The sequence below is a fragment of the Triturus cristatus genome, chromosome 1_1 (genome assembly GCF_964204655.1).
Source record: "Triturus cristatus chromosome 1_1, aTriCri1.1, whole genome shotgun sequence".
Classification (NCBI taxonomy): domain Eukaryota; kingdom Metazoa; phylum Chordata; class Amphibia; order Caudata; family Salamandridae; genus Triturus; species Triturus cristatus.
The window spans coordinates 638333724-638477902 of NC_140579.1; positions in this window are offsets into that span (position 1 = coordinate 638333724).

Sequence of the window (144179 nt, forward strand, 5' to 3'; positions counted from 1 at the left end):
GCCCTAAACACTGAAACACCAGCCCCAGCACGACCCCCTACACTCCCCAAACAGCACTGCACTGCCCTAAAATCTGAAACACCAACCCCAGCACGACCCCCTACACTGCCCGAACACCACTGCACTGCCCTAAACCCTGAAACACCAGCCCCAGCATGACCCCCCACACTGCGTGAACACCACTGCTCTGCCCTAAACCCTGAAACACCAGCCCCGGCATGATCCCTCACACTGCCCGAACACCACTGCACTGCCCTAAACCCTGAAACACCACCCCCTGCACGACCCCCTACACTGCCCGGACACCACTGCAGTGCCCTATAGCCTGAAACACAACCCCCCTGCAAGACCCCCAACACTGCCCGAACACCACTGCACAGCCCTAAACCCTGAAACACCACCCCAGCATGACCCCCTACACTGCCCGATCACCACTGCACTGCCCTAAACCCTACAACACAACCCCAGCACGACCCCCTACACTGCCCGAACACCACTGCACTGCCCTAAACCCTGAAACTCCAGCAACAGCACGGCCCCCCACACTGCCCGAACACCACTGCTCTGCCCTAAACCCGGAAACACAACCCCAGCACGACCCCTACACTGCCCGAACACCACTGCTCTGCCCTTAACAATGAAACATCAGCCCCAGCATGAACCCTACACTGCCTGTGCTCCACTGCTCTGCCCTAAACCCTGAAACCCCACCCCAGCACGACCCCCTACACTGCCCGAACACCACTGCACTGCCCTAAACCCTGAAACACCACCCCCTGCACGAACCCCTACACTGCCCGGACACCACTGCAGTGCCCTAAACACTGAAACACCAGCCCCAGCACAACCCCCTACACTGCCTGAACACCACTGCACTGCCGTAATCCCTGAAACAGCACCCCCTGCACGACCCCCTACACTGCCCTAACACCACAGCACTAAACCCTGAAACACCACCCCAGCAAGACCCCCTACTCTACCCGAACACCACTGCACTGCCCTAAACGCTAAAACACCACCCCCAGCAAGACCCCCTACACTGCCCGAACACCACTGCCCTAAACCCTGAAACACCACCCCCAACAAGACCCTCAACACTGCCCAAACACCACTGCACTGCCCTAAACCCTGAAACACAATCCCCTGCATGACCCCCGACACTGCCTGAACACCACTGCACTGCCCTAAACCCTGAAACACCACCTACTGCACAACCCCCTACACTGCCCGCACACCACTGCATTGCCCTAAATCCTGTAACACCAGTCCCTGCACGACCCCCTACACTGCCCGCACACCATTGCACTGCCCTAAACCCTGAAATGCCAGCCCCTGCATGACCCTCTATACTGCCCGCACACCACTGCACTGCCCTAAACCCTGAAACACCTGCCTCTACAAGATCCCTTACACTGCCCGAACACCACTTCACTGCCCTAAACACTGAAACACCAGCCCACGCACAACCCTCTATACTGCCTGAACACCACTGCTCTTCCCTAAGCCCTGAAACACCACCCCCCAGCAAGACCACCTATTCTGCCCGAACACCACTGCACTGCCCTAAACTCTGAAACACCACCCTCCTGCAAGACCCCCTACACTGCCCGAACACCACTGCACTGCCCTAAACCCAGAAACACCACCCCAGCACGACCCCCCACACTGCGTGAACACCACTCCTCTGCCCTAAACCCTGAAACACCACCCCCTGCACGACCCCCTACACTGCCCGAACACCACTGCACTGCCCTATACCCTGAAATACCACCCCAGCACGACCCCCTACACTGCCCGAACACCACTGCACTGCCCTAAACCCTGAAACTCCAGCCACAGCACGGCCCCCCACACTGCCCGAACACCACTGCTCTCCCCTAAACCCTAAATCACAACCCCAGCATGACCCCTACACTGCCCGAACACCACTACTCTGCCCTAAACCATGAAACATCAGCCCAAGCACGACCCCTACACTGCCTGAGCTCCACTGCTCTGCCCTAAACCCTGAAACCCCCCCCAAGTACGACCCCCTATACTGCCCGAACACCACTGCCCTAAACCCGGAAAGACCATCTGCAGCACTACACCCTACACTGCCTGACCACCACTGCACTGACCTAAACCCTGAAACACCAGCCCCAGCATGACCCCCTACGCTGCCCGACCACTACTGCACTGCCCTAAACCCGGAAACACCACCCCTGCACGACCCCCTACACTGCCCGGACACCACTGCACTGCCCTAAACCCTGAAATACCACCCCAGCACGACCCCCTACACTTCCCGAACACCACTGCACTGCCCTAAACCCTGAAACTCCAGCCACAGCACGGCCCCCCACACTGCCCAAACACCACTGCTCTGCCCTAAACCCTGAAACACAACCCCAGCATGACCCCTACACTGCCCGAACACCAATGCTCTGCCCTAAACCATGAAACATCAGCCCCAGCACGACCCCTACACTGCCTGAGCTCCACTGCTCTGCCCTAAACCCTGAAACCCCACCCAAGTTTGACCCCCTATACTGCCCAAACACCACTGCACTGCCCAAAACCCTGAAACACCATCCGCAGCACTACACCCTACACTGCCTGACCACCACTGCACTGACCTAAACCCTGAAACACCAGCCCCAGCACGACCCCCTACGCTGCCCGAACACCACTGCACTGCCCTAAACCCGGAAACACCACCCCCTGCACGACCCCCTACACTGCCCGGACACCACTGCAGTGCCCTAAACCCTGAAACACCACCCCATGCACAACCCCCTACACTACCCGAACACCACTGTACTGCCCTAAACCCTGAAAGACCACTCCATGCACGACCCCCTACAATGCCCGAACACCACTGCACTGCCCTAAGCCCTAAAACACCAGCCCCAGCACAACCCCCTACACTGCCCGCACACCACTGCACTGCCCTAAACCCTGAAATACCAGCCCCTGCATGACCCTGTATACTGCCCGCACACCACTGCACTGCCCTAAACCCTGAAACTTCAGCCTCCACAAGATCCCTTACACTGCCCGAACACGACTGCACTGCCCTAAACCCTGAAACACCAGCCCACGCACAACCCTCTATACTGCCCGAACACCACTGCTCTGCCCTAAACCCTGAAACACAACCCCCCAGCAAGACCACCTATTCTGCCCGAACACCACTGCACTGCCCTAAACTCTGAAACACCACCCTCCTGCAAGACCCCCTACACTGCCCGAACACCACTGCACTGCCCTAAACCCTGAAATACCACCCCAGCACGACCCCCTACACTGCCCGAACACCACTGCACTGCCCTAAACTATGAAACTCCAGCCACAGCACGGCCCCCCACACTGCCCGAACACCAATGCTCTGCCCTAAACCCTGAAACACAACCCCAGCATGACCCCTACACAGCCCGAACACCACTGCTCAGCCCTAAACCATGAAACATCAGCCCCAGCACGACCCCTACACTGCCTGAGCTCCACTGCTCTGCCCTAAACCCTGAAACCCCACCCAAGTACGACCCCCTATACTGCCCGAACACCATTGCACTGCCCTAAACCTTGAAACACCGTCCGCAGCACTACATCCTACACTGCCTGACCACCACTGCACTGACCTAAACCCTGAAACACCAGCCCCAGCATGACCCCCTACGCTGTCTGAACACCACTGCACTGCCCTAAACCCGGAAACACCACCCCTGCACGACCCCCTACACTGCCCAGACACCACTGCAGTGCCCTAAACCCTGAAACACCACCTCATGCACAACCCCCTACACTACCCAAACACCACTGCACTGCCCTAAACCCTGAAACACCATCCGCAGCACTACACCCTACACTGCCTGACCACCACTGCACTGACCTAAACCCTGAAACACCAGCCCCAGCATGACCCCCTGCGCTGCCCGACCACTACTGCACTGCCCTAAACCCGGAAACACCACCCCCTGCACGACCCCCTACACTGCCCGGACACCACTGCACTGCCCTAAACCCTGAAATACCACCCCAGCACGACCCCCTACACTGCCCGAACACCACTGCACTGCCCTAAACCCTGAAACTCCAGCCACAGCACGGCCCCCCACACTGCCCGAACACCACTGCTCTGCCCTAAACCCTGAAACACAACCCCAGCATGACCCCTACACTGCCCGAACACCACTGCTCTGCCCTAAACCATGAAACATCAGCCCCAGCACGACCCCTACACTGCCTGAGCTCCACTGCTCTGCCCTAAACCCTGAAACCCCACCCAAGTACGACCCCCTATACTGCCCAAACACCACTGCACTGCCCAAAACCCTGAAACACCATCCGCAGCACTACACCCTACACTGCCTGACCACCACTGCACTGACCTAAACCCGGAAACACAACCCCAGCACAACCCCTACACTGCCCGAACACCACTGCTCTGCCCTTAACAATGAAACATCAGCCCCAGCATGAACCCTACACTGCCTGTGCTCCACTGCTCTGCCCTAAACCCTGAAACCCCACCCCAGCACGACCCCCTACACTGCCTGAACACCACTGCACTGCCGTAATCCCTGAAACAGCACCCCCTGCATGACCCCCTACACTGCCCTAACACCACAGCACTAAACCCTGAAACACCACCCCCAGCAAGACCCCCTACTCTACCCGAACACCACTGCACTGCCCTAAACGCTAAAACACCACCCCCAGCAAGACCCCCTACACTGCCCGAACACCACTGCCCTAAACCCTGAAACACCACCCCCAACAAGACCCTCAACACTGCCCGAACACCACTGCACTGCCCTAAACCCTGAAACACAATCCCCTGCATGACCCCCGACACTGCCTGAACACCACTGCACTGCCCTAAACCCTGAAACACCACCTACTGCACAACCCCCTACACTGCCCGCACACCACTGCATTGCCCTAAATCCTGTAACACCAGCCCCTGCACGACCCCCTACACTGCCGCACACCATTGCACTGCCCTAAACCCTGAAATACCAGCCCCTGCATGACCCTCTATACTGCCCGCACACCACTGCACTGCCCTAAACCCTGAAACACCTGCCTCTACAAGATCCCTTACACTGCCCGAACACCACTGCACTGCCCTAAACACTGAAAGACCAGCCCACGCACACCCTCTATACTGCCTGAACACCACTGCTCTGCCCTAAGCCCTGAAACACCACCCCCCAGCAAGACCACCTATTCTGCCCGAACACCACTGCACTGCCCTAAACTCTGAAACACCACCCTCCTGCAAGACCCCCTACACTGCCCGAAAACCACTGCACTGCCCTAAACCCAGAAACACCACCCCAGCACGACCCCCCACACTGCGTGAACACCACTCCTCTGCCCTAAACCCTGAAACACCACCCCCTGCACGACCCCCTACACTGCCCGAACACCACTGCACTGCCCTATACCCTGAAATACCACCCCAGCACGACCCCCTACACTGCCCGAACACCACTGCACTGCCCTAAACCCTGAAACTCCAGCCACAGCACGGCCCCCCACACTGCCCGAACACCACTGCTCTCCCCTAAACCCTAAATCACAACCCCAGCATGACCACTACACTGCCCGAACACCACTACTCTGCCCTAAACCATGAAACATCAGCCCCAGCACGACCCCTACACTGCCTGAGCTCCACTGCTCTGCCCTAAACCCTGAAATTCCCCCAAGTACAACCCCCTATACTGCCCGAACACCACTGCACTGCCCTAAACCCTGAAACACCATCCGCAGCACTACACCCTACACTGCCTGACCACCACTGCACTGACCTAAACCCTGAAACACCAGCCCCAGCATGACACCCTACGCTGCCCGACCACTACTGCACTGCCCTAAACCCGGAAACACCACCCCCTGCAAGACCCCCTACACTGCCTGACCACCACTGCACTGACCTAAACCCTGAAACACCAGCCCCAGCACGACCCCCTACGCTGCCCGAACACCACTGCACTGCCCTAAACCCGGAAACACCACCCCCTACACGACCCCCTACACTGCCGGACACCACTGCAGTGCCCTAAACCCTGAAACACCACCCCATGCACAACCCCCTACACTACCCGAACACCACTGTACTGCCCTAAACCCTGAAAGACCACTCCATGCACGACCCCCTACAATGCCCGAACACCACTGCACTGCCCTAAGCCCTAAAACACCAGCCCCAGCACAACCCCCTACACTGCCCGCACACCACTGCACTGCCCTAAACCCTGAAATACCAGCCCCTGCATGACCCTGTATACTGCCCGCACACCACTGCACTGCCCTAAACCCTGAAACTTCAGCCTCCACAAGATCCCTTACACTGCCCGAACACGACTGCACTGCCCTAAACCCTGAAACACCAGCCCACGCATAACCCTCTATACTGCCCGAACACCACTGCTCTGCCCTAAACCCTGAAACACCACCCCCCAGCAAGACCACCTATTCTGCCCGAACACCACTGCACTGCCCTAAACTCTGAAACACCACCCTCCTGCAAGACGCCCTACACTGCCCGAACACGACTGCACTGCCCTAAACCCTGAAATACCACCCCAGCATGACCCCCTACACTTTCCCGAACACCACTGCACTGCCCTAAACTATGAAACTCCAGCCACAGCACGGCCCCCGACACTGCCCGAACACCACTGCTCTGCCCTAAACCCTGAAACACAACCCCAGCATGACCCCTACACTGCCCGAACACCACTGCTCAGCCCTAAACCATGAAACATCAGCCCCAGCACGACCCCTACACTGCCTGAGCTCCACTGCTCTGCCCTAAACCCTGAAACCCCACCCAAGTACGACCCCCTATACTGCCCGAACACCACTGCACTGCCCTAAACCTTGAAACACCGTCCGCAGCACTACACCCTACACTGCCTGACCACCAATGCACTGACCTAAACCCTGAAACACCAGCCCCAGCATGACCCCCTACGCTGTCCGAACACCACTGCACTGCCCTAAACCCGGAAACACCACCCCTGCACGACCCCCTACACTGCCCGGACACCACTGCAGTGCCCTAAACCCTGAAACACCACCCCATGCACAACCCCCTACACTACGCGAACACCACTGCACTGCCCTAAACCCTGAAACACCACCCCATGCACGACCCCCTACACTGCCCGAACACCACTGCACTGCCCTAAGCCCTAAAACACCAGCCCCAGCACAACCCCCTACACTGTCCGAACACCACTGCACTGCCCTAAACCCTGAAACACCACCCCAGCACCACCACCTACACTTTCCGAACACCACTGCACTGCCGTAAACCCTGAAACAGCACCCCCTGCACGACCTCCTACACTGCCCTAACACCACTGCCCTAAACCCTGAAACACCACCCCCAGCAAGACCCCCTACACTACCCGAACACCACTGCACTGCCCTAAACCCTGAAACACCACCCCCAGCAAGACCCCCTACACTGCCCGAACACCACTGCCCTAAACCCTGAAACACCACCCCCAACAAGTCCCCCAACACTGCCCGAACATCACTGCACTGCCCTAAATCCTGAAACACCAGCCCCAGCAAGACACCCTACACTGCCCGAACACCACTGCACTGCCCTAAACCCTGAAACACCAGCTGCAGCACATCTCCCTACACTACCCGAACACCACTGCACTGCCCTAAACCCTGAAACACCAGCCCCAGCACGACCCCCTACACTGCCCAAACAGTACTGCACTGCCCTAAACCCTGAAACACAAACCCCAGCACGACCCCCTACACTGCCCGAACACCACTGCACTGCCCAAAACCCTGAAACACCAGCCCCAGCTTGAACCCCCATACTGCCCGAACACCACTGCTGTGCCCTAAACCCTGAAACACCAGCCCCAGCACGACCCCCACACTGCGCAAACACCAATGCTCTGCCCTAAACCCTGAAACACCAGCCCCAGCACGACCCCCACACTGCCCGAACACCACTGCACTGCCCTAAACTCTGAAACACCACCCCCAGCACGACTACCCACACCACCCAAACACCACTGCTCTGCCCTAAATCCTGAAACACTACCCCCAGCATGACCCCCCACACTGCCTGAACACCACTGTTCTGCCCGAATCCCTGAAACACCAGACCCAGCACGACCCCCCACACTGCGCGAACACCACTGCTCTGCCATAAACCCTGAAACACCATCCCCTGCACGACCTCCTACACTTCCCGAACACCGCTGCACTGCCTAAAACCCTGAAACACCACCCCCAGCACGACCCCCCACACTGCCCGAACACCACTGCTCTGCCCTAAACCCTGAAACACTACCCCCAGCATGACCCCCCACACTGCACGAACACCACTGCTCTGCCCTAAACCCTGAAACACCAGCCCCAGCATGACCCCCACACTGCGCAAACACCACTGCTTTGCCCTAAACCCTGAAACACCACCCCCTGCACGACCCCCTACACTGCCAGAAAAACCATTGCTCTGCCCTAAACCCTGAATTACCAGCCCCAGCACGACCCCCCAAACACTGCGCGATCACCACTGCTCTGCCCTAAAGCCTGAAACCCCACCACAGCACGACCCCCTACACTGCCCGAACACCACTGCACTGCCCTAAACCCTGAAACACCACCCCCTGCATGACCCCCTACACTGCCTGAACACCACTGCACTGCCCTATACCCTGAAATACCACCCCAGCACGACCCCCTACACTGCCTGAACACCACTGCACTGCCCTAAACCCTGAAACTCCAGCCACAGCACGGCCCCCCACACTGCCCGAACACCACTGCTCTCCCCTAAACCCTGAAACACAACCCCAGCATGACCCCTACACTGCCCGAACACCACTCTTCTGCCCTAAACCATGAAACATCAGCCCCAGCACGACCCCTACACTGCCTGAGCTCCACTGCTCTGCCCTAAACACTGAAACCCCACCCAAGTACGACCCCCTATACTGACTGAACACCACTGCACTGCCCTAAACCCTGAAACACCATCCGCAGCACTACACCCTACACTGCCTGACCACCACTGCACTGACCTAAACCCTGAAACACCAGCCCCAGCATGACCCCCTACGCTGCCCGACCACTACTGCACTGCCCTAAACCCGGAAACACCACCCCCTGCACGACTCCCTACACTGCCCGGACACCACTGCACTGCCCTAAACCCTGAAATACCACCCTAGCACGACCCCCTACACTGCCCGAACACCACTGCACTGCCCTAAACCCTGAAACTCCAGCCACAGCACGGCCCCCCACACTGCCTGAACACCACTGCTCTGCCCTAGCCCTGAAACACACCCCAGCATGACCCCTACACTGCCCGAACACCACTGATCTGCCCTAAACCATGAAACATCAGCCCCAGCACGACCCCTACACTGCCTGAGCTCCACTGCTCTGCCCTAAACCCTGAAACCACACCCAAGTACGACCCCCTATACTGCCCAAACACCACTGCACTGCCCAAAACCCTGAAACACCATCCGCAGCACTACACCCTACACTGCCTGACCACCACTGCACTGCCCTAAACCCTGAAATACCACCCCAGCACGACCCCCTACACTGCCCGAAAAGCACTGCACTGCCCTAAACTATGAAACTCCAGCCACAGCATGGCCCCCCACACTGCCCGAACACCACTGCTCTGCCCTAAACCCAGAAACACAACCCCAGCATGACCCCTACACTGCCCGAACACCACTGCTCAGCCCTAAACCATGAAACATCAGCCCCAGCACGACCCCTACACTGCCTGAGCTCCACTGCTCTGCCCTAAACCCTGAAACCCCACCCAAGTATGACCCCCTATACTGCCCGAACACCACTGCACTGCCCTAAACCTTGAAAAACCATCCGCAGCACTACACCCTACACTGCCTGACCACCACTGCACTGACCTAAACCCTGAAACACCAGCCCCAGCATGACCCCCTACGCTGTCCGAACACCACTGCACTGCCCTAAACCCGGAAACACCACCCCTGCACGACCCCCTACACTGCCCGGACACCACTGCAGTGCCCTAAACCCTGAAACACCACCCCATGCAGAACCCCCTACACTACCCGAACACGACTGCACTGCCCTAAACCCTGAAACACCACCCCATGCACGACCCCCTAGACTGCCCGAACACCACTGCACTGCCCTAAGCCCTAAAACACCATCCCCAGCACAACCCCCTACACTGTCCGAACACCACTGCACTGCCCTAAACCCTGAAACACCACCCCAGCACCACCACCTACACTTTCCGAACACCACTGCACTGCCGTAAACCCTGAAACAGCACCCCCTGCACGACCTCCTACACTGCCCTAACACCACTGCCCTAAACCCTGAAACACCACCCCCAGCAAGACCCCCTACACTACCCGAACACCACTGCACTGCCCTAAACCCTGAAACACCACCCCCAGCAAGACCCCCTACACTGCCCAAACACCACTGCCCTAAACCCTGAAACACCACCACCAACAAGTCCCCCAACACTGCCCGAACATCACTGCACTGCCCTAAATCCTGAAACACCAGCCCCAGCAAGACCCCCTACACTGCCCGAACACCACTGCACTGCCCTAAACCCTGAAACACCAGCTCCAGCACATCCCCCTACACTACCCGAACACCACTGCACTGCCCTAAACCCTGAAACTCCAGCCCCAGCACGACCCCCTACACTGCCCAAACAGTACTGCACTACCCTAAACCCTGAAACACAAACCCCAGCACGACCCCCTACACTGCCCGAACACCACTGCACTGCCCAAAACCCTGAAACACCAGCCCCAGCATGAACCCCCACACTGCCCGAACACCACTGCTGTGCCCTAAACCCTGAAACACCAGCCCCAGCACGACCCCCCACACTGCACAAACACCAATGCTCTGCCCTAAACCCTGAAACACCAGCCCCAGCACGACCCCCACACTGCCCGAACACCACTGCACTGCCCTAAACTCTGAAACACCACCCCCAGCACGACTACCCACACCACCCAAACACCACTGCTCTGCCCTAAATCCTGAAACACTACCCCCAGCATGACCCCCCACACTGCCTGAACACCACTGTTCTGCCCGAATCCCTGAAACACCAGACCCAGCACGACCCCCCACACTGCGCGAACACCACTGCTCTGCCATAAACCCTGAAACACCATCCCCTGCACGACCTCCTACACTGCCCGAACACCGCTGCACTGCCTAAAACCCTGAAACACCACCCCCAGCACGACCCCCCACACTGCCCGAACACCACTGCTCTGCCCTAAACCCTGAAACACTACCCCCAGCATGACCCCCCACACTGCACGAACACCACTGCTCTGCCCTAAACCCTGAAACACCAGCCCCAGCATGACCCCCACACTGCGCAAACACCACTGCTCTGCCCTAAACCCTGAAACACCACCCCCTGCACGACCCCCTACACTGCCAGAAAAACCATTGCTCTGCCCTAAACCCTGAAATACCAGCCCCAGCACGACCCCCCAAACACTGCGCGATCACCACTGCTCTGCCCTAAAGCCTGAAACACCACCACAGCACGACCCCCTACACTGCCCGAACACCACTGCACTGCCCTAAACCCTGAAACACCACCCCCTGCACGACCCCCTACACTGCCCGAACACCACTGAACTGCCCTATACCCTGAAATACCACCCCAGCACGACCCCCTACACTGCCCGAACACCACTGCACTGCCCTAAACCCTGAAACTCCAGCCACAGCACAGCCCCCCACACTGCCCGAACACCACTGCTCTCCCCTAAACCCTGAAACACAACCCCAGCATGACCCCTACACTGCCCGAACACCACTCTTCTGCCCTAAACCATGAAACATCAGCCCCAGCATGACCCCTACACTGCCTGAGCTCCACTGCTCTGCCTTAAACCCTAAAACCCCACCCAAGTATGACCCCCTATACTGCCCGAACACCACTGCACTGCCCTAAACCCTGAAACACCATCCGCAGCACTACACCCTACACTGCCTGACCACCACTGCACTGACCTAAACCCTGAAACACCAGCCCCAGCATGACCCCCTACGCTGCCCGACCACTACTGCACTGCCCTAAACCCGGAAACACCACCCCCTGCACGACCCCCTACACTGGCCGGACACCACTGCACTGCCCTAAACCCTGAAATACCACCCCAGCACGACCCCCTACACTGCCCGAACACCACTGCACTGCCCTAAACCCTGAAACTCCAGCCACAGCATGGCCCCCTACACTGCCCGAACACCACTGCTCTGCCCTAAACCCTGAAACACAACCCCAGCATGACCCCTACACTGCCCGAACACCACTGCTCTGCCCTAAACCATGAAACATCAGCCCCAGCACGACCCCTACACTGCCTGAGCTCCACTGCTCTGCCCTAAACCCTGAAACCCCACCCAAGTACGACCCCCTATACTGCCCAAACACCACTGCACTGCCCAAAACCCTGAAACACCATCCGCAGCACTACACCCTACACTGCCTGACCACCACTGCACTGACCTAAACCCTGAAAAACCAGCCCCAGCATGACCCCCTACGCTGTCCGAACACCACTGCACTGCCCTAATCCCTGAAACACCAGCCCACGCACAACCCTCTATACTGCCCGAACACCACTGCTCTGCCCTAAACCCTGAAACACCACCCCCCAGCAAGACCACCTATTCTGCCCAAACACCACTGCACTGCCCTAAACTCTGAAACACCACCCTCCTGCAAGACCCCCTACACTGCCCGAAAACAACTGCACTGCCCTAAACCCAGAAACACCACCCCAGCATGACCCCCCACACTGCGTGAACACTACTGCTCTGCCCTAAACCCTGAAACACCACCCACTGCACGACCCCCTACACTGCCCGAACACCACTGCACTGCCCTAAACCCTGAAATACCACCCCAGCACGACCCCCTACACTGCCCGAACACCACTGCACTGCCCTAAACCCTGAAACTCCAGCCACAGCACGGCCCCCTACACTGCCCGAACACCACTGCTCTGCCCTAAACCCTGAAACACAACCCCAGCATGACCCCTACACTGCCCGAACACCACTGCTCAGCCCTAAACCATGAAACATCAGCCCCAGCACGACCCCTACACTGCCTGAGCTCCACTGCTCTGCCCTAAACCCTGAAACCCCACCCAAGTACGACCCCCTATACTGCCCGAACACCACTGCACTGCCCTAAACCTTGAAACACCATCCGCAGCACTACACCCTACACTGCCTGACCACCACTGCACTGACCTAAACCCTGAAACACCAGCCCCAGCATGACCCCCTACGCTGTCCGAACACCACTGCACTGCCCTAAACCCGGAAACACCACCCCCTGCACGACCCCCTACACTGCCCGGACACCACTGCAGTGCCCTAAACCCTGAAACACCACCCCATGCACAACCCCCTACACTACCCGAACACCACTGCACTGCCCTAAACCCTGAAACACCACCCCATGCACGACCCCCTACACTGCCCGAACACCACTGCACTGCCCTAAGCCCTAAAACACCAGCCCCAGCACAACCCCCTACACTGCCCGAACACCAATGCACTGCCCTAAACCCTGAAACACCACCCCAGCACGACCACCTACACTTTCCGAACACCACTGCACTGCCGTAAACACTGAAACAGCACCCCCTGCACGACCTCCTACACTGCCCTAACACCACTGCCCTAAACCCTGAAACACCACCCCCAGCAAGACCCCCTACACTACCCGAACACCACTGCACTGCCCTAAACCCTGAAACACCACCCCCAGCAAGACCCCCTACACTGCCCGAACACCACTGCCCTAAACCCTGAAACACCACCCCCAACAAGTCCCCCAACACTGCCCGAACATCACTGCACTGCCCTAAATCCTGAAACACCAACCCCAGCACGACCCCCTACACTGCCCGAACACCACTGCACTGCCCAAATCCCTGAAACACCAGCCCCAGCATGAACCCCCACACTACCGGAACACCACTGCTGTGCCCTAAACCCTGAAACACCAGCACCAGCACGACCCCCCACACTGCGCAAACACCAATGCTCTGCCCTAAACCCTGAAACACCAGCCCCAGCACGACCCCCTCACTGCCCAAACACCACTGCACTGCCCTAAACTCTGAAACACCACCCCCAGCACGACTACCCACACCACCCAAACACGACTGCTCTGCCCTAAATCCTGAAACACTACCCCCAGCATGACCCCCCACACTTCCTGAACACCACTGTTCTGCCCGAAACCCTGAAACACCAGACCCAGCATGACCCCCCACACTGCGCGAACACCACTGCTCTGCCATAAACCCTGAAACACCATCCCCTGCACGACCTCCTACACTGCCCAAACACCACTGCACTGCCAAAAACCCTGAAACACCACCCCCAGCACGACCCCCCACACTGCTTCGAACACCACTGCCCTAAACCCTGAAACACCACCACCAACAAGTCCCCCAACACTGCCCAAACATCACTGCACTGCCCTAAATCCTGAAACACCAGCCCCAGCAAGACCCCCTACAGTGCCCGAACACCACTGCACTGCCCTAAACCCTGAAACACCAGCTCCAGCACATCCCCCTACACTACCCGAACACCACTGCACTGCCCTAAACCCTGAAACACCAGCCCCAGCACGACCCCCTACACTGCCCAAACAGTACTGCACTGCCCTAAACCCTGAAACACAAACCCCAGCACGACCCCCTACACTGCCCGAACCCCACTGCACTGCCCAAAACCCTGAAACACCAGCCCCAGCATGAACCCCCACACTGCCCGAACACCACTGCTGTGCCCTAAACCCTGAAACACCAGCCCCAGCACGACCCCCCACACTGCGCAAACACCAATGCTCTGCCCTAAACCCTGAAACACCAGCCCCAGCACGACCCCCACACTGCCCGAACACCACTGCACTGCCCTAAACTCTGAAACACCACCCCCAGCACGACTACCCACACCACCCAAACACCACTGCTCTGCCCTAAATCCTGAAACACTACCCCCAGCATGACCCCCCACACTGCCTGAACACCACTGTTCTGCCCGAATCCCTGAAACACCAGACCCAGCACGACCCCCCACACTGCGCGAACACCACTGCTCTGCCATAAACCCTGAAACACCATCCCCTGCACGACCTCCTACACTGCCCGAACACCGCTGCACTACCTAAAACCCTGAAACACCACCCCCAGCACGACCCCCCACACTGCCCGAACACCACTGCTCTGCCCTAAACCCTGAAACACTACCCCCAGCATGACCCCCACACTGCACGAACACCACTGCTCTGCCCTAAACCCTTAAACACCAGCCCCAGCATGACCCCCACACTGCGCAAACACCACTGCTCTGCCCTAAACCCTGAAACACCACCCCCTGCACGACTCCCTACACTGCCAGAAAAACCATTGCTCTGCCCTAAATCCTGAAATACCAGCCCCAGCACGACCCCCCAAACACTGCGCGATCACCACTGCTCTGCTCTAAAGCCTGAAACACCACCACAGCACGACCCCCTACACTGCCCGAACACCACTGCACTGCCCTAAACCCTGAATCACCACCCCCTGCACGACCCCCTACACTGCCCGAACACCACTGCACTGCCCTATACCCTGAAATACCACCCCAGCACGACCCCCTACACTGCCCGAACACCACTGCCCTAAACCCTGAAACTCCAGCCACAGCACGGCCCCCCACACTGCCCGAACACCACTGCTCTCCCCTAAACCCTGAAACACAACCCCAGCATGACCCCTACACTGCCCGAACACCACTCTTCTGCCCTAAACCATGAAACATCAGCCCCAGCACGACCCCTACACTGCCTGAGCTCCACTGCTCTGCCCTAAACCCTGAAACCCCACCCAAGTACGACCCCCTATACTGCCCGAACACCACTGCACTGCCCTAAACCCTGAAACACCATCCGCAGCACTACACCCTACACTGCCTGACCACCACTGCACTGACCTAAACCCTGAAACACCAGCCCCAGCATGACCCCCTACGCTGCCCGACCACTACTGCACTGCCCTAAACCCGGAAACACCACCCCCTGCACGACCCCCTACACTGCCCGGACACCACTGCACTGCCCTAAACCCTGAAATACCACCCCAGCATGTCCCCCTACACTGCCCGAACACCACTGCACTGCCCTAAACCCTGAAACTCCAGCAACAGCACGGCCCCTCACACTGCCCGAACACCACTGCTCTGCCCTAAACCCTGAAACAAAACCCCAGCATGACCCCTACACTGTCCGAACACCACTGCTCTGCCCTAAACCATGAAACATCAGCCCCAGCACGACCCCTACACTGCCTGAGCTCCACTGCTCTGCCCTAAACCCTGAAACCCCACCCAAGTACGACCCCCTATACTGCCCAAACACCACTGCACTGCCCAAAACCCTGAAACACCATCCGCAGCACTACACCCTACACTGCCTGACCACCACTGCACTGATCTAAACCCTGAAACACCAGCCCCAGCATGACCCCCTACGCTGTCCGAACACCACTGCACTGCCCTAAACCCGGAAACACCACCCCCTGCACGACCCCCTACACTGCCCGGACACCACTGCAGTGCCCTAAACCCTGAAACACCAGCCCACGCACAACCCTCTGTACTGCCCGAACACCACTGCTCTGCCCTAAACCCTGAAACACCACCCCCCAGCAAGACCACCTATTCTGCCCGAACACCACTGCACTGCCCTAAACTCTGAAACACCACCCTCCTGCAAGACCCCCTACACTGCCCGAACACCACTGCACTGCCCTAAACCCAGAAACACCACCCCAGCATGACCCCCCACACTGCGTGAACACCACTGCTCTGCCCTAAACCCTGAAACACCACCCCCTGCACGGCCCCCTACACTGCCCGAACACCACTGCACTGCCCTAAACCCTGAAATACCACCCCAGCACGACCCCCTACACTGCCCGAACACCACTGCACTGCCCTAAACCCTGAAACTCCAGCCACAGCACGGCCCCCCACACTGCCTGAACACCACTGCTCTGCCCTAAACCCTGAAACACAACCCCAGCATGACCCCTACACTGCCCGAACACCACTGCTCAGCCCTAAACCATGAAACATCAGCCCCAGCACGACCCCTACACTGCCTGAGCTCCACTGCTCTGCCCTAAACCCTGAAACCCCACCCAAGTACGACCCCCTATACTGCCCGAACACCACTGCACTGCCCTAAACCTTGAAACACCATCCGCAGCACTACACCCTACACTGCCTGACCACCACTGCACTGACCTAAACCCTGAAACACCAGCCCCAGCATGACCCCCTACGCTGTCCGAACACCACTGCGCTGCCCTAAACCCGGAAACACCACCCCCTGCACGACCCCCTACACTGCCCGGACACCACTGCAGTGCCCTAAACCCTGAAACACCACCCCATGCACAACCCCCTACACTACCCGAACACCACTGCACTGCCCTAAACCCTGAAACACCACCCCATGCACGACCCCCTACACTGACCGAACACCACTGCACTGCCCTAAGCCCTAAAACACCAGCCCCAGCACAACCCCCTACACTGCCCGAACACCACTGCACTGCCCTAAACCCTGAAACACCACCCCAGCACGACCACCTACACTTTCTGAACACCACTGCACTGCCGTAAACCCTGAAACAGCACCCCCTGCACGACCTCCTACACTGCCCTAACACCACTGCCCTAAACCCTGAAACACCACCCCCAGCAAGACCCCCTACACTACCCGAACACCACTGCACTGCCCTAAACCCTGAAACACCACCCCCAGCAAGACCCCCTACACTGCTCGAACACCACTGCCCTAAACCCTGAAACACCACCCCCAACAAGTCCCCCAACACTGCCCGAACATCACTGCACTGCCCTAAATCCTGAAACACCAGCCCCAGCAAGACCCCCTACACTGCCCGAACACCACTGCACTGCCCTAAACCCTGAAACACCAGCCCCAGCACATCCCCCTACACTACCCGAAAAACCACTGCACTGCCCTAAACCCTGAAACACCAGCCCCAGCACAACCCCCTACACTGCCCAAACAGTACTGCACTGCCCTAAACCCTGAAACACCAACCCCAGCACAACCCCCTACACTGCCCGAACACCACTGCACTGCCCAAAACCCTGAAACACCAGCCCCAGCATGAACCCCCACACTACCGGAACACCACTGCTGTGCCCTAAACCCTGAAACACCAGCACAAGCACGACCCCCCACACTGCGCAAACACCAATGCTCTGCCCTAAACCCTGAAACACCAGCCCCAGCACGACCCCCACACTGCCCGAACACCACTGCACTGCCCTAAACTCTGAAACACCACCCCCAGCACGACTACCCACACCACCCAAACACCACTGCTCTGCCCTAAATCCTGAAACACTACCCCCAGCATGACCCCCCACACTGCCTGAACACCACTGTTCTGCCCGAAACCCTGAAACACCAGACCCAGCACGACCCCCCACACTGCGCGAACACCATTGCTCTGCCATAAACCCTGAAACACCATCCCCTGCACGACCTCCTACACTGCCCGAACACCACTGCACTGCCAAAAACCCTGAAACACCACCCCCAGCACGACCCCCCACACTGCTTCGAACACCACTGCTCTGCCCTAAACCCTGAAACACTACCCCCAGCATGACCCCCCATACTGCCCGAACACCACTGCTCTGCCCTAAACCCTGAAACACCAGCCCCAGCATGACCCCCACACTGCGCAAACACCACTGCTCTGCCCTAAACCCTGAAACACCACCCCCTGCACGACCCCCTACACTGCCAGAAAAACCATTGCTCTGCCCTAAACCCTGAAATACCAGCCCCAGCACGACCCCCCAAACACTGCGCGAACACCACTGCTCTGCCCTAAAGCCTGAAACACCACCACAGCACGACCCCCTACACTGCCCAAACACCACTGCACTGCCCTAAACCCTGAAACACCATCCCCTGCACGAAACCCTACACTGCCCGAACACCACTGCACTGCCCTAAACCCTGAAACACCACCCCCTGCATGACCCCCTACACTGCCCGCACACAACTGCACTGCCCTAAACCCTAAAACACCACCCCATACACGACCCCCTACACTGGCCAGACACCACTGCATTGCTCTAAACCCTAAAACACCACCCCATGCACAACCCCCTACACTACCTGAACACCACTGCACTGCCCTAAACTCTGAAACACCACCCCATGCACGACCCCCTACACTGCCCGAACACCACTGCACTGCCCTAAAGCCTGAAACACCATCCCCTGCACGACACCCTACACTGCCCGAACACCGCTGCACTGCCCTAAACCCTGAAACACCACCCCCTGCAAGACCCCCTACACTGCCCGCACACAACTGCACTGCCCTAAACCCTGAAACACCACCCCATGCACAACCCCCTACACTGGCCAGACACCACTGCAGTGCTCTAAACCCTGAAACACCACCCCATGCACAACCCCCTACACTACCTGAACACCACTGCACTGCCCTAAACCCTGAAACACCACCCCATGCACAACCCCCTACACTGCCCGAACACCACTGCACTGCCCTAAACCCTAAAACACTAGCCCCAGCACAACCCCCTACACCACTGCACTGCCATAAACCCTGAAACACCACACCAGCACGACCCCCTACACTGTCTGAACACCACTGCACTGCCGTAAACTGTGAACCACCCCCTGCACGACCCCCTACACTGCCCTAACACCACTGCCCTAAACCCTGAAACACCACCCCCAGCAAGACCCCCCACACTACCCGAACACCACTGCACTGCCCTAAACAAAGAAACACCAGCCCCGGCATGATCCCTCACACTGCCCGAACACCACTGCACTGCCCTAAACCCTGAAACACCACCCCCTGCACGACCCCCTACACTGCCCGGACACCACTGCAGTGCCCAATAGCCTGAAACACAACCCCCCTGCAAGACCCCCAACACTGCCTGAACACCACTGCACAGCCCTAAACCCTGAAACACCACCCCAGCATGACCCCCTACACTGCCCGAACACCACTGCACTGCCCTAAACCCTGAAACACCACCCCCTGCACGACCCCCTACACTGCCCGGACACCACTGCAGTGCCCTATAGCCTGAAACACAACCCCCCTGCAAGACCCCCAACACTGCCCGAACACCACTGCACAGCCCTAAACCCTGAAACACCACCCCAGCATGACCCCCTACACTGCCGATCACCACTGCACTGCCCTAAACCCAGAACACCACCCCAGCATGACCCCCTACACTGCCCGAACACCACTGCACTGCCCTAAACCCTGAAACTCCAGCAACAGCACGGCCCCCCACACTGCCCGAACACCACTGCTCTGCCCTAAACCCGGAAACACAACCCCAGCACGACCCCTACACTGCCCGAACACCACTGCTCTGCCCTTAACAATGAAACATCAGCCCCAGCATGAACCCTACACTGCCTGTGCTCCACTGCTCTGCCCTAAACCCTGAAACCCCACCCCAGCACGACCCCCTACACTGCCCGAACACCACTGCACTGCCCTAAACCCTGAAACACCACCCTCTGCACGAACCCCTACACTGCCCGGACACCACTGCAGTGCCATAAACACTGAAACACCACCCCATGCACAACCCCCTACACTACCCTAACACCACTGCACTGCCCTAAACCCTGAAGCACCACCCCATGTACGACCCCCTACACTGCCCGAACACCACTGTACTGCCCTAAACGCTAAAACACCACCCCCAGCAAGACCCCCTACACTGCCCGAACACCACTGCCCTAAACCCTGAAACACCACCCCCAACAAGACCCCCAACACTGCCCGAACACCACTGCACTGCCCTAAACACTGAAACACAATCCCCTGCATGACCCCAGACACTGCCTGAACACCACTGCACTGCCCTAAACCCTGAAACACCACCTACTGCACAACCCCCTACACTGCCCGCACACCACTGCATTGCCCTAAATCCTGTAACACCAGCCCCTGCACGACCCCCTACACTGCCCACACACCACTGCACTGCCCTAAACCCTGAAATACCAGCCCCTGCATGACCCTCTATACTGCCCGCACACCACTGCACTGCCCTAAACCCTGAAACACCTGCCTCTACAAGATCCCTTACACTGCCCGAACACCACTGCACTGCCCTAAACACTGAAACACCAGCCCACGCACAACCCTCTATACTGCCTGAACACTACTGCTCTGCCCTAAGCCCTGAAACACCACCCCCCAGCAAGACCACCTATTCTGCCCGAACACCACTGCACTGCCCTAAACTCTGGTACACCACCCTCCTGCAAGACCCCCTACACTGCCCGAAAACCACTGCACTGCCCTAAACCCAGAAACACCACCCCAGCACGACCCCCCACACTGCGTGAACACCACTGCTCTGCCCTAAACCCTGAAACACCACCCCCTGCACGACCCCCTACACTGCCCGAACACCACTGCACTGCCCTATACCCTGAAATACCACCCCAGCACGACCCCCTACACTGCCCGAACACCACTGCACTGCCCTAAACCCTGAAACTCCAGCCACAGCACGGCCCCCCACACTTCCCGAACACCACTACTCTCCCCTAAACCATGAAACATCAGCCCCAGCACGACCCCTACACTGCCTGAGCTCCACTGCTCTGCCCTAAACCCTGAAACCCCACCCAAGTACGACCCCCTATACTGCCCGAACACCACTGCACTGCCCTAAACCCTGAAACACCATCCGCAGCACTACACCCTACACTGCCTGACCACCGCTGCACTGACCTAAACCCTGAAACACCAGCCCCAGCACGACCCCGTACACTGCCCGGACACCACTGCATTGCCCTAAACCCTGAAATACCACCCCAGCACGACCCCCTACACTGCCCGAACACCACTGCACTGCCCTAAACCCTGAAACTCCAGCCACAGCACGGCCCCCCACACTGCCCGAACACCACTGCTCTGCCCTAAACCCTGAAACACAACCCCAGCATGACCCCTACACTGCCCGAACACCACTGCTCTGCCCTAAACCATGAAACATCAGCCCTAGCACGACCCCTACACTGCCTGAGCTCCACTGCTCTGCCCTAAACCCTGAAACCCCACCCAAGTACGACCCCCTATACTGCCCAAACACCACTGCACTGCCCAAAACCCTGAAACACCATCCGCAGCACTACACCCTACACTGCCTGACCACCACTGCACTGACCTAAACCCTGAAACACCAGCCCCAGCACGACCCCCTACGCTGCCCGAACACCACTGCACTGCCCTAAACCCGGAAACACCACCCCCTGCACGACCCCCTACACTGCCCGGACACCACTGCAGTGCCCTAAACCCTGAAACACCACCCCATGCACAACCCCCTACACTACCCGAACACCACTGTACTGCCCTAAACCCTGAAACACCACTCCATGCACGACCCCCTACACTGCCTGAACACCACTGCACTGCCCTAAGCCCTAAAACACCAGCCCCAGCACAACCCCCTACACTGCCCGCACACCACTGCACTGCCCTAAACCCTGAAATACCAGCCCCTGCATGACCCTGTATACTGCCCGCACACCACTGCACTGCCCTAAACCCTGAAACTTCAGCCTCCACAAGATCCCTTACACTGCCCGAACACCACTGCACTGCCCTAATCCCTGAAACACCAGCCCACGCACAACCCTCTATACTGCCCGAACACCACTGCTCTGATCTAAACCCTGAAACACCACCCCCCAGCAAGACCACCTATTCTGCCCGAACAAAACTGCACTGCCCTAAACTCTGAAACACCACCCTCCTGCAAGACCCCCTACACTGCCCGAACACCAATGCACTGCCCTAAACCCAGAAACACCACCCCAGCATGACCCCCCACACTGCCCGAACACCACTGCACTGCCCTAAACCCTGAAATACCAGCCCCAGCACGACCCCCCACACTGCGCGAACACCACTGCTCTGCCCTAAAGCCTGAAACACCAGCCCCAGCACGACCCCCCACACTGCGCGAACACCACTGCTCTGCCCTAAAGCCTGAAACACCAGCCCCAGCACGACCCCCCACACTGCCCGAACACCACTGCACTGCCCTAAACCCTGAAACACCACCCCCAGCAAGACCCCCTACACTGCCCGAACACCACTGCCCTAAACCCTGAAACACCACCCCCAACAAGTCCCCCAACACTGCCCGAACATCACTGCACTGCCCTAAATCCTGAAACACCAGCCCCAGCAAGACCCCCTACTCTTCCCGAACACCACTGCACTGCCCTAAACCCTGAAACACCAGCTCCAGCACATACCCCTACACTACCCGAACACCACTGCACTGCCCTAAACCCTGAAACACCAGCCCCAGCACGACCCCCTACACTGCCCAAACAGTACTGCACTGCCCTAAACCCTGAAACACCAACCCCAGCACGACCCCCTACACTGCCCGAACACCACTTCACTGCCCAAAACCCTGAAACACCAGCCCCAGCATGAACCCCCACACTGCCCGAACACCACTGCTGTGCCCTAAACCCTGAAACACCAGCCCCAGCACGACCCCCCACACTGCGCAAACACCAATGCTCTGCCCTTAACCCTGAAACACCAGCCCCAGCACGACCCCCACACTGCCCGAACACCACTGCACTGCCCTAAACTCTGAAACACCACCCCCAGCACGACTTCCCACACCACCCAAACACCACTGCAGTGCCCTAAATCCTGAAACACTACCCCCAGCATGACCCCCCACACTGCCTGAACACCACTGTTCTGCCCGAAACCCTGAAAAACCAGACCCAGCACGACCCCCCACACTGCGCGAACACCACTGCTCTGCCATAAACCCTGAAACACCATCCCCTGCACGACCTCCTACACTGCCCAAACACCACTGCACTGCCAAAAACCCTGAAACACCACCCCAGCACGACCCCCCACACTGCCCGAACACCACTGCTCTGCCCTAAACCCTGAAACACTACCCCCAGCATGACCCCCCACACTGCCCGAACACCACTGCTCTGCCCTAAACCCTGAAACACCAGCCCCAGCATGAACCCCACACTGCGCAAACACCACTGCTCTGCCCTAAACCCTGAAACACCACCCCCTGCTCGACCCCCTACACTGCCAGAAAAACCATTGCTCTGCCCTAAACCCTGAAATACCAGCCCCAGCACGACCCCCCAAACACTGCGCGAACACCACTCCTCTGCCCTAAAGCCTGAAACACCACCACAGCACGACACCCTACACTGCCCGAACACCACTGCACTGCCCTAAACCCTGAAACACCATCCCCTGCACGACACCCTACACTGCCCGAACACCGCTGCACTGCCCTAAACCCTGAAACACCACCTACTGCACAACCCCCTACACTGCCCGCACACCACTGCATTGCCCTAAATCCTGTAACACCAGCCCCTGCACGACCCCCTACACTGCCCGCACACCACTGCACTGCCCTAAACCCTGAAATACCAGCCCCTGCATGACCATCTATACTGCCCGCACACCACTGCACTGCCCTAAACCCTGAAACACCTGCCTCTACAAGATCCCTTACACTGCCCGAACACCACTGCACTGCCCTAAACACTGAAACACCAGCCCACGCACAACCCTCTATACTGCCTGAACACCACTGCTCTGCCCTAAGCCCTGAAACACCACCCCCCAGCAAGACCACCTATTCTGCCCGAACACCACTGCACTGCCCTAAACTCTGGTACACCACCCTCCTGCAAGACCCCCTACACTGCCCGAAAACCACTGCACTGCCCTAAACCCAGAAACACCACCCCAGCACGACCCCCCACACTGCGTGAACACCACTGCTCTGCCCTAAACCCTGAAACACCACCCCCTGCACGACCCCCTACACTGCCCGAACACCACTGCACTGGCCTATACCCTGAAATACCACCCCAGCACGACCCCCTACACTGCCCGAACACCACTGCACTGCCCTAAACCCTGAAACTCCAGCCACAGCACGGCCCCCCACACTTCCCGAACACCACTACTCTCCCCTAAACCATGAAACATCAGCCCCAGCACGACCCCTACACTGCCTGAGCTCCACTGCTCTGCCCTAAACCCTGAAACCCCACCCAAGTACGACCCCCTATACTGCCCGAACACCACTGCACTGCCCTAAACCCTGAAACACCATCCGCAGCACTACACCCTACACTGCCTGACCACCGCTGCACTGACCTAAACCCTGAAACACCAGCCCCAGCATGACCCCCTACGCTGCCCGACCACTACTGCACTGCCCTAAACCCGGAAACACCACCCCCTGCACGACCCCGTACACTGCCCGGACACCACTGCACTGCCCTAAACCCTGAAATACCACCCCAGCACGACCCCCTACACTGCCCGAACACCACTGCACTGCCCTAAACCCTGAAACTCCAGCCACAGCACGGCCCCCCACACTGCCCGAACACCACTGCTCTGCCCTAAACCCTGAAACACAACCCCAGCATGACCCCTACACTGCCCGAACACCACTGCTCTGCCCTAAACCATGAAACATCAGCCCTAGCACGACCCCTACACTGCCTGAGCTCCACTGCTCTGCCCTAAACCCTGAAACCCCACCCAAGTACGACCCCCTACGCTGCCCGAACACCACTGCACTGCCCTAAACCCGGAAACACCACCCCCTGCACGACCCCCTACACTGCCCGGACACCACTGCAGTGCCCTAAACCCTGAAACACCACTCCATGCACGACCCCCTACACTGCCTGAACACCACAGCACTGCCCTAAGCCCTAAAACACCAGCCCCAGCACAACCCCCTACACTGCCCGCACACCACTGCACTGCCCTAAACCCTGAAATACCAGCCCCTGCATGACCCTGTATACTGCCCGCACACCACTGCACTGCCCTAAACCCTGAAACTTCAGCCTCCACAAGATCCCTTACACTGCCCGAACACCACTGCACTGCCCTAAACCCTGAAACACCAGCCCACGCACAACCCTCTATACTGCCCGAACACCACTGCTCTGATCTAAACCCTGAAACACCACCCCCCAGCAAGACCACCTATTCTGCCCGAACAAAACTGCACTGCCCTAAACTCTGAAACACCACCCTCCTGCAAGACCCCCTACACTGCCCGAACACCACTGCACTGCCCTAAACCCAGAAACACCACCCCAGCATGACCCCCCACACTGCCCGAACACCACTGCACTGCCCAAAACCATGAAACACCATCTGCAGAACTACACCCTACACTGCCTGACCACCACTGCACTGACCTAAACCCTGAAACACCACCCCCTGCACGACGCCCCTACACTGCCCGGACACCACTGCAGTGCCCTAAACCCTGAAACACCACCCCATGCACAACCCCCTACACTACCCGAACACCACTGTACTGCCCTAAACCCTGAAAGACCACTCCATGCACGACCCCCTACACTGCCCGAACACCACTGCACTGCTCTAAGCCCTAAAACATAAGCCCCAGCACAACCCCCTACACTGCCCGCACATCACTGCACTGCCCTAAACCCTGAAATACCAGCCCCTGCATGACCCTGTATACTGCCCGCACACCACTGCACTGCCCTAAACCCTGAAACTTCAGCCTCCACAAGATCCCTTACACTGCCCGAACACCACTGCACTGCCCTAAACCCTGAAACACCAGCCCACGCACAACCCTCTATACTGCCCGAACACCACTGCTCTGATCTAAACCATGAAACGCCACCCCCCAGCAAGACCACCTATTCTGCCCGAACACCACTGCACTGCCCTAAACTCTGAAACACCACCCTCCTGCAAGACCCCCTATACTGCCCGAACACCACTGCACTGCCCTAAACCTTGAAACACCATCCGCAGCACTACACCCTACACTGCCTGACCACCACTGCACTGACCTAAACCCTGAAACACCAGCCCCAGCATGACCCCCTATGCTGTCCGAACACCACTGCACTGCCCAAACCCGGAATCACCACCCCCTGCACGACCCCCTACACTGCCCGGACACCACTGCAGTGCCCTAAACCCTGAAACACCACCCGATGCACAACCCCCTACACTACCCGAACACCACTGCACTGCCCTAAACCCTGAAACACCACCCCATGCACGACCCCCTACACTGCCCGAACACCACTGCACTGCCCTAAGCCCTAAAACACCAGCCCCAGCACAACCCCCTACACTGCCCGAACACCACTGCACTGCCCTAAACCCTGAAACACCACCCCAGCACGACCACCTACACTTTCCGAAAACCACTGCACTGCCGTAAACCCTGAAACAGCACCCCCTGCACGACCTCCTACACTGCCCTAACACCTCTGCCCTAAACCCTGAAACACCACCCCCAGCAAGACCCCCTACACTACCCGAACACCACTGCACTGCCCTAAACCCTGAAACACCACCCCCAGCAAGACCCCCTACACTGCCCGAACACCACTGCCCTAAACCCTGAAACACCACCCCCAACAAGTCCCCCAACACTGCCCGAACATCACTGCACTGCCCTAAATCCTGAAACACCAGCCCCAGCAAGACCTCCTACTCTTCCCGAACACCACTGCACTGCCCTAAACCCTGAAACACCAGCTCCAGCACATACCCCTACACTACCCGAACACCACTGCACTGCCCTAAACCCTGAAACACCAGCCCCAGCACGACCCCCTACACTGCCCAAACAGTACTGCACTGCCCTAAACCCTGAAACACCAACCCCAGCACGACCCCCTACACTGCCCGAACACCACTTCACTGCCCAAAACCCTGAAACACCAGCCCCAGCATGAACCCCCACACTGCCCGAACACCACTGCTGTGCCCTAAACCCTGAAACACCAGCCCCAGCACGACCCCCCACACTGCGCAAACACCAATGCTCTGCCCTTAACCCTGAAACACCAGCCCCAGCACGACCCCCACACGGCCCGAACACCACTGCACTGCCCTAAACTCTGAAACACCACCCCCAGCACGACTTCCCACACCACCCAAACACCACTGCAGTGCCCTAAATCCTGAAACACTACCCCCAGCATGACCCCCCACACTGCCTGAACACCACTGTTCTGCCCGAAACCCTGAAACACCAGACCCAGCACGACCCCCCACACTGCGCGAACACCACTGCTCTGCCATAAACCCTGAAACACCATCCCCTGCACGACCTCCTACACTGCCCAAACACCACTGCACTGCCAAAAACCCTGAAACACCACCCCAGCACGACCCCCCACACTGCCCGAACACCACTGCTCTGCCCTAAACCCTGAAACACTACCCCCAGCATGACCCCCCACACTGCCCGAACACCACTGCTCTGCCCTAAACCCTGAAACACCAGCCCCAGCATGAACCCCACACTGCGCAAACACCACTGCTCTGCCCTAAACCCTGAAACACCACCCCCTGCTCGACCCCCTACACTGCCAGAAAAACCATTGCTCTGCCCTAAACCCTGAAATACCAGCCCCAGCACGACCCCCCAAACACTGCGCGAACACCACTCCTCTGCCCTAAAGCCTGAAACACCACCACAGCACGACACCCTACACTGCCCGAACACCACTGCACTGCCCTAAACCCTGAAACACCATCCCCTGCACGACACCCTACACTGCCCGAACACCGCTGCACTGCCCTAAACCCTGAAACACCACCCCCTGCATGACCCCCTACACTGCCCGCACACAACTGCACTGCCCTAAACCCTGAAACACCACCCCATGCACGACCCCCTACAGTGCCCAGACACCACTGCAGTGCTCTAAACCCTGAAACACCACCCCATGCACAACACCCTACACTACCTGAACACCACTGCACTGCCCTAAACCCTGAAACACCACCCCATGCACGACCCCCTACACTGCCCGAACACCACTGCACTGCCCTAAACCCTAAAACACTAGCCCCAGCACAACCCCCTACACTGCCCGAACACCACTGCACTGCCCTAAACCCTGAAACACCACACCAGCACGACCCCTACACTGTCTGAACACCACTGCACTGCCGTAAACTGTGAACCACCCCCTGCACGACCCCCTACACTGCCCTAACACCACTGCCCTAAACCCTGAAATACCACCCCCAGCAAGACCCCCTACACTACCCAAACACCACTGCACTGCCCTAAACACTGAAACACCAGCCCCAGCACGACCCCCTACACTCCCCAAACAGCACTGCACTGCCCTAAACCCTGAAACACCAACCCCAGCACGACCCCCTACACTGCCCGAACACCACTGCACTGCCCTAAACCTTGAAACACCAGCCCCAGCACGACCCCCCACACTGCGTGAACACCACTGCTCTGCCCTAAACCCTGAAACACCAGCCCGGCATGATCCCTCACACTGCCCGAACACCACTGCACTGCCCTAAACCCTGAAACACCACCCCCTGCACGACCCCCTACACTGCCCGGACACCACTGCAGTGCCCTATAGCCTGAAACACAACCCCCCTGCAAGACCCCCTACACTGCCCGAATAGCAGTGCACTGCCTTAAACCCTGAAACAACACCCTCAGCAAGACCCCCACACTGCCCGAACACCACTGCACTGCCCTAAACCCTGAAACACAATCCCCTGCATGACCCCCTACACTGCCCGAACACCACTGCACTGCCCTAAACCCTGAAACACCACCCCCCAGCAAGACCACCCTACACTGTCCGACCACCACTGCACTGCCCTAAACCCTGAAACACTACCCCCAGCATGACCCCCATACTGCCCGAACACCACTGCTCTGCCCTAAAGCCTGAAACACCAGTCCCAGCATGACCCCCACAATGCGCAAACACCACTGCTCTGCCCTAAACCCTGAAACACCAGCCCCTGCACGACCCCCTACACTGCCAGAAAAACCACTGCTCTGCCCTAAACCCTGAAATACCAGCCCCAGCACGACCCCCTACACTGCCCGGACACCACTGCAGTGCCCTATAGCCTGAAACACAACCCCCCTGCAAGACCCCCTACACTGCCCGAACAGCAGTGCACTGCCTTAAACCCTGAAACAACACCCTCAGCAAGACCCCCACACTGCCCGAACACCACTGCATTGCCCTAAACCCTGAAACACAATCCCCTGCATGACCCCCTACACTGCCCGAACACCATTGCACTGCCCTAAACCCTGAAACACCACCCCATGCACGACCCCCTACAGTGCCCAGACACCACTGCAGTGCTCTAAACCCTGAAACACCACCCCATGCACAACACCCTACACTACCTGAACACCACTGCACTGCCCTAAACCCTGAAACACCACCCCATGCACGACCCCCTACACTGCCCGAACACCACTGCACTGCCCTAAACCCTAAAACACTAGCCCCAGCACAACCCCCTACACTGCCCGAACACCACTGCACTGCCCTAAACCCTGAAACACCACACCAGCACGACCCCTACACTGTCTGAACACCACTGCACTGCCGTAAACTGTGAACCACCCCCTGCACGACCCCCTACACTGCCCTAACACCACTGCCCTAAACCCTGAAATACCACCCCCAGCAAGACCCCCTACACTACCCAAACACCACTGCACTGCCCTAAACACTGAAACACCAGCCCCAGCACGACCCCCTACACTCCCCAAACAGCACTGCACTGCCCTAAACCCTGAAACACCAACCCCAGCACGACCCCCTACACTGCCCGAACACCACTGCACTGCCCTAAACCTTGAAACACCAGCCCCAGCACGACCCCCCACACTGCGTGAACACCACTGCTCTGCCCTAAACCCTGAAACACCAGCCCGGCATGATCCCTCACACTGCCCGAACACCACTGCACTGCCCTAAACCCTGAAACACCACCCCCTGCACGACCCCCTACACTGCCCGGACACCACTGCAGTGCCCTATAGCCTGAAACACAACCCCCCTGCAAGACCCCCTACACTGCCCGAATAGCAGTGCACTGCCTTAAACCCTGAAACAACACCCTCAGCAAGACCCCCACACTGCCCGAACACCACTGCACTGCCCTAAACCCTGAAACACAATCCCCTGCATGACCCCCTACACTGCCCGAACACCACTGCACTGCCCTAAACCCTGAAACACCACCCCCCAGCAAGACCACCCTACACTGTCCGACCACCACTGCACTGCCCTAAACCCTGAAACACTACCCCCAGCATGACCCCCATACTGCCCGAACACCACTGCTCTGCCCTAAAGCCTGAAACACCAGTCCCAGCATGACCCCCACAATGCGCAAACACCACTGCTCTGCCCTAAACCCTGAAACACCAGCCCCTGCACGACCCCCTACACTGCCAGAAAAACCACTGCTCTGCCCTAAACCCTGAAATACCAGCCCCAGCACGACCCCCTACACTGCCCGGACACCACTGCAGTGCCCTATAGCCTGAAACACAACCCCCCTGCAAGACCCCCTACACTGCCCGAACAGCAGTGCACTGCCTTAAACCCTGAAACAACACCCTCAGCAAGACCCCCACACTGCCCGAACACCACTGCACTGCCCTAAACCCTGAAACACAATCTCCTGCATGACCCCCTACACTGCCCGAACACCATTGCACTGCCCTAAACCCTGAAACACCACCCCCCAGCAAGACCACCCTACACTGTCCGACCACCACTGCACTGCCCTAAACCCTGAAACACTACCCCCAGCATGACCCCCCACACTGCCCGAACACCACTGCTCTGCCCTAAAGCCTGAAACACCAGTCCCAGCATGACCCCCACAATGCGCAAACACCACTGCTCTGCCCTAAACCCTGAAACACCACCCCCTGCACGACCCCCTACACTGCCAGAAAAACCACTGCTCTGCCCTAAACCCTGAAATACCAGCCCCAGCACGACCCCCTACACTGCCCGGACACCACTGCAGTGCCCTATAGCCTGAAACACAACCCCCCTGCAAGACCCCCTACACTGCCCGAACAGCAGTGCACTGCCTTAAACCCTGAAACAACACCCTCAGCAAGACCCCCACACTGCCTGAACACCACTGCACTGCCCTAAACCCTGAAACACAATCCCCTGCATGACCCCCTACACTGCCCGAACACCACTGCACTGCCCTAAACCCTGAAACACCACCCCCCAGCAAGACCACCCTACACTGTCCGACCACCACTGCACTGCCCTAAACCCTCAAACACTACCCCCAGCATGACCCCCCACACTGCCCGAACACCACTGCTCTGCCCTAAAGCCTGAAACACCAGTCCCAGCATGACCCCCACAATGCGCAAACACCACTGCTCTGCCCTAAACCCTGAAACACCACCCCCTGCACGACCCCCTACACTGCCAGAAAAACCACTGCTCTGCCCTAAACCCTGAAATACCAGCCCCAGCAGGACCCCCAAACACTGCGCGAACACCACTCCTCTGCCCTAAAGCCTGAAACACCACCACAGCACGACCCCCTACACTGCCCGAACACCACTGCACTGCCCTAAACCCTGAAACACCATCCCCTGCACGACACCCTACACTGCCCGAACACCGCTGCACTGCCCTAAACCCTGAAACACCACCCCCTGCATGACCCCCTACACTGCCCGCACACAACTGCACTGCCCTAAACCCTGAAACACCACCCCATGCACGACCCCCTACAGTGCCCAGACACCACTGCAGTGCTCTAAACCCTGAAACACCACCCCATGCACAACACCCTACACTACCTGAACACCACTGCACTGCCCTAAACCCTGAAACACCACCCCATGCACGACCCCCTACACTGCCCGAACACCACTGCACTGCCCTAAACCCTGAAACACCACACCAGCATGACCCCTACACTGTCTGAACACCACTGCACTGCCGTAAACTGTGAACCACCCCCTGCACGACCCCCTACACTGCCCTAACACCACTGCCCTAAACCATGAAACACCACCCCCAGCAAGACCCCCTACACTACCCAAACACCACTGCACTGCCCTAAACACTGAAACACCAGCCCCAGCACGACCCCCTACACTCCCCAAAAAGCACTGCACTGCCCTAAACCCTGAAACACCAACCCCAGCACGACCCCCTACACTGCCCAAACACCACTGCACTGCCCTAAACCCTGAAACACCAGCCCCAGCACGACCCCCCACACTGCGTGAACACCACTGCTCTGCCCTAAACCCTGAAACACCAGCCCCGGCATGACCCCTCACACTGCCCGAACACCACTGCACTGCCCTAAACCCTGGAACACCACCCCCTGCACGACCGCCTACACTGCCCGGACACCACTGCAGTGCCCTATAGCCTGAAACACCATCCGCAGCACTACACCCTACACTGCCCGAACACCACTGCACTGCCCTAAACCCTGAAACACCAGCCCCAGCACGACCCCCCACACTGGGTGAACACCACTGCTCTGCCCTAAACCCTGAAACAATAGCCCCAGCATGATCCCTCACACTGCCCGAACACCACTGCACTGCCCTAAACCCTGAAACACCACCCCCTGCACGACCCCCTACACTGCCCGGACACCATTGCAGTGCCCTATAGCCTGAAACACAACCCCCCTGCAAGACCCCCTACACTGCCCGAACAGCAGTGCACTGCCTTAAACCCTGAAACAACACCCTCAGCAAGACCCCCACACTGCCCGAACACCACTGCACTGCCCTAAACCCTGAAAAACAATCCCCTGCATGACCCCCTACACTGCCCGAACACCACTGCACTGCCCTAAACCCTGAAACACCACCCCCCAGCAAGACCACCCTACACTGTCCGACCACCACTGCACTGCCCTAAACCCTGAAACACTACCCCCAGCATGACCCCCCACACTGCCCGAACACCACTGCTCTGCCCTAAAGCCTGAAACACCAGTCCCAGCATGACCCCCACAATGCGCAAACACCACTGCTCTGCCCTAAACCCTGAAACACCACCCCCTGCACGACCCCCTACACTGCCAGAAAAACCACTGCTCTGCCCTAAACCCTGAAATACCAGCCCCAGCATGACCCCCCAAACACTGCGCGAACACCATTGCTCTGCCCTAAAGCCTGAAACACCACCACAGCACGACCCCCTACACTGCCCGAACACCACTGCACTGCCCTAAACCCTGAAACACCATCCCCTGCATGACCCCCTACACTGCCCGAACACCGCTGTACTGCCCTAAACCCTGAAACACCACCCCCTGCATGACCCCCTAAACTGCCCGCACACTACTGCACTGCCCTAAACCCTGAAACACCACCCCATGCACAACCCCCTACATTGCCCGAACACCACTGCACTGCCCTAAACCCTGAAACACCACCCCAGCACGACCCCCTACACTGTCTGAACACCACTGCACTGCCATAAACCATGAACCACCCCCTGCACGACCCCCTACACTGCCCTAACACCACTGCCCTAAACCCTGAAACACCACCCCCAGCAAGACCCCCTACACTAACCAAACACCACTGCACTGCCCTAAACACTGAAACACCAGCCCCAGCACGACCCCCTACACTCCCCAAACAGCACTGCACTGCCCTAAACCCTGAAACACCAACCCCAGCACGACCCCCTACACTGCCCAAACACCACTGCACTGCCCTAAACCCTGAAACACCAGCCCCAGCACGACCCCCCACACTGCGTGAACACCACTGCTCTGCCCTAAACCCTGAAACACCAGCCCCGGCATGACCCCTCACACTGCCCGAACACCACTGCACTGCCCTAAACCCTGGAACACCACCCCCTGCACGACCGCCTACACTGCCCGGACACCACTGCAGTGCCCTATAGCCTGAAACACCATCCGCAGCACTACACCCTACACTGCCCGAACACCACTGCACTGCCATAAACCCCGAAACACCAGCCCCAGCACGACCCCCCACACTGGGTGAACACCACTGCTCTGCCCTAAACCCTGAAACACCAGCCCCAGCATGACCCCTCACACTGCCCGAACACCACTGCACTGCCCTAAACCCTGAAACACCACCCCCTGTACGACCCCCTACACTGCCTGGACACCACTGCAGTGCCCTATAGCCTGAAACACAACCCCCCTGCAAGACCCCCTACACTGCCCGAACAGCACTGCACTGCCTTAAACCCTGAAACACCACCCTCAGCAAGACCCCCACACTGCCCGAACACCACTGCACTGCCCTAAACCCTGAAACGCCACCCCCCAGCAAGACCACCCTACACTGTCCGACCACCACTGCACTGCCCTAAACCCTGAAACACAATCCCCTGCATGACGCCCTAAACTGCCCGAACACCACTGCACTGCCCTAAACCCTGAAACACCACCTACTGCACAACCCCCCACACTGCCCGCACAACACTGCCCTAAACCCTGAAACACCAGCCCCTGCATCACTCTTTACACTGCCATAACACCACTGCCCTAAACCCTGAAACACCACCCCCAGCAAGACCCCCTACACTGCCCGAACACCAATGCCCTAAACCCTGAAACACCACCCCCAACAAAACCCCCAACACTGCCCGAACATCACTGCACTGCACTAAACCCTGGAACACCAGCCCCAGCAAGACCCCCTACACTGCCCGAACACCACTGCCCTAAACCCTGAAACACCACCCCCAACAAGACCCCCAACACTGCCCGAATATCACTGCACTGCATTAAACCCTCAAACACCAGCCCCAGCAAGACCCTCTACACTGCCCGAACACCACTGCACTGCCCTAAACCCTGAAACACCACCCCCAGCAATACCCCCGACACTGACCGAACTTCAGTGCACTGCCCTAAACCCTGAAACATCACCCCCAGCAAGACCCCACACACTGCTGAACACCACTGCCCTAAACCCTGAAACACCAGCTCCAGCACGACCCCCTACACTGCCCGAACACCACTGCACTGCCCTAAACCCTGAAACACCAGCCCCAGCACGATCCCCTAGACTACCCGAACACTACTGCACTACCCTAAACCCTGAAACACCAGCCCCAGCACGACCCCCTACACTGCCCAAACACCGCTGCACAGCCTTAAACCCTGAAACACCAGGCCCAGCATGACCCCCTACACTGCCCGAACACCACTGCACTGCCCTAAACCATGAAACACCAGCCCCAGCACGAAACCCTACACTGCCCGAACACCACTGCACTACCCTAAACCCTGAAACACCAGCCCCAGCACGACCCCCTACACTGCCCAAACACCACTGCACAGCCATAAACCCTGAAACACAAGGCCCAGCATGACCCCTTACACTGCCCGAACACCACTGCACTGCCCTAAACCCTGAAACACCAGCCCCAGCACGACACCCTACACTGCCCGAACACCACTGCACTGCCCTAAACCCTGAAACACCAGCCCCAGCACGACCCCCTACACTGTCCGAACACCACTGCACTGCCCTAAACCCTGAAACACCACCCCCAGCAAGACCCCCGACACTGACCGAACTTTAGTGCACTGCCCTAAACCCTGAAACATCACCCCCAGCAAGACCCCACACACTGCTGAACACCACTGCCCTAAACCCTGAAACACCAGCTCCAGCACGACCCCCTACACTGCCCGAACACCACTGCACTGCCCTAAACCCTGAAACACCAGCCCCAGCACGACCCCTACACTGCCCAAACACCACTGCACAGCCTTAAACCCTGAAACACAAGGCCCAGCACGACCCCCTACACTGCCTGAAAACCACTGCACTGCCCTAAACCCTGAAACACCAGCCCCAGCACGACACCCTACACTGCCCGAACACCACTGCACTGCCCTAAACCCTGAAACACCAGCCCCAGCACGACCCCCTACACTGTCCGAACACCACTGAACTGCCGTAAACCCTGAAAGAGCACCCCCTGCATGACCCCCTACACTGCCTGAACACCGCTGCACTGCTCTAAACCCTGAAACACCACCCCCTGCATGACCCCCTACACTGCCCGCACACAACTGCTCTGCCCTAAACCCTGAAACAACACCCCATGCATGACCCCCTACACTGCCCAGACACCACTGCAGTGCCCTAAACCCTGAAACACCACCCCATGCACAACCCCCTACACTACCCGAACACCACTACACTGCCCTAAACCCTGAAACACCACCCCCTGCACAATCCCCTACACTGCCCGAACACCACTGCTCTGCCCTAAACCCTGAAACACCAGCCCCAGCACGACCCCCCACTTTGTGCGAACACCACTGCTCTGCCCTAAAGCCTGAAACACCAGCCCCAGCACGACCCCCCACACTGCCCGAACACCACTGCACTGCCCTAAACCCTGAAACACCACCCACAGCATGACCCCCCACACTGCCCGAACACCACTGCTCTGCCCTAAATCCTGAAACCCTACCCCCAGCACAACCCCCCACAGTGCCCGAACACCACTGCTCTTCCCTAAACCCTGAAATACCAGCCCCAGCACGACCCCCCACACTGCGCGAACACCACTGCTCTGCCCTAAACCCTGAAACACCACCCCCTGCATGACCCCCTACACTGCCCGAACACCACTGCACTACCCTAAACCCTGAAACGCACCCCAGCATGACCCCCCACACTGCCCAAACACCACTGCTCTGCACTAAACCCTGAAACACTATCCCAGCACGACCCCCCACACTGCCCGAACACCACTGCTCTGCCCTAAACCCTGAAACAGCAGCCCCAGCACAACCCTTACACTGCGCGAACACCACTGCGCTGCCCTAAACCCTGAAACGCCACCCCCTGCACGACCCCGTACACTGCCCGAACACCACTGCACTGCCCCAAACCCTGAAACACCACCCCAGCCCGAACCCTACACTGCCCGAACACCACTGCACTGCCCTAAACCCTGAAACACCATCCCCTGCATGACCCCTACACTGCCCGAACACTGCTGCACTGCCCTAAACCCTGAAACACCACCCCCTGAATGACCCCCTACACTGCCCAGACACCACTGCAGTGCCATAAACCCTGAAACACCACCCCATGCACAACCCCCTGCACTACCCGAACACCACTGCACTGCCCTAAACCCTGAAACACCACCCCCAGCAAGACCCCCTACACTACCCGAACACCACTGCACTGCCCTAAACCCTGAAACACCACCCCCAGCAAGACCCCCTACACTGCCCAAACACCACTGCCCTAAACCCTGAAACACCACCCCCAACTAGTCCCCCAACACTGCCCGAACATCACTGCACTGCCCTAAATCCTGAAACACCAGCCCCAGCAAGACCTCCTACACTGCCTGAACACCACTGCACTGCCCTAAACCCTGAAACACCAGCCCCAGCACATCCCCCTACACTACCCGAACACCACTGCACTGCCCTAAACCCTGAAACACCAGCCCCAGCACGACCCCTTACACCATCCAAACAGTACTGCACTGCCCTAAACCCTGAAACACCAACCCCAGCACGACCCCCTACACTGCGCGAACAGCACTGCTCTGCCCTAAAGCCTGAAACACCAGCCCCAGCATGACCTCCCACACTGCCCGAACACCACTGCACTGCCCTAAACCCTGAAACACCACCCACAGCACGACGCCCCACACTGCCCGAACATTACTGCTCTGCCCTAAATCCTGAAACCCTACCCCCAGCACAACCCCCCACAGTGCCCAAACACCACTGCTCTTCCCTAAACCCTGAAATACCAGCCCCAGCACGACACCCCACACTGCGCGAAAACCACTGCTCTGCCCTAAACCCTGAAACACCACCCCCTGCATGACCCCCTACACTGCCCGAACACCACTGCACTACCCTAAACCCTGAAACGCACCCCAGCATGACCCCCCACACTGCCCAAACACCACTGCTCTGCCCTAAACCCTGAAACACTACCCCAGCACGACCCCCCACACTGCCCGAACACCACTGCTTTGCCCTAAACCCTGAAACACCAGCCCCAGCACAACCCCTACACTGCGCGAACACCACTGCTCTGCCCTAAACCCTGAAACGCCACCCCCTGCATGACCCCGTACACTGCCCGAACACCACTGCACTGCCCTAAACCCTGAAACACCACCCCAGCACGAACCCTACACTGCCCGAACACCACTGCACTGCCCTAAACCCTGAAACACCATCCCCTGCATGGCCCCCTACACTGCCCGAACACCGCTGCACTGCCCTAAACCCTGAAACACCACCCCTTGCATGACCCCCTACACTGCCCGCACACAACTGCACTGCCCTAAACCCTGAAACAACACCCCATGCATGACCCCCTACACTGCCCAGACACCACTGCAGTGCCCTAAACCCTAAAACACCACCCCATGCACAACCCCCTACACTACCCGAACACCACTGCACTGCCCTAAACCCTGAAACACCACCCCCTGCACAACCCCCTACACTGCCCGAACACCACTGCTCTGCCCTAAACCCTGAAACACCAGCCCTAGCACGACCCCCCACTTTGCGCGAACACCACTGCTCTGCCCTAAAGCCTGAAACACCAGCCCCAGCACGACCCCCCACACTGCCCGAACACCACTGCACTGCCCTAAACCCTGAAACACCACCCACAGCACGACCCCCCACACTGCCCGAACACCACTGCTCTGCCCTAAATCCTGAAACCCTACCCCCAGCATAACCCCCCACAGTGCCCGAACACCACTGCTCTTCCCTAAACCCTGAAATACCAGCCCCAGCACGACCCCCCACACTGCGCGAACACCACTGCTCTGCCCTAAACCCTGAAACACCAGCCCCAGCACGACACCCTACACTGCCCGAACACCACTGCACTGCCCTAAACCCTGAAACACCAGCCCCAGCACGACCCCCTACAGTGTCCGAACACCACTGCACTGCCCTAAACCCTGAAACACCACCCCCAGCAAGACCCCCGACACTGACCGAACTTCAGTGCACTGCCCTAAACCCTGAAACATCACCCCCAGCAAGACCCCACACACTGCTGAACACCACTGCCCTAAACCCTGAAACACCAGCTCCAGCACAACCCCCTACACTGCCCGAACACCACTGCACTGCCCTAAACCCTGAAACACCAGCCCCAGCACGACCCCTACACTGCCCAAACACCACTGCACAGCCTTAAACCCTGAAACACAAGGCCCAGCACGACCCCCTACACTGCCCGTACACCACTGCACTGCCCTAAACCCTGAAACACCAGCCCCAGCACGACACCCTAAACTGCCCGAACACCACTGAACTGCCCTAAACCCTGAAACAGCACCCCCTGCACGACCCCCTACACTGCCCGAACACCGCTGCACTGCTCTAAACCCTGAAACACCACCCCCTGCATGACCCCCTACACTGCCCGCACACAACTGCACTGCCCTAAACCCTGAAACAACACCCCATGCATGACCCCCTACACTGCCCAGACACCACTGCAGTGCCCTAAACCCTGAAACACCACCCCATGCACAACCCCCTACACTACCCGAACACCACTGCACTGCCCTAAACCCTGAAACACCACCCCCTGCACAACCCCCTACACTGCCCGAACACCACTGCTCTGCCCTAAACCCTGAAACACCAGCCCCAGCACGACCCCCCACTTTGCGCGAACACCACTGCTCTGCCCTAAAGCCTGAAACACCAGCCCCAGCACGACCCCCCACACTGCCAGAACACCACTGCACTGCCCTAAACCCTGAAACACCACCCACAGCACGACCCCCCACACTGCCCGAACACCACTGCTCTGCCCTAAATCCTGAAACCCTACCCCCAGCACAACCCCCCACAGTGCCCGAACACCACTGCTCTTCCCTAAACCCTGAAATACCAGCCCCAGCACGACCCCCCCACACTGCGCGAACACCACTGCTCTGCCCTAAACCCTGAAACCCTACCCCCAGCACAACCCCCCACAGTGCCCGAACACCACTGCTTTTCCCTAAACCCTGAAATACCAGCCCCAGCACGACCCCCCCACACTGCGCGAACACCACTGCTCTGCCCTAAACCCTGAAACACCAGCCCCAGCACAACCCTTACACTGCGCGAACACCACTGCGCTGCCCTAAACCCTGAAACGCCACCCCCTGCATGACCCCGTACACTGCCCGAACACCACTGCACTGCCCCAAACCCTGAAACACCACCCCAGCACGAACCCTACACTGCCCGAACACCACTGCACTGCCCTAAACCCTGAAACACCATCCCCTGCATGGCCCCCTACACTGCCCGAACACCGCTGCACTGCCCTAAACCCTGAAACACCACCCCTTGCATGACCCCCTACACTGCCCGCACACAACTGCACTGCCCTAAACCCTGAAACAACACCCCATGCATGACCCCCTACACTGCCCAGACACCACTGCAGTGCCCTAAACCCTGAAACACCACCCCATGCACAACCCCCTACACTACCCGAACACCACTGCACTGCCCTAAACCCTGAAACACCACCCCCTGCACAACCCCCTACACTGCCCGAACACCACTTCTCTGCCCTAAACCCTGAAACACCAGCCCCAGCACGACCCCCCACTTTGCGCGAACACCACTGCTCTGCCCTAAAGCCTGAAACACCAGCCCCAGCACGACCCCCCACACTGCCCGAACACCACTGCACTGCCCTAAACCCTGAAACACCACCCACAGCACGACCCCCCACACTGCCCGAACACCACTGCTCTGCCCTAAATCCTGAAACCCTACCCCCAGCACAACCCCCCACAGTGCCCGAACACCACTGCTCTTCCCTAAACCCTGAAATACCAGCCCCAGCACGACCCCCCACACTGCGCGAACACCACTGCTCTGCCCTAAACGCTGAAACACCAGCCCCATTACCACACCCTACACTGCCCGAACACCACTGCACTGCCCTAAACCCTGAAACACCAGCCCCAGCACGACCCCCTACAGTGTCCGAACTCCACTGCACTGCCCTAAACCCTGAAACACCACCCCCAGCAAGACCCCCGACACTGACCGAACTTCAGTGCACTGCCCTAAACCCTGAAACATCACCCCCAGCAAGACCCCACACACTGCTGAACACCACTGCCCTAAACCCTGAAACACCAGCTCCAGCACGACCCCCTACACTGCCCGAACACCACTGCACTGCCCTAAACCCTGAAACACCAGCCCCAGCACGACCCCTACACTGCCCAAACACCACTGCACAGCCTTAAACCCTGAAACACAAGGCCCAGCACGACCCCCTACACTGCCCGTACACCACTGCACTGCCCTAAACCCTGAAACACCAGCCCCAGCACGACACCCTACACTGCCTGAACACCACTGAACTGCCCTAAACCCTGAAACAGCACCCCCTGCACGACCCCCTACACTGCCCGAACACCGCTGCACTGCTCTAAACCCTGAAACACCACCCCCTGCATGACCCCCTACACTGCCCGCACACAACTGCACTGCCCTAAACCCTGAAACAACACCCCATGCATGACCCCCTACACTGCCCAGACACCACTGCAGTGCCCTAAACCCTGAAACACCACCCCATGCACAACCCCCTACACTACCCGAACACCACTGCACTGCCCTAAACCCTGAAACACCACCCCCTGCACAACACCCTACACTGCCCGAACACCACTGCTCTGCCCTAAACCCTGAAACACCAGCCCCAGCACGACCCTCCACTTTGCGCGAACACCACTGCTCTGCCCTAAAGCCTGAAACACCAGCCCCAGCACGACCCCCCACACTGCCAGAACACCACTGCACTGCCCTAAACCCTGAAACACCACCCGCAGCACGACCCCCCACACTGCCCGAACACCACTGCTCTGCCCTAAATCCTGAAACCCTACCCCCAGCACAACCCCCCACAGTGCCCGAACACCACTGCTCTGCCCTAAACCCTGAAACACCAGCCCCAGCACAACCCTTACACTGCGCGAACACCACTGCGCTGCCCTAAACCCTGAAACGCCACCCCCTGCATGACCCCGTACACTGCCCGAACACCACTGCACTGCCCCAAACCCTGAAACACCACCCCAGCACGAACCCTACACTGCCCGAACACCACTGCACTGCCCTAAACCCTGAAACACCATCCCCTGCATGACCCCCTACACTGCCCGAACACCGCTGCACTGGCCTAAACCCTGAAACACCACCCCCTGCATGATCCCCTACACTGCCCAGACACCACTGCAGTGCCCTAAACCCTGAAACACCACCCCATGCACAACCCCCTGCACTACCCGAACACCACTGCACTGCCCTAAACCCTGAAACACCACCCCCAGCAAGACCCCCTACACTACCCGAACACCACTGCACTGCCCTAAACCCTGAAACACCACCCCCAGCAAGACCCCCTACACTGCCCAAACACCACTGCCCTAAACCCTGAAACACCACCCCCAACTAGTCCCCCAACACTGCCCGAACATCACTGCACTGCCCTAAATCTTGAAACACCAGCCCCAGCAAGACCTCCTACACTGCCTGAACACCACTGCACTGCCCTAAACCCTGAAACACCAGCCCCAGCACATCCCCCTACACTACCCAAACACCACTGCACTGCCCTAAACCCTGAAACACCAGCCCCAGCACGACCCCCTACACCATCCAAACAGTACTGCACTGCCCTAAACCCTGAAACACCAACCCCAGCACGACCCCCTACACTGCGCGAACAGCACTGCTCTGCCCTAAAGCCTGAAACACCAGCCCCAGCACGACCTCCCACACTGCCCGAACACCACTGCACTGCCCTAAACCCTGAAACACCACCCACAGCACGACGCCCCACACTGCCCGAACATTACTGCTCTGCCCTAAATCCTGAAACCCTACCCCCAGCACAACCCCCCACAGTGCCCAAACACCACTGCTCTTCCCTAAACCCTGAAATACCAGCCCCAGCACGACACCCCACACTGCGCGAAAACCACTGCTCTGCCCTAAACCCTGAAACACCACCCCCTGCATGACCCCCTACACTGCCCGAACACCACTGCACTACCCTAAACCCTGAAACGCACCCCAGCATGACCCCCCACACTGCCCAAACACCACTACTCTGCCCTAAACCCTGAAACACTACCCCAGCACGACCCCCCACACTGCCCGAACACCACTGCTTTGTCCTAAACCCTGAAACACCAGCCCCAGCACAACCCCTACACTGCGCGAACACCACTGCTCTGCCCTAAACCCTGAAACGCCACCCCCTGCACGACCCCGTACACTGCCCGAACACCACTGCACTGCCCTAAACCCTGAAACACCACCCCAGCACGAACCCTACACTGCCCGAACACCACTGCACTGCCCTAAACCCTGAAACACCATCCCCTGCATGGCCCCCTACACTGCCCGAACACCGCTGCACTGCCCTAAACCCTGAAACACCACCCCTGCATGACCCCCTACACTCCCCACACACAACTGCACTGCCCTAAACCCTGAAACAACACCCCATGCATGACCCCCTACACTGCCCAGACACCACTGCAGTGCCCCAAACCCTGAAACACCACCCCATGCACAACCCCCTACACTACCCGAACACCACTGCACTGCCCTAAACCCTGAAACACCACCCCCTGCACAACCCCCTACACTGCCCGAACACCACTGCTCTGCCCTAAACCCTGAAACACCAGCCCCAGCACGACCCCCCACTTTGCGCGAACACCACTGCTCTGCCCTAAAGCCTGAAACACCAGCCCCAGCACGACCCCCCACACTGCCCGAACACCACTGCACTGCCCTAAACCCTGAAACACCACCCACAGCACGACCCCCCACACTGCCCGAACACCACTGCTCTGCCCTAAATCCTGAAACCCTACCCCCAGCACAACCCCCCACAGTGCCCGAACACCACTGCTCTTCCCTAAACCCTGAAATACCAGTCCCAGCACGACCCCCACACTGCGCGAACAACACTGCTCTGCCCTAAACCCTGAAACACCACCCCCTGCATGACCCCCTACACTGCCCGAACACCACTGCACTACCCTAAACCCTGAAACGCACCCCAGCATGAACCCCCACACTGCCCAAACACCACTGCTCTGCCCTAAACCCTGAAACAATATCCCAGCACGACCCCCCACACTGCCCGAACACCACTGCTCTGCCCTAAACCCTGAAACACCAGCCCCAGCACAACCCTTACACTGCGCAAACACCACTGCGCTGCCCTAAACCCTGAAACGCCACCCCCTGCACAACCCCGTACACTGCCCGAACACCACTGCACTGCCCCAAACCCTGAAACACCACCCCAGCACGAACCCTACACTGCCCGAACACCACTGCACTGCCCTAAACCCTGAAACACCAGCCCCAGCACGAACCCCTACACCATCCAAACAGTACTGCACTGCCCTAAACCCTGAAACACCAACCCCAACACGACCCCCTACACTGCGCGAACAGCACTGCTCTGCCCTAAAGCCTGAAACACCAGCCCCAGCACGACCTCCCACACTGCCCGAACACCACTGCACTGCCCTAAACCCTGAAACACCACCCACAGCACGACGCCCCACACTGCCCGAACATTACTGCTCTGCCCTAAATCCTGAAACCCTACCCCCAGCACAACCCCCCACAGTGCCCAAACACCACTGCTCTTCCCTAAACCCTGAAATACCAGCCCCAGCACGACACCCCACACTGCGCGAAAACCACTGCTCTGCCCTAAACCCTGAAACACCACCCCCTGCATGATCCCCTACACTGCCCGAACACCACTGCACTACCCTAAACCCTGAAACGCACCCCAGCATGACCCCCCACACTGCCCAAACACCACTGCTCTGCCCTAAACCCTGAAACACTACCCCAGCACGACCCCCCACACTGCCCGAACACCACTGCTTTGCCCTAAACCCTGAAACACCAGCCCCAGCACAACCCCTACACTGCGCGAACACCACTGCACTGCCCTAAACCCTGAAACACCACCCCAGCACGAACCCTACACTGCACGAACACCACTGCACTGCCCTAAACCCTGAAACACCATTCCCTGCATGGCCCCCTACACTGCCCGAACACCGCTGCACTGCCCTAAACCCTGAAACACCACCCCCTGCATGACCCCCTACACTGCCCAGACACCACTGCAGTGCCCTAAACCCTGAAACACAACCCCATGCACAACCCCCTGCACTACCTGAACACCACTGCACTGCCCTAAACCCTGAAACACCACCCCCAGCAAGACCCCCTACACTACCCGAACACAACTGCACTGCCCTAAACCCTGAAACACCACCCCCAGCAAGACCCCCTACACTGCCCAAACACCACTGCCCTAAACCCTGAAACACCACCCCCAACTAGTCCCCCAACACTGCCCGAACATCACTGCACTGCCCTAAATCCTGAAACACCAGCCCCAGCAAGACCGCCTACACTTCCCGAACACCACTGCACTGCCCTAAACCCTGAAACACCAGCCCCAGCACATCCCCCTACACTACCCGAACACCACTGCACTGCCCTAAACCCTGAAACACCAGCCCCAGCACGACCCCCTACACCGCCCAAACAGTACTGCACTGCCCTAAACCCTGAAACACCAGCCCCAGCACGACCCCCCACACTGCCCGAACACCACTGCACTGTCCTAAACCCTGAAACACCACCCACAGCACGACCCCCCACACTGCCTGAACACCACTGCTCTGCCCTAAATCCTGAAACCCTACCCCCAGCACAACCCCCAACAGTGCCCGAACACCACTGCTCTTCCCTAAACCCTGAATTTCCAGCCCCAGCATGACCCCCCACACTGCACGAACACCACTGCTCTGCCCTAAACCCTGAAACACCACCCCCTGCATGACCCCCTACACTGCCCGAACACCACTGCACTACCCTAAACCCTGAAACGCACCCCAGCATGACCCCCCACACTGCCCAAACACCACTGCTCTGCCCTAAACCCTGAAACACTACCCCAGCACGACCCCCCACACTGCCCGAACACCACTGCTCTGCCCTAAACCCTGAAACGCCACCCCCTGCACGACCCCGTACACTGCCCGAACACCACTGCACTGCCCTAAACCCTGAAACATCACCCCAGCACGAACCCTACACTGCCCAAACACCACTGCACTGCCCTAAACCCTGAAACACCATCCCCTGCATGACCCCCTACACTGCCCGAACACCGCTGCACTGCCCTAAACCCTGAAACACAACCCCCTGCAAGACCCCCTACACTGCCCAGACACCACTGCAGTGCCCTAAACCCTGAAACACCACCCCATGCACAACCCCCTGCACTACCCGAACACCACTGCACTGCCCTAAACCCTGAAACACCACCCCCAGCAAGACCCCCTACACTGCCCGAACACCACTGCACTGCCCTAAACCCTGAAACACCACCCCCAGCAAGACCCCCTACACTGCCCAAACGCCACTGCCCTAAACCCTGAAACACCACCCCCTGCACGACCCCCTACACAGCCCGGACACCACTGCAGTGCCCTATAGCCTGAAACACAACCCCCCTGCAAGACCCCCTACACTGCCCGAACATCACTGCACTGCCCTAAACCCTGAAACACCAGCCCCAGCACATCCCCCTACACTACCCGAACACCACTGCACTGCCCTAAACCCTGAAACACCAGCCCCAGCACGACCCCCTACACCGCCCAAACAGTACTGCACTGCCCTAAACCCTAAAACACCAACCCCAGCACGACCCCCTACACTGCCCAAACACGACTCCACTGCCCAAAACCCTTGTAACACCTGCCCCAGCATGAACCCCCACACTGCCCGAACACCACTGCTCTGCCCTAAACCCTGAAACACCAGCCCCAGCACGACCCCCTACACCGCCCAAACAGTACTGCACTGCCCTAAACCCTAAAACACCAACCCCAGCACGACCCCCTACACTGCCCAAACACGACTCCACTGCCCAAAACCCTGAAACACCTGCCCCAGCATGAACCCCTACACTGCCCGAACACCACTGCTCTGCCCTAAACCCTGAAACACCAGCCCCAGCACGACCCCCGACACTGCGTGAACACCAATGCTCTGCTCTAAACCCTGAAACACCAGCCCCAGCACGACCCCCACACTGCCCGAACACCACTGCACTGCCCTAAACTCTGAAACAACACCCCCAACATGATCCCCACACCACCCGAACACCACTGCACTGCCCTAAACCCTGAAACACCACCCCTAGCAAGACCCCCTACACTGCCCGAACACCACTGCCCTAAACCCTGAAACACCACCCCCAACTAGACCCCCAACACTGCCCGAACATCATTGCACTGCCCTAAATCCTGAAACACCAGCCCCAGCAAGACCCCCTACACTGCCCGAACACCACTGCACTGCCCTAAACCCTGAAACACCAGCCCCAGCACATCCCCCTACACTACCCAAACACCACTGCACTGCCCTAAACCCTGAAACACCAGCCCCAGCACGACCCCTTACACTGCCCAAACAGTACTGCACTGCCCTAAACCCTGAAACACCAACCCCAGCACGACCCCCTACACTGCCCGAACACCACTGCACTGCCCTAAACCCTGAAACACCAGCCCCAGCACGACACCCGACTCTGCGTGAACACCAATGCTCTGCTCCAAACCCTGAAACACCAGCCCCAGCATGACCCCCACACTGCCCGAACACCACTGCACTGCCCTAAACTCTGAAACACCACCCCCAACACGACCCCCCACACCACCCGAACACCACTGCTCTGCCCTAAATCCTGAAACACTACCCCCAGCACGACCCCCCACACTGCCCGAACACCACTGTTCTGCCCAAAACCCTGAAACACCAGCCCCAGCACGACCCCCCACACTGCGCGAACACCACTGCTCTGCCATAAACCCTGAAACACCACACCGTGCACGACCCCCTACACTGCCCCGAACACCACTGCACTGCCCTAAACCCTGAAACACCACCCCCAGCACGACCCCCCACACTGCCCGAACACCACTGCTCTGCCCTAAACCCTGAAACACTACCCCCAGCATGACCCCCCACACTACCCGAACACCACTGCTCTGCCCTAAACCCTGAAACACCAGTCCCAGCGTGACCCCCACACGGCGCAAACACCACTGCTCTGCCCTAAACCCTGAAACACCACCCCCTGCACGACCCCACACACTGCTGAACACCACTGCCCTAAAGCCTGAAACACCAGCTCCAGCATGACCCCCTACACTGCCCGAACACCACTGCACTGCCCTAAACCCTGAAACACAATCCCCTGCATGACCCCCTACACTGCCTGAACACCACTGCACTGCCCTAAACCCTGAAACACCACCTACTACACAACCCCCCACACTGCCCGCACAACACTGCCCTAAACCCTGAAACACCAGCCCCTGCATCACTCTTTACACTGCCATAACACCACTGCCCTAAACCCTGAAACACCACCCCCAACAAAACCCCCAACACTGCCCGAACATCACTGCACTGCACTAAACCCTGGAACACCGGCCCCAGCAAGACCCCCTACACTGCCCGAACACCACTGCCCTAAACCCTGAAACACCACCCCCAACAAGACCCCCAACACTGCCCGAACATCACTGCACTGCACTAAACCCTCAAACACCAGCCCTAGCAAGACCCCCTACACTGCCCGAACACCACTGCACTGCCCTAAACCCTGAAACACCACCCCCAGCAAGACCCCCGACACTGACCGAACTTCAGTGCACTGCCCTAAACCCTGAAACATCACCCCCAGCAAGACCCCCTACACTGCCCGAACACTACTGCCCTAAATCCTGAAACACCACCCCCAACAAGACCCCCAACACTGACCGAACTTCAGTGCACTGCCCTAAACCCTGAAACACCAGCTCCAGCACGACCCCCTACACTGCCCGAACACCACTGCACTGCCCTAAACCCTGAAACACCAGCCCCAGCACGATCCCCTAGACTACCCGAACACTACTGCACTACCCTAAACCCTGAAACACCGCCCCAGCACGACCCCCTACACTGCCCAAACAACGCTGCACAGCCTTAAACCCTGAAACACCAGGCCCAGCACGACCCGCTACACTGCCCGAACACCACTGCACTGCCCTAAACCCTGAAACACCAGCCCCAGCACGAAACCCTACACTGCCCGAACACCATTGCACTACCCTAAACCCTGAAACACCAGCCCCAGCACGACCCCCTACACTGCCCAAACACCACTGCACAGCCTTAAACCCTGAAACACAAGGCCCAGCACGACCCCCTACACTGCCCGAACACTACTGCACTGCCCTAAACCCTGAAACACCAGCCCCAGCACGACCCCCTACACTGACCGAACACCACTGCACTGCCCTAAACCCTGAAACACCACCCCCAGCAAGACCCCCGACACTGACCGAACTTCAGTGCACTGCCCTAAACCCTGAAACACCAGCCCCAGCACGACCCCCTACACTGTCGGAACACCACTGAACTGCCGTAAACCCTGAAACAGCACCCCCTGCACAACCCCCTACACTGCATGAACACCGCTGCACTGCTCTAAACCCTGAAACAACACCCCATGCACGACCCCGTACACTGCCCAGACACCATTGCAGTGCCCTAAACCGTGAAACACCACCCCATGCACAGCCCCCTACACTACCCGAACACCACTGCACTGCCCTAAACCCTGAAATACCAGCCCCAGCACGACCCCCCACACTGCGCGAACACCACTGCTCTGCCCTAAAGCCTGAAACACCAGCCCCAGCACGACCCCCCACACTGCGCGAACACCACTGCTCTGCCCTAAAGCCTGAAACACCAGCCCCAGCACGACACCCCACACTGCCCGAACACCACTGCACTGCCCTAAACCCTGAAACACCACCCCCTGCATGACCCCCTACACTGCCTGAACTCCACTGCACTACCCTAAACCCTGAAACGCACCCCAGCATGACCCCCCACACTGCCCAAACACCACTGCTCTGCCCTAAACCCTGAAACACTATCCCAGCACGACCCCCCACACTGCCCGAACACCACTGCTCTGCCCTAAACCCTGAAACACCAGCCCCAGCACAACCCCTACACTGCGCGAACACCACTGCTCTGCACTAAACCCTGAAACGCCACCCCCTGCATGACCCCGTACACTGCCCGAACACCACTGCACTGCCCCAAACCCTGAAACACCACCCCAGCATGAACCCTACACTGCCCGAACACCACTGCACTGCCCTAAACCCTGAAACACCATCCCCTGCATGACCCCCTACACTGCCCGAACATCGCTGCACTGCCCTAAACCCTGAAACACCACCCCCTGCATGACCCCCTACACTGCCCAGACACCACTGCAGTGCCCTAAACCCTGAAACACCACTCCATGCACAACCCCCTGCACTACCCAAACACCACTGCACTGCCCTAAACCCTGAAACACCTCCCCCTGCACGACCCCACACACTGCTGAACACCACTGCCCTAAAGCCTGAAACACCAGCTCCAGCACGACCCCCTACACTGCCCGAACACCACTGCACTTCCCTAAACCCTGAAACACCAGCCCCAGCACGATCCCCTAGACTACCCGAACACTACTGCACTACCCTAAACCCTGAAACACCAGCCCCAGCACGACCCCCTACACTGCCCAAACACCGCTGCACAGCCTTAAACCCTGAAACACCAGCCCCAGCACATCCCGCTACACTACCCGAACACCACTGCACTGCCCTAAACCCTGAAACACCAGCCCCAGCACGACCCCCCACACTGCGTGAACACCACTGCTCTGCCCTAAACCCTGAAACACCAGCCCCGGCATGACCCCTCACACTGCCCGAACACCACTGCACTGCCCTAAACCCTGGAACACCACCCCCTGCACGACCGCCTACACTGCCCGGACACCACTGCAGTGCCCTATAGCCTGAAACACAACCCCCCTGCAAGACCCCCTACACTGCCCGAACAGCACTGCACTGCCTTAAACCCTGAAACACCACCCTCAGCAAGACCCCCACACTGCCCGAACACCACTGCACTGCCCTAAACCCTGAAACACCACCCCCAGCAAGACCCCCTACACTGCCCAAACGCCACAGCCCTAAACCCTGAAACACCACCCCCTGCACGACCCCCTACACTGCCCGGACACCACTGCAGTGCCCTATAGCCTGAAACACAACCCCCCTGCAAGACCCCCTACACTGCCCGAACATCACTGCACTGCCCTAAATCCTGAAACACCAGCCCCAGCACATCCCCCTACACTACCCGAACACCACTGCACTGCCCTAAACCCTGAAACACCAGCCCCAGCACGACCCCCTACACCGCCCAAACAGTACTGCACTGCCCTAAACCCTAAAACACCAACCCCAGCACGACCCCCTACACTGCCCGAACACGACTCCACTGCCCAAAACCCTGAAACACCTGCCCCAGCATGAACCCCCACACTGCCCGAACACCACTGCTCTGCCCTAAACCCTGAAACACCAGCCCCAGCACGACCCCCGACACTGCGTGAACACCAATGCTCTGCTCTAAACCCTGAAACACCAGCCCCAGCACGACCCCCACACTGCCCGAACACCACTGCACTGCCCTAAACTCTGAAACACCACCCCCAACATGATCCCCACACCACCCGAACATCATTGCACTGCCCTAAATCCTGAAACACCAGCCCCAGCAAGACCCCCTACACTGCCCGAACACCACTGCACTGCCCTAAACCCTGAAACACCAGCCCCAGCACATCCCCCTACACTACCCGAACACCACTGCACTGCCCTAAACCCTGAAACACCAGCCCCAGCACGACCCCTTACACTGCCCAAACAGTACTGCAGTGCCCTAAACCCTGAAACACCAACCCCAGCACGACCCCCTACACTGCCCGAACACCACTGCACTGCCCTAAACCCTGAAACACCAGCCCCAGCACGACACCCGACTCTGCGTGAACACCAATGCTCTGCTCTAAACCCTGAAACACCAGCCCCAGCATGACCCCCACACTGCCCGAACACCACTGCACTGCCCTAAACTCTGAAACACCACCCCCAACACGACCCCCCACACCACCCGAACACCACTGCTCTGCCCTAAATCCTGAAACACTACCCCCAGCACGACCCCCCACACTGCCCAAACACCACTGTTCTGCCCAAAACCCTGAAACACCAGCCCCAGCATGACCCCCCACACTGCGCGAACACCACTGCTCTGCCATAAACCCTGAAACACCACACCGTGCACGACCCCCTACACTGCCCGAACACCACTGCACTGCCCTAAACCCTGAAACACCACCCCCAGCACGACCCCCCACACTGCCCGAACACCACTGCTCTGCCCTAAACCCTGAAACACTACCCCCAGCATGACCCCCCACACTACCCGAACACCACTGCTCTGCCCTAAACCCTGAAACACCAGTCCCAGCGTGACCCCCAAACGGCGCAAACACCACTGCTCTGCCCTAAACCCTGAAACACCACCCCCTGCACGACCCCACACACTGCTGAACACCACTGCCCTAAAGCCTGAAACACCAGCTCCAGCACGACCCCTACACTGCCCGAACACCACTGCACTGCCCTAAACCCTGAAACACAATCCCCTGCATGACCCCCTACACTGCCCGAACACCACTGCACTGCCCTAAACCCTGAAACACCACCTACTACACAACCCCCCACACTGCCCGCACAACACTGCCCTAAACCCTGAAACACCAGCCCCTGCATCACTCTTTACACTGCCATAACACCACTGCCCTAAACCCTGAAACACCACCCCCAACAAAACCCCCAACACTGCCCGAACATCACTGCACTGCACTAAACCCTGGAACACCGGCCCCAGCAAGACCCCCTACACTGCCCGAACACCACTGCCCTAAACCCTGAAACACCACCCCCAACAAGACCCCCAACACTGCCCGAACATCACTGCACTGCACTAAACCCTCAAACACCAGCCCTAGCAAGACCCCCTACACTGCCCGAACACCACTGCACTGCCCTAAACCCTGAAACACCACCCCCAGCAAGACCCCCGACACTGACCGAACTTCAGTGCACTGCCCTAAACCCTGAAACATCACCCCCAGCAAGACCCCCTACACTGCCCGAACACCACTGCCCTAAACCCTGAAACACCACCCCCAACAAGACCCCCAACACTGACCGAACTTCAGTGCACTGCCCTAAACCCTGAAACACCAGCTCCAGCACGACCCCCTACACTGCCCGAACACCACTGCACTGCCCTAAACCCTGAAACACCAGCCCCAGCACGATCCCCTAGACTACCCGAACACTACTGCACTACCCTAAACCCTGAAACACCGCCCCAGCACGACCCGCTACACTGCCCAAACACCACTGCACTGCCCTAAACCCTGAAACACCAGCCCCAGCATGAAACCCTACACTGCCCGAACACCACTGCACTACCCTAAACCCTGAAACACCAGCCCCAGCACAACCCCCTACACTGCCCAAACACCACTGCACAGCCTTAAACCCTGAAACACAAGGCCCAGCACGACCCCCTACACCGCCTGAACACCACTGCACTGCCCTAAACCCTGAAACACCAGCCCCAGCACGACACCCTACACTGCCCGAACACCACTGCACTGCCCTAAACCCTGAAACACCAGCCCCAGCACGACCCCCTACACTGTCCGAACTCCACTGCACTGCCCTAAACCCTGAAACACCACCCCCAGCAAGACCCCCGACACTGACCGAACTTCAGTGCACTGCCCTAAACCCTGAAACAGCACCCCCAGCAAGACCCCACACACTGCTGAACACCACTGCCCTAAACCCTGAAACACCAGCTCCAGCACGACCCCCTACACTGCCCAAACACTACTGCACTGCCCTAAACCCTGAAACACCAGCCCCAGCACGATCCCCTAGACTACCCGAACACTACTGCACTACCCTAAACCCTGAAATACCAGCCCCAGCACGACCCCCTACACTGCCCAAACACCGCTCCACAGCCTTAAACCCTGAAACACCAGGCCCAGCACGGCCCCCTACACTGCCCGAACACCACTGCACTGCCCTAAACCCTGAAACACCAGCCCCAGCACGACACCCTACATTGCCGAACACCACTGCACTGCCCTAAACCCTGAAACACCAGCCCCAGCACGACCCCCTACACTGTCGGAACACCACTGAACTGCCGTAAACCCTGAAACAGCACCCCCTGCACGACCCCCTACACTGCATGAACACCGCTGCACTGCTCTAAACCCTGAAACAACACCCCATGCACGACCCCGTACACTGCCCAGACACCATTGCAGTGCCCTAAACCGTGAAACACCACCCCATGCACAACCCCCTACACTACCCGAACACCACTGCACTGCCCTAAACCCTGAAATACCAGCCCCAGCACGACCCCCCACACTGCGCGAACACCACTGCTCTGCCCTAAAGCCTGAAACACCAGCCCCAGCAAGACCCCCCACACTGCGCGAACACCACTGCTCTGCCCTAAAGCCTGAAACACCAGCCCCAGCACGACACCCCACACTGCCCGAACACCACTGCACTGCCCTAAACCCTGAAACACCACCCCCTGCATGACCCCCTATACTGCCCGAACACCACTGCACTACCCTAATCCCTGAAACGCACCCCAGCATGACCCCCCACACTGCCCAAACACCACTGCTCTGCCCTAAACCCTGAAACACTATCCCAGCACGACCCCCCACACTGCCCGAACACCACTGCTCTGCCCTAAACCCTGAAACACCAGCCCCAGCACAACCCCTACACTGCGCGAACACCACTGCTCTGCACTAAACCCTGAAACGCCACCCCCTGCATGACCCCGTACACTGCCCGAACACCACTGCACTGCCCCAAACCCTGAAACACCACCCCAGCACGAACCCTACACTGCCCGAACACCACTGCACTGCCCTAAACCCTGAAACACCATCCCCTGCATGACCCCCTACACTGCCCGAACATCGCTGCACTGCCCTAAACCCTGAAACACCACCCCCTGCATGACCCCCTACACTGCCCAGACACCACTGCAGTGCCCTAAACCCTGAAACACCACTCCATGCACAATCCCCTTCACTACCCGAACACCACTGCACTGCCCTAAACCCTGAAACACCTCCCCCTGCACGACCCCACACACTGCTGAACACCACTGCCTTAAAGCCTGAAACACCAGCTCCAGCACGACCCCCTACACTGCCCGAACACCACTGCACTGCCCTAAACCCTGAAACACCAGCCCCAGCACGATCCCCTAGACTACCCGAACACTACTGCACTACCCTAAACCCTGAAACACCAGCCCCAGCACGACCCCCTACACTGCCCAAACACCACTGCACAGCCTTAAACCCTAAAACACCAGCCCCAGCACATCCCGCTACACTACCCGAACACCACTGCACTGCCCTAAACCCTGAAACACCAGCCCCAGCACGACCCCCCACACTGCGTGAACACCACTGCTCTGCCCTAAACCCTGAAACACCAGCCCCGGCATGACCCCTCACACTGCCCGAACACCACTGCACTGCCCTAAACCCTGGAACACCACCCCCTGCACGACCGCCTACACTGCCCGGACACCACTGCAGTGCCCTATAGCCTGAAACACAACCCCCCTGCAAGACCCCCTACACTGCCCGAACAGCACTGCACTGCCTTAAACCCTGAAACACCACCCTCAGCAAGACCCCCACACTGCCCGAACACCACTGCACTGCCCTAAACCCTGAAACGCCAACCCCCAGCAAGACCACCCTACACTGTCCGACCACCACTGCACTGCCCTAAACCCTGAAACACAATCCCCTGCATGACCCCCTACACTGCCCGAACACCACTGCACTGCCCTAAACCCTGAAACACCACCTACTGCACAACACCCCACACTGCCCGCACAACACTGCCCTAAACCCTGAAACACCAGCCCCTGCATCACTCTTTACACTGCCATAACACCACTGCCCTAAACCCTGAAACACCACCCCCAACAAAACCCCCAACACTGCCCGAACATCACTACACTGCACTAAACCCTGGAACACCATCCCCAGCAAGACCCCCTACACTGCCCGAACAACACTGCCCTAAACCCTGAAACACCACCCCCAACAAGACCCCCAACACTGCCCGAACATCACTGCACTGCACTAAACCCTCAAACACCAGCCCTAGCAAGACCCCCTACACTGCCCGAACACCACTGCGCTGCCCTAAACCCTGAAACACCACCCCCAGCAAGACCCCCGACACTGACCAAACTTCAGTGCACTGCCCTAAACCCTGAAACATCACCCCCAGCAAGACCCCACACACTGCTGAACACCACTGCCCTAAACCCTGAAACACCAGCTCCAGCACGACCACCTACACTGCCCGAACACCACTGCACTGCCCTAAACCCTGAAACACCAGCCCCAGCACGATCCCCTAGACTACCCGAACACTACTGCACTACCCTAAACCCTGAAACACCGTCCCAGCACGACCCCCTACACTGCCCAAACACCGCTGCACAGCCTTAAACCCTGAAACACCAGGCCCAGCACGACCCCCTACACTGCCCGAACACCACTGCACTGGCCTAAACCCTGAAACACCAGCCCCAGCACGAAACCCTACACTGCCCGAACACCACTGCACTACCCTAAACCCTGAAACACCAGCCCCAGCACGACCCCCTACACTGCCCAAACACCACTGCACAGCCTTAAACCCTGAAACACATGGCCCAGCACGACCCCCTACACTGCCCGAACACCACTGCACTGCCCTAAACCCTGAAACACCAGCCCCAGCACGACACCCTACACTGCCCGAACACAACTGCACTGCCCTAAACCCTGAAACACCAGCCCCAGCACGACCCCCTACACTGTCCGAACACCACTGCACTGCCCTAAACCCTGAAACACCACCCCCAGCAAGACCCCCGACACTGACCGAACTTCAGTGCACTGCCCTAAACCCTGAAACAGCACCCCCAGCAAGACCCCACACACTGCTGAACACCACTGCCCTAAACCCTGAAACACCAGCTCCAGCACGACCCCCTACACTGCCCGAACACCACTGCACTGCCCTAAACCCTGAAACACCAGCCCCAGCACGATCCCCTAGACTACCCGAACACTACTGCACTACCCTAAACCCTGAAATACCAGCCCCAGCACGACCCCCTACACTGCCCAAACACCGCTGCACAGCCTTAAACCCTGAAACACCAGGCCCAGCACGGCCCCCTACACTGCCCGAACACCACTGCACTGCCCTAAACCCTGAAACACCAGCCCCAGCACGACACCCTACACTGCCCGAACACCACTGCACTACCCTAAACCCTGAAACACCAGCCCCAGCACGACCCCCTACACTGTCCGAACACCACTGAACTGCCGTAAACCCTGAAACAGCACCCCCTGCACGACCCCCTACACTGCCCTAACACCACTGCCCTAAACTCTGAAACACCAGCCCCAGCACGACCCCTACACTGCCCAAACACCACTGCACAGCCTTAAACCCTGAAACACAAGGCCCAGCACGACCCCCTACACTGCCCGAACACCACTGCACTGCCCTAAACCCTGAAACACCAGCCCCAGCACGACACCCTACACTGCCCGAACACCACTGCACTGCCCTAAACCCTGAAACACTAGCCCCAGCACGACCCCATACACTGTCGGAACACCACTGAACTGCCGTAAACCCTGAAACAGCACCCCCTGCACGACCCCCTACACTGCATGAACACCGCTGCACTGCTCTAAACCCTGAAACACCACCCCCTCCATGACCCCCTACACTGCCCGCACACAACTGCACTGCCCTAAACCCTGTAACAACACCCCATGCACGACCGCCTACACTGCTCAGACACCACTGCAGTGCCCTAAACCCTGAAACACCACCCCATGCACAACCCCCTACACTACCCGAACACCACTGCACTGCCCTAAACCCTGAAATACCAGCCCCAGCATGACCCCCACACTGCGCGAACACCACTGCTCTTCCCTAAACCCTGAAACACCACCCCCTGCATGACCTCCTACACTGCCCGAACACCACTGCACTACCCTAAACCCTGAAACGCACCCCAGCATGACCCCCCACACTGCCCAAACACCACTGCTCTGCCCTAAACCCTAAAACACTACCCCAGCACGACCCCCCACACTGCCCGAACACCACTGCTCTGCCCTAAACCCTGAAACACCAGCCCCAGCACAACCCCTACACTGCGCGAACACCACTGCAGTGCCTTAAACCCTGAAACACAACCCCATGCACAACCCCCTGCACTACCCAAACACCACTGCACTGCCCTAAACCCTGAAACACCACCCCCAGCAAGACCCCCTACACTACCCGAACACCACTGCACTGCCCTAAACCCTGAAACACCACCCCCAGCAAGATCCCCTACACTGCCCAAACACCACTGCCCTAAACCCTGAAACACCACCCTCAACTAGTCCCCCAACACTGCCCGAACATTACTGCACTGCCCTAAATCCTGAAACACCAGCCCCAGCAAGACCTCCTACACTTCCCGAACACCACTGCACTGCCCTAAACCCTGAAACACCAGCCCCAGCACATCCCCCTACACTACCCGAACACCACTGCACTGCCCTAAACCCTGAAACACCAGCCCCAGCACGACCCCCTACACCGCCCAAACAGTACTGCACTGCCCTAAACCCTGAAACACCAACCCCAGCACGACCCCCTACACTGCGCGAACACCACTGCTCTGCCCTAAATCCTGAAACACCAGCCTCAGCACGACCCCCACACTGCCCGAACACCACTGCACTTCCCTAAACCCTGAAACACCACCCACAGCACGACCCCCCACACTGCACGAACACCCCTGCTCTGCCCTAAATCCTGAAACCCTACCTCCAGCACAACCCCCCACAGTGCCCGAACACCACTGCTCTTCCCTAAACCCTGAAATACTAGCCCCAGCATGACCCCCCACACTGCGCGAACACCACTGCTCTGCCCTAAACCCTGAAACACCACCCCCTGCATTACCCCCTACACTGCCCGAACACCACTGCACTACCCTAAACCCTGAAACGCACCCCAGCATGACCCCCCACACTGCCCAAACACCACTGCTCTGCCCTAAACCCTGAAACACTACCCCAGCACGACCCCCCACACTGCCCGAACACCACTGCTCTGCCCTAAACCCTGAAACACCAGCCCCAGCACGACCCCTACACTGCGCGAACAGCACTGCTCTGCCCTAAACCCTGAAACGCCACCCCCTGCACGACCCCGTACACTGCCCGAACACCACTGCACTGCCCTAAACCCTGAAACACCACCCCATGCACAACCCCCTGCACTACCCGAACACCACTGTACTGCCCTAAACCCTAAAACACCACCCCCAGCAAGACCCCCTACACTGCCCGAACACCACTGCACTGACCTAAACCCTGAAACACCACCCCCAGCAAGACCCCTACACTGCCCAAACACCACTGCCCTAAACCCTGAAACACCACCCCCTGCACGACCCCCTACACTGCCCAGACACCACTGCAGTGCCCTATAGCCTGAAACACAACCCCCCTGCAAGACCCCCTACACTGCCCGAACATCACTGCACTGCCCTAAATCCTGAAACACCAGCCCCAGCACAACCCCCTACACTACCCGAACACCACTGCACTGCCCTAAACCCTGAAACACCAGCCCCAGCACGACCCCCTACACCGCCCAAACAGTACTGCACTGCCCTAAACCCTAAAACACCAACCCCAGCACGACCCCCTACACTGCCCGAACACGACTTCACTGCCCAAAACCCTGAAAAACCTGCCCCAGCATGAACCCCCACACTGCCCGAACACCACTGCTCTGCCCTAAACCCTGAAACACCAGCCCCAGCACGACCCCCGACACTGCGTGAACACCAATGCTCTGCTCTAAACCCTCAAACACCAGCCCCAGCACGACCCTCACACTGCCCGAACACCACTGCACTGCCCTAAACTCTGAAACACCAGCCCAACATGATCCCCATACCACCCGAACACCACTGCACTGCCCTAAACCCTGAAACACCACCCCCTGCAAGACCCCCTACACTGCCCGAACACCACTGCCCTAAACCCTGAAACACCACCCCCAACTAGACCCCCAACACTGTCCGAACATCATTGCACTGCCCTAAATCCTGAAACACCAGCCCCAGCAAGACCCCCTACACTGCCCGAACACAACTGCACTGCCCTAAACCCTGAAACACCAGCTCCAGCACATCCCCCTTCACTACCCGAACACCACTGCACTGCCCTAAACCCTGAAACACCAGCCCCCGCATGACCCCTTACACTGCCCAAACAGTACTGCACTGCCCTAAACCCTGAAACACCAACCCCAGCACGACCCCCTACACTGCCCGAACACCACTGCACTGCCCTAAACCCTGAAACACCAGCCCCAGCACGACACCCGACTCTGCGTGAACACCAATGCTCTGCTCTAAACCCTGAAACACCAGCCCCAGCATGACCCCCACACTGCCCGAACACCACTGCACTGCCCTAAACTCTGAAACACCACCCCCAACACGACCCCCCACACCACCCGAACACCACTGCTCTGCCCTAAATCCTGAAACACTACCCCCAGCACGACCCCCCACACTGCGCGAACACCACTGCTCTGCCATAAACCCTGAAACACCACACCCTGCACGACCCCCTACACTGCCCGAACACCACTGCTCTGCCCTAAACCCTGAAACACCAGCCCCAGCACGACCCCCTACACTGCATGAACACAGCTGCACTGCTCTAAACCCTGAAACACCACCCCCTCCATGACCCCCTACACTGCCCGCACACAACTGCACTGCCCTAAACCCTGAAACAACACCCTATGCACGACCCCCTACACTGCCCAGACACCACTGCAGTGCCCTAAACCCTGAAACACCACCCCATGCACAACCCCCTACACTACCCGAACACCACTGCACTGCCCTAAACCCTGAAATACCAGCCCCAGCACGACCCCCCACACTGCGCGAACACCACTGCTCTGCCCTAAAGCCTGAAACACCAGCCCCAGCACGACCCCCCACACTGCGCGAACACCACTGCTCTGCCCTAAAGCCTGAAACATCAGCCCCAGCACGACCCCCCACACTGCCCGAACACCACTGCACTGCCCTAAACCCTGAAACACCACCCACAGCACGACCCCTCACACTGCCCGAACACCACTGCTCTGCCCTAAATCCTGAAACCCTACCCCCAGCACAACCCCCCACAGTGCCCGAACACCACTGCTCTTCCCTAAACCCTGAAATACCAGCCCCAGCACGACCCCCCACACTGCACGAACACCCCTGCTCTGCCCTAAATCCTGAAACCCTACCTCCAGCACAACCCCCCACAGTGCCCGAACACCACTGCTCTTCCCTAAACCCTGAAATACTAGCCCCAGCATGACCCCCCACACTGCGCGAACACCACTGCTCTGCCCTAAACCCTGAAACACCACCCCCTGCATGACCCCCTACACTGCCCGAACACCACTGCACTACCCTAAACCCTGAAACGCACCCCAGCATGACCCCCCACACTGCCCAAACACCAATGCTCTGCCCTAAACCCTGAAACACTACCCCAGCACGACCCCCCACACTGCCCGAACACCACTGCTATGCCCTAAACCCTGAAACACCAGCCCCAGCACGACCCCTACACTGCGCGAACAGCACTGCTCTGCCCTAAACCCTGAAACGCCACCCCCTGCACGACCCCGTACACTGCCCGAACACCACTGCACTGCCCTAAACCCTGAAACACCACCCCATGCACAACCCCCTGCACTACCCGAACACCACTGCACTGCCCTAAACCCTGAAACACCACCCCCAGCAAGACCCCCTACACTGCCCGAACACCACTGCACTGACCTAAACCCTGAAACACCACCCCCAGCAAGACCCCTACACTGCCCAAACACCACTGCCCTAAACCCTGAAACACCACCCCCTGCACGACCCCCTACACTGCCCAGACACCACTGCAGTGCCCTATAGCCTGAAACACAACCCCCCTGCAAGACCCCCTACACTGCCCGAACATCACTGCACTGCCCTAAATCCTGAAACACCAGCCCCAGCACAACCCCCTACACTACCCGAACACCACTGCACTGCCCTAAACCCTGAAACACCAGCCCCAGCACGACCCCCTACACCGCCCAAACAGTACTGCACTGCCCTAAACCCTAAAACACCAACCCCAGCACGACCCCCTACACTGCCCGAACACGACTCCACTGCCCAAAACCCTGAAAAACCTGCCCCAGCATGAACCCCCACACTGCCCGAACACCACTGCTCTGCCCTAAACCCTGAAACACCAGCCCCAGCACGACCCCCGACACTGCGTGAACACCAATGCTCTGCTCTAAACCCTCAAACACCAGCCCCAGCACGACCCTCACACTGCCCGAACACCACTGCACTGCCCTAAACTCTGAAACACCAGCCCAACATGATCCCCACACCACCCGAACACCACTGCACTGCCCTAAACCCTGAAACACCACCCCCTGCAAGACCCCCTACACTGCCCGAACACCACTGCCCTAAACCCTGAAACACCACCCCCAACTAGACCCCCAACACTGCCCGAACATCATTGCACTGCCCTAAATCCTGAAACACCAGCCCCAGCAAGACCCCCTACACTGCCCGAACACCACTGCACTGCCCTAAACCCTGAAACACCAGCTCCAGCACATCCCCCTTCACTACCCGAACACCACTGCACTGCCCTAAACCCTGAAACACCAGCCCCCGCATGACCCCTTACACTGCCCAAACAGTACTGCACTGCCCTAAACCCTGAAACACCAACCCCAGCACGACCCCCTACACTGCCCGAACACCACTGCACTGCCCTAAACCCTGAAACACCAGCCCCAGCACGACACCCGACTCTGCGTGAACACCAATGCTCTGCTCTAAACCCTGAAACACCAGCCCCAGCATGACCCCCACACTGCCCGAACACCACTGCACTGCCCTAAACTCTGAAACACCACCCCCAACACGACCCCCCACACCACCCGAACACCACTGCTCTGCCCTAAATCCTGAAACACTACCCCCAGCACGACCCCCCACACTGCGCGAACACCACTGCTCTGCCATAAACCCTGAAACACCACACCCTGCACGACCCCCTACACTGCCCGAACACCACTGCTCTGCCCTAAACCCTGAAACACCAGCCCCAGCACGACCCCCTACACTGCATGAACACAGCTGCACTGCTCTAAACCCTGAAACACCACCCCCTCCATGACCCCCTACACTGCCCGCACACAACTGCACTGCCCTAAACCCTGAAACAACACCCCATGCACGACCCCCTACACTGCCCAGACACCACTGCAGTGCCCTAAACCCTGAAACACCACCCCATGCACAACCCCCTACACTACCCGAACACCACTGCACTGCCCTAAACCCTGAAATACCAGCCCCAGCACGACCCCCCACACTGCGCGAACACCACTGCTCTGCCCTAAAGCCTGAAACACCAGCCCCAGCACGACCCCCCTCACTGCGCGAACACCACTGCTCTGCCCTAAAGCCTGAAACATCAGCCCCAGCACGACCCCCCACACTGCCCGAACACCACTGCACTGCCCGAAACCCTGAAACACCACTGTGAGAAGTTGGCCTGGTATATGATGCTCACTAGTTAAAGTGATCACCTTGTACCATGCCAAGCAACCCTTATGGTGTGGTTGTAAGTCAACCTTTTCGGACTAGCTGCCCTAGTGGTAGCGTAGGCTAAGCAGTCTTTGAGGCTAAACTCGTGAAGCGTGTTAAGCAAGCTGTTTTACCAATAGTAACCCCCTTTTATACCAATGAAAGGACACCACACAGATATATATTCAAAATATATATGTATTTATTTCTCAAAGTAACCCCTAGTCTCTTTATGAGCACAGGAGCACAAATCGTCAAACAAGATTATCACAGAATACACAGAAGTTGCACGTTATATGGATAGGCCCTGGTGGCCACTCAAACCATATACTAAAATAGTGGTATAAGTACCACGAACAGAAAAGGGAAAAGGCCTAGGGCCTCTAGAATCGCTGGGCCTACAAGGAGCTAACGTCAGTTAGTGACCAGGAGGTCCACGGGTGGCGTGTGCAGAGCAAATAGTCACACGCGTGCTCCCATAGGTTTCAATGGGTGCGTAAAAAGTACAAAGTTACTGCAAAAGGAATCTTCCGGATGACCTAGGAACTTAAGATTTGGAACACAGGCACTAGAGATGTATTACTACACATGGGCACCGGAGTACCAGCTTTACCTCACCCACAGGAAGCGGGTGCATAGGCCTCAAAGTGCGTCGGGTTTCTTCTATCTGTTCCGTTGAGCCTGGGACAAAGATGCTGCAGGCGGTCGGTCGGGAAGAGATGCAGTGGATCCAAGAGTGGATCGGAGATGTTGAAGACCTGTAAGCAGAGGGGACAGTGTTCACAGTCACTAGCCAGTGACCAGCGTGGCACCAGGTGGGTACCAGGCGATGTCGGGTGCAAACAGGTGATGAGGGGTAGCTTGTCTCCGCAGCCACGTGGTCCCTGAAGGTCGACGACGTCCAGGAGTCGGCTCACGAGCTGTCCCACGCAGGCTCTCGCTGTCGGCGGTGTCGGCGACTTGATCGAAGCAAACAAGCCTTGGCAAAAGCAATTGCAGGAGGATTCGGAAATCAGCTGTTGGTTCTGACCAGCAAGGTCAGAGGGATTGCTCCTTTGGAGGGGAGCAAGGGCCAGTCTGGAGCAACCAGACCAGCGGTGTTTGTCGTAGATTTCGTCGCCAAGATGGCCACTAGCCAGCGGGCCAGCAACCGGTTAGGCGCGTCGAGTGGCAAAATGCAGAAGGGCCCCACGCAGATCGTGGAGATGCTGGAGGGCTCACCTTTGGTGCAGATGCTGCTCGAGGGTTGGGCTTCTCAGGACCCAAAGCACAACTTGGAGGGAGCCTCGGTTGTTGCACTGGTCAGCTTGTCGTAGTCGTTCCAAGATGGCTGGCTCCACGTGTCTCGGTGCCTCCACGGGTCTCCTCTTTTCAGGGACTGTGGATCGGGCGGTGAGAGGTCTGGAGGTCCAGGTCTTGTCAGTCTCTGGGCTCGGGCTCCGGCGGGAGGCGGCGGCAAAGCAGACGGTGATTCGCTGGATGGTGCTTGCGTTAGCAAGGTGGTCACTCCCTGACCACAGGGGAGATTTTCTTCAGTCTTCTGTGCAGCAGAATGTCGAAGTTCCCGTCTTCTTCTTAGTTTCAAGTTGATTCCAGGATGTCTGAAGTCTTAGGACACAGCTCCTACCTTTATTCGGATTCTAGGGGCCGGACTACCTGCTAGGTCCCTCCCTATGGGTGGGACCAGGAAGGGGGGTGGTTACACCCCCAATCCTTTGTCCAGCTCGCCCCAGGCCCGGGACTGGTGTGCCCCAGGACCGGTTTGAACTGGCATATGCACCGAGGCTCCTTGTGAGCCACAGGCATGTCTGGTTTCTTTCAAGCCCTACCTGACCAATACACAAAATCCTGTCTGGGGTGGTGCATGCACCTCCCCTGGCAGGAAACCCTTTGTCCACACCTCCCAAGCTGGAAGGACTCCCAGCAGCAGGAGGGCAGACTTGTGTCTGTGGTGGCAGCATCCATTTTGTGGAGCTGAGGCTATGTCTGATTTTACCCGGGTTTCAGGTACTGTACATGTCGTGTCCCTCTAGAAGGGTGGAATGCTAACCCCGTCGCCAGAATTGGCGAGGGGTTAGTATTCCAATTCGTATGACACCTTACTCGACATGTTTTGATAAAGCCAAACCAAAGATAGCATTTAACCGCGAGGTTCATAATGCACTTAAGAGTATATGGTATGACGATATCTGGAAACAGTAGAAGGAAGTTGTTCCGACCACTGCAGACAGGCTCAGCTCATGCCAGAGCACCATCTCACATGGAACCAAGCACTCTGCCTTCAGGATTGTTAAGGCCTGCCATAGGAGTGACTTATAGGTTACCAGGTGTCCCATTTAAGGTTAGGTATAGGTATACTACACCTAAGTAAGAGGTGATTACACCAACTTACCCCAGCTGAGTGATCAGCCAGTTGTGTCAGGTTGTTAGGCCAAGCCTGGGGTGGCATAATACATGCTTCAGCCCCTGGCAGGCCTTGGATACACCAATGCCCTGGGTACCTAGTGTACACTGGTACAGGGGCTGACAGGGTGATCCAACCAATTGGGTATGTACCTAGGGTACATGGAGTCCATTTTACAGAGAGAGCAGATAGCCTGAGAGCCTGAATGGCAGGATCTCAGGCCAACTAAGTCGAAAAACCAGCTAGACACTAGGCAAAAATTTGGGGGTAACCATAGTCAGATATCCACCTTCCTACACAACCCCCCCCCAAACGAAGGGAGATAAGGCTGACCTTGACCAGGTAAGCCTATATTGCCCAAGTGGCCATATAAGGAGGAACCAGCACTGGCATGGTTACCCCCTGTCTCATGGTCCACTAAGCAATCCCTCACCCTAAGGGTATCAGAGGGTCTCCACCATAGGGAATCTCTACCTGTGGTGTGTCTTGGCAAAGTAAAAGGCTGGTGTTGAGATGGAGTACTGAAGTGAGTGTCCTCAAAGTGAGGCCTCAGCTTCCTCCAATCATCCTCCACCATGGATGCCTTTCTTTCTTTAACTGAGTTGCACTGTGCTCTCAGGGTCAGCCTCTGGCTACCTAAAGCTGGAGGCTGGGTCCCTTTTGTGGGCTTACTGGAGGGACAGGTCAGGTTTGGGGCCCTAAGGTCCCATGTTTGCCTGTGCCCAACAGAATCCCCCTGGGGGAGGTCCCTAACTACCTGTAAAGGAGATCCCTCAGGAATGTTTTTACCCATCACCTGACTAGGGCTACTAGCCAGGCAATCCTCATTCTTTTGATGGGGGGGTTCTTGTGGACAGGGGCCCTCTGGGGGTCCACTGGCCTCCCTGACCTCTGCAGCCCTGGGCTGACTGAGGCAGGGTAGAGAGAGGCAGGCTACCTGCACCAGACTGGATCCCACCTTGGAAGGGGCCACTGACATCAGAGGCTCTGCCAGGCCAGGCCTGGCTACCTCTGGGGCAGTTCCTTCACAAGGGGTGAGGTCAGATCCCTGAGGAGGCTGACCTTTTCCTAATGTCTGGGGAGAGGGAGACTTTTCTTCCTCCCCACTACTCTCAGTTTGTGTGGAGTGATCCATTGTTTCAGGCTTCACTACACCTATGTCAGTCTGAGTATAGGCTGAGACCATTACAGCCTTGCCAACCTTTTCAGGGGGGCACTCAGTTTGTGTTTGAGCTGTGACTGTCACAGCTCTGCCAGTCCCTACAGGGAAGTCTGTCTGTGCCTGGGCTGTGGCTACCACTGCCCTTCCAACCTTTTCAGGGAGGAAATCTATTTGGACAGGGGTTGTGAATGGCACAACCCCCCTACCCTTTTGTGAAAGGCCTACCATTTTAGAATGGGTGTCTTGTTCAACTCCAGCCCAAGCTGAGAGTTCTAAGTCATTCCCCAGTAAGCAGTCTACAGGCAAGGTTGGGGACACTGCTACCCTTTTAGGGCCAGTGACCCCTCCCCAGCTGAGACATACCTCTGCCATGGGATGACTGTTCTGTTTGCCATCAATGTTAGTCACCTGGTAGGAGAAACCGGGCAAAAGCTGCTCAGAGGGAACTAGCCAATGGGCCACCATTGTGATGCTAGCCCCAGTGTCTCTGTAGGCCTCAGCTTTTGTACCATTGATGTAGGGCTCCTGTCTGTACCTACCCAAAGTGTTGGGACAGGCAGTGAAGTTGGCAAACCCCATGCCACCATCACAGACAAGAGTGGTTGCTGTAGGGGAATTGGCTAAGCCAGGGTCCCCCTGTGTTCCCCAAGTAAACCCACCCAGATTTCTGGGGGCACTCCCACCACCTGGGGGATTACTGCTGACAGTAATAGGTGGTGTGACAGGAGTAATTGGAGGAACAGTTTTGTTTTTAGCCCTTGGGCAACCGCTGTCAGTTTTCCAATGCCCAGGAGTTTTACACTCATGGCAGTAGGGCTTTTTAGCTGTGGTAGAGGAGGGAGCTTGGGACCCACCACCCTGTGTGGAGTTTTGGGGCCCTGAGGACGGTTTCTCTTTTTCTTTATCCCCACCCTTCTCTTGAGGCTTGGTGGTATCTTTCTTTTGGTCACCACCCTGGTTTTTAGGCCTGATCCTGGTCCTGACCCATTTATCTGCCCTCTTTCCCAATTCTTGGGGAGAGGTCAAATCTGAGTCTACCAGGTGTTGATGGAGAAGCTGGTTTTGACAATTACTTAAAATCTGCTCTCTCATCATCAAATTGTACAATCCTGTATAATCAGACACCTTACTTCCCAGCAACCAACCCTCCAAAGCCTTAGTGGCACATTCCACATATTCAGACCAGTCCTGAGTCTGTGTCTTCTGGGTGTCTCTGAACATTAACCTGTACTGTTCAGTGGTTAAGCCTAACCCATCAACTAGGACACTCTTCAGGACTCTGTAATTTCTGACATCCTCTTCTCTAACAGTGAGGAGTCTATCTCTGCCTCTCCCCTCAAAGGAGAGCCATAAGATTGCTGCCCACTGGTCTTCAGGAACCTGCTGCACTTTGCAGGCTCTCTCAAGAGCAGTCATCCATTTGTGGATGTCATCCCCACTTTTGTAGGGGGGCACAATCTTGGACAGGTTCCTATTGTCAAAGACCCTATCTTTGTCCCTAGGGACATTGCTGCCACCAGTGGGTATAGACCCACTCTCTCTATGCTGCCTAGCCTTGCTCAGTTTTTCTTCCATCAGGGCTACTTCTAGCTCCTGCTTCCTGATCCTCAGCTGGGCTTCCTGCATTCTGGCCTCATGTTCCCTCCTCTGAGGGGTGGTCAGTCTCCTTCTGGAGTGACCTTGAGAGCCTCTAGAGCCATGGGAAGCATTGGAGTCACCTGAGCGATTCCTTTGCCTTCCAAGCCCTGTGTTAAGTCCACTGGGGAGATCCAGTGGGTTGAACCCACTGTCAGTCCCCAATAGCCTTGGTTTAGCTGGGCCAAGTATAATACTTGGCACTGGGCTAGTTCTCCCTTCATCCTCACTACTGTCAGTATCCTTTTCACTCTCATCCTCTGTGGTAGGCATCCCATCTAAGGGGTGACTATTGGAACTGGGTACCTCTGTAGTATCTTCAGAAGGGGGGCCTCCTGTTCCTGACCCTAAGGGGGCTAACTGGGAAGCTTTCTTGAGTGCTCTCTGATTCTCATCATTCTGTAAGAGCTCTCTGAGCTTAGCAGAGTTTGGGTTCTTGGGCTGTTTAAGGCCTCTAAGAGTTGCCAAATGCCTGAGCTCATTCTGATTAAGGGTAGCAAAGCTGGATGGTGCCCTCTGGGGGTCACTCTCAACAGAGATGGGTACAGTGGACCCCTCTGCCCCGGCCATTGCTCTTAAGTGTGGGTGGATGTGTTGCAATCTACCTACACTTGGGTTTACCTACTAAACCTATCTAGTAGTTGTAGTCAGGGTGTGCTACTCCCTTTGCTCTACAACAACTAAGTTCAGTAGAACTTAAGTATATCTAATCTTGTTTTATATGTACCTACAGGTACCTATGTGATCTTTCAATTGGTAACCAAGAGATTACAATGGTAAAACACAGCAAGCTCAAATCCAACCGCTGCTCACCAATGTGAGAAGTTGGCCTGGTATATGATGCTCACTAGTTAAAGTGATCACCTTGTACCATGCCAAGCAACCCTTATGGTGTGGTTGTAAGTCAACCTTTTCGGACTAGCTGCCCTAGTGGTAGCGTAGGCTAAGCAGTCTTTGAGGCTAAACTCGTGAAGCGTGTTAAGCAAGCTGTTTTACCAATAGTAACCCCCTTTTATACCAATGAAAGGACACCACACAGATATATATTCAAAATATATATGTATTTATTTCTCAAAGTAACCCCTAGTCTCTTTATGAGCACAGGAGCACAAATCGTCAAACAAGATTATCACAGAATACACAGAAGTTGCACGTTATATGGATAGGCCCTGGTGGCCACTCAAACCATATACTAAAATAGTGGTATAAGTACCACGAACAGAAAAGGGAAAAGGCCTAGGGCCTCTAGAATCGCTGGGCCTACAAGGAGCTAACGTCAGTTAGTGACCAGGAGGTCCACGGGTGGCGTGTGCAGAGCAAATAGTCACACGCGTGCTCCCATAGGTTTCAATGGGTGCGTAAAAAGTACAAAGTTACTGCAAAAGGAATCTTCCGGATGACCTAGGAACTTAAGATTTGGAACACAGGCACTAGAGATGTATTACTACACATGGGCACCGGAGTACCAGCTTTACCTCACCCACAGGAAGCGGGTGCATAGGCCTCAAAGTGCGTCGGGTTTCTTCTATCTGTTCCGTTGAGCCTGGGACAAAGATGCTGCAGGCGGTCGGTCGGGAAGAGATGCAGTGGATCCAAGAGTGGATCGGAGATGTTGAAGACCTGTAAGCAGAGGGGACAGTGTTCACAGTCACTAGCCAGTGACCAGCGTGGCACCAGGTGGGTACCAGGCGATGTCGGGTGCAAACAGGTGATGAGGGGTAGCTTGTCTCCGCAGCCACGTGGTCCCTGAAGGTCGACGACGTCCAGGAGTCGGCTCACGAGCTGTCCCACGCAGGCTCTCGCTGTCGGCGGTGTCGGCGACTTGATCGAAGCAAACAAGCCTTGGCAAAAGCAATTGCAGGAGGATTCGGAAATCAGCTGTTGGTTCTGACCAGCAAGGTCAGAGGGATTGCTCCTTTGGAGGGGAGCAAGGGCCAGTCTGGAGCAACCAGACCAGCGGTGTTTGTCGTAGATTTCGTCGCCAAGATGGCCACTAGCCAGCGGGCCAGCAACCGGTTAGGCGCGTCGAGTGGCAAAATGCAGAAGGGCCCCACGCAGATCGTGGAGATGCTGGAGGGCTCACCTTTGGTGCAGATGCTGCTCGAGGGTTGGGCTTCTCAGGACCCAAAGCACAACTTGGAGGGAGCCTCGGTTGTTGCACTGGTCAGCTTGTCGTAGTCGTTCCAAGATGGCTGGCTCCACGTGTCTCGGTGCCTCCACGGGTCTCCTCTTTTCAGGGACTGTGGATCGGGCGGTGAGAGGTCTGGAGGTCCAGGTCTTGTCAGTCTCTGGGCTCGGGCTCCGGCGGGAGGCGGCGGCAAAGCAGACGGTGATTCGCTGGATGGTGCTTGCGTTAGCAAGGTGGTCACTCCCTGACCACAGGGGAGATTTTCTTCAGTCTTCTGTGCAGCAGAATGTCGAAGTTCCCGTCTTCTTCTTAGTTTCAAGTTGATTCCAGGATGTCTGAAGTCTTAGGACACAGCTCCTACCTTTATTCGGATTCTAGGGGCCGGACTACCTGCTAGGTCCCTCCCTATGGGTGGGACCAGGAAGGGGGGTGGTTACACCCCCAATCCTTTGTCCAGCTCGCCCCAGGCCCGGGACTGGTGTGCCCCAGGACCGGTTTGAACTGGCATATGCACCGAGGCTCCTTGTGAGCCACAGGCATGTCTGGTTTCTTTCAAGCCCTACCTGACCAATACACAAAATCCTGTCTGGGGTGGTGCATGCACCTCCCCTGGCAGGAAACCCTTTGTCCACACCTCCCAAGCTGGAAGGACTCCCAGCAGCAGGAGGGCAGACTTGTGTCTGTGGTGGCAGCATCCATTTTGTGGAGCTGAGGCTATGTCTGATTTTACCCGGGTTTCAGGTACTGTACATGTCGTGTCCCTCTAGAAGGGTGGAATGCTAACCCCGTCGCCAGAATTGGCGAGGGGTTAGTATTCCAATTCGTATGACACCTTACTCGACATGTTTTGATAAAGCCAAACCAAAGATAGCATTTAACCGCGAGGTTCATAATGCACTTAAGAGTATATGGTATGACGATATCTGGAAACAGTAGAAGGAAGTTGTTCCGACCACTGCAGACAGGCTCAGCTCATGCCAGAGCACCATCTCACATGGAACCAAGCACTCTGCCTTCAGGATTGTTAAGGCCTGCCATAGGAGTGACTTATAGGTTACCAGGTGTCCCATTTAAGGTTAGGTATAGGTATACTACACCTAAGTAAGAGGTGATTACACCAACTTACCCCAGCTGAGTGATCAGCCAGTTGTGTCAGGTTGTTAGGCCAAGCCTGGGGTGGCATAATACATGCTTCAGCCCCTGGCAGGCCTTGGATACACCAATGCCCTGGGTACCTAGTGTACACTGGTACAGGGGCTGACAGGGTGATCCAACCAATTGGGTATGTACCTAGGGTACATGGAGTCCATTTTACAGAGAGAGCAGATAGCCTGAGAGCCTGAATGGCAGGATCTCAGGCCAACTAAGTCGAAAAACCAGCTAGACACTAGGCAAAAATTTGGGGGTAACCATAGTCAGATATCCACCTTCCTACAACCACCCACAGCACGACCCCCCACACTGCCCGAACACCACTGCTCTGCCCTAAATCCTGAAACCCTACCCCCAGCACAACCCCCCACAGTGCCCGAACACCACTGCTCTTCCCTAAACCCTGAAATACCAGCCCCAGCACGACCCCCCACACTGCGCGAACACCACTGCTCTGCCCTAAACCCTGAAACACCACCCCCTGCATGACCCCCTACACTGCCCGAACACCACTGCACTACCCTAAACCCTGAAACGCACCCCAGCATGACCCCCCACACTGCCCAAACACCACTGCTCTGCCCTAAACCCTGAAACACCAGCCCCAGCACAACCCCTACACTGCGCGGACACCACTGCTCTGCACTAAACCCTGAAACGCCACCCCCTGCATGACCCCGTACACTGCCCGAACACCACTGCACTGCCCCAAACCCTGAAACACCACCCCAGCACGAACCCTACACTGCCCGAACACCACTGCACTGCCCTAAACCCTGAAACACCATCCCCTGCATGACCCCCTACACTGCCCGAACAATGCTGCACTGCCCTAAACCCTGAAACACCACCCCCTGCATGACCCCCTACACTGCCCAGACACCACTGCAGTGCCCTAAACCCTGAAACACCACTCCATGCACAACCCCCTGCACTACCCGAACACCACTGCACTGCCCTAATCCCTGAAACACCACCCCCAGCAAGACCCCCTACACTACGCGAACACCACTGCACTGCCCTAAACCCTGAAACACCACCCCCAACTAGTCCCCCAACACTGCCCGAACATCACTGCACTTCCCTAAATCCTGAAACACCAGCCCCAGCAAGACCTCCTACACTGCCCGAACACCACTGCACTGCCCTAAACCCTGAAACACCAGCCCCAGCACGACCCCTACACCGTCCAAACAGTACTGCACTGCCCTAAACCCTGAAACACCAACCCCAGCACGACCCCCTACACTGCGCGAACACCACTGCTCTGCACTAAAGCCTGAAACACCAGCTCCAGCACGACCCCCCACACTGCCCGAACACCACTGCACTGCCCTAAACCCTGAAATACCAGCCCCAGCACGACACCCCACACTGCGCGAACACCACTGCTCTTCCCTAAACCCTGAAACACCAGCCCCAGCACGACCCCTACACCGTCCAAACAGTACTGCACTGCCCTAAACCCTGAAACACCAGCCCCAGCACAACCCCTACACTGCGCGAACACCACTGCAGTGCCTTAAACCCTGAAACACAACCCCATGCACAACCCCCTGCACTACCCAAACACCACTGCACTGCCCTAAACCCTGAAACACCACCCCCAGCAAGACCCCCTACACTACCCGAACACCACTGCACTGCCCTAAACCCTGAAACACCACCCCCAGCAAGACCCCCTACACTGCCCAAACACCACTGCCCTAAACCCTGAAACACCACCCTCAACTAGTCCCCCAACACTGCCCGAACATCACTGCACTGCCCTAAATCCTGAAACACCAGCCCCAGCAAGACCTCCTACACTTCCCGAACACCACTGCACTGCCCTAAACCCTGAAACACCAGCCCCAGCACATCCCCCTACACTACCCGAACACCACTGCACTGCCCTAAACCCTGAAACACCAGCCCCAGCACTACCCCCTACACCGCCCAAACAGTACTGCACTGCCCTAAACCCTGAAACACCAACCCCAGCACGACCCCCTACACTGCGCGAACACCACTGCTCTGCCCTAAATCCTGAAACACCAGCCTCAGCACGTCCCCCACACTGCCCGAACACCACTGCACTTCCCTAAACCCTGAAACACCACCCACAGCATGACCCCCCACACTGCACGAACACCACTGCTCTGCCCTAAATCCTGAAACCCTACCCCCAGCACAACCCCCCACAGTGCCCGAACACCACTGCTCTTCCCTAAACCCTGAAATACTAGCCCCTGCATGACCCCCTACACTGCCCGAACACCACTGCACTACCCTAAACCCTGAAACGCACCCCAGCATGACCCCCCACACTGCCCAAACACCACTGCTCTGCCCTAAACCCTGAAACACTACCCCAGCACGACCCCCCACACTGCCCGAACACCACTGCTCTGCCCTAAACCCTGAAACACCAGCCTCAGCACGACCCCTACACTGCGCGAACACCACTGCTCTGCCCTAAACCCTGAAACACCACCCCAGCACGACCCCGTACACTGCCCGAACACCACTGCACTGCCCTAAACCCTGAAACACCACCCCATGCACAACCCCCTGCACTACCCGAACACCACTGCACTGCCCTAAACCCTGAAACACCACCCCCAGCAAGACCCCCTACACTGCCCGAACACCACTACACTGCCCTAAACCCTGAAACACCACCCCCAGCAAGACCCCTAAACTGCCCAAACACCACTGCCCTAAACCCTGAAACACCACCCCCTGCACGACCCCCTACACTGCCCGGACACCACTGCAGTGCCCTATAGCCTGAAACACAACCCCCCTGCAAGACCCCCTACACTGCCCGAACATCACTGCACTGCCCTAAATCCTGAAACACCAGCCCCAGCACATCCCCCTACACTACCCGAACACACTGCACTGCCCTAAACCCTGAAACACCAGCCCCAGCACGACCCCCTACACCGCCCAAACAGTACTGCACTGCCCTAAACCCTGAAACAACACCCCATGCACGACCCCCTACACTGCCCAGACACCACTGCAGTGCCCTAAACCCTGAAACACCACCCCATGCACAACCCCCTACACTACCCGAACACCACTGCACTGCCCTAAACCCTGAAATACCAGCCCCAGCACAACCCCCCACACTGCGCGAACACCACTGCTCTGCCCTAAAGCCTGAAACACCAGCCCCAGCACGACCCCCCACACTGCACGAACACCACTGCTCTGCCCTAAAGCCTGAAACACCAGCCCCAGCACGACCCCCCACACTGCCCGAACACCACTGCACTGCCCTAAACCCTGAAACACCACCCACAGCACGACCCCCCACACTGCCCGAACACCACTGCTCTGCCCTAAATCCTGAAACCCTACCCCCAGCACAACCCCCACAGTGCCCGAACACCACTGCTCTTCCCTAAACCCTAAAATACCAGCCCCAGCACGACCCCCCACACTGTGCAAACACCACTGCTCTGCCCTAAACCCTGAAACACCACCCCCTGCATGACCCCCTACACTGCCCGAACACCACTGCACTACCCTAAACCCTGAAACGCACCCCAGCATGACCCCCCACACTGCCCAAACACCACTGCTCTGCACTAAACCCTGAAACGCCACCCCCTGCATGACCCCGTACACTGCCCGAACACCACTGCACTGCCCCAAACCCTGAAACACCACCCCAGCACGAACCCTACACTGCCCGAACACCACTGCACTGCCCTGAACCCTGAAACACCATCCCCTGCATGACCCCCTACACTGCCCGAACACCGCTGCACTGCCCTAAACCCTGAAACACCACCCCCTGCATGACCCCCTACACTGCCCAGACACCACTGCAGTGCCCTAAACCCTGAAACATCACTCCATGCACAACCCCCTGCACTACCCGAACACCACTGCACTGCCCTAAACCCTGAAACACCACCCCCTGCACGACCCCACACACTGCTGAACACCACTTCCCTAAAGCCTGAAACACCAGCACGACCCCCTACACTGCCCGAACACCACTGCACTGCCCTAAACCCTGAAACACCAGCCCCAGCACGATCCCCTAGACTACCCGAACACTACTGCACTACCCTAAACCCTGAAACACCAGCCCCAGCACGACCCCCTACACTGCCCAAACACCGCTGCACAGCCTTAAACCCTGAAACACCAGCCCCAGCACATCCCCCTACACTACCCGAACACCACTGCACTGCCCTAAACCCTGAAACACCAGCCCCAGCATGACCCCCCACACTGCGTGAACACCACTGCTCTGCCATAAACCCTGAAACACCAGCCCCGGCATGACCCCTCACACTGCCCGAACACCACTGCACTGCCCTAAACCCTGGAACACCACCCCCTGCACGACCGCCTACACTGCCCGGACACCACTGCAGTGCCCTATAGCCTGAAACACAACCCCCCTGCAAGACCCCCTACACTGCCCGAACAGCACTGCACTGCCTTAAACCCTGAAACACCACCCTCAGCAAGACCCCCACACTGCCCGAACACCACTGCACTGCCCTAAACCCTGAAACGCCACCCCCCAGCAAGACCACCCTACACTGTCCGACCACCACTGCACTGCCCTAAACCCTGAAACACAATCCCCTGCATGACCCCCTACACTGCCCGAACACCACTGCACTGCCCTAAACCCTGAAACAACACCTACTGCACAACCCCCCACACTGCCCGCACAACACTGCCCTAAACCCTGAAACACCAGCCCCTGCATCACTCTTTACACTGCCATAACACCACTGCCCTAAACCCTGAAACACCACCCCCAACAAAACCCCCAACACTGCCCGAACATCACTGCACTGCACTAAACCCTGGAACACCAATCCCAGCAAGACCCCCTACACTGCCCGAACACCACTGCCCTAAACCCTGAAACACCACCCCCAACAAGACCCCCAACACTGCCCAAACATCACTGCACTGCACTAAACCCTCAAACACCAGCCCTAGCAAGACCCTCTACACTGCCCGAACACCACTGCACTGCCCTAAACCCTGAAACACCACCCCCAACTAGTCCCCCAACACTGCCCGAACATCACTGCACTGCCCTAAATCCTGAAACACCAGCCCCAGCAAGACCTCCTACACTTCCCGAACACCACTGCACTGCCCTAAACCCTGAAACACCAGCCCCAGCACATCCCCCTACACTACCCGAACACCACTGCACTGCCCTAAACCCTGAAACACCAGCCCCAGCACGAGCCCCTACACCGCCCAAACAGTACTGCACTGCCCTAAACCCTGAAACACCAACCCCAGCACGACCCCCTACACTGCGCGAACACCACTGCTCTGCCCTAAAGCCTGAAACACCAGCCTCAGCACGACCCCCAAGGAAATTTTTTCCTTGGTTCGCAATCTTGCTACTTCTGACCGCTCCACCCCTAGCTTGGTTCCTTCCCAACCCCTCTGTCTGTCACTTAATAACTTTTTTATTGACAAGATTGCGAAAATTAAAGCTGACATTCCTACTGTGCCTCAGCCTACCCCTACCAGCCCTGTTACCCTTCCTTCTTCTTTCTTCGACACTTTTCCCCCTATCTCCCTTGATTTGTTTCACAACTACCTGTCTAAAGTTAAATCTGGCTCTCCTTTGGATGGTGTTCCTGCACGGATCCTCAAAATTCTCTTCACTAATTGTCCTGGTCCCCCCCTTTCTCTTCTTAACTCCTCACTGGTTTCCGGTGCTGTCCCCTCTTCCTTTAAATCTGCTGTTGTCCTCCCTATTCTCAAAAAACCTGGTCTAGATCCCTCCCTCCCAGCTAATTTCCGTCCCATTTCCCTTCTTCCCTACCTGGGTAAGATCCTAGAGACCCACGTCACCTCCTGCCTCTCCTCATACATTGAGGACAATGGCCTTCTAGCCTCCCACCAGGCGGGCTTCCGCCCTGGCCACTCTACAGAGGCGGTGGTTCTAGCGGTCTTGGACGAACTTAAGGGTAAGGCAGATGTTAACCTTCCCCAAGCCTTGGTGCTTCTCGACTTGTCCGCTGCGTTTGACACGGTCGACCATTCCATTCTTCTCGGCCGAGTCTGCGCAGCGGGCATTCGGGGCGCGGCCCTCTCTTGGCTAGCATCCTTTCTTCAGGATAGGCATCAGGCTGTTCATCTCTCTGGTTTCTCTGCCCCTTCCTGTTCGGTCACCTGCGGTGTTCCTCAGGGCTCTTCTCTTTCCCCTCTCCTCTTTAACCTATATATCTGTCCCCTTGTTTCTTCTCTTCTCAAGCGGGGGGTCTCTGTATATAATTACGCTGATGACCTCCAGCTTGTCTTTGATCTGTCTTCTTCTCCTGATTCTATTCCCAAGTTCAGTTCCACCCTTATCTTTATTTCGGAATGGATGAGCGCCAACCATCTTAAGCTCAACCCCGATAAAACGGAACTTGTCCTTACGGGTGGTCCCTCTAACCCTTGGTCCCCTGCACATTGGCCCCCCTCTTTTGGCCCCCCCCCCACGCCCTCTCCCTCTGTTCGCACCCTTGGCATCAAAGTCAGCTCTGACTTAACCATGCACTGCCAGATCAGCTCTGTGGTGTCTTCATGTTTCCTCTCCCTCCGTCTTATTCGGAAAATATCTCGTTTCTTCACCATCGACGCGCTTAAATCCATAGTCTTGGCTTTAGTCATCTCACGCCTCGACTATGGCAATGGCCTGTACGTGGGCATCCCCTCCCACGAATCCCGACGTTTACAGGCCATTCAAAACCAGGCTGCCCGTCTCATTTTTTCCCTTCCCAAATCCTCACACATTACCCCGGTTCTGAAATCCCTCCACTGGCTCCCCATCTGCTCCAGATCCCTTTTCAAACTTGCTTGCTTTGCCTTTCGTGCCCACTCCCGCTCTGCCCCTGCCTACATCACTTCCCTCATTTCTTCCTATGTTCCCAGTCGCACTCTTCGTTCTTCCTCTCTCTCCCTTCTTCACATTCCCCGTTTCCGCAAATCCAGATCTGGGGGCACTCGTCTCTCCGTCTTGGCTCCCCAGTTCTGGAATAGTCTCCCACTTTATTTTCGCTCTATTCCTATTTTTAGCCACTTTCGTAAAGCCTTAAAAACTTTTCTTTTCTCTTTGGCCTTCCCCTCTTAGGCCCCCTGTGTTTCCCTCTGTGAGTTCTTACCCAGGTCCCCCCAGCGCCAGGAAGCCGCTTGGCAGCAGTGCGCTTTATTAAATATTGTTTTCATTTCATTTCATTTCATTTCATTTCATTTCACTGCCCGAACACCACTGCACTTCCCTAATCCCTGAAACACCACCCACAGCATGACCCCCCACACTGCCCGAACACCACTGCTCTGCCCTAAATCCTGAAACCCTACCCCCAGCACAACCCCCCACAGTGCCCAAACACCACTGCTCTTCCTTAAACCCTGAAATACTAGCCCCAGCATGACCCCCCACACTGCGCGAACACCACTGCTCTGCCCTAAACCCTGAAACACCACCCCCTGCATGACCCCCTACACTGCCCGAACACCACTGCACTACCCTAAACCCTGAAACGCACCCCAGCATGACCCCCCACACTGCCCAAACACCACTGCTCTGCCCTAAACCCTGAAACACTACCCGAGCACGACCCCCCACACTGCCCGAACACCACTGCTCTGCCCTAAACCCTGAAACACCAGCCCCAGCACAACCCCTACACTGCGCGAACACCACTGCTCTGCACTAAACCCTGAAACGCCACCCCCTGCATGACCCCGTACACTGCCCGAACACCACTGCACTGCCCCAAACCCTGAAACACCACCCCAGCACGAACCCTACACTGCCCGAACACCACTGCACTGCCCTAAACCCTGAAACACCATCCCCTGCATGACCCCCTACACTGCCCGAACACCGCTGCACTGCCCTAAACCCTGAAACACCACCCCCTGCATGACCCCCTACACTGCCCAGACACCACTGCAGTGCCCTAAACCCTGAAACATCACTCCATGCACAACCCCCTGCACTACCCGAACACCACTGCACTGCCCTAAACCCTGAAACACCACCCCCTGCACGACCCCACACACTGCTGAACACCACTGCCCTAAAGCCTGAAACACCAGCTCCAGCACGACCCCCTACACTGCCCGAACAACACTGCACTGCCCTAAACCCTGAAACACCAGCCCCAGCACGATCCCCTAGACTACCCGAACACTACTGCACTACCCTAAACCCTGAAACACCAGCCCCAGCACGACCCCCTACACTGCCCAAACACCGCTGCACAGCCTTAAACCCTGAAACACCAGCCCCAGCACATCCCCCTACACTACCCGAACACCACTGCACTGCCCTAAACCCTGAAACACCAGCCCCAGCACGACCCCCCACACTGCGTGAACACCACTGCTCTGCCATAAACCCTGAAACACCAGCCCCGGCATGACCCCTCACACTGCCCGAAAACCACTGCACTGCCCTAAACCCTGGAACACCACCCCCTGCACGACCGCCTACACTGCCCGGACACCACTGCAGTGCCCTATAGCCTGAAACACAACCCCCCTGCAAGACCCCCTACACTGCCCGAACAGCACTGCACAGCCTTAAACCCTGAAACACCACCCTCAGCAAGACCCCCACACTGCCCGAACACCACTGCACTGCCCTAAACCCTGAAACGCCACCCCCCAGCAAGACCACCCTACACTGTCCGACCACCACTGCACTGCCCTAAACCCTGAAACACAATCCCCTGCATGACCCCCTACACTGCCCGAACACCACTGCACTGCCCTATACCCTGAAACAACACCTACTGCACAACCCCCCACACTGCCCGCACAACACTGCCCTAAACCCTGAAACACCAGCCCCTGCATCACTCTTTACACTGCCATAACACCACTGCCCTAAACCCTGAAACACCACCCCCAACAAAACCCCCAACACTGCCCGAACATCACTGCACTGCACTAAACCCTGGAACACCAATCCCAGCAAGACCCCCTACACTGCCCGAACACCACTGCCCTAAACCCTGAAACACCACCCCCAACAAGACCCCCAACACTGCCCAAACATCACTGCACTGCACTAAACCCTCAAACACCAGCCCTAGCAAGACCCTCTACACTGCCCGAACACCACTGCACTGCCCTAAACCCTGAAACACCACCCCCAACTAGTCCCCCAACACTGCCCGAACATCACTGCACTGCCCTAAATCCTGAAACACCAGCCCCAGCAAGACCTCCTACACTTCCCGAACACCACTGCACTGCCCTAAACCCTGAAACACCAGCCCCAGCACATCCCCCTACACTACCCGAACACCACTGCACTGCCCTAAACCCTGAAACACCAGCCCCAGCACGACCCCCTACACCGCCCAAACAGTACTGCACTGCCCTAAACCCTGAAACACCAACCCCAGCACGACCCCCTACACTGCGCGAACACCACTGCTCTGCCCTAAAGCCTGAAACACCAGCCTCAGCACGACCCCCACACTGCCCGAACACCACTGCACTTCCCTAATCCCTGAAACACCACCCACAGCACGACCCCCCACACTGCCCGAACACCACTGCTCTGCCCTAAATCCTGAAACCCTACCCCCAGCACAACCCCCCACAGTGCCCGAACACCACTGCTCTTCCCTAAACCCTGAAATACTAGCCCCAGCATGACCCCCCACACTGCGCAAACACCACTGCTCTGCCCTAAACCCTGAAACACCACCCCCTGCATGACCCCCTACACTGCCCGAACACCACTGCACTACCCTAAACCCTGAAACGCACCCCAGCATGACCCCCCACACTGCCCAAACACCACTGCTCTGCCCTAAACCCTGAAACACTACCCCAGCACGACCCCCCACACTGCCCGAACACCACTGCTCTGCCCTAAACCCTGAAACACCAGCCCCAGCACGACCCCTACACTGCGCGAACACCACTGCTCTGCCCTAAACCCTGAAACGCCACCCCCTGCACGACCCCGTACACTGCCCGAACACCACTGCACTGCCCTAAACCCTGAAACACCACCCCAGCACGAACCCTACACTGCCCGAACACCACTGCACTGCCCTAAACCCTGAAACACCATCCCCTGCATGACCCCCTACACTGCCCGAACACCGCTGCACTGCCCTAAACCCTGAAACACCACCCCCTGCATGACCCCCTACACTGCTCAGACACCACTGCAGTGCCCTAAACCCTGAAACACCACCCCATGCACAACCCCCTGCACTGCCAGAACACCACTGCACTGCCCTAAACCCTGAAACACCACCCCCAGCAAGACCCCCTACACTGCCCAAACACCACTGCCCTAAACCCTGAAACACCACCCCCTGCACGACCCCCTACACTGCCCGGACACCACTGCAGTGCCCTATAGCCTGAAACACAACCCCCCTGCAAGACCCCCTACACTGCCCGAACATCACTGCACTGCCCTAAATCCTGAAACACCAGCCCCAGCAAGACCTCCTACACTGCCCGAACACCACTGCACTGCCTTAAACCCTGAAAGACCAGCCCCAGCACATCCCCCTACACTACCCGAAAACCACTGCACTGCCCTAAACCCTGAAACACCAGCCCCAGCACGACCCCCTACACCGCCCAAACAGTACTGCACTGCCCTAAACCCTGAAACACCAACCTCAGCACGACCCCCTACACTGCCCGAACATCACTGCACTACCCAAAACCCTGAAACACCTGCCCCAGCATGAACCCCCACACTGCCCGAACACCACTGCTCTTCCCTAAACCCTGAAACACCAGCCCCAGCACGACCCTCGGCACTGCGTGAACACGAATGCTCTGCTCTAAACCCTGAAACATCAGCCCCAGCACGACCCCCACACTGCCCGAACACCACTGCACTGCCCTAAACTCTGAAACACCACCCCCAACATGACCCCCCACACCACCAGAACACCACTGCACTGCCCTAAACCCTGAAACACCACCCCCAGCAAGACCCCCTACACTGCCCGAACACCACTGCCCTAAACCCTGAAACACCACCCCCAACTAGTCCCCCAACACTGCCCGAACATCACTGCACTGCCCTAAATCCTGAAACACCAGCCCCAGCAAGACCCCCTACACTGCCCGAACACCACTGCACTGCCCTAAACCCTGAAACACCAGCCCCAGCACATCCCCCTACACTACCCGAACACCACTGCACTGCCCTAAACCCTGAAACACCAGCCCCAGCATGACCCCTTACACTGCCCAAGCAGTACTGCACTGCCCTAAACCCTGAAACACCAACCCTAGCACGACCCCCTACACTGCCTGAACACCACTGCACTGCCCTAAGCCCTGAAACACCAGCCCCAGCACGACACCCAACTCTGCGTGAACACCAATGCTCTGCTCTAAACCCTGAAACACCAGCCCCAGCATGACCCCCACACTGCCCGAACACCACTGCACTGCCCTAAACTCTGAAACACCACCCCCAACACGACCCCCCACACCACCCGAACACCACTGCTCTGCCCTAAATCCTGAAACACTACCCCCAGCACGACCCCCCACACTGCCCGAACACCACTGTTCTGCCCAAAACCCTGAAACACCAGCCCCAGCACGACCCCCCACACTGCGCGAACACCACTGCTCTGCCATAAACCCTGAAACACCACACCCTGCACGACCCCCTACACTGCCCGAACACCACTGCACTGCCCTAAACCCTGAAACACCACCCCCAGCACGACCCCCCACACTGCCCGAACACCACTGCTCTGCCCTAAACCCTGAAACACTACCCCCAGCATGACCCCCCACACTACCCGAACACCACTGCTCTGCCCTAAACCCTGAAACACCAGTCCCAGCGTGATTCCCACACGGCGCAAACACCACTGCTCTGCCCTAAACCCTGAAACACCACCCCCTGCACGACCCCACACACTGCTGAACACCACTGCCCTAAACCCTGAAACACCAGCTCCAGCACGACCCCCTACACTGCCCAAACACCACTGCACTGCCCTAAACCCTGAAACACCAGCCCCAGCACGATCCCCCAGACTACCCGAACACTACTGCACTACCCTAAACCCTGAAACACCAGCCCCAGCACGACCCCCTACACTGCCCAAACACCGCTGCACAGCCTCAAACCCTGAAACACCAGGCCCAGCACGACCCCCTACACTGCCCGAACACCACTGCACTGCCCTAAACCCTGAAACACCAGCCCCAGCACGACACCCTACACTGCCCGAACACCACTGCACTACCCTAAACCCTGAAACACCAGCCCCAGCACGACCCCCTACACTCTCCGAACACCACTGAACTGCCATAAACCCTGAAACAGCACCCCCTGCACGACCCCCTACACTGCCCTAACACCACTGCCCTAAACCCTGAAACACCAGCCCCAGCACGACCCCCAACACTGCCCAAACACCACTGCACAGCCTTAAACCCTGAAACACAAGGCCCAGCACGACCCCCTACACTGCCCGAACACCACTGCACTGCCCTAAACCCTGAAACACCAGCCCCAGCACGACCCCCTACACTGTCCGAACACCACTGAACTGCCGTAAACCCTGAAAGAGCACCCCCTGCATGACCCCCTACACTGCCCGAACACCGCTGCACTGCTCTAAACCCTGAAACACCACCCCCTGCATGACCCCCTACACTGCCCGCACACAACTGCACTGCCCTAAACTCTGAAACAACACCCCATGCACGACCCCCTACACTGGCCAGACACCACTGCAGTGCCCTAAACCCTGAAACACCACCCCATGCACAACCCCCCACACTACCCGAACACCACTGCACTGCCCTAAACCCTGAAACACCACCCCCTGCACGACCCCCTACACTGCCCGAACACCACTGCTCTGCCCTAAAGCCTGAAACCCCAGCCCCAGCATGACCCCCCACACTGCGCGAACACCACTGCTCTGCCCTAAAGCCTGAAACACCAGCCCCAGGACGACCCCCCACACTGCCCGAACACCACTGCACTGCCCTAAACCCTGAAACACCAGCCCCTGCATCACTCTTTACACTGCCATAACACCACTGCCCTAAACCCTGAAACACCACCCCCAACAAAACCCCCAACACTGCCCGAACATCACTGCACTGCACTAAACCCTGGAACACCAATCCCAGCAAGACCCCCTACACTGCCCGAACACCACTGCCCTAAACCCTGAAACACCACCCCCAACAAGACCCCCAACACTGCCCAAACATCACTGCACTGCACTAAACCCTCAAACACCAGCCCTAGCAAGACCCTCTACACTGCCCGAACACCACTGCACTGCCCTAAACCCTGAAACACCACCCCCAACTAGTCCCCCAACACTGCCCGAACATCACTGCACTGCCCTAAATCCTGAAACACCAGCCCCAGCAAGACCTCCTACACTTCCCGAACACCACTGCACTGCCCTAAACCCTGAAACACCAGCCCCAGCACATCCCCCTACACTACCCGAACACCACTGCTCTGCCCTAAACCCTGAAACACCAGCCCCAGCACGACCCCCTACACCGCCCAAACAGTACTGCACTGCCCTAAACCCTGAAACACCAACCCCAGCACGACCCCCTACACTGCGCGAACACCACTGCTCTGCCCTAAAGCCTGAAACACCAGCCTCAGCACGACCCCCACACTGCCCGAACACCACTGCACTTCCCTAATCCCTGAAACCCTATCCCCAGCACAACCCCCCACAGTGTCCGAACACCACTGCTCTTCCCTAAACCCTGAAATACTAGCCCCAGCATGACCCCCCACACTGCGCGAACACCACTGCTCTGCCCTAAACCCTGAAACACCACCCCCTGCATGACCCCCTACACTGCCCGAACACCACTGCACTACCCTAAACCCTGAAACGCACCCCAGCATGACCACCCACACTGCCCAAACACCACTGCTCTGCCCTAAACCCTGAAACTCTACCCCAGCACGACCCCCCACACTGCCCGAACACCACTGCTCTGCCCTAAACCCTGAAACACCAGCCCCAGCACGACCCCTACACTGCGCGAACACCACTGCTCTGCCCTAAACCCTGAAACGCCACCCCCTGCACGACCCCGTACACTGCCCGAACACCACTGCACTGCCCTAAACCCTGAAACACCACCCCAGCACGAACCCTACACTGCCCGAACACCACTGCACTGCCCTAAACCCTGAAACACCATCCCCTGCATGACCCCCTACACTGCCCGAACACCGCTGCACTGCCCTAAACCCTGAAACACCACCCCCTGCATGACCCCCTACACTGCTCAGACACCACTGCAGTGCCCTAAACCCTGAAACACCACCCCACGCACAACCCCCTGCACTGCCAGAACACCACTGCACTGCCCTAAACCCTGAAACACCACCCCCAGCAAGACCCCCTACACTGCCCAAACACCACTGCCCTAAACCCTGAAACACCACCCCCTGCACGACCCCCTACACTGCCCGGACACCACTGCAGTGCCCTATAGCCTGAAACACAACCCCCCTGCAAGACCCCCTACACTGCCCGAACATCACTGCACTGCCCTAAATCCTGAAACACCAGCCCCAGCAAGACCTCCTACACTGCCCGAACACCACTGCCTTAAACCCTGAAACACCAGCCCCAGCACATCCCCCTACACTACCCAAAAACCACTGCACTGCCCTAAACCCTGAAACACCAGCCCCAGCACGACCCCCTACACCGCCCAAACAGTACTGCACTGCCCTAAACCCTGAAACACCAACCCCAGCACGACCCCCTACACTGCCCGAACACCACTGCACTACCCAAAACCCTGAAACACCTGCCCCAGCATGAACCCCCACACTGCCCGAACACCACTGCTCTGCCCTAAACCCTGAAACACCAGCCCCAGCACGACCCTCGACACTGCGTGAACACCAATGCTATGCTCTAAACCCTGAAACATCAGCCCCAGCACGACCCCCACACTGCCCGAACACCACTGCACTGCCCTAAACTCTGAAACACGACCCCCAACATGACCCCCCACACCACCAGAACACCACTGCACTGCCCTAAACCCTGAAACACCACCCCCAGCAAGACCCCCTACACTGCCCGAACACCACTGCCCTAAACCCTGAAACACCACCCCCAACTAGTCCCCCAACACTGCCCGAACATCACTGCACTGCCCTAAATCCTGAAACACCAGCCCCAGCAAGACCCCCTACACTGCCCGAACACCACTGCACTGCCCTAAACCCTGAAACACCAGCCCCAGCACATCCCCCTACACTACCCGAACACCACTGCACTGCCCTAAACCCTGAAACACCAGCCCCAGCACGACCCCTTACACTGCCCAAGCAGTACTGCACTGCCCTAAACCCTGAAACACCAACCCTAGCACGACCCCCTACACTGCCCGAACACCACTGCACTGCCCTAAGCCCTGAAACACCAGCCCCAGCACGACACCCAACTCTGCGTGAACACCAATGCTCTGCTCTAAACCCTGAAACACCAGCCCCAGCATGACCCCCACACTGCCCGAACACCACTGCACTGCCCTAAACTCTGAAACACCACCCCCAACACGACCCCCCACACCACCCGAACACCACTGCTCTGCCCTAAATCCTGAAACACTACCCCCAGCACGACCCCCCACACTGCCCGAACACCACTGTTCTGCCCAAAACCGTGAAACACCAGCCCCAGCACGACCCCCCACACTGCGCGAACACCACTGCTCTGCCATAAACCCTGAAACACCACACCCTGCACGACCCCCTACACTGCCCGAACACCACTGCACTGCCCTAAACCCTGAAACACCACCCCCAGCACGACCCCCCACACTGCCCGAACACCACTGCTCTGCCCTAAACCCTGAAACACTACCCCCAGCATGACCCCCCACACTACCCGAACACCACTGCTCTGCCCTAAACCCTGAAACACCAGTCCCAGCGTGATTCCCATACGGCGCAAACACCACTGCTCTGCCCTAAACCCTGAAACACCACCCCCTGCACGACCCCACACACTGCTGAACACCACTGCCCTAAACCCTGAAACACCAGCTCCAGCACGACCCCCTACACTGCCCGAACACCACTGCACTGCCCTAAACCCTGAAACACCAGCCCTAGCACGATCCCCCAGACTACCCGAACACTACTGCTCTACCCTAAACCCTGAAACACCAGCCCCAGCACGACCCCCTACACTGCCCAATTACCGCTGCACAGCCTCAAACCCTGAAACACCAGGCCAAGCACGACCCCCTACACTGCCCGAACACCACTGCACTGCCCTAAACCCTGAAACACCAGCCCCAGCACGACACCCTACACTGCCCGAACACCACTGCACTACCCTAAACCCTGAAACACCAGCCCCAGCACGACCCCCTACACTCTCCGAACACCACTGAACTGCCATAAACCCTGAAACAGCACCCCCTGCACGACCCCCTACACTGCCCTAACACCACTGCCCTAAACCCTGAAACACCAGCCCCAGCACGACCCCCAACACTGCCCAAACACCACTGCACAGCCTTAAACCCTGAAACACAAGGCCCAGCATGACCCCCTACACTGCCCGAACACCACTGCACTGCCCTAAACCCTGAAACACCAGCCCCAGCACGACCCCCAACACTGCCCAAACACCACTGCACAGCCTTAAACCCTGAAACACAAGGCCCAGCATGACCCCCCACACTGCCCAAACACCACTGCTCTGCCCTAAACTCTGAAAAACTACCCCAGCACGACCTCCACCCTGCGCGAACACCACTGCTCTGCCCTAAACCCTGAAACGCCACCCCCTGCATGACCCCGTACGCTGCCCGAACACCACTGCACTGCCCTAAACCCTGAAACACCACCCCAGCACGAACCCTACACTGCCCTAACACCACTGCACTGCCCTAAACCCTGAAACACTATCCCCTGCATGACCCCCTACACTGCCCGAAATCCGCTGCACTGCCCTAAACCCTGAAACACCACCCCCTGCATGACCCCCTACACTGCCCGCACACAACTGCACTGCCCTAAACCCTGAAACACCACCCCATGCACGACCCCCTACACTGCCCAGACACCACTGCAGTGCCCTAAACCCTGAAACACCACCCCATGCACAACCCCCTGCACTACCCGAACACCACTGCACTGCCCTAAACCCTGAAACACCACCCCCAGCAAGACCCCCTTCACTACCCGAACACCACTGCACTGCCCTAAACCCTGAAACACCACCCCCAGCAAGACCCCCTACACTGCCCGAACACCACTGCCCTAAACCCTGAAACACCACCCCCAACTAGTCCCCCAACACTGCCCGAACATCACTGCACTGCCCTAAATCCTGAAACACCAGCCCCAGCAAGACCCCCTACACTGCCCGAACACCACTGCACTGCCCTAAACCCATAAACACCAGCCCCAGCACATCCCCCTACACTACCCAAACACTACTGCACTGCCCTAAACCCTGAAACACCAGCCCCAGCACGACCCCCTACACTGCCCAAACAGTACTGCACTGCCCTAAACCCTGAAACACAAACCCCAGCATGACCCCCTACACTGCCCGAACACCACTGCTCTGCCCAAAACCCTGAAACACCTGCCCCAGCATGAACCACCACACTGCCCGAACACCACTGCTCTGCCCTAAACCCTGAAACACCAGCCCCAGCACGACCCCAGACACTGCGTGAACACCAATGCTCTGCTCTAAACCCTGAAACACCAGCCCCAGCACGACCCCCACACTGCCCGAACACCACTGCACTGCCCTAAGCTCTGAAACACCACCCCCAACACGACCCCCCACACCACCCGAACATCACTGCTCTGCCCTAAATCCTGAAACACTACCCCCAGCACGACCCCCCACACTGCCCGAACACCACTGTTCTGCCCAAAACCCTGAAACACCAGCCCCAGCACGACCCCCCACACTGCCCGAACACCACTGCGCTGCCCTAAACCCTGAAACACTACCCCCAGCACGACCCCCCACACTTCCCGAAAACCACTGCACTGCCCTAAACCCTGAAACACCAGTCCCAGCATGACCCCCACACGGCGCAAACACCACTGCTCTGCCCTAAACCCTGAAACACCACCCCCTGCACGACCCCCCAAACACTGCGCAAACACCACTGCTCTGCACTAAAGCCCGAAACACCACCACAGCACGACCCCCTACACTGCCCGAACACCACTCAACTGCCCTAAACCCTGAAACACCATCCCCTGCACGACCCCCTACACTGCCCAAACACCGCTGCACTGCCCTAAACTCTGAAACACCACCCCCTGCAGGACCCCCTACACTGCCCGCACACAACTGCACTGTCCTAAACCCTGAAACACCACCCCATGCACGACCCCCTACACTGCCCAGACACCACTGCACTGCCCTAAACCCTGAAACACCACCCCATGCACAACCCCCTACACTACCCGAACACCACTGCACTGCCCTAAACCCTGAAACACCACCCCATGCATGACCCCCTACACTGCCCGAACACCACTGCACTGCCCTAAACCCTAAAACACCAGCCCCAGCACAGCCCCCTACACTGTCCCAACACCACTGCACTGCCCTAAACCCTGAAACACCACCCCAGCACGACCCCCTACACTGTCTGAACACCACTGCACTGCCGTAAACCCTGAACCACCCCCTGCACGACCCCCTACACTGCCCTAACACCACTGCTCTAAACTCTGAAACACCACCCCCAGCAAGACTCCCTACGCTACCCGAACACCACTGCACTGCCCTAAACCGTAAAACACCAGCCCCAGCACGACCCCCTACACTCCCCAAACAGCACTGCACTGCCCTAAACCCTGAAACACCAACCCCAGCACGACCCCCTACACTGCCCGAACACCACTGCACTGCCCTAAACCCTGAAACACCAGCCCCAGCCCCAGCACGACCCCCCACACAGTGTGAACACCACTGCTCTGCCCTAAACCCTGAAACACCAGCCCCGGCATGACCCCTCACACTGCCCGAACACCACTGCACTGCCCTAAACCCTGAAACACCACCCCCTGCATGACCCCCTACACTGGCCAGGCACCACTGCAGTGCCCTATAGCCTGAAACACAACCCCCCTGCAAGACCCCCTACACTGCCCGAACAGCACTGCACTGCCTTAAACCCTGAAACACCACCCTCAGCAAGACCCCCCTCACTGCCCGATCACCACTGCACTGCCCTAAACCCTGAAACACAATCCCCTGCATGACCCCCCACACTGCCCGAACACCACTGCACTACCCTAAACCCTGAAACACCACCTACTGCACAACCCCCCACACTGCCCGCACAACACTGCACTACCCTACACCCTGAAACACCAGCCCCTGCATCACTCTTTACACTGCCATAACACCACTGCCCTAAACCCTGAAACACCACCCCCAGCAAGACCCCCTATACTACCCAAACACCACTGCACTGCCCTAAACCCTGAAACACCACCCCCAGCAAGAACCCCTACACTGCCCGAACACCACTGCCCTAAACCCTGAAACATCACCCCCAACTAGTCCCCCAACACTGCCCGAACATCACTGCACTGCCCTAAATCCTGAAACACCAGCCCCAGCAAGACCCCCTACACAGCCCGAACACCACTGCACTGCCCTAAACCCTGAAACACCAGCCCCAGCACATCCCCCTACACTACCTGAACACCACTGCACTGCCCTAAACCCTGAAACACCAGCCCCAGCACGACCCCCTACACTGCCCAAACAGTACTGCACTGCCCTAAACCGTGAAACACCAGCCCCAGCACGACCCCCGACACTGCGTGAACACCAATGCTCTGCTCTAAACCCTGAAACACCAGCCCCAGCACGACCCCCACACTGCCCGAACACCATTGCACTGCCCTAAACTCTGAAACACTACCCCCAACATGACCCCCCACACCACCCGAACACCACTGCACTGCCCTAAACCCTGAAACACCAGCCCCAGCACGATCCCCCAGACTACCCGAACACTACTGCTCTACCCTAAACCCTGAAACACCAGCCCCAGCACGACCCCCTACACTGCCCAAACACCGCTTCACAGCCTCAAACCCTGAAACACCAGGCCCAGCACGACCCCCTACACTGCCCGAACACCACTGCACTGCCCTAAACCCTGAAACACCAGCCCCAGCACGACACCCTACACTGCCCGAACACCACTGCACTACCCTAAACCCTGAAACACCAGCCCCAGCACGACCCCCTACACTCTCCGAACACCACTGAACTGCCATAAACCCTGAAACAGCACCCCCTGCACGACCCCCTACACTGCCCTAACACCACTGCCCTAAACCCTGAAACACCAGCCCCAGCACGACCCCCAACACTGCCCAAACACCACTGCACAGCCTTAAACCCTGAAACACAAGGCCCAGCATGACCCCCTACACTGCCCGAACACCACTGCACTGCCCTAAACCCTGAAACACCAGCCCCAGCACGACCCCCAACACTGCCCAAACACCACTGCACAGCCTTAAACCCTGAAACACAAGGCCCAGCATGACCCCCCACACTGCCCAAACACCACTGATCTGCCCTAAACTCTGAAAAACTACCCCAGCACGACCTCCACCCTGCGCGAACACCACTGCTCTGCCCTAAACCCTGAAACGGCACCCCCTGCATGACCCCGTACGCTGCCCGAACACCACTCCACTGCCCTAAACCCTGAAACACCACCCCAGCACGAACCCTACACTGCCCTAACACCACTGCACTGCCCTAAACCCTGAAACACCATCCCCTGCATGACCCCCTACACTGCCCGAAATCCGCTGCACTGCCCTAAACCCTGAAACACCACCCCCTGCATGACCCCCTACACTGCCCGCACACAACTGCACTGCCCTAAACCCTGAAACACCACCCCATGCACGACCCCCTACACTGCCCAGACACCACTGCAGTGCCCTAAACCCTGAAACACCACCCCATGCACAACCCCCTGCACTACCCGAACACCACTGCACTGCCCTAAACCCTGAAACACCACCCCCAGCAAGACCCCCTTCACTACCCGAACACCACTGCACTGCCCTAAACCCTGAAACACCACCCCCAGCAAGACCCCCTACACTGCCCGAACACCACTGCCCTAAACCCTGAAACACCACCCCCAACTAGTCCCCCAACACTGCCCGAACATCACTGCACTGCCCTAAATCCTGAAACACCAGCCCCAGCAAGACCCCCTACACTGCCCGAACACCACTGCACTGCCCTAAACCCTGAAACACCAGCCCCAGCACATCCCCCTACACTACCCAAACACTACTGCACTGCCCTAAACCCTGAAACACCAGCCCCAGCACGACCCCCTACACTGCCCAAACAGTACTGCACTGCCCTAAACCCTGAAACACAAACCCCAGCATGACCCCCTACACTGCCCGAACACCACTGCTCTGCCCAAAACCCTGAAACACCTGCCCCAGCATGAACCCCCACACTGCCCGAACACCACTGCTCTGCCCTAATCCCTGAAACACCAGCCCCAGCACGACCCCAGACACTGCGTGAACACCAATGCTCTGCTCTAAACCCTGAAACACCAGCCCCAACACGACCCCCACACTGCCCGAACACCACTGCACTGCCCTAAGCTCTGAAACACCACCCCCAACACGACCCGACACACCACCCGAACACCACTGCTCTGCCCTAAATCCTGAAACACTACCCCCAGCACGACCCCCCACACTGCCCGAACACCACTGTTCTGCCCAAAACCCTGAAACACCAGCCCCAGCACGACCCCCCACACTGCCCGAACACCACTGCGCTGCCCTAAACCCTGAAACACTACCCCCAGCACGACCCCCCACACTTCCCGAAAACCACTGCACTGCCCTAAACCCTGAAACACCAGTCCCAGCATGACCCCCACACGGCGCAAACACCACTGCTCTGCCCTAAACCCTGAAACACCACCCCCTGCACGACCCCCCAAACACTGCGCAAACACCACTGCTCTGCACTAAAGCCCGAAACACCACCACAGCACGACCCCCTACACTGCCCGAACACCACTGCACTGCCCTAAACCCTGAAACACCATCCCCTGCACGACCCCCTACACTGCCCAAACACCGCTGCACTGCCCTAAACTCTGAAACACCACCCCCTGCAGGACCCCCTACACTGCCCGCACACAACTGCACTGTCCTAAACCCTGAAACACCACCCCATGCACGACCCCCTACACTGCCCAGACACCACTGCACTGCCCTAAACCCTGAAACACCACCCCATGCATGACCCCCTACACTACCCGAACACCACTGCACTGCCCTAAACCCTGAAACACCACCCCATGCATGACCCCCTACACTGCCCGAACACCACTGCACTGCCCTAAACCCTAAAACACCAGCCCCAGCACAGCCCCCTACACTGTCCCAACACCACTGCACTGCCCTAAACCCTGAAACACCACCCCAGCACGACCCCCTACACTGTCTGAACACCACTGCACTGCCGTAAACCCTGAACCACCCCCTGCACGACCCCCTACACTGCCCTAACACCACTGCCCTAAACTCTGAAACACCACCCCCAGCAAGACTCCCTACACTACTCGAACACCACTGCACTGCCCTAAACCGTAAAACACCAGCCCCAGCACGACCCCCTACACTCCCCAAACAGCACTGCACTGCCCTAAACCCTGAAACACCAACCCCAGCACGACCCCCTACACTGCCCGAACACCACTGCACTGCCCTAAACCCTGAAACACCAGCCCCAGCCCCAGCATGACCCCCCACACAGCGTGAACACCACTGCTCTGCCCTAAACCCTGAAACACCAGCCCCGGCATGACCCCTCACACTGCCTGAACACCACTGCACTGCCCTAAACCCTGAAACACCACCCCCTGCATAACCCCCTACACTGGCCGGACACCACTGCAGTGCCCTATAGCCTGAAACACAACCCCCCTGCAAGACCCCCTACACTGCCCGAACAGCACTGCACTGCCTTAAACCCTGAAACACCACCCTCAGCAAGACCCCCCTCACTGCCCGATCACCACTGCACTGCCCTAAACCCTGAAACACAATCCCCTGCATGACCCCCCACACTGCCCGAACACAACTGCACTACCCTAAACCCTGAAACACCACCTACTGCACAACCCCCCACACTGCCCGCACAACACTGCACTACCCTACACCCTGAAACACCAGCCCCTGCATCACTCTTTACACTGCCATAACACCACTGCCCTAAACCCTGAAACACCACCCCCAGCAAGACCCCCTATACTACCCAAACACCACTGCACTGCCCTAAACCCTGAAACACCACCCCCAGCAAGAACCCCTACACTGCCCGAACACCACTGCCCTAAACCCTGAAACATCACCCCCAACTAGTCCCCCAACACTGCCCGAACATCACTGCACTGCCCTAAATCCTGAAACACCAGCCCCAGCAAGACCCCCTACACAGCCCGAACACCACTGCACTGCCCTAAACCCTGAAACACCAGCCCCAGCACATCCCCCTACACTACCTGAACACCACTGCACTGCCCTAAACCCTGAAACACCAGCCCCAGCACGACCCCCTACACTGCCCAAACAGTACTGCACTGCCCTAAACCCTGAAACACCAGCCCCAGCACGACCCCCGACACCGCGTGAACACCAATGCTCTGCTCTAAACCCTGAAACACCAGCCCCAGCACGACCCCCACACTGTCCGAACACCATTGCACTGCCCTAAACTCTGAAACACTACCCCCAACATGACCCCCCACACCACCCGAACACCACTGCACTGCCCTAAACCCTGAAACACCACCCCCAGCAAGACCCCCTACATTGCCCGAACACCACTGCCCTAAACCCTGAAACACCACCCCAACTAGTCCCCCAACACTGCCCGAACATCACTGCACTGCCCTAAATCCTGAAACACCAGCCCCAGCAAGACCCCCTACACTGCCCGAACACCACTGCACTGCCCTAAACCCTGAAACACCAGCCCCAGCACATCCCCCTACACTACCCGAACACCACTGCACTGCCCTAAACCCTGAAACACCAGCCCCAGCACAACCCCCTACACTGCCCAAACAGTACTGCACTGCCCTAAACCCTGAAACACCAACCCCAGCACGACCCCCTACACTGCCCGAACACCACTGCACTGCCCACAACACTGAAACACCTGCCCCAGCATGAACCCCCACACTGCCCGAACACCACTGCTCTGCCCTAAACCCTGAAACACCAGCCCCAGCACGACCCCCGACTCTGCGTGAACACCAATGCTCTGCTCTAAACCCTGAAACACCAGCCCCAGCATGACCGCCACACTGCCCGAACACCACTGCACTGCCCTAAACTCTGAAACACCACCCCCAACACGACCCCCCACACCACCCGAACACCACTGCTCTGCCCTAAATCCTGAAACACTACCCCCAGCACGACCCCCCACACTGCCCGAACACCACTGTTCTGCCCAAAACCCTGAAACACCAGCCCCAGCACGACCCCCACACTGCGCGAACACCACTGCTCTGCCATAAACCCTGAAACACCACACCCTGCATGACCCCCTACACTGCCAGAACACGACTGCACTGCCCTAAACCCTGAAACACCACCCCCAGCACGACCCCCCACACTGCCCGAACACTACTGCTCTGCCCTAAACCCTGAAACACTACCCCCAGCACGACCCCCCACACTACCCGAACACCACTGCTCTGCCCTAAACCCTGAAACACCAGTCCCAGCGTGACCCCCACACGGCGCAAACATCACTGCTCTGCCCTAAACCCTGAAACACCACCCCCTGCACGACCCCCTACACTGCCAGAAAATCCACTGCTCTGCCCTAAACCCTGAAATACCTGCCCCAGCACGACCCCCCAAACACTGCGCGAACACCACTGCTCTGTTCTAAAGCCTGAAACACCATCCCCTGCATGACCCCCTACACTGCCCGCACACAACTGCACTGCCCTAAACCCTGAAACACCACCCCATGCACGACCCCCTACACTGCCCAGACACCACTGCAGTGCCCTAAACCCTGAAACACCACCCCATGCACAACCCCCTGCACTACCCGAAAACCACTGCACTGCCCTAAACCCTGAAACACCACCCCCAGCAAGACCCCCTTCACTACCCGAACACCACTGCACTGCCCTAAACCCTGAAACACCATCCCCAGCAAGACCCCCTACACTGCCCAAACACCACTGCCCTAAACCCTGAAACACCACCCCCAACTAGTCCCCCAACACTGCCCGATTATCACTGCACTGCCCTAAATCCTGAAACACCAGCCCCAGCAAGACCCCCTACACTGCCGGAACACCACTGCACTGCCCTAAACCCTGAAACACCAGCCCCAGCACATCCCCCTACACTACCCAAACACCACTGCACTGCCCTAAACCCTGAAACACCAGCCCCAGCACGACCCCCTACACTGCCCAAACAGTACTGCAATGCCCTAAACCCTGAAACACAAACCCCAGCATGACCCCCTACACTGCCCGAACACCACTGCTCTGCCCAAAACCCTGAAACACCTGCCCCAGCATGAACCCCCACACTGCCCGAACACCACTGCTCTGCCCTAAACCCTGAAACACCATCCCCAGCACGACCCCCGACACTGCGTGAACACCAATGCTCTGCTCTAAACCCTGAAACACCAGCCCCAGCACGACCCCCACACTGCCCGAACACCACTGCACTGCCCTAAACTCTGAAACACCACCCCCAACACGACCCCCCACACCACCCAAACACCACTGCTCTGCCCTAAATCCTGAAACACTACCCCCAGCACGACCCCCCACACTGCCCGAACACCACTGTTCTGCCCAAAACCCTGAAACACCAGCCCCAGCACGACCCACCACACTGCGCGAACACCACTGCTCTGCCATAAACCCTGAAACACCACATCCTGCACGACCCCCTACACTGCCCAAACACCACTGCACTGCCCTAAACCCTGAAACACCACCCCCAGCATGACCCCCCACACTGCCCGAACACCACTGCTCTGCCCTAAACCCTGAAACACTACCCCAGCACGACCCCCCACACTACCCGAAAACCACTGCTCTGCCCTAAACCCTGAAACACCAGTCCCAGCATGACCCCCACAAGGCGCAAACACCACTGCTCTGCCCTAAACCCTGAAACACCACCCCCTGCACGACCCCCCAAACACTGCGCAAACACCACTGCTCTGCACTAAAGCCTGAAACACCACCACAGCACGACCCCCTACACTGCCCGAACACCACTGCACTGCCCTAAACCATGAAACACCATCCCCTGCACGACCCCCTACACTGCCCAAACACCGCTGCACTGCCCTAAACCCTGAAACACCACCCCCTGCAGGACCCCCTACCCTGCCCGCACACAACTGCACTGTCCTAAACCCTGAAACACCACCCCATGCACGACCCCCTACACTGCCCAGACACCACTGCAATGCCCTAAACCCTGAAACACCACCCCATGCACAACCCCCTACACTACCCGAACACCACTGCACTGCCCTAAACCCTGAAACACCACCCCATGCATGACCCCCTACACTGCCCGAACACCACTGCACTGCCCTAAACCCTAAAACACCAGCCCCAGCACAGCCCCCTACACTGCACGAACACCACTGCACTGCCCTAAACCCTGAAACACCACCCCAGCACGACCCCCTACACTGTCTGAACACCACTGCACTGCAGTAAACCCTGAACCACCCCCTGCACGGCCCCCTACACTGCCTTAACACCACTGCCCTAAACTGTGAAACACCACCCCAGCAAGACTAACTACACTACCCGAACACCACTGCACTGCCCTAAACCCTGAAGCACCACCCCCCAGCAAGACCCCCTACACTGCCCAACCACCACTGCACTGCCATAAACCCTGAAACACCACCTACAGCACGACCCCCCACACTGCCCGAACACCACTGCTCTGCCCTAAATCCTGAAACACTACCCCCAGCACGACCCCCAACAGTGCCTGAACACCACTGCTCTGCCCTAAACCCTGAAACACCACCCCCAGCAAGACCCCCAACACCCATGCACGACCTCTACACTGCCCGAACACCACTGCACTGCCCTAAAGCCTGAAACACAATCCCCTGCATGACCCCCTACACTGCCCGAACACCACTGCACTGCCCTAAAGCCTGAAACACAATCCCCTGCATGACCCCCTACACTGCCCGAACACCACTGCACTTCCCTAAACCCTGAAACACCACCAACTGCACAACCCCCTACACTGACCGAACACCACTGCTCTTCCCTAAACCCTAAAACACCACTGCCAGCAAGATCCCCTACACTGCCCTAACACCACTGCCCTAAACCCTGAAACACCAATCCCAGCAAGAACCCCTACACTGCCCGAACTTCACTGCACTGCCCTAAACCCTGAAACACCACCCCCTGCAGGACCCCCTACACGCTGAACACCACTCTCCTAAACCCTGAAACACCACCCCCAGCAAGACCCCCAACACTGCCTGAACACCACTGCACTACCCTAAACCCTGAAACACCAGCCCCAGCATGACCCCTACACTGCCCGAACACCACTGCTCTGCCCTAAACTCTGAAACACCACCCTCAGCAAGATCCCCTACACTGCCCGAACACCACTGCACTGCCCTAAACCCTGAAACACTATCCGCAACACTACACCCTACACTGACTGGACACCACTGCAGTGCCCTAAACCCTGAAACACCACCCCTACACTGCCCGAACACCACTGCACTGCCCTAAACCCTAAAACACCAGCCCCAGCACAACCCCCTACACTGCCCGAACACCACTGCTCTGCCGTAAACCCTGAAACAGCACCCCCTGCACGACCCCCTACACTGCCCTAACACCAATGCCCTAAACCCTGAAACACGACCCCCAGCAAGACCCCCTACACTACCCGAACACAACTGCACTGCCCTAAACGCTGAAACACCACCCCCAGCAAGACCCCCTACACTGCCCGACCCCCACTGCCCTAAACCCTGAAACACCACTCCCAACAAGACCTTCAACACTGCCCAAACACCACTGCACTGCCCTAAACCCTGAAACACAATCCCCTGCATGACCCCCTACACTGCCTGAACACCACTGCACTGCCCTAAACCCTGAAACACCACCTACTGCACAACCCCCTACACTGCCCGCACACCACTGCACTGCCCTAAACACTGTAACACCAGCCCCTGCACGACCCCCTACACTGCCCACACACCACTGCACTGCCCTAAACCCTGAAACACCAGCCCCTGCATGACCCTTTATACTGGCGCACACCACTGCACTGCCCTAAACCCTGAAGTACCAGCCTCCACAAGATCCCTTACACTGCCAAAACACCACTGCACTGCCCTAAACCCTGAAACACCAGCCCACGCACAACCCTCTACACTGCCCAACCACCACTGCACTGCCCTAAACCCTGAAACACCACCCCCAGTAAGACCCCCTATACTGCCCGACCACCACTGCACTACCCTAAACCCTGAAACATCACCCCCTGCACGACATCCCTACACTGCTGACCACCACTGCATTGCCCTAAACACTGAAACACCACCCCCTGCACGACCCCCTACACTGTCCGACCACCACTGCACTGCCCTAAACCTTGAAACACCAGCCCACGCACAACCCTCTATACTGCCCGAACACCACTGCTCTACCCTAAGCCCTGAAACACCACCCCCCGCAAGACCACCTATTCTGCCCGAACACCACTGCACTGCCCTAAACTCTGAAACACCACCCTCCTGCAAGATCCCCTACACTGCCCGAACACCACTGCACTGCCCAAAAACCCAGAAACACCACCCCCCAGCAAGACCCCCTACACTGCCCGAACACCACTGCACTGCCCTAAACCCTGAAGCACCATCCCCCAGCAAGACCCCCTACACTGCCCAACCACCACTGCACTGCCCTAAACCCTGAAACACCACCCCAGTAAGACCCCCTACACTACCCGAACACCACTGCACTGCCCTAAACCCTGAAACACCACCCCCAGCAAGACCCCCTACACTGCCCATACATCACTGCCCTAAACCCTGAAACACCACCCCCAACAAGTCCCCCAACACTGCCCGAAAATCACCGCACTGCCCTAAATCCTGAAACACCAGCCCCAGCAAGACCCCCTACACTGCCCGAACACCACTGTACTGACCTAAACCCTAAAACACCAGCCCCAGCACAACCCCCTACACTACCCGAACACCACTGCACTGCCCTAAACCCTGAAACACCAGCCCCAGCACGACCCCCTACAGTGCCCAAACAGCACTGCACTGCCCTAAACCCTGAAACACCAACCCCAGCACGACCCCCTACACTGCCCGAACACCACTGCTCTGCCCTAAACCCTGAAACTGCAGCCCCAGCACGACCCCCCACACTGCGCGAACACCAATGCTTTGCCCTTAACCCTGAAACACCAGCCCCAGCACGACCCCCACTCTGCCCGAACACCACTGCACTGCCCTAAACTCTGAAACACTACCCCCAGCACGACCCCCCACACCATCCGAACACCACTGCTCTGCCCTAAATCCTGAAAACACTACCCCCAGCACGACCCCCCACACTGCCCGAACACCACTGTTCTGCCCTAAACCCTGAAACACCAGCCCCAGCATGACCCCCCACACTGCGCGAACACCACTGCTCTGCCAAAAACCCTGAAACACCACCCCCTGCACGACACCCCTACACTGCTGACCACCACTGCATTGCCCTAAACACTGAAACACCACCCCCTGCACGACCCCCTACACTGCCCGACCACCACTGCACTGCCTTAACCTTGAAACACCAGCCCACGCACAACCCTCTACACTGCCCGAACACCACTGCTCTACCCTAAGCCCTGAAACACCACCCCCCAGCAAGACTACCTATTCTGCCCGAACACCACTGCACTGCCCTAAACTCTGAAACACCACCCTCCTGCAAGATCCCCTACACTGCCCGAACACCACTGCACTGCCCAATAACCCAGAAACACCACCCCCCAGCAAGACCCCCTACACTGCCCGAACACCACTGCACTGCCCTAAACCCTGAAGCACCATCCCCCAGCAAGACCCCCTACACTGCCCAACCACCACTGCACTGCCCTACACCCTGAAACACCACCCACAGCACGACCCCCCACACTGCTCGAACACCACTGCTCTGCCCTAAATCCTGAAACACTACTCCCAGCACGACCCCCCACAGTGCCCGAACACCACTGCTCTGCCCTAAGCCCTGAAATATCAGCCCCAGCACGACCCCCCACACTGCGCGAACACCAATGCTCTGCCCTAAACCCTGAAACACCACCCCCTGCATGACCCCCTACAATGCCCAAACACCACTGCACTGCCCTAAACCCTGAAACACCACCCCAGTATGACCCCCCACAGTTCCCAAACAACACTGCTCTGCCCTAAACCCTGAAACACCATCCCCAGCACGACTCCCCACACTGCCTGAACACCACTGCACTGCCCTAAACCCTGAAACACCACCCCCTGCACGACGCCCTACACTACCTGAACACCACCGCACTGCCCTAAACCCTGAAACACCACCCCCTGCATGACCCCCTACACTGCCCGACCACCGCTGCACTGCCCTAAACCCTGAAACACCACCCCAGCACGACCCCCTACACTGCCTGATCACCTCTGCACTGCCCTAAACCCTACAACACCACCCCCAGCACGACCCCTACACTACCCAAACACCACTGCCCTGCCCTAAACCCTAAAACGCCACCCCCTGCACGACCCCCTACACTATCCAAAAACCACCGTACTACCCAAACCCCTAAATCTACCCTCAGCATGGCGCCCTGTACTACACAAACACCACTGCACTGTCCTAAACCCTAAATCTACCCTCAGCACGACCCTTACACTGACCGAACACCACTGCTATTCCCTAAACCATAAAACACCACTGCCAGCAAGACCCCCTACACTGCCCTAACACCACTGCCCTAAACCCTGAAACACCACCCCCAGCAAGACCCCCTACACTGTTGAACACCACTGTCCTAAACCCTGAAACACCACCCCCAGCAAGACCCCTGACACTGCCCGAACACCACTGCACTACCCTGAACCCTGAAACACCAGCCCCAGCATGACCCCTACACTACCCAAACACCACTGCTCTGCCCTAGACCCTGAAACACCACCCCCAGCACGATCCCCTACACTGCCCGAACACAACTGCACTGCCCTAAACCCTGAAACACTATCCGCAGCACTACACCCTACACTGCCCGGACACCACTGCAGTGCCCTAAAACCTTAAACACCACCCCATGCAGGACCCCCTACACTACCCGAACACCTATGCACTGCCCTAATCCCTGAAACACCACCCCATGCACGACCTCTACACTGCCCGAACACCACTGCACTGCCCTAAAGCCTGAAACACAATCCCCTGCATGACCCCCTACACTGCCCGAACACCACTGCACTGCCCTAAACCCTGAAACACCACCTTCTGCACAACCCCCTACACTGACCGAACACCACTGCTCTTCCCTAAACCCTAAAACACCACGGCCAGCAAGATCCCCCACACTGCCCTAACACCTCTGCCCTAAACCCTGAAACACCACTCCCAGCAAGACCCCCTACACTGCCCAAACTTCACTGCACTGCCCTAAACCCTGAAACACCACCCTCAGCAAGACTCCCTACACTGCTGAACACCACTGTCCTAAACACTGAAACACCACCCCCAGCAAGACCCCCAACACTGCCTGAACACCACTGAACTACCCTAAACCCTGAAACACCAGCCCCAGCATGACCCCTACACTGCCCGAACACCACTGCTCTGCCCTAAACACTGAAACACCACCCCCAGCACGATCCCCTACACTGCCCGAACACCACTGCACTGCCTAAACCCTGAAACACCACCCCAGCACGAACCCTACACTGCCCGAACACCACTGCACTGCCCTAAACCCTGAAACACCAGCCCCAGCACGACCCCCGACACTGCGTGAACACCAATGCTCTGCTCTAAACCCTGAAACACCAGCCCCAGCACGACCCCCACACCACCCGAACACCACTGCTCTGCCCTAAATCCTGAAACACTACCCCCAGCACGACCCCCCACACTGCCCGAACACCACTGTTCTGCCCAAAACCCTGAAACACCAGCCCCAGCAGGACCCCCCACACTGCCCGAACACCACTGCGCTGCCCTAAACCCTGAAACACTACCCCCAGCACGACCCCCCACACTACCCGAAAACCACTGCACTGCCCTAAACCCTGAAACACCAGTCCCAGCATGACCCCCACACGGCGCAAACACCACTGCTCTGCCCTAAACCCTGAAACACCACCCCCTGCACGACCCCCCAAACACTGCGCAAACACCACTGCTCTGCACTAAAGCCCAAAACACCACCACAGCACGACCCCCTACACTGCCCAAACACCACTGCACTGCCCTAAACCCTGAAACACCATCCCCTGCACGACCCCCTACACTGCCCAAACACTGCTGCACTGCCCTAAACCCTGAAAAACCACCCCCTGCAGGACCCCCTACACTGCCCGCACACAACTGCACTGTCCTAAACCCTGAAACACCACCCCATGCACGACCCCCTACACTGCCCAGACACCACTGCAATGCCCTAAACCCTGAAACACCACCCCATGCACAACCCCCTACACTACCCGAACACCACTGCACTGCCCTAAACCCTGAAACACCACCCCATGCATGACCCCCTACACTGCCCGAACACCACTGCACTGCCCTAAACCCTAAAACACCAGCCCCAGCACAGCCCCCTACACTGCCCGAACACCACTGTACTGCCCTAAACCCTGAAACACCACCCCAGCACGACCCCCTACACTGTCTGAATACCACTGCACTGCCGTAAACCCTGAACCACCCCCTGCACGACCCCCTACACTGCCCTAACACCACTGCCCTAAACTCTGAAATACCACCCCCAGCAAGACTCCCTACACTACCCGAACACCACTGCACTGCCCTAAACCCTAAAACACCAGCCCCAGCACGACCCCCTACACTCCCCAAACAGCACTGCACTGCCCTAAACCCTGAAACACCAACCCCAGCATGACCCCCTACACTGCCCGAACACCACTGCACTGCCCTAAACCCTGAAACACCAGCCCCAGCATGACCCCCCACACAGCGTGAACACCACTGCTCTGCCCTAAACCCTGAAACACCAGCCCCGGCATGACCCGTCACACTGCCCGAACACCACTGCACTGCCCTAAACCCTGAAACACCACCCCCTGCATGACCCCCTACACTGGCCGGACACCACTGCAGTGCCCTATAGCCTGAAACACAACCCCCCTGCAAGACCCCCTACACTGCCCGAACAGCACTGCACTGCCTTAAACCCTGAAACACCACTCTCAGCAAGACCCCCCTCACAGCCCGATCACCACTGCACTGCCCTAAACCCTGAAACACAATCCCCTGCATGACCCCCCACACTGCCCGAACATCACTGCACTACCCTAAACCCTGAAACACCACCTACTGCACAACCCCCCACACTTCCCGCACAACACTGCACTACCCTACACCCTGAAACACCAGCCCCTGCATCACTCTTTACACTGCCATAACACCACTGCCCTAAACCCTGAAACACCACCCCCAGCAAGACCCCCTATACTACCCAAACACCACTGCACTGCCCTAAACCCTGAAACACCACCCCCAGCAAGACCCCCTACACTGCCCGAACACCACTGCCCTAAACCCTGAAACACCACCCCCAACTAGTCCCCCAACACTGCCCGAACATCACTGCACTGCCCTAAATCCTGAAACACCAGCCCCAGCAAGACCCCCTACACTGCCCGAACACCACTGCACTGCCCTAAACCCTGAAACACCAGCCCCAGCACATCCCCCTACACTACCTGAACACCACTGCACTGCCCTAAACCCTGAAACACCAGCCCCAGCACGACCCCCTACACTGCCCAAACAGTACTGCACTGCCCTAAACCCTGAAACACCAGCTCCAGCACGACCCCCGACACTGCGTTAACACTAATGCTCTGCTCTAAACCCTGAAACACCAGCCCCAGCACGACCCCCACACTGCCCGAACACCACTGCACTGCCCTAAACTCTGAAACACTACCCCCAACATGACCCCCCACACCACCCGAACACCACTGCACTGCCCTAAACCCTGAAACACCACCCCCAGCAAGACCCCCTACACTGCCCAACACCACTGCCCTAATCCCTGAAACACCACCCCAACTAGTCTCCCAACACTGCCCGAACATCACTGCACTGCCCTAAATCCTGAAACACCAGCCCCAGCAAGACCCCCTACACTGCCCGAACACCACTGCACTGCCCTAAACCCTGAAACACCAGCCCCAGCACATCCCCCTACACTACCCGAACACCACTGCACTGCCCTAAACCCTGAAACACCAGCACCAGCACGACCCCCTACACTGCCCAAACAGTACTGCACTGCCCTAAACCCTGAAACACCAACCCCAGCACGACCCCCTACACTGCTTGAACACCAATGCTCTGCTCTAAACCCTGAAACACCCGCCCCAGCATGACCGCCACACTGCCCGAACACCACTGCACTGCCCACAACACTGAAACACCTGCCCCAGCATGAACCCCCACACAGCCCGAACACCACTGCACTGCCCTAAACCCTGAAACACCAGCACCAGCACGACCCCCTACACTGCCCAAACAGTACTGCACTGCCCTAAACCCTGAAACACCAACCCCAGCACGACCCCCTACACTGCTTGAACACCAATGCTCTGCTCTAAACCCTGAAACACCCGCCCCAGCATGACCGCCACACTGCCCGAACACCACTGCACTGCCCTAAACTCTGAAACACCACCCCCAACACGACCCCCCACACCACCCGAACACCACTGCTCTGCCCTAAATCCTAAAACACTACCCCCAGCACGACCCCCCACACTGCCCGAACACCACTGCTCTGCCATAAACCCTGAAACACCACACCCTGCATGACCCCCTACACTGCCCGAACACCACTGCACTGCCCTAAACCCTGAAACACCACCCCCAGCACGACCCCCCACACTGCCCGAACACTACTGCTCTGCCCTAAACCCTGAAACTCTACCCCCAGCACGACCCCCCACACTACCCGAACACCACTGCTCTGCCCTAAACCCTGAAACACCAGTCCCAGCGTGACCCCCACACGGCGCAAACATCACTGCTCTGCCCTAAACCCTGAAACACCACCCCCTGCACGACCCCCTACACTGCCAGAAAAAACACTGCTCTGCCCTAAACCCTGAAATACCTGCCCCAGCATGACCCCCCAAACACTGCGCGAACACCACTGCTCTGCCCTAAAGCCTGAAACACCATCCCCTGCATGACCCCCTACACTGCCCGCACACAACTGCACTGCCCTAAACCCTGAAACACCACCCCATGCACGACCCCCTACACTGCCCAGACACCACTGCAGTGCCCTAAACCCTGAAACACCACCCCATGCACAACCCCCTGCACTACCCGAACACCACTGCACTGCCCTAAACCCTGAAACACCACCCCCAGCAAGACCCCCTTCACTACCCGAACACCACTGCACTGCCCTAAACCCTGAAACACCACCCCCAGCAAGACCCCCTACACTGCCCGAACACCACTGCCCTAAACCCTGAAACACCACCCCCAACTAGTCCCCCAACACTGCCCGATTATCACTGCACTGCCCTAAATCCTGAAACACCAGCCCCAGCAAGACCCCCTACACTGCCCGAACACCACTGCACTGCCCTAAACCCTGAAACACCAGCCCCAGCACATCCCCCTACACTACCCAAACACCACTGCACTGCCCTAAACCCTGAAACACCAGCCCCAGCACGACCCCCTACACTGCCCAAACAGTACTGCACTGCCCTAAACCCTGAAACACAAACCCCAGCATGACCCCCTACACTGCCCGAACACCACTGCTCTGCCCTAAACCCTGAAACACCTGCCCCAGCATGAACCCCCACACTGCCCGAACACCACTGCTCTGCCCTAAACCCTGAAACACCAGCCCCAGCACAACCCCCGACACTGCGTGAACACCAATGCTCTGCTCTAAACCCTGAAACACCAGCCCCAGCACGACCCCCACACTGCCCGAACACCACTGCACTGCCCTAAACTCTGAAACACCACCCCCAACACGACCCCCCACACCACCCGAACACCACTGCTCTGCCTAAAGCCTGAAACACTACCCCCAGCACGACCCCCTACACTGCCCAAACAGTACTGCACTGCCCTAAACCCTGAAACACAAACCCCAGCATGACCCCCTACACTGCCCGAACACCACTGCTCTGCCCTAAACCCTGAAACACCTGCCCCAGCATGAACCCCCACACTGCCCGAACACCACTGCTCTGCCCTAAACCCTGAAACACCAGCCCCAGCACGACCCCCGACACTGCGTGAACACCAATGCTCTGCTCTAAACCCTGAAACACCAGCCCCAGCACGACCCCCACACTGCCCGAACACCACTGCACTGCCCTAAACTCTGAAACACCACCCCCAACACGACCCCCCCACACCACCCGAACACCACTGCTCTGCCTAAAGCCTGAAACACTACCCCCAGCACGACACCCCACACTGCCCGAACACCACTGTTCTGCCCAAAACCCTGAAACACCAGCCCCAACACGACCCCCCACACTGCGCGAACACCACTGCTCTGCCATAAACCCTGAAACACCACATCCTGCACGACCCCCTACACTGCCCAAACACCACTGCACTGCCCTAAACCCTGAAACACCACCCCCAGCACGACCCCCCACACTACCCGAAAACCACTGCTCTGCCCTAAACCCTGAAACACCAGTCCCAGCATGACCCCCACACGGCGCAAACACCACTGCTCTGCCCTAAACCCTGAAACACCACCCCCTGCACGACCCCCCAAACACTGCGCGAACACCACTGCTCTGCACCAAAGCCTGAAACACCACCACAGCACGACCCCCTACACTGCCCAAACACCACTGCACTGCCCTAAACCCTGAAACACCATCCCCTGCATGACCCCCTACACTGCCCAAACACCGCTGCACTGCCCTAAACCCTGAAACACCACCCCCTGCAGGACCCCCTACACTGCCCGCACACAACTGCACTGTCCTAAACCCTGAAACACCACCCCATGCACGACCCCCTACACTGCCCAGACACCACTGCAATGCCCTAAACCCTGAAACACCACCCCATGCACGACCCCCTACACTGCCCAGACACCACTGCAATGCCCTAAACCCTGAAACACCACCCCATGCACAACCCCCTACACTACCCGAACACCACTGCACTGCCCTAAACCCTGAAACACCACCCCATGCATGACCCCCTACACTGCCCGAACACCACTGCACTGCCCTAAACCCTAAAACACCAGCCCCAGCACAGCCCCCTACACTGCCCGAACACCACTGCACTGCCCTAAACCCTGAAACACCACCCCAGCATGACCCCCTACACTGTCTGAACACCACTGCACTGCAGTAAACCCTGAAACACCCCCTGCACGACCCCCTACACTGCCTTAACACCACTGCCCTAAACTCTGAAACACCACCCCTAGCAAGACTAACTACACTACCCGAACACCACTGCACTGCCCTAAACCCTAAAACACCAGCCCCAGCACGACCCCCTACACTGCCCAAACACCACTGCACTGCCCTAAACCCTGAAACACCAGCCCCAGCACGACCCCCCACACAGCGTGAACACCACTGCTCTGCCCTAAACCCTGAAACACCAGCCCCGGCATGACCCCTCACACTGCCCGAACACCACTGCACTGCCCTAAACCCTGAAACACCACCCCCTGCATGACCCCCTACACTGGCCGGACACCACTGCAGTGCCCTATAGCCTGAAACACAACCCCCCTGCAAGACCCCCTACACTGCCCGAACAGCACTGCACTGCCTTAAACCCTGAAACACCACCCCCAGCAAGACCCCCAACACTGCCCGAACACCACTGCCCTAAACCCTGAAACACCACCCCCAACTAGTCCCCCAACACTGCCCGAACATCACTGCACTGCCCTAAATCCTGAAACACCAGCCCCAGCAAGACCCCCTACACTGCCCGAACACCACTGCACTGCTCTAAACCCTGAAACACCAGCCCCAGCACATCCCCCTACACTACCCGAACACCACTGCACTGCCCTAAACCCTGAAACACCAGCCCCAGCACAACCCCCTACACTGCCCAAACAGTACTGCACTGCCCTAAACCCTGAAACACCAGCCCCAGCACGACCCCCGACACTGCGTGAACACCAATGCTCTGCTCTAAACCCTGAAACACAAGCCCCAGCACGACACCCACACTGCCCGAACACCACTGCACTGCCCTAAACTCTGAAACACTACCCCCAACATGACCCCCCACACCACCCGAACACCACTGCACTGCCCTAAACCCTGAAACACCACCCCCAGCAAGACCCCCTACACTGCCCGAACACCACTGCCCTAAACCCTGAAACACCACCCCAGCACTACCCCCAGCACGACCCCCCACACTGCCCGAACACCACTGTTCTGCCCAAAACCCTGAAACACCAGCCCCAGCACGACCCCCCACACTGCGCAAACACCACTGCTCTGCCATAAACCCTGAAACACCACACCCTGCATGACCCCCTACACTGCCGGAACACCACTGCACTGCCCTAAACCCTGAAACACCACCCGCAGCACGACCCCCCACACTGCCCGAACACTACTGCTCTGCCCTAAACCCTGAAACACTACCCCCAGCACGACCCCCCACACTACCCGAACACCACTGCTCTGCCCTAAACCCTGAAACACCAGTCCCAGCGTGACCCCCACACGGCGCAAACATCACAGCTCTGCCCTAAACCCTGAAAAACCACCCCCTGCACGACCCCCTACACTGCCAGAAAAACCACTGCTCTGCCCTAAACCCTGAAATACCTGCCCCAGAACGACCCCCAAACACTCCGCAAACACCACTGCTCTGCCCTAAAGCCTGAAACACCACCACAGCACGACCCGCTACACTGCCCGAACACCACTGCACTGCCTAATCCCTGAAACACCATCCCCTGCACGACCCCCTAAACTGCACAAACACCGCTGCACTGCCCTAAACCCTGAAACGCACCCCAGCACGACCCCCCACACTGCCCAAACACCACTGCTCTGCCCTAAACCCTGAAACACTACCCCAGCACGACCCCCCACACTGCCCGAACACCACTGCTCTGCCCTAAACCCAGAAACACCAGCCCCAGCACGACCCCCACACTGCACGAACACCACTGCTCTGCCCTAAACCCTGAAACGCCACCCCCTGCACGACCCCATACACTGCCCGAACACCACTGCACTGCCCTAAACCCTGAAACACCACCCAGCACGAACCCTACACTGCCCGAACACCACTGCACTGCCCTAAACCCTGAAACAGCACCCCCAGCAAGACCACCCTACACTGTCCGACCACCACTGCACTCTCCTAAACCCTGAAACACAATCCCCTGCATGACCCCCTACACTGCCCGAACACCACTGCACTGCCCTAAGCCCTGAAACACCACCTACTGCACAACCCCCCACACTGCCCGCACAACACTGCCCTAAACCCTGAAACACCAGCCCCTGCATCACTCTTTACACTGCCATAACACCACTGCCCTAAACCCTGAAACACCACCCCCAGCAAGACCCCCTACACTACCCGAACACCACTGCACTGCCCTAAACCATGAAACACCACCCCCAGCAAGAGCCCCTACACTGCCCGAACACCACTGCCCTAAACCCTGAAACACCACCCCCAACAAAACCCCCAACACTGCGCGAACATCACTGCACTGCAATAAACCCTGGAACACCAGCCCCAGCAAGACCCCCTACACTGCCCGAACACCACTGCCCTAAACCCTGAAACACCACCCCCAACAAGACCCCCAACACTGCCCGAACATCACTGCACTGCACTAAACCCTCAAACACCAGCCCCAGCAAGACCCCCTACACTGCCCGAACACCACTGCACTGCCCTAAACCCTCAAACACCACCCCCAGCAAGACTCCCAACACTGACCGAACTTCAGTGCACTGCCCTAAACCCTGAAACATCACCCCCAGCAAGACCCCACATACTGCTGAACACCACTGCCCTAAACCCTGAAACACCAGCTCCAGCACGACCCCCTACACTGCCCGAACACCACTGCACTGCCCTAAACCCTGAAACACCAGCCCCAGCACGATCCCCTAGACTACCCGAACACTACTGCACTACCCTAAACCCTGAAACACCAGCCCCAGACACCACTGCAGTGCCCTAAACCCTGAAACACCACCCTATGCACAACCCCTGCACTACCCGAACACCACTGCACTGCCCTAAACCCTGAAACACCACCCCCAGCAAGACCCCCTACACTACCCGAACACCACTGCACTGCCCTAAGCCCTGAAACACCACCCCCAGCAAGACCCCCTACACTGCCCGAACACCACTGCCCTAAACCCTGAAACACCACCCCCAACTAGTCCCCCAACACTGCCCAAACACCGCTGCACAGCCTTAAACCATGAAAAACCAGGCACAGCACGACCCCCTACACTGCCCGAACACCACTGCACTGCCCTAAACCCTGAAACACAAGCACAACACCCTACACTGCCCGAACACCACTGCTCTGCCCTAAAGCCTGAAACACCAGCCCCAGCATGACCCCCCACACTGCCCGAACACCACTGCACTGCCCTAAACCCTGAAACACCAGCCCCAGCACGACCCCCTACACTGCCCGAACACCACTGCTCTGCCCTAAACCCTGAAATACCAGCCCCAGCACGACCCCCCACACTGCGTGAACACCACTGCTCTGCCCTAAACCCTGAAATACCAGCCCCAGCACGACCCCCCACACTGCGTGAACACCACTGCTCTGCCCTAAACCCTGAAACACCACCCCCTGCATGACCCCCTACACTGCCCGCACACCACTGCACTACCCTAAACCCTGAAACGCACCCCAGCACGACCCCCCACACTGCCCAAACACCACTGCTCTGCCCTAAACCCTGAAACACTACCCCAGCACGACCCCCACACTGCGCGAACACCACTGCTCTGCCCTAAACCCTGAAACGCCACCCCCTGCACGACCCCGTACACTGCCCGAACACCACTGCACTGTCCTAAACCCTGAAACAACACCCCAGCATGAACCCTACACTGCCCGAACACCACTGCACTGCCCTAAACCCTGAAACACCATCCCCTGCATGACCCCCTACACTGCCCGAACACCGCTGCACTGCCCTAAACCCTGAAACACCACCCCCTGCATGACCCCCTACACTGCCCGCACACAACTGCACTGCCCTAAACCCTGAAACACCACCCCATGCACGACCCCCTACACTGCCCAGACACCACTGCAGTGCCCTAAACCCTGAAACACCACCCCATGCACAACCCCCTGCACTACCCGAACACCACTGCACTGCCCTAAACCCTGAAACACCACCCCCAGCAAGACCCCCTACACTACCCGAACACCACTGCACTGCCCTAAACCCTGAAACACCACCCCCAGCAAGACCCCCTACACTGCCCGAACACCACTGCCCTAAACCCTAAAACACCACCCCCAACTAGTCCCCCAACACTGCCCGAACATCACTGCACTGCCCTAAATCCTGAAACACCAGCCCCAGCAAGACCCCCTACACTGCCCGAACACCACTGCACTGCCCTAAACCCTGAAACACCAGCCCCAGCATGACCCCCGACACTGAGTGAACACCAATGCTCTGCTCTAAACCCTGGAACACCAGCCCCAGCACGAACCCCACACTGCCCGAACACCACTGCACTGCCCTAAACTCTGAAACACCACCCCCAACACGACCCCCCACACCACCCGAACACCACTGCTCTGCCCTAAATCCTGAAACACTACCCCCAGCACGACCCCCCACACTGCCCGAACACCACTGTTCTGCCCAAAACCCTGAAACACCAGCCCCAGCACGACCCCCCACACTGCGCGAACACCACTGCTCTACCATAAACCCTGAAACACCACACCCTGCACGACCCCCTACACTGCCCAAACACCACTGCACTGCCCTAAACCCTGAAACACCACCCCCAGCACGACTCCCCACACTGCCCGAACACCACTGCTCTGCCCTAAACCCTGAAACACTACCCCCAGCACGACCCCCCACACTACCTGAACACCACTGCTCTGCCCTAAACCCTGTAACACCAGTCCCAGCATGACCCCCACACGGCGCAAACACCACTGCTCTGCCCTAAACCCTGAAACACCACCCCCTGCACGACCCCCTACACTGCCAGAAAAACCACTGCTCTGCCCTAAACCCTGAAATACCTGCCCTAGCACGGCCCCCAAACACTGCGCGAACACCACTGCACAGCCCTACAGCCTGAAACACCACCACAGCACGACCCCCTACACTGCCCGAACACAACTGCACTGCCCTATACCCTGAAACACCATCCCCTGCACGACCCCCTACACTGCCCAAACACCGCTGCACTGCCCTAAACCCTGAAACACCACCCCCTGCAGGACCCCCTACACTGCCCGCACACAACTGCACTGCCCTAAACCCTGAAACACCACCCCATGCATGACCCCCTACACTGCCCGAACACCACTGCACTGCCCTAAATCCTAAAACACCAGCCCCAGCACAACCCCCTACACTGCCCGAACACCACTGTACTGCCCTAAACCCTGAAACACCACCCCAGCACGACCCCCTACACTGTCTGAACACCACTGCACTGCCATAAACCCTGCACCACCCCCTGCACGACCCCCTACACTGCCCTAACACCACTGCCCTAAACTCTGAAACACCACCCCCAGCAAGACCCCCTACACTACCCGAACACCACTGCACTGCCCTAAACCCTGAAACACCACCCCCAGCAAGACCCCCTACACTGCCCAAACACCACTGCCCTAAACCCTGAAACACCACCCCCAACTAGTCCCCCAACACTGTCCGAACATCACTGCACTGCCCTAAACACTGAAACACCAGCCCCAGCACGACCCCCCAAACAGCGTGAACACCACTGCTCTGCCCTAAACCCTGAAACACCACCACAGCACGACCCCCTACACTGCCCGAACACAACTGCACTGCCCTATACCCTGAAACACCATCCCCTGCACGACCCCCTACACTGCCCAAACACCGCTGCACTGCCCTAAACCCTGAAACACCACCCCCTGCAGGACCCCCTACACTGCCCGCACACAACTGCACTGTCCTAAACCCTGAAACACCACCCCATGCATGACCCCCTACACTGCCCGAAAACCACTGCACTGCCCTAAATCCTAAAACACCAGCCCCAGCACTACCCCCTACACTGCCCGAACACCACTGTACTGCCCTAAACCCTGAAACACCACCCCAGCACGACCCCCTACACTGTCTGAACACCACTGCACTGCCGTAAACCCTGCACCACCCCCTGCACGACCCCCTACACTGCCCTAACACCACTGGCCTAAACTCTGAAACACCACCCCCAGCAAGACCCCCTATACTGCCCAAACACCACTGCCCTAAACCCTGAAACACCACCCCCAACTAGTCCCCCAACACTGCCCGAACATCACTGCACTGCCCTAAACACTGAAACACCAGCCCCAGCACGACCCCCCACACAGCGTGAACACCACTGCTCTGCTCTAAACCCTGAAACACCAGCCCCGGCATGACTCCTCACACTGCCCGAACACCACTGCACTGCCCTAAACCCTGAAACACCACCCCCTGCATGACCCCCTACACTGACCGGACACCACTGCAGTGCCCTATAGCCTGAAACACAACCCCCTGCAAGACCCCCTACACTGCCCGAACAGCACTGCACTGCCTTAAACCCTGAAACACCACCCTCAGCAAGACCCCCCTCACTGCCCGATCACCACTGCACTGCCCTAAACCCTGAAACACAATCCCCTGCATGACCCCTCACACTGCCCGAACACCACTGCACTGCCCTAAACCCTGAAACACCACCTACTGCACAACCCCCCACACTGCCCGCACAACACTGCACTACCCTAAACCCTGAAACACCAGCCCCTGCATCACTCTTTACACTGCCATAACACCACTGCCCTAAACTCTGAAACACCACGCCCAGCAAGACCCCCTATACTACCCAAACACCACTGCACTGCCCTAAACCCTGAAACACCACCCCCAGCAAGACCCCCAACACTGCCCGAACACCACTGCCCTAAACCCTGAAACACCACCCCCAACTAGTCCCCCAACACTGCCCGAACATCACTGCACTGCCCTAAATCCTGAAACACCAGCCCCAGCAAGACCCCCTACACTACCCGAACACCACTGCACTGCCCTAAACCCTGAAACACCAGCCCCAGCACATCCCCCTACACTACCCGAACACCACTGCACTGCCCTAAACCCTGAAACACCAGCCCCAGCACGACCCCCTACACTGCCCAAACAGTACTGCACTGCCCTAAACCCTGAAACACCAGCCCCAGCACGACCCCCGACACTGCGTGAACACCAATGCTCTGCTCTAAACCCTGAAACACAAGCCCCAGCACGACCCCCACACTGCCCGAACACCACTGCACTGCCCTAAACTCTGAAACACTACCCCCAACATGACCCCCCACACCACCCGAACACCACTGCACTGCCCTAAACCCTGAAACACCACCCCCAGCAAGACCCCCTACACTGCCCGAACACCACTGCCCTAAACCCTGAAACACCACCCCAGCACTACCCCCAGCACGACCCCCCACACTGCCCGAACACCACTGTTCTGCCCAAAACCCTGAAACACCAGCCCCAGCACGACACCCCACACTGCGCGAACACCACTGCTCTGCCATAAACCCTGAAACACCACACCCTGCATGACCCCCTACACTGCCCGAACACCACTGCACTGCCCTCAACCCTGAAACACCACCCCCAGCACGACCCCCCACACTGCCCGAACACTACTGCTCTGCCCTAAACCCTGAAACACTACCCCCAGCACGACCCCCCACACTACCCGAACACCACTGCTCTGCCCTAAACCCTGAAACACCAGTCCCAGCGTGACCCCCACACGGCGCAAACATCACTGCTCTGCCCTAAACCCTGAAACACCACCCCCTGCACGACCCCCTACACTGCCAGAAAAACCACTGCTCTGCCCTAAACCCTGAAATACCTGCCCCAGCACGACCCCCCAAACACTCCGCAAACACCACTGCTCTGCCCTAAAGCCTGAAACACCACTACAGCACGACCCGCTACACTGCCCGAACACCACTGCACTGCCTAATCCCTGAAAAACCATCCTCTGAACGACCCCCTAAACTGCACAAACACCGCTGCACTGCCCTAAACCCTGAAACGCACCCCAGCACGACCCCCCACCCTGCCCAAACACCACTGCTCTGCCCTAAACCCTGAAACACTACCCCAGCACGACCCCCCACACTGCCCGAACACCACTGCTCTGCCCTAAACCCTGAAACGCCACCCCCTGCACGACCCCATACACTGCCCGAACACCACTGCACTGCCCTAAACCCTGAAACACCACCCAGCACGAACCCTACACTGCCCGAACACCACTGCACTGCCCTAAACCCTGAAACAGCACCCCCCAGCAAGACCACCCTACACTGTCCGACCACCACTGCACTCTCCTAAACCCTGAAACACAATCCCCTGCATGACCCCCTACACTGCCCGAACACCACTGCACTGCCCTAAGCCCTGAAACATCACCTACTGCACAACCCCCCACACTGCCCGCACAACACTGCCCTAAACCCTGAAACACCAGCCCCTGCATCACTCTTTACACTGCCATAACACCACTGCCCTAAACCAGGAAACACCACCCCCAGCAAGACCCCCTACACTACCCGAACACCACTGCACTGCCCTAAACCATGAAACACCACCCCCAGCAAGAGCCCCTACACTGCCCGAACACCACTGCCCTAAACCCTGAAACACCACCCCCAACAAAACCCCCAACACTGCCCGAACATCACTGCACTGCACTAAACCCTGGAACACCAGCCCCAGCAAGACCCCCTACACTGCCCGAACACCACTGCCCTAAACCCTGAAACACCACCCCCAACAAGACCCCCAACACTGCCCGAACATCACTGCACTGCACTAAACCCTCAAACACCAGCCCCAGCAAGACCCCCTACACTGCCCGAACACCACTGCACTGCCCTAAACCCTCAAACACCACCCCCAGCAAGACTCCCGACACTGACCGAACTTCAGTGCACTGCCCTAAACCCTGAAACATCACCCCCAGCAAGACCCCACATACTGCTGAACACCACTGCCCTAAACCCTGAAACACCAGCTCCAGCACGACCCCCTACACTGCCCGAACACCACTGCACTGCCCTAAACCCTGAAACACCAGCCCCAGCACGATCCCCTAGACTACCCGAACACTACTGCACTACCCTAAACCCTGAAACACCAGCCCCAGACACCACTGCAGTGCCCTAAACCCTGAAACACCACCCCATGCACAACCCCCTGCACTACCCGAACACCACTGCACTGCCCTAAACCCTGAAACACCACCCCCAGCAAGACCCCCTACACTACCCGAACACCACTGCACTGCCCTAAGCCCTGAAACACCACCCCCAGCAAGACCTCCTACACTGCCCGAACACCACTGCCCTAAACCCTGAAACACCACCCCCAACTAGTCCCCCAACACTGCCCAAACACCGCTGCACAGCCTTAAACCATGAAACACCAGGCACAGCATGACCCCCTACACTGCCCGAACACCACTGCACTGCCCTAAACCCTGAAACACCAGCACAATACCCTACACTGCCCGAACACCACTGCTCTGCCCTAAAGCCTGAAACACCAGCCCCAGCATGACCCCCCACACTGCCCGAACACCACTGCACTGCCCTAAACCCTGAAACACCAGCCCCAGCACGACCCCCTACACTGTCCGAACACCACTGCTCTGCCCTAAACCCTGAAATACCATGCCCAGCATGACCCCCCACACTGCGTGAACACCACTGCTCTGCCCTAAACCCTGAAATACCAGCCCCAGCACGACCCCCCACACTGCGTGAACACCACTGCTCTGCCCTAAACCCTGAAACACCACCCCCTGCATGACCCCCTACACTGCCCGCACACCACTGCACTACCCTAAACCCTGAAACGCACCCCAGCACGACCCCCCACACTGCCCAAACACCACTGCTCTGCCCTAAACCCTGAAACACTACCCCAGCACGACCCCCACACTGCACGAACACCACTGCTCTGCCCTCAACCCTGAAACGCCACCCCCTGCACGACCCCGTACACTGCCCAAACACCACTGCACTGTCCTAAACCCTGAAACACCACCCCAGCACGAACCCTACACTGCCCGAACTCCACTGCACTGCCCTAAACCCTGAAACACCATCCCCTGCATGACCCCCTACACTGCCCGAACACCGCTGCACTGCCCTAAACCCTGAAACACCACCCCCTGCATGACCCCCTACACTGCCCGCACACAACTGCACTGCCCTAAACCCTGAAACACCACCCCATGCACGACCCCCTACACTGACCAGACACCACTGCAGTGCCCTAAACCCTGAAACACCACCCCATGCACAACCCCCTGCACTACCCGAACACCACTGCACTGCCCTAAACCCTGAAACACCACCCCCAGCAAGACCCCCTACACTACCCGAACACCACTGCACTGCCCTAAACCCTGAAACACCACACCCAGCAAGACCCCCTACACTGCCCGAACACCACTGCCCTAAACCCTGAAACACCAACCCAACTAGTCCCCCAACACTGCCCGAACATCACTGCACTGCCCTAAATCCTGAAACACCAGCCCCAGCAAGACCCCCTACACTGCCCGAACACCACTGCACTGCCCTAAACCCTGAAACACCAGCCCCAGCATGACCCCCGACACTGAGTGAACACCAATGCTCTGCTCTAAACCCTGGAACACCAGCCCCAGCACGAACCCCACACTGCCCGAACACCACTGCACTGCCCTAAACTCTGAAACACCACCCCCAACACGACCCCCCACACCACCCGAACACCACTGCTCTGCCCTAAATCCTGAAACACTACCCCCAGCACGACCCCCCACACTGCCCGAACACCACTGTTCTGCCCAAAACCCTGAAACACCAGCCCCAGCACGACCCCCCACACTGCGCGAACACCACTGCTCTACCATAAACCCTGAAACACCACACCCTGCACGACCCCCTACACTGCCCAAAAACCACTGCACTGCCCTAAACCCTGAAACACCACCCCCAGCACGACTCCCCACACTGCCCGAACACCACTGCTCTGCCCTAAACCCTGAAACACTACCCCCAGCACAACCCCCCCACACTACCTGAACACCACTGCTCTGCCCTAAACCCTGTAACACCAGTCCCAGCATGACCCCCACACGGCGAAAACACCACTGCTCTGCCCTAAACCCTGAAACACCACCCCCTGCACTGCCAGAAAAACCACTGCTCTGCCCTAAACCCTGAAATACCTGCCCTAGCACGACCCCCCAAACACTGCGCGAACACCACTGCACAGCCCTAAAGCCTGAAACACCACCACAGCACGACCCCCTACACTGCCCGAACACAACTACACTGCCCTATACCCTGAAACACCATCCCCTGCACGACCCCCTACACTGCCCAAACACCGCTGCACTGCCCTAAACCCTGAAACACCACCCCCTGCAGGACCCCCTACACTGCCCGCACACAACTGCACTGTCCTAAACCCTGAAACACCACCCCATGCATGACCCCCTACACTGCCCGAACACCACTGCACTGCCCTAAATCCTAAAACACCAGCCCCAGCACAACCCCCTACACTGCCCGAACACCACTGTACTGCCCTAAACCCTGAAACACCACCCCAGCACGACCCCCTACACTGTCTGAACACCACTGCACTGCCGTAAACCCTGCACCACCCCCTGCACGACCCCCTACACTGCCCTAACACCGCTGCCCTAAACTCTGAAACACCACCCCCAGCAAGACCCCCTACACTACCCGAACACCACTGCACTGCCCTAAACCCTGAAACACCACCCCCAGCAAGACCCCCTACACTGCCCAAACACCACTGCCCTAAACCCTGAAACACCACCCCCAACTAGTCCCCCAACACTGTCCGAACATCACTGCACTGCCCTAAACACTGAAACACCAGCCCCAGCACGACCCCCCACACAGCGTGAACACCACTGCTCTGCCCTAAACCCTGAAACACCACCACAGCACGACCCCCTACACTGCCCGAACACAACTGCACTGCCCTATACCCTGAAACACCATCCCCTGCACGACACCCTACACTGCCCAAACACCGCTGCACTGCCCTAAACCCTGAAACACCACCCCCTGCAGGACCCCCTACACTGCCCGCACACAACTGCACTGTCCTAAACCCTGAAACACCACCCCATGCATGACCACCTACACTGCCCGAAAACCACTGCACTGCCCTAAATCCTAAAACACCAGCCCCAGCACAACCCCCTACACTGCCCGAACACCACTGTACTGCCCTAAACCCTGAAACACCACCCCAGCACGACCCCCTACACTGTCTGAACACCACTGCACTGCCGTAAACCCTGCACCACCCCCTGCACGACCCCCTACACTGCCCCAACACCACTGCCCTAAACTCTGAAACACCACCCCCAGCAAGACCCCCTACACTGCCCAAACACCACTGCCCTAAACCCTGAAACACCACCCCCAACTAGTCCCCCAACACTGCCCGAACATCACTGCACTGCCCTAAACACTGAAACACCATCCCCAGCACGACCCCCCACACAGCGTGAACACCACTGCTCTGCCCTAAACCCTGAAACACCAGCCCCGGCATGACTCCTCACACTGCCCGAACACCACTGCACTGCCCTAAACCCTGAAACACCACCCCCTGCATGACCCCCTACACTGACCGGACACCACTGCAGTGCCCTATAGCCTGAAACACAACCCCCCTGCAAGACCCCCTATACTGCCCGAACAGCACTGCACTGCCTTAAACCCTGAAACACCACCCTCAGCAAGACCCCCCTCACTGCCTGAACACCACTGCACTGCCCTAAACCCTGAAACACAATCCCTTGCATGACCCCCTACACTGCCCGAACACCACTGCACTGCCCTAAACACTGAAACACCACCTACTGCACAACCCCCAACACTGCCCGCACAACACTGCACTACCCTAAACCCTGAAACACCAGCCCCTGCATCACTCTTTACACTGCCATAACACCACTGCCCTCAACCCTGAAACACCACCCCCAGCAAGACCCCCTATAATGCCCAAACACCACTGCACTGCCCTAAACCCTGAAACACCACCCCCCGCAAGACCCCCTTCACTGCCCGAACACCACTGCCCTAAACCCTGAAACACCACCCCCAACAAAACCCCCAACACTGCCCGAACATCACTGCACTGCACTAAACCCTGAAACACCAGCCCCAGCAAATCCCTCTATACTGCCTGAACACCACTGCCCTAAACCCTGAAACACGACCCCCAACAAGACCCCCAACACTGACCGAACATCACTGCACTGCACTAAACCCTCAAACACCAGCCCCAGCAAGACCCCCTACACTGCCCGAACACCACTGCACTGCCCTAAACCCTGAAACACAACCCCAGGAAGACCCCCTACACTGACCGAACTTCACTGCACTGCCCTAAACCCTGAAACATCACCCCCAACAAGATACCCAACACTGACCGAACATCACTGCACTGCACTAAACCCTCAAACACCAGCCCCAGCAAGACCCCATACACTGCCCGAACACCACTGCACTGCCCTAAACCCTGAAACACCACCCCCAGCAAGACCCCCTACACTGACCGAACTTCACTGCACTGCCCTAAACCCTGAAACATCACCCCCAGCAATACCCCACACACTGCTGAACACCACTGCCCTAAACCCTGAAAAACCAGCTCCAGCATGACCCCCTACACTGCCCGAACACCACTGCACTACCCTAAACCCTGAAACACCAGCCCCAGCACGATCCCCTAGACTACCCGAACACTACTGCACTACAGTAAACCCTGAAACACCAGCCCCAGCACGACCCCTTACATTGCCCAAACACCGCTGCACAGCCTTAAACCCTGAAACACCAGGCCCAGCATGACCCCCTACACTGCCCGAACACCACTGCACTGCCCTAAACCCTATAACACCAGCCCCAGCACGACACCCTACACTGCCCGAACACCACTGCACTCCCCTAAACTCTGAAACACCAGCCCCAGCACGACCCCCTACACTGTCCGAACACCACTGAACTGCCGTAAACCCTGAAACAGCACCCCCTGTACAACCCCTACGCTGGCCTAACACCACTGCCCTAAACCCTGAAACACCACCCCCAGCAAGACCCCCTACAATGCCCGAACACCACTGCACAGCCCTAAACCCTGAAACACAATCCCCTGCATGACCCCCTACACTGCCCGAACACCACTGCACTGCCCTAAACCCTGAAACACCACCTACTGCACAACCCCCTACACTGCCCGCACAGCACTGCACTGCCCTGAACCCTAAAAACACCAGCCCCTGCACGACCCCCTACACTGCCCGCACACCACTGCACTGCCCTAAACCCTGAAACACCAGCCCCTGCATGACCCTTTATACTGCCCGCACACCACTGCACTGCCCTAAACCCTGAAACACCAGCCTCCGCACGATCCCTTACACTGCACGAACACCACTGCACTGCCCTAAACCCTGAAACACCAGCCCACGCACAACCCTCTTCACTGCCCGAACACCACTGCACTGCCCAAGTCCCTGAAACACCACCCCCCAGCAAGACCACCTATACTGCCCGAACACCACTGCACTGCCCTAAACCCTGAAACACCCCCCTCCTGCAAGACCCCCTACACTGCCCGAACACCACTGCACTGACCTAAACCCTAAAGCACCACCCCCCAGCAAGACCCCCTACACTGCCCGACCACCACTGCACTGCCCTAAACACTGAAACACCACCCTCAGTAAGACCCCTATACTGCACGACCACCACTGCACTGCCCTACACGCTGAAACACCACCCCCTGCAAGACACCCCTACACTGCTGACCACCACTGCATTGCCCTAAACCCTGAAACACCACCCCCTGCACGACCCCCTAAACTGCCAGACCACCACTGCACTGCCCTAAACCCTAAAACACCACCCCCAGCACGAACCCCTACACTACCCAGACATCACTGCACTGCCCTAAACCCTGAAACACCAGCCCCAGCACGACCCCCTATGCTGCCCGAACACCACTGCACTGCCCTAAACCCTGAAACACCACCCCATCACGACCCCCCACACTGCGCGAACAACACTGCTCTGCCCTAAACTCTGAAACACAATCCCCTGCATGACCCCCTACACTGCCCGAACACCACTGCACTGCCCTAAACACTGAAACACCACCCCAGCACGACCCCCTACACTGCCCGAACACCACTGCACTGCCCTAAACCCTGAAACTCCAGCCACACCATGGCCCCCTACACTGCCCGAACACCACTGCTCTGCCCTAAAGCCTGAAACACAACCCTAGCATGACCCCTACACTGCCCGAACACCACTGCTCTGCCCTAAACCATGAAACATCAGCCCCAGCACAACCCTACACTGCCTGAGCTCCACTGCTCTGCCCTAAACCCTGAAACCTCACCCCAGCAGGACCCCCTACACTGCCCGCACACCACTGCACTGCCCTAAACCCTGAAACACCATCCGCAGCACTACACCCTACACTGCCTGAACACCACTGCACTGACCTGAACCCTGAAACACCAGCCCCAGCATGACCCCCTACACTGCCCGAATACCACTGCACTGCCCTAAACCCTGAAACACCACCCCCTGCACGACCCCTACACTGCCCGGACAGCACTGCAGTGCCCTAAACCCTGAAACACCATCCCATGCACAACCCCCTACACTACCCGAACACCACTGCACTGCCCTAAACCCTGAAACACCACCACATGCACAACCCCTACACTGCCCGAACACACTGCACTGCCCTAAGCCCTAAAACACCGGCCCAAGCACAACCACCTACACTGCCAGAACACCACTGCACTGCCCTAAACCCTGAAACACCACCCCAGCATGACCCCCTACACTGTCCGAACACCACTGCACTGCCGTAAACCCTGAAACAGCACCCCCTGCATGACCCCCTACACTGCCCTAACACCACTGCCCTAAACCCTGAAACACCACCCCCAGCAAGACCCCCTACACTGCGCGAACAACACTGCTCTGCAATAAACTCTGAAACACAATCCCCTGCATGACCCCCTACACTGCCCGAACACCACTGCTCTGCCCTAAAGCCTGAAACACAACCCTAGCATGACCCCTACACTGCCCGAACACCACTGCTCTGCCCTAAACCATGAAACATCAGCCCCAGCACGACCCTACACTGCCTGAGCTCCAATGCTCTGCCCTAAACCCTGAAACCTCACCCCAGCAGGACCCCCTACATTGCCCGCACACCACTGCACTGCCCTAAACCCTGAAACACCATCCGCAGCACTACACCCTACACTGCCTGAACACCACTGCACTGACCTAAACCCTGAAACACCAGCCCCAGCATGACCCCCTACACTGCCCGAATACCACTGCACTGCCCTAAACCCTGAAACACCACCCCCTGCAGGACCCCCTACACTGCCCGGACAGCACTGCAGTGCCCTAAACCCTGAAACACCATCCCATGCACAACCCCCTACACTACCCGAACACCACTGCTCTGCCCTAAACCCTGAAACACCACCACATGCACGACCCCTACACTGCCCGAACACACTGCACTGCCCTAAGCCCTAAAACACCGGCCCAAGCACAACCACCTACACTGCCAGAACACCACTGCACTGCCCTAAACCCTGAAACACCACCCCAGCACGACCCCCTACACTGTCCGAACACCACTGCACTGCCGTAAACCCTGAAACAGCACCCCCTGCATGACCCCCTACACTGCCCTAACACCACTGCCCTAAAGCCTGAAACACAACCCTAGCATGACCCCTACACTGCCCGAACACCACTGCTCTGCCCTAAACCATGAAACATCAGCCCCAGCACAACCCTACACTGCCTGAGCTCCACTGCTCTGCCCTAAACCCTGAAACCTCACCCCAGCAGGACCCCCTACACTGCCCGCACACCTCTGCACTGCCCTAAACCCTGAAACACCATCCGCAGCACTACACCCTACACTGCCTGAACACCACTGCACTGACCTGAACCCTGAAACACCAGCCCCAGCATGACCCCCTACACTGCCCGAATACCACTGCACTGCCCTAAACCCTGAAACACCACCCCCTGCACGACCCCTACACTGCCCGGACAGCACTGCAGTGCCCTAAACCCTGAAACACCATCCCATGCACAACCCCCTACACTACCCGAACACCACTGCACTGCCCTAAACCCTGAAACACCACCACATGCACAACCCCTACACTGCCCGAACACACTGCACTGCCCTAAGCCCTAAAACACCGGCCCAAGCACAACCACCTACACTGCCAGAACACCACTGCACTGCCCTAAACCCTGAAACACCACCCCAGCATGACCCCCTACACTGTCCGAACACCACTGCACTGCCGTAAACCCTGAAACAGCACCCCCTGCATGACCCCCTACACTGCCCTAACACCACTGCCCTAAACCCTGAAACACCACCCCCAGCAAGACCCCCTACACTGCGCGAACAACACTGCTCTGCAATAAACTCTGAAACACAATCCCCTGCATGACCCCCTACACTGCCCGAACACCACTGCTCTGCCCTAAAGCCTGAAACACAACCCTAGCATGACCCCTACACTGCCCGAACACCACTGCTCTGCCCTAAACCATGAAACATCAGCCCCAGCACGACCCTACACTGCCTGAGCTCCAATGCTCTGCCCTAAACCCTGAAACCTCACCCCAGCAGGACCCCCTACACTGCCCGCACACCACTGCACTGCCCTAAACCCTGAAACACCATCTGCAGCACTACACCCTACACTGCCTGAACACCACTGCACTGACCTAAACCCTGAAACACCAGACCCAGCATGACCCCCTACACTGCCCGAATACCACTGCACTGCCCTAAACCCTGAAACACCACCCCCTGCAGGACCCCCTACACTGCCCGGACAGCACTGCAGTGCCCTAAACCCTGAAACACCATCCCATGCACAACCCCCTACACTACCCGAACACCACTGCACTGCCCTAAACCCTGAAACACCACCACATGCACGACCCCTACACTGCCCGAACACACTGCACTGCCCTAAGCCCTAAAACACCGGCCCAAGCACAACCACCTACACTGCCAGAACACCACTGCACTGCCCTAAACCCTGAAACACCACCCCAGCACGACCCCCTACACTGTCCGAACACCACTGCACTGCCGTAAACCCTGAAACAGCACCCCCTGCATGACCCCCTACACTGCCCTAACACCACTGCCCTAAACCCTGAAACACCACCCCCAGCAAGACCCCCTACACTACCCAAACACCACTGCACTGCCCTAAACCCTGAAACACCACCCCCAGCAAGACCCCCTACACTGCCTAAACACCACTGCCCTAAACCCTGAAACACCACCCCCAACAAGTCCCCCAACACTGCCCGAACATCACTGCACTGCACAAAATCCTGAAACAACAGCCCAAGCAAGACCCCCTACACTGCCCGAACACCACTGCACTGCCCTAAACCCTGAAACACCAGCCCCAGCACAACCCCCTACACTACCCGAACACCACTGCACTGCCCTAAACCCTGAAACACCAGCCCCAGCACAACCCCGTACACTGCCCAAACAGCACTGCACTGCCCTAAACCCTGAAACACCAACCCCAGCACGACCCCCTACACTGCCCTAAACCCTGAAACACCAGCCCCAGCATGACCCCCCACACTGCCCGAAGCACACTGGCACCACTGCTCTGACCTAATTCCTGAAACTCCAGCCCCAGCATGACCCCCACACTGCCCGAACACCACTGCACTGCCCTAAACCCTATAACACCACCCCCAGCACAACCCCCCACACCGCCCGAACACCACTGCTCTGACCTAAATCCTGAAACACTACCCCCAGCACGACCCCCCACACTGCCCGAACACCACTGCTCTGCCCTAAACCCTGAAACACCAGCCCCAGCACGACCCCCCACACTGCGCAAACACCACTGCTCTGCCCTAAACCCTGAAACACCACCCCCTGCAAGACCCCCTACACTGCCTGAACACCACTGCACTGCCCTAAACCCTGAAACACCACCCCCAGCACGACCCCCCACACTGCCTGAACGCCACTGCTCTGCCCTAAACCCTGAAACACCAGCCCCAGCACAACCCCCCACACTGCGCGAACACCAATGCTCTGCCCTAAACTCTGAAACACCACCCTCTGACCGACCCCCTACACTTCCCAAACACCACTGCTTTGCCCTAAAGCTTGAAACACCAGCCCCAGCATGACCCCCCACACTGCCCGAACACCACTGCACTGCCATAAACCCTGAAACACCACCCCCAGCACAACCCCCCTCACCGCCTGAACACCACTGCTCTGCCCTAAATCCTGAAACACTACCCCCAGCACGACCCCCCACTGCCCGAACACCACTGCTCTGCCCTAAACCCTAAAACACCAGCACCAGCACAACCCCCTGCACTGCCCGAACACCACTGCACTGCCCTAAACCCTGAAACACCAGCCCCAGCACGACCCCCCACACTGCGTGAACACCACTGCTCTGCCCTAAATCATGAAACACCCCCCCCTGCACGACCCCCTACACTGCCTGGACACCACTGCAGTGCCCTATAGCCTGAAACACCACCCCCCTGCAAGACCCCCTACATTGCCCGAACAGCACTGCACTGCCTTAAACCCTGAAACACCACCACACCAAGACCCCCCACACTGCCCGAACACCACTGCACTGCCCTAAACCCTGAAACACCACCCCCCAGCAAGTCCACCCTACACTGTCCGACCACCACTGCACTGCCCTAAACCCTGAAACACAATGCTCTGCATGACCCCCTACACTGCCCGCACACAACTGCACTGCCCTAAACACTGAAACACCACCCCATGCACGACCCCCTACACTGCCCAAACACCACTGCACTGCCCTAAACCTTGAAACACCACCACCTGCATGACCCCCTACACTGCCTGCACACAACTGCACTGCCCTAAACCCTGAACCACCACCCCATGCACGACCCCCTACACTGCCCAGACACCACTGCAGTACCCTAAACCCTGAAACGCCACCCCATGCACAACCCCCTACACTACCCGAACAACACTGCACTGCAATAAACCCTGAAATACCAGCCCCAGCACGACCCCCCACACTGCGCGAACACCACTGCTCTGCCTTAAACCCTGAAACACCACCCCCTGCATGACCCCCTACACTGCCCGCACACCACTGCACTGCCCTAAACCCTGAAACACCACCCCAGCACGACCCCACACACTGCCCAAACACCACTGCTCTGCCCTCAACCCTGAACCATTACCCCCAGCACGACCCCCCACACTGCCCGAACACCACTGCTCTGCCCTAAACCCTGAAACACCAGCCCCAGCACGACCCCCACACTGTGCGAACACCACTGCTCTGCCCTAAACCCTAAAACACCACCCCCGCACGACCCCCTACGCTGCCCGAACACCACTGCACTGCCCTAAACCCTGAAACACCATCCCCTGCACGACCCCCTACACTGCCCGAACACTGCTACAATGCCCTAAACCCTGAAACACCACCCCCTGCATGACCCCCTACTCTGCCCGCACACAACTGCACTGCCCTAAACCCTGAAACACCACCCCATGCACGACCCCCTACACTGCCCAGACACAACTGCAGTGCCCTAAACCCTGAAACACCACGCCATGCACAACCCCCTGCACTACCCGAACACCACTGCACTGCCCTAAACCCTGAAACACCACCCCATGCATGACCCCCTACACTGCCCGAACACCACTACACTGCCCTAAACCCTAAAACATCAGCACCAGCACAACCCCCTACACTGCCCGAACACCACTGCACTGCCCTAAACGCTGAAACACCACCCCAGCACGACCCCCTACACTGTCCGAACACCACTGCACTGCCGGAAACCTTGAACCACCCCCTGCACGACCCCCTACACTGCCCTAACACCACTGCCATAAACCCTGAACCACCACCCCCAGCAAGACACCCTACTCTACCCGAACACCACTGCACTGCCCTAAACACTGAAACACCAGCCCCAGCACGACCCCCTACACTCCCCAAACAGCACTGCACTGCCCTAAACCCTGAAACACCAACCCCAGCATGACCCCCTACACTGCCCGAACACCACTGCACTGCCCTAAACCCTGAAACACCAGCCCCAGCACGACAACCCACACTGCGTGAACACCACTGCTCTACCCTAAACCCTGAAACACCACCCCCTGCACGACCCCCTAAACTGCCTGGACACCACTGCAGTGCCCTATAGCCTGAAACACCACCCCCCTCAAGACCCCCTACATTGCCCGAACAGCACTGCACTGCCTTAAACCCTGAAACACCACCACAAAAAGACCCCCCACACTGCCCGAACACCACTGCACTGCCCTAAACCCTGAAACACCACCCCCCAGCAAGACCATCCTACACTGTCCGACCACCACTGCACTGCCCTAAACCCTGAAACACAATGCTCTGCATGACCCCCTACACTGCCCGAACACCACTGCACTGCCCTAAACCCTGAAACACCACCTACTGCACAACCCCCCACACTGCCCGCACAACACTGCACTGCCCGAAACCCTGAAACACCAGCCCCAGCACGACCCCCACACTGTGCGAACACCACTGCTCTGCCCTAAACCCTAAAACACCATCCCCTGCACGACCCCCTACACTGCCCGAACACTGCTACAATGCCCTAAACCCTGAAACACCACCCCCTGCATGACCCCCTACTCTGCCCGCACACAACTGCACTGCCCTAAACCCTGAAACACCACCCCATGCATGACCCCCTACACTGCCCAGACACAACTGCAGTGCCCTAAACCCTGAAACACCACGCCATGCACAACCCCCTGCACTACCCGAACACCACTGCACTGCCCTAAACCCTGAAACACCACCCCATGCACGACCCCCTACACTGCCCGAACACCACTGCACTGCCCTAAACCCTAAAACATCAGCACCAGCACAACCCCCTACACTGCCCGAACACCACTGCACTGCCCTAAACGCTGAAACACCACCCCAGCACGACCCCCTACACTGTCCGAACACCACTGCACTGCCGGAAACCTTGAACCACCCCCTGCACGACCCCCTACACTGCCCTAACACCACTGCCCTAAACCCTGAACCACCACCCCCAGCAAGACACCCTACTCTACCCGAACACCACTGCACTGCCCTAAACACTGAAACACCAGCCCCAGCACGACCCCCTACACTCCCCAAACAGCACTGCACTGCCCTAAACCCTGAAACACCAACCCCAGCACGACCCCCTACACTGCCCGAACACCACTGCACTGCCCTAAACCCTGAAACACCAGCCCCAGCACGACAACCCACACTGCGTGAACACCACTGCTCTACCCTAAACCCTGAAACACCACCCCCTGCACGACCCCCTAAACTGCCTGGACACCACTGCAGTGCCCTATAGCCTGAAACACCACCCCCCTCAAGACCCCCTACATTGCCCGAACAGCACTGCACTGCCTTAAACCCTAAAACACCACCACAAAAAGACCCCCCACACTGCCCGAACACCACTGCACTGCCCTAAACCCTGAAACACCACCCCCCAGCAAGACCATCCTACACTGTCCGACCACCACTGCACTGCCCTAAACCCTGAAACACAATGCTCTGCATGACCCCCTACACTGCCCGAACACCACTGCACTGCCCTAAACCCTGAAACACCACCTACTGCACAACCCCCCACACTGCCCGCACAACACTGCACTGCCCGAAACCCTGAAACACCAGCCCCTGCACGACCCCCTACACTGCCCGCACACCACTGCACTGCCATAAACCCTGAAACCCCAGCCCCTGCATGACCCTTTACACTGCCCTAACACCACTGCCCTAAACCATGAAACACCACCCCCAGCAAGACCCCCTACACTACCCGAACACCACTGCACTGCCATAAACCCTGAAACACCACCCCCAGCAAGACCCCCTACACTGCCCGAATGCCACTGCCCTAAACCCTGAAACACCAGCCCCAGCACGACCCCCCACACTGCGTAATCACCACTGCTCTGCCCTAAACCCTGAAACACCAGCCCCAGCATGCCCCCTCACACTGCTCGAACACCACTGCACTGTCCTAAACCCTGAAACACCACCCCCTGCACAACCCCCTACACTGCCCAGACACCACTGCAGTGCCCTATAGCATGAAACACCACCCCCCTGCAAGACCCCCTACATTGCCCGAACAGCACTGCACTGCCTTAAACCCTGAAACACCACCCCCAGCAAGACCCCCCACACTGCCCGAACACCACTGCACTGTCCTAAACCCTGAAACACCACCCCCCAGCAAGACCACCCTACACTGTCCGACCACCACTGCACTGCCCTAAACCCTGAAACACAATCCCCTGCATGACCCCCTACACTGCCCGAACACCACTGCACTGCCCTAAACCCTGAAACACCACCTACTGCACAACTCCCCACACTGCTCGCACAATATTGCACTGCCCTAAACCCTGAAACACCAGCCCCTGCACGACCCCCTACACTGCCCGCACACCACTGCACTGCCCTAAACCTTGAAACACCACCACCTGCATGACCCCCTACACTGCCCGCACACAACTGCACTGCAATAAACCCTGAAACACCACCCCATGCATGACCCCCCACACTGCCCGAACACCACTGCTCTGCCCTAAATCCTGAAACACTACCCCCAGCACAAGCCCCCACAGTGCCCGAACACCACTGCTCTGCCCTTAACCCTGAAATACCAGCCCCAGCACGACCCCCCACACTCCGCTAACACCACTGCTCTGCCCTAAACCCTGAAACACCACCCCCAGCATGACCCCCCACACTGCGCGAACACCACTGCTCTGCCCTAAACCCTGAAACACCACCCCAGCACGACCCCCCACACTGCCCAAACACCACTGCTCTGCCATAAACCCTGAAACACTACCCCCAGCATGACCCCCCACACTGCCCGAACAACACTGCACTGCCCTAAACCCTGAAACACCAGCCCCCAGCAAGACCCCCTACCCTGCCCAAACACCACTGCACTGCCCTAAAGCCTGAAACACCACCCCCTGCAAGACCACCTACACTGCCCAAACAGCACTGCACTGCCTTAAACTCTGAAACACCACCCCCAGCAAAAACCCCCACACTGCCCGAACACCACTGCACGCCCTAAACCCTGAAACACCACCCCCCAGCAAGACCACCCTACACTGTCCGACCACCACTGCACTGCCCTAAACCCTGAAACACAATCCCCTGCATGACCCCCTACACTGCCCGAACACCACTGCACTGCCCTAAACCCTGAAACACCACCTACTGCACAACCCCCTACACTGCCCGCACAACACTGCACTGCCCTAAACCCTGAAACAACAGCCCCTGCACGACCCCTACACTGCCCGCACACCGCTGCAGTGCCCTAAACCCTGAAACACCAGCCCCTGCATGACACTTTACACTGCCAGCACACCACTGCACTGCCCTAAACCCTGAAACACCATCCTCCGCACGATCCCTTACACTGCCCGAACACCACTGCACTGCCCTAAACCCTGAAACACCACCCCCAGCAAGACCCCCAACACTACCTGAACACCACTGCACTGCCCTAAACCCTGAAACACCACCCCCAGCAAGACCCCCTACACTGCCAGAACACCACTGCCCTAAACCCTGAAACACCACCCCCAACAAGACCCCCAACACTGCCCGAACATCACTGCACTGCACTAAACCCTGAAACACCAGCTCCAGCAAGACCCCCTACACTGCCCGAACACCACTGCCCTAAACCCTGAAACACTACCCCAACAAGACCCCCAACACTGCCCGAATATCACTGCACTGCACTAAACCCTCAAACACCAGCCACAGCAAGACCCCTACACAGCCCGAACACCACTGCACTGCCCTAAACCCTGAAACACCATCTGCAGCACAACACCCTACACTGCCTGAACACCACTGCACTGACCTAAACCCTGAAACACCAGCCCCAGCACGACCCCCTACACTGCCCGAACAACACTCCACTGCCCTAAGCCCTAAAACACCAGCCCCAGCACAACCCCCTACACTGCCCGAAGACCACTGCACTGCCCTAAACCCTGAAACACCACCCCCAGCAAGACCCCCTACACTTCCTGAACACCACTGCCCTATACCCTGAAACACCACCCCCAACAACACCCCCAACACTGCCCGAACATCACTGCACTGCACTAAACCCTGAAACACCAGCCCCAGCAAGACCCCTACACTGCCCTAGCACCACTGCCCTAAACCCTGAAACACCACCCCCAACAAGACCCCCAACATTGCCCGAACATCACTGCACTGCACTAAACCCTGAAACACCAGCCCCAGCAAGACCCACTACACTGCCCGAACACCACTGCACTGCCTTAAACCCTGAAACACCACCCCCAGCAAGACCCCCTACACTGACCGAACTTCACTGCACTGCCCTAAACCCTGAAACACCACCCCCAGCAAGACCCCCCACACTGCCAGAACACCACTGCCCTAAACCCTGAAACACCACCCCCAACAAGACCCCCAACACTGCCCGAACATCACTGCACTGCACTAAACCCTGAAACACCAGCCCCAGCAAGACCCCCTACACTGCCCGAACACCACTGCCCTAAACCCTGAAACACCACCCCAACAAGACCCCCAACACTGCCCGAATATCACTGCACTGCACTAAACCCTCAAACACCAGCCACAGCAAGACCCCTACACTGCCCGAACACCACTGCACTGCCCTAAACCCTGAAACACCATCTGCAGCACTACACCCTACACTGCCTGAACACCACTGCTCTGCCCTAAACCCTGAAACACCACCCCCTGCACGACCCCCTACACTGCCCGAACACCACTGCACTGCCCTAAACCCTGAAACACCAGCCCCAGCACGATCCCCTAGACTACCCGAACACTACTGCACTGCCCTAAACCCTGAAACACCAGCCCCAGCACGACCCCCTACACTGCCCAAACACCGCTGCACAGCCCTAAACCCTGAAACACCAGGCCCAGCACGACCCCCTACACTGCCCGAACACCACTGCACTGCCCTAAACCCTGAAACACCAGCCACAGCACAACACCCTACACTGCCCGAACACCACTGCACTGCCCTAAATCCTGAAACACCAGCCCCAGCATGACCCCCTACACTGCCCGAACACCACTGCACTGACCTAAGCCCTGAAACTCCAGCCACGGCACGGCCCCCCACACTGCCCGAACACCACTGCTCTGCCCTAAACCCTGAAACACAACCCCAGCAGGACCCCTACACTGCCCGAACACCACTGCTCTGCCCTAAACCATGAAACATCAGTCCCAGCACGACCCCTACACTGCCTGAGCTCCACTGCTCTGCCCTAAACCCTGAAACCCCACCCCCAGCATGACCCCCTACACTGCTCGAACACCACTGCACTGTCCTAAACCCTGGAACATCATCCGCAGTTCTACACCCTACACTGCCTGAACACCACTGCACTGACCTAAACCCTGAAACACAGGCCCCAGCACGACCCCCTACACTGCCCAAACACCACTGCACTGCCCTAAACCCTGAAACACCACCCCATGCACGACCCCCTACACTGCCCAGATACCACTGCAGTGCCCTAAACCCTGAAACACCACCCCATGCACAACCCCCTACACTACCCGAACACCACTGCACAGCCCTAAACCCTGAAATACCACCCCATGCATGACCCCCTACACTGCCCGAACACCACTGCACTGCCCTAAACCCTAAAACACCAGCCTTAGCACAACCCCCTACACTGTCCGAACACCACTGCACTGCCCTAAACCCTGAAACACCACCCCAGCACGACCCCCTACACTGTCCGAACACCACTGCACTGCCGTAAACCCTGAACCACCCCCTGATCGACCCCCTACACTGCCCTAACACCACTGCCCTAAACCCTGAAACACCACCCCCAGCAAGACCCCCTACACTACCCGAACACCACTGCACTGCCCTAAACACTGAAACACCAGCCCCAGCATGCCCCCTACACTCCCCAAACAGCACTGCACTTTCCTAAACCCTGAAACACCAGCCCCAGCACGACCCCCCACACTGCGTGAACACTACTGCTCTGCCCTAAACCCTGAAACACCAGCCCCAGCATGACCCCTCACACTACCCGAACACCACTGCACTGCCCTAAACCCTGAAACACCACCCCCAGCACGACCCCCTTCACAGCCCAAACACCACTGCACTGCCCTAAACCCTGAAACACCATCCCCTGCACAACCCCCTACACTGCCCGCACACCACTGCACTGCCCTAAACCCTGATACACCAGCCCCTGCACGACCCCCTACACTGCCCGCACACCACTGCACTGCCCTAAACCCTGAAACACCAGCCCCTGCACAAATCTGTACCCTCCCCGCACACCACTGCACTGCCCTAAACCCAGAAACAACAGCCCCTGCATGACCCTCTACACTGCCCGAACACCACTGCACTGCTCTATACCCTTAAACTCCACCACCCAGCAAGACCCCCTACACTGCTCAAACACCACTGCACTGCCCTAAACCCTGAAACACCACCCCCCTGCAAGACCCCCTACACTGCCCGAACACCACTGCTCTGACCTAAACCCTGAAACACAACCCCAGCACGACCCCTACACTGCCCGAACACCACTGCTCTGCCCTAAACCATGAAACATCAGCCCTAGCACGACCCCTACACTGCCTGAGCTCCACTGCTCTGCCCTAAACCCTGAAACCCCACCCCCAGCATGACCCCCTACACTGCCTGAACACCACTGCACTGCCCTAAACCCTGAAACACCATCCACAGCACTACACCCTACACTGCCTGAAAACCACTGCACTGACCTAAACCCTGAAACACCAGCCCCAGCACAACCCCCTACACTGCCCGAACACCACTGCACTGCCCTAAACCCTGAAACACCACCCCCTGTACGACCCCCTACACTGCCCGGACACCACTGCAGTGCCCTAAACCCTGAAACACCACCCCATGCACAACCCCCTACAATACCCGAACACCACTGCACTGCCCTAAACCCTGAAACACCACCCCATGCACGACCCCGTACACTGCCCGAACACCACTGCACTGCCCTAAACCCTAAAACACCAGCCCCAGCACAACCTCCTACACTGCCTGAACACCACTGCACTGCCCTAAACCCTGAAACACCACCCCAGCACGACCCCTACACAGCCCGAACACCACTGCACTGCCCTAAACCTTGAAACACCAGCCCCAGCATGACCCCCCACACTGCCCGAACACCACTGCTCTGCCGTAAACCCTGAAACACCAGCCCCAGCACGACCCCCCACACTGACCGAACTTCACTGCACTGCCCAAAACCCTGAAACACCACCCCCAGCAAGACCCCCCACACTGCTGAACACCTCTGCCCTAAAATCTGAAACACCAGCCCCAGCACGACCCCCTACACTGCCCGAACACTACTGCACTGCCCTAAACCCTGAAACACCAGCCCCAGCATGACCCCCTACACTGCTCAAACACCTCTGCACAGCCCTAAGCCCTGAAACACCAGGCCCAGCACGACCCCCTACACTGCCCGAGTACCACTGCACTGGCCTAAACCCTGAAACACCAGCCCCAGCACGACACCCTACACTGCCCGAACACCACTGCACTGCCCTAAACCCTGAAACACCAGCGCCAGCATGACCCCCATACACTGCCCGAACACCACTGCACTGCCCTAAGCCCTGAAACTCCAGCCACAGCACGGCCCCCCACACTGCCCGAACACAACTGCTCTGCCCTAAACCCTGAAACACAACCCCAGCAGGACCCCTACACTGCCCGTACACCACTGCTCTGCCCTAAACCATGAAACATCAGCCCCAGCACAACCCCTACACTGCCTGAGCTCCACTGCTCTGCCCGAAACCCTGAAACCCACCCCCAGCATGACCCCCTACACTGCTCGAACACCACTGCACTGTCCTAAACCCTGGAACATCATCCGCAGCACTACAGCCTACACTGCCTGAACACCACTGCACTGACCTAAACCCTGAAACACAGGCCCCAGCACGACCCCCTACACTGCCCAAACACCACTGCACTGCCCTAAACCCTGAAACACCATCCCCTGCACAACCCCCTACACTGCCCGAACACCACTGCAGTGCCCTAAACCCTGAAACACCACCCCATGCACAACCCCCTACACTACCCGAACACCACTGCATGGCCCTAAACCCTGAAATACCACCCCATGCATGACCCCTACACTGCCCGAACACAACTGCACTGCCCTAAACCCTAAAACACCAGCCCTAGCACAACCCCCTACACTGCCCGAACACCACTGCACTGCCCTAAACCCTGAAACACCACCCCAGCATGACCCCCTACACTGTCCGAACAACACTGCACTGCCGTAAACCCTGAACCACCCCCTGCACGACCCCCTACACTGCCCTAACACCACTGCCCTAAACCCTGAAACACCACCCCCAGCAAGACCCACTACACTACCCAAACACCACTGCACTGCCCTAAACACTGAAACACCAGCCCCAGATTGACCCCCTATACTCCCCAAACAGCACTGCACTGCCCTAAACCCTGAAACACCAGCCCCAGCACGACCCCCCACACTGCGTGAACACCACTGCTCTGCCCTAAACCCTGAAACTCCAGCCCCAGCATGACCCGTCACACTACCCGAACACCACTGCACTGCCCTAAACCCTGAAACACTACCCCCCACACTGCGCGAACACCACTGCTCTGCCCTAAACTCTGAAACACCACCCCCTGCACGACCCCCTACACTGCCCGAACACCACTGCACTGCCCTAAACCCTGAAACACCATCCCCTGCACAACCCCCTACACTGCCCGAACACCACTGCACTGCCCTAAACCCTGAAACACCACCCCAGCATGACCCCCTACACTGTCCGAACAACACTGCACTGCCGTAAACCCTGAACCACCCCCTGCACGACCCCCTACACTGCCCTAACACCACTGCCCTAAACCCTGAAACACCACCCCCAGCAAGACCCACTACACTACCCGAACACCACTGCACTGCCCTAAACACTGAAACACCAGCCCCAGATTGACCCCCTATACTCCCCAAACAGCACTGCACTGCCCTAAACCCTGAAACACCAGCCCCAGCACGACCCCCCACACTGCTCGAACACCACTGCTCTGCCCTAAACCCTGAAACTCCAGCCCCAGCATGACCCGTCACACTACCCGAACACCACTGCACTGCCCTAAACCCTGAAACACTACCCCCCACACTGCGCGAACACCACTGCTCTGCCCTAAACTCTGAAACACCACCCCCTGCACGACCCCCTACACTGCCCGAACACCACTGCACTGCCCTAAACCCTGAAACACCATCCCCTGCACAACCCCCTACACTGCCCGAACACCGCTGCACTGCCCTAAACCCTGAAACACCACCCCCTGCACGACCCCCTACACTGCCCGCACACCACTGCACTGCCCTAAACCATGATACACCAGCCCCTGCACGACCCCCTACACTGCCCGTACACCACTGCACTGCCCTAAACCCTGAAACAGCAGCCCCTGCACAAATCTTTACCCTGCCCACACACCACTGCACTTCCCTAAACCCTCAAACAACAGCCCCTGCATGACCCTCTACACTGCCCGAACACCACTGCACTGCTCTATACCCTTAAACTCCACCCCCAGCAAGACCCCCTACACTGCCCAAATACCACTGCACTGCCCTAAACCCTAAAACACCACCCCCCTGCATGACCCCCTACACTGCCCGAACACCACTGCACTGTCCTAAACCCTAAAACTCCAGCCACAGCACGGCCCCCCACACTGCCCGAACACCACTGCTCTGACCTAAACCCTGAAACACAACCCCAGCACGACCCCTACACTGCCCGAACACCACTGCTCTGCCCTAAACCATGAAACATCAGCCCTAGCACGACCCCTACACTGCCTGAGCTCCACTGCTCTGCCCTAAACCCTGAAACCCCACCCCCAGCATGACCCCCTACACTGCCTGAACACCACTGCACTGCCCTAAACCCTGAAACACCATCCACAGCACTACACCCTACACTGCCTGAAAACCACTGCACTGACCTAAACCCTGAAACACCAGCCCCAGCACTACCCCCTACACTGCCCGAACACCACTGCACTGCCCTAAACCCTGAAACACCACCCCCTGCACAACCCCCTACACTGCCCGGACACTACTGCAGTGCCCTAAACCCTGAAACACCACCCCATGCACAACCCCCTACAATACCCGAACACCACTGCACTGCCCTAAACCCTGAAACACCACCCCATGCACGACCCCGTACACTGCCCGAACACCACTGCACTGCCCAGAACCCTAAAACACCAGCCCCAGCACAACCTCCTACACTGCCCGAACACCACTGCACTGCCCTAAACCCTGAGACACCACCCCAGCATGACCCCCTACACTGCCCGAACAACACTGCACTGCCCTAAACCCTGAAACACCACCCCAGCATGACCCCCTACACTGTCCGAACAACACTGCACTGCCGTAAACCCTGAACCACCCCCAGCATGACCCCCTACACTGCCCTAACACCACTGCCCTAAACCCTGAAACACCACCCCCAGCAAGACCCACTACACTACCCAAACACCACTGCACTGCCCTAAACACTGAAACACCAGCCCCAGATTGACCCCCTATACTCCCCAAACAGCACTGCACTGCCCTAAACCCTGAAACACCAGCCCCAGCACGACCCCCCACACTGTGTGAACACCACTGCTCTGCCCTAAACCCTGAAACTCCAGCCCCAGCATGACCCGTCACACTACCCGAACACCACTGCACTGCCCTAAACCCTGAAACACTACCCCCCACACTGCGCGAACACCACTGCTCTGCCCTAAACTCTGAAACACCACCCCCTGCACGACCCCCTACACTGCCCGAACACCACTGCACTGCCCTAAACCCTGAAACACCATCCCCTGCACAACCCCCTACACTGCCCGAACACCACTGCACTGCCCTAAACCCTGAAACACCACCCCAGCATGACCCCCTACACTGTCCGAACAACACTGCACTGCCGTAAACCCTGACCCACCCCCTGCACGACCCCCTACACTGCCCTAACACCACTGCCCTAAACCCTGAAACACCACCCCCAGCAAGACCCACTACACTACCCGAACACCACTGCACTGCCCTAAACACTGAAACACCAGCCCCAGATTGACCCCCTATACTCCCCAAACAGCACTGCACTGCCCTAAACCCTGAAACACCAGCCCCAGCACGACCCCCCACACTGCTCGAACACCACTGCTCTGCCCTAAACCCTGAAACTCCAGCCCCAGCATGACCCGTCACACTACCCGAACACCACTGCACTGCCCTAAACCCTGAAACACTGCCCCCCACACTGCGCGAACACCACTGCTCTGCCCTAAACTCTGAAACACCACCCCCTGCACGACCCCCTACACTGCCCGAACACCACTGCACTGCCCTAAACCCTGAAACACCATCCCCTGCACAACCCCCTACACTGCCCGAACACCGCTGCACTGCCCTAAACCCTGAAACACCACCCCCTGCACGACCCCCTACACTGCCCGCACACCACTGCACTGCCCTAAACCATGATACACCAGCCCCTGCACGACCCCCTACACTGCCCGTACACCACTGCACTGCCCTAAACCCTGAAACAGCAGCCCCTGCACAAATCTTTACCCTGCCCACACACCACTGCACTTCCCTAAACCCTCAAACAACAGCCCCTGCATGACCCTCTACACTGCCCGAACACCACTGCACTGCTCTATACCCTTAAACTCCACCCCCAGCAAGA